General features: G+C 47.2%; 2 protein-coding genes across 2 annotated transcripts; one reads left to right on the forward strand and one right to left on the reverse strand.

The window, feature by feature from the left end:
* Positions 1-321: 321 nt before the first annotated feature.
* On the forward strand, positions 322-57,285 carry DPYSL3 (dihydropyrimidinase like 3). Its single transcript, XM_038740166.1, has 14 exons — positions 322-432; positions 23,823-23,911; positions 32,565-32,749; positions 37,666-37,830; positions 38,505-38,566; positions 39,666-39,746; positions 46,454-46,522; positions 47,687-47,807; positions 48,700-48,856; positions 51,988-52,129; positions 53,116-53,286; positions 54,485-54,664; positions 55,127-55,289; positions 56,835-57,285. Exons 1-14 carry the CDS (start codon positions 394-396, stop codon positions 56,921-56,923), a joined length of 1,713 nt encoding a protein of 570 aa, XP_038596094.1. The 5' UTR covers positions 322-393; the 3' UTR covers positions 56,924-57,285.
* A 35,424-nt stretch (positions 57,286-92,709) lies between these two features.
* Positions 92,710-98,135, reverse strand: POU4F3 (POU class 4 homeobox 3). The gene is made up of 2 exons (XM_038771691.1): positions 98,025-98,135; positions 92,710-93,549 (listed from the first exon to the last, which is right to left on the reverse strand). The coding sequence occupies exons 1-2, from the start codon at positions 98,133-98,135 to the stop codon at positions 92,710-92,712; spliced, it is 951 nt and encodes a 316-aa protein (XP_038627619.1).
* Positions 98,136-125,352: the final 27,217 nt, after the last annotated feature.

The raw sequence follows: 125,352 nt of genomic DNA on the forward strand, positions 1-125,352 counted from the left end.
GCCGGCCGAGCGGCGACACCGCGCGCTCCGTGCCTCTCCCTTCTTATTGGGCGGGGCGGGCCTAGGGGGCGTGGCCTACAGGGGGCGCGGCCGGGCGATACCACTGCAGCCCCGACGCGCGCGGGGGGGGGGGGGGCAAAATCCTCGGGCGCGCCCGCTCCACCTGCGCGGGCGGCGGGCTCTCCCCGCGCCCCCTGCCGGCCGAGCGGCGACAGCGCAGCGTCGCCCGTCCCTCCCTGCGTATTGGGCGGGGCGGGCCGTACCACTGTGCTCTCCTGCGCGGGGGGGTGGCTGGGTGGGAGGAGAGTCGACCAGCCCGCCCGCTCCACCTGCCGTCGGTGCGGACAGGGGCCGGGTCCTGGCGAAGCGGGCGCAGCGCGGTTTCGGGTCATCATGTCCTACCAAGGCAAGAAGAACATCCCCCGCATCACCGTGAGTTACCCCCAGGCCTGCAGCTGGGCTTCGTCTCCTTTGCCTTGAATTCTAATCTTGGTGGAATTAGGGGTGGGCAGCCTGGTGGGCTGGGCAAGGGTGGCTACTCCATCTTTGCAAGGTGAACAAAGGAACCGTCAGCCGGCACCAGAAATCCCCTTTCTTCCTCCCCCTCTCCTTTTGGGAGTTGTTTTTGGTGCAGATGAGGGATGCCAGAAATGGCTTTTGGGGGGAGTTGCCCCTAAGGGATGCTGCTGCTCTGTACCTGTTACCAAGCGTGTCAACTCCCCCCAACCAGGGGGCATGGTTTTTTAGGGCTGAGAAGGAGGAGGTTGGGCGTTTCAGTAGCCCCCTTCTACGATTTTAAGGCCAAACCCCAGGTGCCTGGACTCCACTGGGTGTGGAGGGACCAGAAATGGCCTTTTTGGGGGTTGCTTTTGTTGCAGATGAAGGATGCCAGACATGGCTTTTTTTTTGGGGGGGGGGGGTTGCCCATGAGGGATGTTGTGCCATGTATCTGTTAACAAAAGGGTTAACACTCCAAAACCAGAGGGCATGGTTTTTTAGGGCTGAGAAGGAGGAGGTTGGGCGTTTCAGTAGCCCCATTCTACGATTTTAAGGCCAAACCCCAGATGCCTGGACTCCGCTGGGTGTGGAGGGACCAGAAATCGACTTTTGGGGGGTTGCTTTTGTTGCAGATGAAGGATGCCAGACATGGCTTTTTGGGGAGGGTTGCCCATAAGGGATGATGCTGCCATGTATCTGTTAACAAAAGGGTTAACACTTCAAAACCAGAGGGCATGGGTTTTTAGGGCTGAGAAGGAGGAGGTTGGGCGTTTCAGTAGCCCCCTTCCACGATTTTAAGGCCAAACCCCAGGTGCCTGGACTCCACTGGGTGTGGAGGGACCAGAAATGGCCCTTTTGGGGGTTGCTTTTGTTGCAGATGAAGGATGCCAGACATGGCTTTTTGGGGAGGGTTGGCCATAAGGGATGATGCTGCCATGTATCTGTTAACAAAAGGGTTAACACTTCAAAACCAGAGGGCATGGGTTTTTAGGGCTGAGAAGGAGGAGGTTGGGCGTTTCAGTAGCCCCCTTCCACGATTTTAAGGCCAAACCCCAGGTGCCTGGACTCCACTGGGTGTGGAGGGACCAGAAATGGCCCTTTTGGGGGTTGCTTTTGTTGCAGATGAAGGATGCCAGACATGGCTTTTTGGGGAGGGTTGGCCATAAGGGATGATGCTGCCATGTATCTGTTAACAAAAGGGTTAACACTCCAAAACCAGAGGGCATGGGTTTTTAGGGATGAGAAGGAGGAGGAGGTTGGGCGTTTCAGTAGCCCCCTTCTACGATTTTAAGGCCAAACCCCAGATGCCTGGACTCCATTGGGTGTGGAGGGACCAGAAATGGCCCTTTTGGGGGTTGCTTTTGTTGCAGATGAAGGATGCCAGAAATGGCTTTTTGAGGGGGGTGCCCATGAGGGATGATACTGCCATGTGTCTGTTAACATGGACTCCACTGGGTGTGGAGGTACCAGAAATGGCCTTTTTGGGGGGTTGCTTTTGTTGCAGATGAAAGATGACAGAAATGGCTTTTGGTTGGGGCGGGGGAGTTGCCCATGAGGGATGATGCTGCCATGTATCTGTTAACAAAAGGGTTAACACTCCAAAACCAGAGGGCATGGTTTTTTAGGGCTGAGAAGGAGAAGGTTGGGTGTTTCAGTAGCCCCCTTCTATGATTTTAAGGCCAAACCCCAGATGCCTGGACTCCACTGGGTGTGGAGGGACCAGAAATGGCCTTTTTGGGGGTTGCTTTTGTTGCAGATGAAGGATGCCAGAAATGGCTTTTTTTGGGGGGGGGGGGGGGGTTTGCCCATGAGGGATGATGCTGCCCTGTACCTGTTACCAAGCATGTTAACTCTACAAAACCACAGAGCATGTTTTTTAGGGTTGAGAGGGAGGAGGTTGGGTGTTTCAGTAGCCTTCTTCTACGATTTTAAGGCCAAACCCCAGATATTTGGACTGCATTGGGTGTGGGTATACCAGAAATGCGTTTTTTTAATTGCAGATGAAGGATGCCAGAAATGGCTTATTTCGGGGTTGCCCATGAAGGATGCTGCTGCTCTGTACCTGTTACCAAGTGTGTTTACTCTCCAAAACCACAGAGCATGGTTTTTTAGGGTTGAGAAGGAGGAGGTTGGGCGTTTCAGTAGCCTCCTTCTACGATTTTAAGGCCAAACCCCAGATACCTGGACTCCTCTTGGTGTGGGGGTACCAGAAAGGCTTTTTTTTTTTCGTTTGTTCGTTTATTCATTCAATTGTGTTTATTGAGTGCTTACTGTGTGCAGAGCACTGTTGCTTTTGTTGCAGATGAAGGATGCCAGAAATTGCTTTTTGGGGGGTTACCCATGAGGGATGCTGCTGCCGTGTACCTATTACCAACTGTGTTAACTCTTTGAAACCCCAGGGCATGGTTTTTAGGGTTAAGAGGGAAGAGGTTTGGCATTTCAGTAGCCTCCTTCTACGATTTTAAGGCCAAACCCCAGATATCTGGACTGCTTTGGGCGTGGGTGTACCAGAAATGGCTTTTTTTTGTTGTTTTTTTTGCAGATGAGGGATGTCAGAAATGGCTTTTTTTTTGTTTTTGTTGCAGAGGAGGGATGTCAGAAATGGCTTTTGGGGGTGGGGGGCGGAGGGGAGGTTGCCCATGAGGGATGATGCTGCTGTGTGCCAATTAAGAAACGTGTTAACTCTCCGAAACCCCAGGGTGTGGTTTTTGGGATTGAGAGGGAGGAGGTTGGGCGTTTCAGTAATTGCCTCCTACGACTTTAATGCCAAACCCCAGATGCCTGGACTGCATTGGGTGTGGGGGGTGGGTGTCTGTGATCCGAAATGAAATGCCTAAGGAGTAACAAATCACTATCGTTTCGCCTTGCCCAGTTCCGCTTCTGAAGTGGAAACCTTCGGGTCGAGTTCTGAAATAAAAACCTTTTTCCTCTCTTTGTGCGTTTTATTTCATTCATTTATTCATTTCTTTTTGGTTCTCTGGCCAGCTTCCCCGGGAATTATTACATGAGGGCTTCATTATCCATTCATCAACCCAGAGGTGCCACTCAGATTGTCACCATCAAAGGGGACCGTTGGTCATATTAATAATGAACATGATTGACGTGCACATCCTCAGTTTGTATGCTTAATCTTTTAAAGATTAGCCCCAGGAAGGGATGCTTTCTTGATATTTAAGGGCAGGATCTGCAGCTCGCTTGCCTCCTGCCCATCCTTATGTTTGGAATGCAGTTGCACTGAAATTCCTACATTTTGTCTAAACCAAGGAGAGCAGTCATTTTTCTCCGGGTGTCTCACCGATCTGTTCAGCCCTCTCCTATTCGGGAAATAACGACTGATGCCCCGTCTTCGAAGCTTCACATGGTCCACCTGTCCAGCCCAAGACTGTGTTGGGGCGAGGGAGGTTTTTGCTTGGGTCCATTCTTCACAACCTCCCAATCTTAATTTGTATTTGTGTTCCCATCTCCATCCGAATCATCTCAGCACTGAGGTGGGCGTGGCTGCCTGTTTCTACCCTAAATGTAAGCGTCTCTTGCTGAAATGCAGCCTGCTGGATTGCTCGTCTTGCAAATCAGTTTATCAATAAATGGTATTTATTGAATGCTCACTCCATTGTGAGCAGGGAACGGGTCTACTGGCTCATATTCTACTCTTCCAAATGCTTAGTAGAGTGCACTGCATACAGTAAGTGCTTAAATACCACTGATTACAGTGTGCTGAGCGCCGTGCTAAGCACTTAGGAGATCACAGTACAATAGAGATGATAGATGCGTTCCCTGCCCACCTGGATCAAGTGACTAGGGAATTCATCAGGACAACGAGACTTGTTAAAAAAAGAAAATGAGAGGATGGGTGTGTGCCTTCTGGGGAACAGTGAGGCACCTGAGAATATCTTTCCCCTGATTCTATTTGGTTTACTCAAAAATAATAGAGCTCACTGCATTAAAAAAAAGAGCATAGACTAAGGCAGATCCACCTTTTTTCAACACACGCTGGCCCCCATTAATAAAAAGTGACGTGGAGAGGGATTTCGGATTTAGCTTCCAGTACATTCTGCTCTTTCTCCCTCTAAATCCCCACCCTCAGCAACCACAGTTCCTGGAAACCTGCAGTGAGATAGTGCGGGATTATTTGGTTCTCCGCCCCTGGAGGCCTGACTGCTCCTTGGCCCCCAGATTTACACCCTCTTTCAAGTTATTTGGTCTGAGGCAGAGTTTGTGTCTCATATAAACACACTCACACACACACAGTCCTTTTCAAGTTCTTTCAATTGCTTCCCCAACTAAGGACCCCCCGGAAAATGATGATAATAATAATTATTATAATAGCATTTGTTACTATGTGTCAGGCACAGTACTAAGCCCTGGGCTACAAGATGATTAAGTCAGATACAATCCCGGGCAATCAATCCATTATATTTATTGAGTGCTTACTGTATGCAGAGCACTGTACTAAGCCCTTGGGAGAGTACAATGTAACAGAGTTTGGTAGACATGTTCCCTGCCTACAAGGAGACAAGCTCACAGTCTGGGAAAGAGCTGGCTCGTTGTGGGCAGGGAGCCAACTCTATTATGCTGTACTCTCCCAAGCGCTTAGTACAGTGCTTAGCACACAGTAAGTGCTCAGTAAATACCATTGATTGATTGAGCCTCGTTTCTGGGCCTGGGGATCGTGGTCTCCAAAGGGAGGTGTGGAAAATGCCGCGACTGGGGTGGATTTGCCCAGCCACCAGTAAGAACCTAGAGGACTGCCACCAGTGTGTCTGTTGGTGCTTTAAAGCAGACCATCTCGACAGAACCCAAGGTAACCATGACAGGGAATATGTCTATTTATTGCTATATTATACTCTTCCAAGTGCTTAGTACAGTGCTGCACGCACAATAAACACTCAGTAAATACAAATGAACGAATGAATGAGTGACTGAACGTTTCTTTTGGCTCAAGAATAGCTTTCACGGTGGAGCATCAGGACCCTGTTAGGAGAGAAACGGAAGTGTGGGCCACAGGGCTGGGCTAATTCTTTCAGATTTCCCAAGGCCTTTGGCTCCTGTCTTTCTGTCTGGGGCGGCTGCTTGACAGTGTGTTGTCAGCTAGTGACAGGATCTAGGGAAAGTACCGTATTTCCTTGTCCTCCAGCACCGGGAGAAGTAGTCTCCCTTGCCCCCTTTCTAGCTTGACCCAGAGGCCGGGATCTCCGCTGTCTATTATTGGAACCGCCTCTTGTGCTGTTCAGAGACTCGTTGTCATTTATCCCCTCATTGTCTCTGCCCCTGTTTTGTCCCTGCTCCTCTCCCCCCATCATTACTCAGCTTCCCTCCTCTCTCGCCTTTGTCTCTCCTTGTCTTTGATGCTCTCCCGCCCCCTAACCCTCTCCTTCCTCCATCTTCCCTGTTTCCTCCAATTCTCTTACCTCCACTCCTTGTCTTCCTTCATCTGACTCGCCTGTCGCAGACCCACGCTCCTCACGCTTTCACCGAGCTACCCAATCTGCCTCTCAGATGCCCATCAGCCACGCAGCGAGCCAGCCAACCCGCTCACCTCCAGTGACCCATTTTGGTTTTACCGGAGGGAATCACCCAGGTCAGAAAGGGCACGGGACCTGGGTTTGAATCCCAGTTCTGCCACTTGGCTGCTATGAAACCTTGGACAAGTCACTTAAATTACATCATCTGTGAAATGGGGATTCGATGTCGGCTCTCCTTCTTCTCAAGGCTGTGAGCCCCATATGGGGCAGAGCCTGCATCCAACCAGATTAATTTAATCTGCTCTGATTCCCAGGCCTGCAAAGGGTCCGAGGCTCTCACCTACCACCACAATATGTCTGTTTATTGGAACTGGACACGGCCAGCTGGTGAAGCAGCGTGGCTCAGTGGAAAGAGCCTGGGTTTGGGAGTCAGAGATCATGGGTTCTAATCCCGACTCCGCCACTTGTCAGCTGTGTGACTTCGGCCAAGGTCACTTCACTTCTCTGGGCCTCAGTTCCCTCATCTGTAAAATGGGGAGGAAGACTGTGAGCCCCACGTGGGACAACCTGATCACCTTGTATCCACCCCGCACTTAGAACAGTGCTTCGCACATAGTAAGCGCTTAACAAATGCCATCATTTTTATTACCGTAACTTGTCCCTGTGGGACCCAGCCAGCTAAACCTGGTGCATCTGGGGAGCGTGTGGATGTTGTTTGTCAGAGTATCTGTGTGGGTCTGAGCTCTGGTGGGGGTCATGGCCCGGCTGTGACCTCTGCTGAGTCCCCACGCCGATGCCTTACTGGGGCTATTCCCACCCCCTAGCTCCTCTCTGCTGTTTCTCACCCCCGTGAGAAACAAAGCTTGTGGAGCTTTGTTTCGACCGGGATTAGCCATCGGGTCCTGTGGAACCTGCCCTGGGTATCCCAGAGCTGAATCCTTCCAAGGAGGGAGTATCTATCCCCAAACCCCTCCCTTGTCTTCACTTTCTCATCTTCCCCCCCGTTGCCCGATATCCAGCTAAGCAAGGGAGATGGCATGGGAGGAGCAGAGGATAGACAGAATCCTCTCCACGATTTTTAAGGCACTGGGAAGGTTGTAGCTGTTTCTCCCCAAGGGACTCTGTGCCTGGAGCGGTGAAATACACCAAATTATCCCCACCGGATAATGTTTGACATACTGCTGTTTTACTTTCTTGATCTGTTGGATTGTGGAATTTTAACTTGTTTTCATCATGGTTTGGATTCTGTTCTTATCATTCTTCGTGTCTGCCCATAAAACTAAGAATGTCTGTTAATCCCACTTAGAATTTGAGCTCTTTCTGGAACCAGGGACTGGGTCTTAATTGACTTATTTTTTTGTGGGATTTGTTAAGCATTGACTATGTGCCAGGCACTGTACTAAGCTCTGGGGTAGATACAAGCTACTTAGGTTAAACACGATCCATCTCCCAATATGGGGCTCAAAACCTTAATCCCCATTTAACAGGTGAAGTAACTGAGACACAGAGAAGTTAAGTGACTTGTCCAAGGTCACACAAAAGACAGGTTAGTGGAGCCAAGATTAGAACCCAGATCCTTCCGACTCTCTTGATTACCCCCATGGACAGTAAAGGACTGTGCATTTAGTAAGCAGTCTTTAAATCCCAACATTTATCAAGTCTATGTCCTTTTCTATTTGATTTCCATTTTCTTTTGAACTGGTGAAACCCAAACAAAGACTAGGGAATGAGAATTTTTCAGCCGTTTGCCAGTGAGCAGCCAGTAAGTGTGGCCTAGTAGAAAGAGCTCAGGCCTGGGGGTCAGACGGATCTGGGTTTTACTCCCAGCTCTTCCAGTTGTCTGCTGCGTGACCTTGGACAAGTCACTTCACTTCTCTGTGCTTGTTACTTCATCGGTAAAATGGAAATTAAGACCGTGAGTCCCACCTGTCCACCTTTATTAGCTTGTATCTGCCCCAGTGCCTGTCCACCTTTATTAGCTTGTAGCTGCCCCAGTGCTTAGTACAGAGCCTCGCACTTACTAAGAACTTAATAAATACCATTTTTTTTTCCAAAGGAAGAGTCACTCTCTTTAATGTAGGCCTAACAGACTTAAAAAAAAAACCAGTCAGGCCCAAAACTTTGCAATGTCTCCTAGGCTTTTGCCAAACTGTGTTCCCAGACTCTAGTCTATGTGGAATTCTAAGGGCCAGGTCCTTAACTTCTCACTTTTTCTAACCCGAATCTCCCCTCTACTTTCCTGTTCATGGTTGCGTTGGGAATAGAAGTGAGTGTGTGTTACTGTAATGTTGCGTTTTAATTCCCTGACTAGAAGTTGTAGTGGCTTCTCTGCTTTTAATGGTCTCTGATTCTTGGAGTTGTTCCTAGAATTTGTTTTCTGTGATGTTGATTTGATTATCAACATCAAAGTCATTTATTCAGGACCCACAGTTTGTATAATGCTGGTCTAAGCAAAGGGTGAGTGGCACGGTGAAAACCACTATCCCTACAATCAATTCTTTTGCGGATGTCTCATCTGATGCTCCAGTGGAAGACTCCATTTTCTCTAGACTCTGGAGAATGTACAAACATTAAAGAATCCAAAACAGTCCTCGCCCACAAGGAGCTCTTAATCTAGGGATAGGGAGAAACAAAACACCAAAACCAAGAATAGTTTAAGAACATTAAACACTGAAAACATTTAAACAAATGCTGCTAGGAAATCTTTCTCTAGAGCAGTGTGAGGATTTTCCCACTCCCTTTCCTTAGTTTCCTTTCATTCATTCATTCATTCATTCAATGGTATTTACTGAGTGCTTACTGTGTGCAGAGCACTGTACTAAGCGCTTGCGAAGGACAAGTTGGCAACATATAGAAACGGTCCCTACCCAACAGCGAGCTCACAGTCTTTCCTTCTCTTGTAGGGGAAGCAGCATGGCCAGAAGGTCATGAGTTCTAGTCCAGGCTCCACCACTTTTCTGCTGTGTGGCCTTGGGCAAGTCACTTCACTTCTCTGTACCTCAGTTACCTCATCTGTGAAATGGGGAATAAGACTGTGTGCTCCATGCGGGACAGGGACTGAGTCCAACCCAATTTGCTTGTATCCACCCCAGCGCTTAGAACAGGGCCCGACACATAGTAAGCACTTAAGTAATACAACAGCTTTATTATTATGCCCCTCTTCTCCCTCTCCAGTCCAAGAAATAGAATCCTTACAATACTTGAAAGTCTGTGAAGAGTAGGGGGATGCACCACTCGCCCTCTGCTCCTGCGGAGGGTGGGCTTAGGTGCTGCAGAGGTCTGGTCCTGGGGGTACATGGACTCAGCCAAGCCCCTGGGAAGCAGGGGCTTCTCCTGGATAGGGAGGTGACCACCCAAAGGCATGTGTCCTTGGCGATGTCCTGATCGTAAAGTTGGCCTACAATGCCAGGAGTAGGTGAAAACAGAAGCTGTAGCCACTTGGCCACTGTGGTCTCCCCCAGCACGGCCCCTGTGACTATCAGCAGATGATGGGGCTCAAGGGGGGTTCAGTCTTCCCTTTCGACCTCAGCCCTGCTGCCACAGTTAGCCACGAGCTTGGAGAAACAGCGTTGGAAGGCTTGTATATATGTATATATGTTTGTACATATTTATTACTCTATTTTATTTTGTTGGTATGTTTGGTTTTGTTCTCTGTCTCCCCCTTTTAGACTGTGAGCCCACTGTTGGGTAGTGACTGTCTCTATATGTTGCCAACTTGTACTTCCCAAGTGCTTAGTACAGTGCTCTGCACACAGTAAGTGCTCAATAAATACGATTGATTGATTGATAGATTGATTAGTGGAAAGAGTGCTGGCCTGAGAGTTGGAGGACCCTTGTTCTAATCGTGGTTCTGCCGACAGTAATAATGATGGCATTTATTAAGTGCTTACTATGCGCAAAGCACCATTCTAAGCGCTGGGGAGGTTACAAGGTGATCAGGTTGTCCCACGGGGTGCTCACAGTCTTAATCCCCATTTTACAGATGAGGTAGCTGAGGCCCAGAGAAGTGAAGTGACTTGCCCAAAGTCACACAGCTGACAATTGGAGGAGCTGGGATTTGAACCCATGGCCTCTGACTCCAAAGCCCGTGTTCCTTCCACTGAGCCACGCTGCTGCCGATGACCTCGGGCAAGCCGCATAACTTTCTCTGGGCCCAGTTTCCTCATTTGTTGAATGGGGATTAAACACCAGCTCTCCTCCTACTGAGACCGTGAGCCGGATGTGGGGACAGGAGCTGTATCAGACCTGATTATCTTGTCTCTACCCCAGAACTTAGTATAGTGTTTGGCACATAGTAAGCATTCAGCAAATACCAAAATTATTATGGTTATGGCAGTGCCCATAGCAGGAAGTCCCACCGTTATCTACTTCTGCCATGACTCTCCAAACTCCCCAGAGTCCTCCCCTCCACCAGAATCCAGAAAGAAGTGGAGCAATGGCAGAAACAGGTAATATGACTGGTAGACTTGTGTCTTCTTGCTGGGTCGAGGGAAGATTTGTGTCTTATGAACAACTAGCTGCCTCATCCCATCTTTCTCCAGTCCTTTTCCCAGGATGTAGAGTGTCCGTGTTTCTGAAACGAATTCCTGATTATCCCCAGGAATGGACTTGGAAGCAATGTAGCGTGTCCTCAGGGACGGCCTCATAGCACAGGAAACGTATCATTGGTCTAGAACCAGAATTTCAAACCAAACGGGTTTCTCCTTACTGTCTTCCATTTTCTTTGAATGACAAGCAGCGAATAAGGGGGAAAAGGTGATTAATTAAGAGTCTGTGTTTATCAGACTCTTGCCTGCCCATTCATTCAGTACTCTACCATCTTATCTTAGTGATAATAATAAAATAATGGTGATTGTGGTACTAAGCACTTATTATGGTATTATCTGCCTTAAGCACTGATCTAAATGCTGGGGTAAATACAAGTTAATCCAGTCAGACATAATTTTTGTTCCATGTGGAGCTCACAACCTAAGTAGGAGGAAGAACAAGCATTGCATCCCTGTTTTATAGATGAGGAACCTGAGGCACAGAGAGGTTAAGTGACTTGCCTGAGGTCACACAGCAGGCAAGTGGCAGAGACGGGATTAGGACCCAGATACTCTGAATCACTGGCCTGTGCTCTTTCCAAAAGGCCATGCTGCTTCTGTGTGACAAAAACTAGGCTAAACACTGAGGAAGATAAAATACAAGCAGATTAGATGCAGTCTCCACCCCACATGAGACTCACAACCTAAAGGGGAAAGAGAATGAGGATTCCCTATTTTATAGATGAGGAAACTGAGGAACGTAGAAGTTGACTTGCCTAAGGTCATGCAGCAGATAAGTGGTGGAGCCAAGATTAGTGGAAACCGAAGAGCCAGCAAGGGAGAAAAGTCACAGAGGAAAAAATGCTATTGCCATCAACTTAAAAGACATATGAAGGTCAGAACTGCATTTGGTCTTGTAAAAAATAAGTGTTAATTATGTATTCACTAATTCAGTGTTCCTTAATTATCATTATTATTCATCATCTTGAACCTTTAAAGAAATTCCAAAGCAGATGCAGTTTTCATTTAGGACCCTGGTTTCCAGGGTCCCAGTGCTGCGCTCTCTCCCCTAGCCCAAATTACTTCCCAACTGGAAAAATGAATTTGACAGTGTGTGTTTCACTTACTCCAAGAATGAAGCAGTGGGAAGATCTTGCTCAAGTGTCTACTGGGAGGACAAAAGGACTGCAAAAGATATTGGGAATCTTCTGAGTACCCTTCTTCCATCACTCACCTGATGGATGAAGTTATAAAAATTGAGAGAATAACCCAAGTATATGAATAACCCTCAAAGAGATAAATGCATAAGGTGATTGGTGAAATGGGAGGTCCAGGAAAAAAGGGGGTTTAATCAGAAGGCTCCTTCCTTGCTCCCCATATTAACTCTGTTCAGTTTTCTAACCAAATGGCCAGTATCCTGATGAAATGTACCACAAATCCACCACATGTCTGCTGTGTGATCTTGGCAAGTCACTTAACTTCTCTGGGTCTGTTACCTCATCTACAAAATGGAGATTAAGAGTGTGAGCCCCATGTGGGACAGGGGCTGTGTCCAACCTGCTAACTTGTATCTTCCCCAGCACTTAGAACAGTCCTTGGCACATAGTAAGTGCTTAACAAGTACCTTAATTAATTAATGTAGAAAGTAGACCCACCAATCAATCAATCAGTAGTGTTTATTGAGCACTTACAGTATGCAGAGTGCCAAGTACTTGGGAGAATACAATACAGCAGAGTTGTCAAGACAGGATCCCTGTCCACAATGAACTTCCTTTAGTAATGTTGGAAGAGAAGCAGTGTGGCCTAGTGGAAAGAGCATGGCCTGGAAGTTAGAGGACCTAGGTTCTGATCCCAGCTCTTCCACATATCTGCTCTGGGGCCTTTGACAAGTCACTTCACTTCTCAGTGCCTCAGTTACTTCATCTGTAAAATGGAGATTGGAATTGTGAGCCCCGTGTGAGACGTGGATTATGTCCAACCTAATTAGCTTGTATCTACTGCCGTGCCTGGCACATAAGAAGCACTTAACGAATACCATAAAAAAAAGGAGAGAATGTCTGGGTGAGATTTTTTTTCAATAGTTTCTTTCTTAGACAATTTAGCACATGATACTTTTTGTTTTAACACTCTAATAATGAAGTCTCCATGTAATTAATTCAAATACCAATTAAAACACCAACCCTGGTACGTAACAAAAAGAAAAAGGAACAGGGAAATAAAACTTCTCTTGAAGAGGCAGTAGTTTCATTTGACAATTGCCTAGCCTTTTTTTTTTTAACCGTCATTCTGTTCATTAGGGTAACCTGGCCCTCTGAAACAGCAGGGACACAGTCTGACAACCAGTAGGCATCCCGATAGCATCTCCAGATTGGGCAGATTGGGTAGGGTTCCCTGTTTTCCCTGATGGAAAAGAGGTACTTCTGCTGTACTGATAACCCTGCCTCCCACCTCCCCGCCCCACTGCCACCTGTGAAAACCAGTCAGTCGGCCATATTTATTGAGCGCTTACTATGTGCAGAGCACTGTACTAAACCCTTGGGATATACAATACAACAATAAACCGACAAATTCCATGCACACAATGAGCTTGCAGTCTAGAGGGGGAGACAGACAATAATATAAATAAATTACAGATATGAACTGTGGGGTTGGAGTGGGGGGGAATGAGGGAGCCAGGATTCCCGTTCAAACTCTTGTTTGAGTCACGGGAGCCAGCATTGTCCTGGAACCAGGAGGTCCTTTGGTTCCCTAAAAGACCTAGGAATGGGCAATTCTCTGACTCTTTTTTCATTATTATTTTGCTATTTGTTAAGAGCTTAGTATGTGGCAGGCATTGTACTAAACGATGGGGTAGGGCCAAGCTCATCAGGCTGGACACAGTCTGTGTCGCCCATGATCCTCATCCCCATTTTACAGATGAGGCAACTGAGGCCCAGAGAAGTGAAGTGACTGGTCCAAGGTCACAGAGCAGACGAGCGGCAGAGCCGGGATTAGAACACAGGTCCTTCTGATTCCCAGGCCTGGGCTCTAAACTCTCGGACATTTTTCTTCCCCTTCACTTCGCCCCTGGTCCTGGGATGGAGGTTGGGGAGGGGCCAAATAGGTTGCAGGTCGGAGTCCTAACAGCCTAGGATGGGTGGGAGGGATGCAACTGAAGCAGTGTGGCTTAGTGGATAGAGCACGGGCTGGGAGTGCATAGCTGGTAATAAACTGAACGTGAGTCAGCAGCATGGTGCTCTTTGAACCAGTGTAATGGATGCAAGAGATATTGAGTAATTCCTCCGCTAAACTGCCCTGATCGGACCTGAGCCCATTTAGAGCCATGTCATTGAAAAACCTTTGTGGAGGAGGACACGGAAAGCATCCAGAAGAGAAAAAGGAAAATCATTAAAGGGATAGAAAATAGGTCCTGTGAGGAGCAGTTTCAAGGAACAGGTTTTGCTTAACCTGGAGAAGGAAAGTGAAGTGTGATTTCATAAATGACTTCAAGCCTATTAAAGGCTTTTTATGAGGTGGATGAGGACCAGGGAACCGAACAGGAGGAGATGGGGCTTGAAAAGGAGATGGGGAAGCAGTGTGGTCCAGTGCATAAAGCATGGGCTTTGAGAGTCAGAGAATCTGGGTTCTAATCCTGGATCTACCACTTTAGGGAAGCAGCATGGCTCAGTGGAAAAAGCCTGGGCTTTGGAGTCAGAGGTCATGGGTTCAAATCCCGGCTCTGCCAATTGTCAGCTGTATGACTTGGGCAAGTCACTTAACTTCTCTGTGCCTCAGTTACCTCATCTGTAAAATGGGGATTAAGACTGTGAGCCCCATGTGGGACAACCTAATCACCTTGTAACCTCCCCAGCGCTTAGAACAGTGCTTTGCACCTAGTAAGCGCTTAGTAAATGCCATCATTATTATTATTATTATTGTCTGCTTTGTGTCACCTTGGGAAAGTCACTGGGGCATGAGTTTGAACGGGGAGTCACTTGGGAAATAAGACTGTGAGGCCCAAGTGGGACATGGACTGTGTATCTACCCCAGCGGTTAGTACAGTGCCCAGCACATAGTAAGCGCTGAACAAATACCATCAAAAAATTCACAAGCAGTAATTTACTAAGAGGATTTGAAGCAGCCTGACATAGTGGAAAGAGCATGAACTTGGGAGTCTGAGGATCCGAGTTCTAATTCTGGCCCCACCACTTGTCTGCTGCGTGACCTCAGGCAAGTCATTTAACTGCTCTGTGCCTCAGTTATCTCATCTGTAAAATGGGGATTCAGTACCTGTTCTCCATCCTGCTTGTGAGCCCCATGTGGGATAGGGCTGTGTCCAATCCGATTAGCGTGTACCGATTCCAGCGCTTAATATAAGTGTTAAGTGCTTGACAGGTACCATAATGATAATAATTACACTAATAATAATTTGAATTCACCAAGGGAATGAAGAAATTCACAGAAAGGTCCAAAGCCTTATTTAACTGGCCTAAACTTTCCCACAGAACGTTAACAAGGTGGTTAAAAGGAAGCCTTCTCTGTGGATGGGCCTATTAAGCCTTATTCCCAGAGGCAAAGGCGACAACACCAGTGTATGACCAGCAGTCCAAAGACGAGGCAGCAAAGGAAAGAATGTATCAAGCAGAAGTTTTTGAGCCCGCCTGGGGTGACTGCCATTTCAGGTTCCTGTCTAGGAATAGGAAACAACCCCTTTGCTGTCTGGGAAATGTAATCTAACTCCTTTTTCCTGTAGTCCCTAACCCATCTTCCAGTGAGAGGTTCGTTTGGCTTTTTGAAAGATGATGCATCTTAACACCATTGAAGGAGCAGAAGGCAGGCAGAAGCTTACTTTCTCAACCGAAAGTTGCGACAGACACTACCTCCCTGTCTGGGCTGCTGAAGAACTGGCAGGTTCCCAGTAGTGTTGTACCACAGTTCTCACTGTTGTCGAATTATTGTTGTTATTTGATTTGACCTGTTTCTGTTTCCTTATGTATCTGCCCTCTTCTCCCCACCGCTCCACGTGATGATGGTGAGCCCTCTGGGATTCAGGGATTTGATTCAGTGTCTTTCGTGTTTATCCCCAGTGCTTAGATGAGTGATTTACACATTGCCAGCTGAAGGGGAGTGAAGGAGAAACAGAGGGGGAAAGATTGCAAGCCAGCATCAGTATCAACAATAGTTATTGAGCGTAAGCTCTCTAGACTCTAAGCTCGATGTGGGCAGGGAATGTGCCTGCCAACTCTATTGAATTGTACTCTCTCAAGTGCTTAGTAGAGTACTCTGCACATAGTAAACACTCAAATAGCACTGATTGATTGACTGAACTTCTCCTGGGGTCAGGGTACTGAACTAGACCTTTGGGAAGTGTATACCAAAAAAAAGGAGAAATTCCTTACCATTGACTTAAAACCACTCAATCAGCACACCTCCCTTCTTCCTTACTTTGCTGATTTCCTACTGAATCCCAGGCCACATACTTGGCTCCTTTAGCACTGGCTTTCTGTACCTCAATCTAGTCTATCTTGCCTCTGATCCCTTTCCCACATCCTCCTTCTCCGCCCCACTCCCACCCCCCCGACACATATATGACAGAGCACCACTCTTTCAACATTCAAAACCTTATTAAGGCCACGTCTTCTCCAAGAGGACTTACCCAATTAAGCCCTCTTTTCCCCGACTCCCTGCCCCTTCTTTTATGTGTTTCCTTTGAGCTATTGATATTCACCCCACCCTCAGCCCCACCACACATATGTACATATCTGTAATTAATGTATATTGATATGTCTTCCCACTCTAGACTTAAACACCTTAGGGGCAGGGAACATGTCTATCAACTCTGTTGTATTGTACTGTTCCTAAAACTTAGTTCAGTGCTCTGCACACAGTAAATGCTCAATAAATACCATTGATTCAATTCCATCCTCAATAAGCTGTCAATGTGAAATGGGAGATAACAAACTGAAATTGACAGTACACCACAGCTAAGAGTGAGAAGATAGAAATATTACACCTTGATTGGCTAAAGGGCAGACAAAATACATGAGGATTGAAGTGGCTAATGGAATGACTAAGAAAGTAGTAAGGATTTAAGCCACTGAAAAAAAAAAAGAAAAGACAGACGCCCCAGAAATCCGGCATGGAAATAACAGAGGAAATGGGGAGTGGAGGAGAAAAACCAATCATTCAATTATATTTACTCAGTACTTACTCTGTGCAAAGCACTGTACTAAGTGCTTGGGAGAGTACAGTACATCAGAATTAGCAGACAAGTTCCCTGTCTGCAAAGAACTTGCAGTCTAGAGGGGGAGATGGACAGTATGAATAAATAATTTGTAATATATAATTTAAAGGTATGTACAATAAGTGCTAAGGGGCTAGGGGTGGGGAGAATATCAAGTGTCCATAGGTCACAGATTGAGGTGCAGAGCTGATGCAGAAGGGAGAGTGAGCCCAGAAAAGAAGACTTGGGGAAGGCCTTTTGGAGGAGATGTGACCTTAGTTATGCTTTGAAGGTGGAGAAAGTGGGGGTCTGGCGAATATGGAGGGGGAGGGAGTTCCAGACTAGGGGGAGGATGTGGGAAAGGTGTCGGCAGCAAGAGAGATGAGATTGGGGCACAGTGAGTAAGCTGGCACTACAGTAGCGGGGTGCGCAGGCTGGACTGTAGTAGGGGATTGGTGAGGTAGGGTGGGGCAAGCTTATTAAGTGCTTTAAAGGAAAAGGAAAAGAAAAATGAGAATGTAAATCAGGGGACATAGCAGAGGGGGTTTGGGGGACTGAGACGGTCAAAAGAATGAAGGACAATGAAAAAGGTCAGAAGGGTGCAGGGAGGGGAGAATGAAAGCAGGCTTGGAGTTGGGTAGGAGCTGTCACAGATGAAAGGACAGGTGCTTCTTACCCTTGAAACCTGTACCGTGGGCCTTCCCACTTTCAGACACCCTCCTCTTCACTGGGACAGCCAGTGACCTTCTTGTGTATCTTGAACAAGAACTCAAAAATCCGATATTACCTGTGAGTCTGAATAATTACCCACCTCTGAGTTATACTGGCTTCGGAGGAGCGGGGAGACCGAGGGAGAGAGAAGAGGCCGTAAGATGACAACAGAGAAAGAAAGAGAAGAGGGTTGAGGAGAGAAGAGCCGGACACCTCTCCAACATGGCAAAGAAGGAGTATCCCTGCCAGTTCTGCCTGCTTTGTTTAGAAAACCGGGCCAAAGCAGCATAAAGGGCACCCACTCACTCTAGCAGCAGTTCATTCCCAGGCTTGCCACGTTTCCGGACCTTCACAGTTACATCTTCTTTCCCAGCAAACACCCCCCGCACCCCACCCCATTGACTGCTCCCCGCTTCGAGATTCCCAGGAATACTCGTACCCCTCGCATGTCCAACCCCATCCCATTTCCCCTCCCCCACCCCCAATGCATGGTGAGATTTTTCCTGCACTCCAGACTGCTGCTTTCTTCCCCACTGATAACACACGCAGCCACTTGGTTTCAATCTGGTTCTGTAAAATGTCGTCTGTGATTCCGTCGAAGGCAGGGAAGATTCCAGATGAAGCAGAATGAGGATTGCCAGGGGCCATTTGTGGTTCAGTTCTGGACCCTTGAACCGTGGACAAGTCACTTAACTTCTCTGGACCTCGTGTTTATCTGCCTTTAAGAAGCCAGGAAATGGCTGTTTAAAGAATACTGGATTGAATGCCATCCACCAAATCCTGGAATCCAGTATTACAGAGCTACTCTTCCCCCTTGCATGTTACCCTCTTCTTCCACCCCAGTCTTTCTCCTGTTTTCTTTTCCGAACAGAAGCCGGGAGAAATTAGCGATGATAGTGAGCGTGAGAAATAATATCGTTTAGGTTGTCTTTTTCCCTCCTTCCCGGAGGGCTAGTGATTTGTTATATTCATATCGATATGCTTTTGAAAACCAAAATCCACTGGAGATTGCGGGCTTGGCTATTGTCTCTAATTCTCTGAAGAGCAATGCTAGGGCCAGCTGGTAATCAGGAACTGGGGAAACAGTATGGCCTAGTGGATAGAGCAAGGGCCTGAGAATCTGAAGGAGCTGGGTTCTAATCCCAGCTCCGCCACTCGTCTGCTGTCTGACCACTGTGCCTCAGTTACCTCATCTATAAAATGGAGATTAAGACTGTGAGCCCCACGTGGGACAGGGACTGTGTCCAACCTGATTAGCTTTAATCTACCCCAGCGCTTAGTACAGTGCCTGGCACATGGTAAGCACTTAAAGATAGCTTTAAAAAAGGGAATTATCTCCTTGCTGTTGCTTAGAAGCATAGGAGCAAGCAGATCCCCCCCAAACCACTGAGGTATTTCGTAGTCCCTTGTCAAGTGGGAAGCATTGAACAGAAGACTGGACCTCTCTCCTACCTCTCAGACCCCTTCTTAGACCCTACAGCCAAGAAATCACATCATTCTTCATATCTTCTTAATCGTATTGCATTTGTCTTCCCTTTGGTTTTTCTCTTTCCTCTTCTCACTAATGGGTCCTGTCCAAGGTGGAGACTGTCTGCCATCTCAGCATTGCATTCACACCCTTATCCACAGTTCTATATTTGTTTTTTCGCCCTCAGTAGGAAACAAAGGATAGTCTCAGGTTCAATGCTGTGTTTGCAGTGAGATGTCCTTGGCATCCAAGAGTTTTTGTAAGGTTTGTGATAAATGAAACTGGAAGCTACAAAGGCGAGGGCCTTTTTTTCTCCAACTGGGATCAGATTTTGACCTAATAAATCGGTGCTAGATTGGGAGACAGGAATTCTGTAAACAGCACTGTACTGTTAAGGTGGTTTATTTCCCATGCTTTCTTCCTCTAATGAGATTTTGACTGTGAATCTGTCATATTGACAAAGTCTGCTGTGTGACCTTGGGTAAGTCACTTAACTTTGCTGTGCCTCAGTTACCTCTACTGTAAAATGGGGATCAAAACCGTGAGCCCCATGTGGGACATGAACTGTGTCCAGCATGATAATCTCCTATCTACCCCAGAGCTTAGGACAGTGCCTGGCTCATAGTAAATTCTTAACAAATACCTTTCCTTTTTTTAAAAAAAAAAGAGGTTTTAGGGTGGGGTTTAGACTGATGTAAAATTCATTTCGGATCCCTCAAGTTCCTTGTTTGACTCTGCAGCGGCTAAAGTCAGAGAGAGATACATTCATTAGGGTTGAAGGAAAACATCTCACTTGAATCCACCCCAGTGCTTTTTCCCCACTGTAAACATGGCCCAGAATAGCTTTCCGCACATTGTTGGCTGGCTACGTCGGCTCGGTTTTGGAGAAACCTCTCTCTCCCGACAGGCTCTGGGACAGTTGTGCTGTGGATTCACCCACTGCCAAGCCGAATCTCCGCTCTCTCCGGGGTTGAGCGCAGATGGCCCGTTTTGCACCCTTTCCTGAAACCGGTCTCTTAATGGCCGGATCAGTGGGTGAGGAGGAGCTCTGAGTTTTGAGAGAAAGAAAGGGCTGTACATTCTAAGCTGCTAATGGTAATAATGATATTTATTAAGCGCTTACACACTGTTCTAGGCACTGGGGTAGATACAAGCTAATCAGGTAGAACAGAGTCCCTGTCCAACGTGGAACTCACAGTCTTAATCCCCATTTTCCAGTTGCGGAAGCTGAGGCGCCGAGAAGTTAAGTGATTCACCCAAGGTCACACAGCAGACAAGTGGAGGAGCTGGCTCCTAGTTGACAGGGAACATGTTTACCAACTCTTTTTTTTTATTGTACTCTACCAAGCACTTAGTACAATGCTCTGCAAACAGTAAACAATAAGTACCATTTATTCACTGATTATTCTGTTGTGTTGGGCATTTTTTTTAAAGTGCCCTCAGAGTTTTCTCATTATCTGTCATCATCAGGGAACACAGGGTTCTAAGCCTGGAGATGTTTTGAGAGGCAACTTGCCCTTCCTGTTTGGGTTCAGAGATTTGCTGGGTGACTCCAGTGCTTGGTGCTTTCCAGAAAAGCTGGCCTCCTACCTCTCGGGGGGAAATCTTTGTGCATTTCCTCTCCCTAGCCCTTCCATCCTTTCTCCTCTTAACAGCTTGAGGTGCGATGCCCAAGGCCGCCTTAGAAGGGTTTCTCAAGTACCCTACTGATTTCATTTGCGTTTTGTCCTTCTGCCCCAGGATCTGCAGCTCTGACAACCTAAGCGCTTAGTACAGTGCTCTGCACACAGTAAGCGCTCAATAAATACGATTGAATGAATGAATGACCATCTGGCTCGAGGAATCCATCAGGGCTCCACCATTCAGGACAGACCTTCCCCAAGGCTAGGACCCTTTTGAACAGGATGTCCTGATCCCAGGGACACCCGATTAGGATTTTGCCCTGCCTCCTCACCTCTCCTAAAATGGTGGGATCAACCTACTGGTTTGGGGAGGGAATAGAAACCGTTAGCCATAATAATAATGGCATTTATTAAGCGCTTACTCTGTGCAAAGCATTGTTCTGACTGTGAGCCCCCCGTGGGACAACCTGATCACCTTGTATCCCCCCAGCGCTTAGAACAGTGCTTTGCACATAGTAAGCGCTTAATAAATTGATGATTGATGATGTGACTGCTCTCTCTCTTCCTCCTTTCAAAGCCCTACTGAGAGCTCACCTCCTCCAGGAGGTCTTCCCAGACTGATCCCCCTCCTTCCTCTCCCGCTCCCCACCCCCCCGCCTTACCTCCTTCCCCTCCCCACAGCACCTGTATATATGCATATATGTTTGCACGTGTTTATTACTCTATTCATTTTATTTGTACATATTTATTCAATTTATTTTGTTAATATGTTTTGTTTTGTTGTCTGTCTCCCCCTTCTAGACTGTGAGCCCACTGTTGGGTAGGGACCGTCTCTATATGTTACCAACTTGTACTTCCCAAGCGCGTAGTCCAGTGCTCTGCACACAGTAAGCGCTCAATAAATACGGTTGAATGAATGAATGAATGGCACCTATTTCAAGTGAATATGGGGATGGGAGGATGAAAAAATGGGGATAGGGAGAAGGGATTAAGGGGAGGAAAGAAGAGTGAGGAGAAATGGAAGGATGAATCTTCCAGGAGTGGGGAAACTCCTTCTCTCTATAATAATAATAGTAATAATGCCAGTCACTGTACTAAGCCCTGAGTTGGGTGCAAGCAAATCAAGTTGGACCCAGTCCCTGTCCCAGGCGGTGCTCACAGTCTCAATCCCCATTTAACAGGCGAGGGAACTGAGGCACAGAGAAGTGAAATGACTTGCCCAGGATCACTCAGCAGACAAGTGGCGGAGCCGGGATTAGAATCTATGACCTTTTGACAACCAGGCCTATGCTGTATCCATTATGCCTCACTGCTTCTGACGGAGCAGTACTCTCCCCATCTTCAAAGCCCTACTGAAATCACATCATCTCCTCCAGGAAGCCTTCCCAGACTAAGGTGTCATCGCCCCCACCATATTTTCACTTACTACTGTCCCTCCCACGCACTTAGTCCCACTCCCCGCACTTAGGTACTCCCCACCTCTATAGCACTTATAATAATAATAATAATAATAATAATGGCATTTATTAAGCGCTTACTATGTGCAAAGCACTGTTCTAAGCGCTGGGGAGGTTACAAGGAGATCAGGTTGTCCCACGGGGGGCTCACAGTCTTAATCCCCATTTTACAGATGAGGGAACTGAGGCCCAGAAAATAGTAGTAATAATAATAATAATAATAATGCATTTATTAAGCGCTTACTATGTGCAAAGCACTGTTCTAAGCACTGGGGAGGTTACAGTGAGATCAGGTTGTCCCACGAGGGGCTCACAGTCTTAATCCCCATTTTACAGGTGAGGGAACCTGAGGCCCAGAGAAGTGAAGTGACTTGCCCAAATCACACAGCTGACAGTTGGCGGAGCCGGGATTTGAACCCATGACCTGTGACTCCAAAGCCCGTGCTCTTTCCACTGAGCCACGCTGCTTCTCTGATGTACACATTATCTTCTTTTGCTTCTCTTATGTACACATCCTTATATTTGGTTGCCTCCTGAGATGGCTATTGAGTCATCTCAGCCCCATAGCGACTCCACGGACACCCCTCTCCCAGAACGCCCCGCCTCCATCTGCAATCATCCTGGTAGTGTATCCAGAGAGTTTTCTTGGTAAAAAAAAAATTATGTTAATATGTGTCTCGCCCATTAGACTTGTAAGCCCCTTGAGGGCAAGATCTGTTCCTACCGACTGTATTGTACACTTCCAAGTGTTTAGCACAGTGCTCTGCACAAAGCACTCAGTCAATATCACTCCTTGACGAATGAGAAGAGGGCAGCGAGGGAAAATTTCACCTGCTTCTGGCCTCCAGCTGGTTCTGGGGCAAGTGAGTGGCTAGGCAGCCCGGACAGCTCTTGGCCCGTAGAGAAGTAGCATAGCCTAGTGGATAGAGCGCAAGCCTGAGAGTCAGAAGGACCTGGGTTCTAATCCTAACCCTGCCACTCGTCTGCTGTGTGACCCTGGGCAAGTAACTTTAATTCTCTGTGCCTCAGTTCCCTCATCTGTGAAATGGGGATTAAGAGCCTTATGTAGGGCAAGGACTGTGTCCAACCCAATTACCTTGTATATGCCCCAGCGCTTAGTACGGTGCTTGGCACATAGTAAGCGTTTAACAAATACCATTATTATCATTATTATTGTTATATGGGATTTGCAGGCCACCTGGAATCACAGTCTCATATCTCCCCACCAGCCAGTGTAGGGAGGGAGATGGATGTCAAGGTGGTCAACATCTCGGTTCTTTCTTGATTTCTCGCAAGCATTCACATCTCCAACCACCTTGTTTGTCATCCTTTCTTTTGGGGGGAGGGTACACAAATAAGTCCCGAAGACCCTAAAATGGAGACCAGATTCCAAAATTTCAGGACCCTCCCGCTTAAATGGGGGCATCTTTAAGGCTGTGGTTTCCTCATTTCAGTTGCACGCTCCCCAAGAAGCGTTCAGTAAATGCCATCAACTGATGGAAAACTCCCAAAGGGGTTCTGGTCCCATTGAAATGCTTTCTGGTTGCTGCTACCAGTATGAGAGAAAATGTGTGGCCCGAAAAAAAACAACAAAAAACCTGTTCTATCGCAAGGCAAGGACGGGTGTCGAATTGCTGTGAGCTTTCTCAGCCCATTTTAATGTGCTGATGTTGGCGTGAGCACAACAGGCATTTTAAATAAGTGTTTTATGCAGAGTAGCAGATGGAGAGGCTGTTGACTGGAAACCTGCTCCTAGGGATTTCATTTGCATTTCTCCGAGTAAATTGCTGAAACGGTACTGGGTTCTGCCGGGAAGAGTCACCGGGTAGACTTTTAATTGCTGATTCTGCAGTGACGTGATTTCCTTCCTTTCCAGAGTGACCGTCTTCTTATTAAAGGAGGTCGAATTGTGAATGATGACCAGTCGTTTTATGCTGACATTTACATGGAAGATGGACTTATCAAGTATGTATATCAATTCATTCATTCAGTTGTATTTTTTGAGCGTTTAATGTGTGCAGAGCACTGTACTGTTTATGCTGACATTTACGTGGAAGTTGGATTCATCAGGTATGTATAGCAATTCATTCATTCAATCCTATTTATTGAGCGCTTACTGTACTAAGCACTTGGGAGAATACAATGTAGCAACAGACACATTCCCTACCCACAAGGAGCTTATGGTCTAGAGGGGGAGACAGACATTAATAGACATATAAATATTCTATCAGCCCCATTGTGGGTCAGCGTCTGATCATCCCAGTGGACTTGGGAAAAATTTTGCTTGTGGATTCTGGTTCACAAGTGCCTTTCTCTCTACAAATCAATCAAGTGAAATTTATTGAGCGCTTATTGTGTCCAGAGCACTGTACTAAGTGCTTGGGAGAGTACAGTATAACAGGGATAATAATAATTGGTGGTATTTGTTAAGCGCAAAGCACTGTTCTAAGCTCTGGGGGGGCTACAAGGTGATCAGGTTGTCCCACTTGGGGCTCTCAGTCTTAATCCCCATTTTACAGATGAGGTAACTGAGGCACAGAGAAGTTAAGTGACTTGCCCAAGGTCACACAGCTGACAAGTGGCGGAGCCGGGATTCGAACCCATGACCTCTGACTCCCAAGCCCTCACTCTTTCCACTGAGCCACGCTGCTTCATGGTAGTCACATTTCCTGCCCATGAGGAGCTTACAGTCTAGAGGTAAAATATAAATGTAAATGTCCCCCACACCACATCTTGAAGTTAATAGTTGTTAAGTGGCATTTGTTAAGAGATTACTATGTGCCAAACACTTTTCCAAGCATTTAGGCAGATAGAAGATAATCAGGTTAGACACCGTCTCTGTCCCACCCGGGTCTCACAGTCTAAGTAGGAGGGAGAACGGGCATTGAATCCCCATTTTAGACATGTGAGGAAAGTGAGGCACAGAGAAGTTGAGTGACTTTCCCAAGGTCGCACAGCAGGCATATGGAAGAGCTGGGATTAGAACCCAGGTCCTCTGACTCCCGGGCCTGTGCTCTTTCCATTAAGTGACACTGCTTCTCAGCTGATGAGGCAGCTGAGAGGGAGAGGCCCGCCCTCATTTCAGGTCCAACTTCACCCCACCTGTCCCTGCTGGGAGAGGAGAGCAGTTATCACATGATAATCAGGCATGCCACTCAGTAAGTAAAAACCACTGTATCTGAGGGAACGGTTACTTCTGTTACCTCCACAGTTATCTGGTTTTCTCTGGTTTCAGTCTTGTCCTGGATTGGGTGTCACAGATAGTCTTCTTTCCCAAGTCAAGGTTAAGGACAGGGAGAATGGAATGTCCCTGCAAAACAGAGCAAAAAATCGAACAACTCCCTTTGTTGGGATCTAGTGCTGCAAGTATTGGCACACTTACTGGCGCTAGCAAGTTTTGAACGGACTTGGGACTGGCACAAGAATTTGTCTCCCCCTTTTAGACTGTGAGCCCACTGTTGGGTAGGGACTGTCTCTATATGTTGCCAATTTGTGCTTCCCAAGCGCTTAGTACAGTGCTCTGCACACAGTAAGCGCTCAATAAATACGATTGATGATGATGATGATGGTCAGCTCCTAGATGCCTCGGAGTCCCCTAGGAAACTGTGCTGGGCTGGTCTGAAGATCCTCCGTTCAATAAATGGCCTTTAGACTGTGAGCCCACTGTTAGGTAGGGACTGTCTCTATATGTTGCCAACTTGTACTTCCCAAGCGCTTAGTACAGTGCTCTGCACACAGTAAGCGCTCAATAAATACGATTGAACGATTGATTGATTGATTAAATAAATCGGTGGTATCTGGTAAGCGCTTACTGTGTGTAGGTCATGAGTTCTAATCCTGACTCTGCCACTTGTCTGCTGTGTGACCTTAGGCAAGTCACTTTACTTCCCTGTGTCTCAGTTCCCTCATCTGTAAAATGGGGATTGAATCTATCAGCCCCACGTGGGACAGGGACCTTGTCAAACCCGATTTGCTTGTATCTGCCCTAATGCTTAGTACAGTGCCTGGCATATAGTAAGTGCTTAACAACACCATAATTATTAATTATTATTATTATGTATATAGTAAGCTAGTGTCCATTCTGACTTCAGCTACTAATTTTCTTGTTATGTGGCCAACACTCTTTTTATGGGATTTGTTAAGCATTTAGTATATGCCAGGAATTGTAATAATAATAATAATGATGGCATTTATTAAGCACTTACTATGTGCCAAGCACTGTTCTAAGCACTGGGGAGGTTGCAAGGCGATCAGGTTGTCCCAAAGGGGGCTCACAGTCTTAATCCCCCTTTTACAGATGAGGGAACTGAGGCACAGAGAAGTTAAGTGACTTGCCCAAAGTCACACAGCTGACAGTTGGCAGAATAGGAATTTGAAGCCATGACCTCTGACTCCAAAGCCCGGGCTCTTTCCACTGAGCCACGCTGCTTCTCTGTACTATTCTCTGGTGTATTCCGTTTGGACACAGTCCATGTCCCTCTTGGGGCACACAGTCTTAATCCCCATTTTACAGATGAGGGAACTTGAGTCTCAGAGAAGTTAAGTGACTTGCTCAAAGTCACGTCGCAGAACTGGGATTAGAAAACTGAGTTCCCTTGACACCTGGGCTTTAAGCATTAGGCCACACTGTTTTCCACACTTTAATTCTTCCTCCCTATCAACTCCAAGAAGGTTAGCAAGGCTCTCCTCATCGCACAAAAAGAATTTTGGCTGCTGAGACAAGCAGCAGAGAGTATTGAATAAAGATTTCTAATTATCTCTCTCTCTCCTCACTCAGGATGCTATCCTTTCCTCAGAGATGAGCTAACAGTGACTCTGGTCACTTGTTTAGAACACGATCAGAGAGGAAATATTGGTCCCCTGCAAGATGTAACTAAATACACTAACTGTTTTGGATGAGTGGCTGTGAAAGCTGGGCCACTGATCTAGGGGAGGCCTGAGCATTAGAATAGTCTCATGGGAGACAAGGTAACTAGGGAGAAAGCAGAAGGGACAAGCTTGGCTCCCTGAGGTGTTTGTACGTGAAAATGAGGAGCCTAGGAAACAGCTACTCCTGGATTGCGGTTTGAGAATCAGAGGAGCAGCATGTCATAGTGGATAGAGCACGGACCTGGGACTCAGAAGGTTGTGGATTCTAATCCTGGCTCCGCAACTTGTCCACTGTGTGTCACTTCACTTCTGTGTGCCTCAGTTACCTCATCTGGAAAATTGGGGATTGAGACCGGGAACCCATGTGGGACAGGGACTGTGTCCAACCCAGTTTGCTCGTCTCCACCTCAGCGCTTGGTACGGTGCCTTACGCACTGTTACTATTATTATCATTATTATTATTATAGGAAATAGCTGCCCCTGGAGCGTGGGTTGGTTACACTGTGTTTGGAATAACTGAGAAGTAGCAGAGCAGCGCTTATCGTTGAGACGGCTGGACTCGAGGGAAAATGAAAATATTTTTTAGCAGAAACGCTGCCACTAGAGAGTTGCAGGCAAGGTGGGGAAGTGGGTCTGGGGTCAGCCCACCCCCTTTAGGGCGGGGCCTGGAGAAGGGCAAACAGGGAAGCTGGAGAAACTGCATTAGAACATAAAAATCCAGTTGCTTTCCTGGAGGGAAATGCAGATTTTGAAAGTCTGGGATCAGGTGCAGGAAGGAGGGGAGGAGGGGGGCTGGCACTCTTAGAGCATACTGTGACTGTATATAGTCCCTGTGCCCCTTTTCACCCCCACCCCCCACTCCCTGATCCCGGCAGGGGCATCCTCCCTGCTGTGGCCCCATTGAGCTCATTCAGCTGGCGGACAGTCCTGCCTCTCTGGGACACTGTACCAGTCAGTCAGTCAATCATATTTATTGAATGTTTACTGTGTGCAGAGCACTTTACTAAGCACTTGGGAGACGGTTTCCCTGCCCACAGTGAGCACCAGGAGGCTGTTGGAGCCAAGGGTGTAGGGAACTTCTGTTAAAGGATAACTCTAATTTGACCTTCTTAAAATGCAGGATCAAGAAAGCCGTGTGTTATTCCAAGTGCGGGCATATCACAGTTTTACAAAACTTTTCCACCACTCAGTGTCCTCTATGGGTGTAGAGATTTCACCACACACTCCATCTCATCATTTAAGTAGATGATAAATAAAATAGGTCTAACCACTGATCCCTGGGGAGTCCCACTCTATATCCATCCCCACCTTGGAAAGTGCTTCTTTATCCTAATAATAATAATAATGGCATTTGTTAAGTGTTTACTATGTGCAAAGCACTGTTCAAAGTGCTGGGGGGGATACAAGGTGATCAGATTCTCCCATGTGGGGCTCACAGTCTTCTTCCCCATTTTACAGATGAGGTAACTGAAGCACAGAGAAGTTAGGTGACTTGCCCAAAGTCACACAGCTGACAAGTGGCAGAGCCGGGATTAGAACCCATGACCTCTGACTCCCAAGCCTGTGCTCTTTCCATTGAGCCACGCTGCTTCTCTGTACCCTTATATATATCCTTATATCCTTTGCCTCAGATTTCTATCCAAGACAGAAAATTTCTTCTGTTCCCAAAATAAATTCATTTGCTTAAAAGGCAGGATGAAAACGGCACCATGATTCTGATAATCGAAGTCTGTAGGGTCCAACCTTTAAGCGCTTAGTACAGTGCTTTGCACACAGTAAGCACTCAATAAATACAATTGAAAGAATGAATGAATGAATATCTGTACCACCTGGATTTACCAGAGACAACACAAATAAATTCCAGGATACTTTTATTAATAACACAGATAGTGAAAGGCTCTGACATGAAAGCAAAACCCCTGCATCACCGCTTCCCTGGGCATGACATGTGAGGGGAATGGATGACAGAAAACACCCAAACATTTGAAGGATGGTTAATTGAAATAGGGAAACTGTAAACAGGATGGACCGAAATTAATGTTTTAACAACACAATGAAGGTAAACCTCAGAAGATCTGACATAGTAGGAAGACAGCAATGGACTCCCTAGCTGGGTGAGTAGCAATCAGAAATGGGGTAATTCATGAGCAGAGACGGTCATGACACCAAGAAGGGAAAGGTGGCAGGCACAAAACTCCCCTGTGTGGAATGGGAGAGAGTCGAGGGCGAAGACTCAGGTTTCCTGCCCGGAAAGAGGCAGTGGTCAACCACTTCCATATTTTTACCAAGAAAACTCAGTGGCTATACTACCAGCACGATTGCAGATGGAGGTGGGGCGTTCTGGATGAGAGGTGTCCATGGAGGCGTTATGGGTTGGAAACGACTCGACAGCATAAGGCAAGATAAGAGAAGACTGTGGGTAACAGATGCCACAGGCCAGCAAGAGACAGTTGCCGTGTGCGCAGAAAATGGAAGCAGTTGTTGCTTACTCGTCAGCCTGCTAGTGGCATTTACTCTGGTAAAAAGTCCCACCACCTATACCACTGTCTTTGAACTCACAGGGTGGGTATACACAGGTGGTCCCCTGTTGCCCCCAAGGTCAGTTTTCGATGGCTGGCGAGTCATATTAGAAGGTGGTGCTGGAATTGCCGTGACTAAGAATGTGTGGGTTGTAAATCTGGGAGATAGTTACAGAGGTCAGTCAGTTGTATTTATTGAGGACTGACTTTGTGCAAAGTACTGTACTCAGCGCTGGGGAGAGTATAAACTATAAACTGGTTTGGTGGAAAGAGCATGGAATTTGGAGTCAGAGGTCATGGATTCAAACCCCAGCTCTGCCAATTGTCAGCTGTGTGACTTTGGGCAAATCACTTAGCTTCTCTGTGCTTCAGTTACCTCATCTGTAAAATGGGGATTAAGGCTGTGAGCCCCCCGAGGGACAACCTGATCACCTTGTAACCTCCCCTGTGCTTAGAACGGTGCTTTGCACATAGTAAGTGCTTAATAAATGCCATCAGTATTATTATAATTTAACAATATAACAGACACATTCCCTGCCTGCAGTGAGCTTACAGTCTAGGGGGTGAGACAGACAGTAATATAAATAAATAAAATTAGAGATGGGTATATAAGTGCCGTGGGGCCGGGAGGGAGGATGAATAATGGGAGTAAGTCAAGGTGGCACAGAAAGGAATGGGAGAAGAGGAAGGGAGGGCTTAGTCAGGGAAGGCCTCTTGGAGGAGATGTGCCTTCAGTAAGGCTTGGAAGGTGGGGAGGGTCATTGTTTTTGGAATAGGAGGAAAAAGGGTTTTCCAGGACGGAAGCAGAATGTGGGCAGAGAGATAGAAGAGAGGTGTCAACTTGTCATTGTGAGGGTGGGGTAGCAAGGAGGACACATGCAGAAGAGAGTTTGAGAGTGGCAAGCAGGCTTTGAAGAGTTAATAGATCAGAATGATCCACTTTGGAGTCTCTTCGGTCTTATCTCTTTACAGTTTTGCTCATCCCTTCCCCCTGAACTAGAGAGGTCCAGCCTTAACCCAAGAGGTGAATTAGCATCAGATAGACTTCGGGGTTGAAAGCAGGAAGGCTAAAGTGCTGTTTCCTTTCCCTAAGTCAGATTTGAGGGAACTGCTTTGGAAAGTCAAACCAAGCAGCCTAGGCCTATTCATTCATTCATTCATTCAATTGTATTCATTGAGTGCTTACTGTGTGCAGAGCACTGTACTAAGCGCTTCGGAAGTACAAGTTGACAACATATAGAGACGGTCCCTACCCAACAATGGGCTCACAGACATGAACTGGTGACCATCTCTCTCTTTCGGGGATCCTGCTGGAAAGGATGCCACAACTGAGGTGCAGTTTCCGTGGCCACAGTTGGGTCTGGGTACCATGGCTGCCACTCTGAAATAATAATGATAATAATAATAATTAACGTTAATGTTAAGTGCTTATTATCTGGCAAGCTCTGTTCCAAGTGCTGGCATAGATACAAGTTAATCAGTTTGGACACAGTCCCTCTCCCACATGGGACTCACAGTCTTATCCCCATTTTGCAGATGAGGTAATGGAGGCCCAGAGAAGTAAAGTGACTTACCCAGGGTCATACAGCAGGCATGTGGCAGGGCTGGGATTAGAACCCAAGTTCTTCTGCCTCTCAGGCCGGTGCTCCATCCACTAAGCCACCCTGCTTCTCTGGAGGCAATGCCGCTATCCTGAGCCTTTTTTTTAGGGGGTCCCTACCCGCTGAATGGGACTAGGAGTGGCAAAATGGGTGTCTGAGACCGGGGCTCTGATCATTGCCACCAAGCAGCGTGGCTTCATGGAAAGAGCATGGGCTTGGGAGTCAGAGGTCCTGGGTTCTAATCCCGCTCCGCCACTGGTCAGCTATGTGACTTTGGGCAAGTCGCTTAACTTCTCTGTGCCTCAGCTACCTTATCTGTAAAATGGGGACTAAGACTGAGAGCCCCATGTGAGACAACCTCATTACTTTGCTTCTACCCTAGTGCTTAGCACAGTGCTTGGCACGTAGTAGGCACTTAACAAATACCACCATCATCATGACCACCCTCTAGAGCAGGTACTGGCACCCTGGCTCAAAGGCACCCAGGTTTTGCCATCTGGTATGAGTCCCAAGGTGTTACCAACCCCCTTTGGATCTCCCTTTTCCCTACTCTGTAAAAATGAACAAAAAAAAACCACCTTTCTGCCTCCCGGAGGCAGGGAGTAAACTCTTTTTAAAATTTCATATGCAGAACAAAGTGTGAGCTTTTCCCATTGTGAAAATGCCTCCCCTTTGCACCAGTGTGTTCCTGAGCGAGTGCTCTAAATCGTATTCAAGATGATGGATGATGTCCATGCTGTTTTCCAAAGAAACAGACTTCCAGAAAGGAGGATTTACCCTGGGCAAGTTTGGCTGCATGGGACAATTTACTGAGTTTTGTTTGAAGGTGATTTTTACATGTGAGCTTTGTGAGTCTTTATTTATAAATACATTTCTTTACCTGTCTTCCTCATTAGTTTGGATGCCCCTAGGGAACAGGGATCATGTTTTTTTCACCTGGCGTACTCTCCCAAGTGCTAAATACATAACATCGACGATAATTGTTTTAGATCGTAAGCTTCTTTTGTGCAGGGAACACATCTGTTTATTGTTGTATTGTACTCTTTCAAGTGCTTAGTACAGTGCTCTGTACACAGTAAGTGATCAATAAATATGACTGACCTACTGACTGACAGGGAACATATTTACCAACTCTGTTGTATTGTGCTCTCCTGTATTGTGGTGCTTAGTACAGTACACAGTAAGTACTCAGTATGTGCCACTTATGGATTCTTTGCTGAAAGTGTCTAAGTTTGAAAGATTGTCTCAAAGCTCCACTTGGGTTGGAACCAGCATGGCGTAATGGATAGAGCACAGGCCTGGAGTCAGAAGGTCATGGGTTCTAATCCTGGCTTCCCCACTTGTCTGCTGTGTGACCTTGGCAAATCACTTCACTTCTCTGTGCCTTATTTCACTTGTAAAAGTTACTTCATCTGTAAAATGGGGATCGAGACTGTGAGCCCCACGTGGGACAGGGATTCTTTCCAACCAGATTTGCCTGTGTGTACCCCAGTACCTGGCACTTAGTAAGTGCTTAACAAATACCATTATTATTATTACTATCATTATTATTATTACGTTGGTAGTGGTATGGAGGGTGGTTTGGCTGAGGTTCCTTTCGAGCTGATGATCCCATCCCTGTCTTTCCAGGCAAATTGGAGACAACCTGATCGTCCCTGGTGGGGTGAAAACCATTGAAGCCAATGGGAAGATGGTGATCCCTGGTGGCATAGATGTCCACACCCACCTGCAGATGCCATACAGGGGGATGACCACAGTGGATGACTTCTTCCAAGGAACCAAGGCTGCCTTGGCCGGTGGAACCACCATGATCAGTAAGTCGGACTAGATGGGGCCTACCTCTGCGCTCTGTAGGCAGATTCCTTGCTGTTGGGCAGTCCCACTGTCACAGGCAGCTCAACACCTGGACTGACTGGCCATCTAGATACCTCTCATTCTGATTTCGAAGCAGTGTGGCCCAGTGGATAGAGCCCAGGGCTGGGAGTCAGAAGGACCTGGGTTCTAATAAATGCCATCATTAGTATTATTAATCCCAGCTCCACCTCTTATCTGCCGTGTGACCTAGGGGAGGTCGTTCCGCTTGTCTCAGTTCCCTCATCTGTAAAATGGAGATGAAGACTGAGCCCCATGTGGGACATGGATTGTGTCCAACCTTGTATCTACCCCAGGGCTCAGTACAGTGTCTAGCACATAGTGAGCACGTAACAAGTGCCATAAAATCAACAAAATAAATAAATGAGTTCCTTTTGGCCCATAATAATAATTGTGGTGTTGTCCAGGGCTGCTAGACAGAGTTAAAACGGGCAAGAATGTATTTGAGATGGACAAAATCAGCCCAACGTCTGGATTTCCACCAGCAGTGCTTTGTAGTTCATGCACAGGAGCGAAGGGAGTAGACTCTGGAAGTGATCCAGGGCTGTGGGTTTGTGGTATGAGATCAACAAAGGGATAGGGGAGTGAGAGTTAAGTTCAAAAGAGAGGGTGGTGCTGAGGGCGTCAATATGTGCATAAGGTAGGTTGTTTAGGGAGATTAATAATCGTGGAATTTGTTAAACCCATACTATGTGCCAAGCAGTGAGGAGATACAAGTGAATCAAGTCAAACACAGCCCCTGTCCCACCTGGGGCTTACAATTTTAATAGGAAGAAAGACAGATATTGAATACCCATTTACAGATGAGGAAACTGAGGCACTGAGAAGTCAAGCGACTTGCCCAAGGTCACACAGCAGACAAGTGCCGGAGCCAGATTTAAAACCCAGGTCCTCTGACCTCCTGGCCATGTGGTCCTCTTTTCACTAAGCGATAGCTCAGTGGGGGATGATGAGAGATGCATTAGCGTGTACCAAAGTTATAATGGGAGGAAGAGGGAGTTGATACTTCCTGCTGCATTCTCAGTATTCATTCATTCATTCAATCAATCGTATTTATCGAGCGCTTACTGTGTGCAGAGCACTGTACTAAGCGCTTGGGAAGTACAAGTTGGGGACATATAGAGACGGTCCCTACCCAACAAAGTCTAGAAAGGGGAGACAGACAACAAAACAAAACATGTGGACAGGTGTCAAGTTGTCACAATAAATAGAATTAAAGCTAAATGCACATCATTAACAAAATAAATAGAATAGTAAATATGTACAAGTAAAATCGAGTAATAAAACTGTACAAACATATATACAGGTGCTGTGGGGAGGGGAAGGAGGTAGGGCGGGGGGATGGGGAGGAGGAGAGGGAAAAGGGGGGCTCAGTCTGTGAAAGCCCTTTGACGCCAAATACTATTAAACTGTGTTTTGGTGCATTTCCTTTTGGATAAGTGCACTGCTGATATTTGGGCTCAGAGCTCTGCTTTGTTGGACAGTAGAAGTGCGTAGTACAGTGATCTGATCAGAGTAAGCACTCAGTAAATACGATTGATTGATTTCTAGAAAAGTAGGATGTTGGGATGAGAAGGGAGACCAGGAGTAATGTGGATGGTGGAGAATGCTTTTGGTGTGGGACCGCCTTAAAGTATTTCACTTCCTATGAATGGGGTAAAGGAAAAGATTTCAAGTAGTGTGGTGAAAGTATTTACTGAGTACTCATTGGGTGCAATGCACTGTTGTAAGAGTTTGGGAAAATACAACCAAAGTAAGAGACCCATTTTCTGTCCACAAGGAGCTTACACGCTAACGGGGGAGCAAACATGAAAATATTTACAGATGGGTTATTAGAATAAATACATTGACTGTCATTTGAGCATAAATCTGTACATAAGTACTGAGGGAGGATATAAATAAATGTCTCACAAGCCCACGTCCTGCCTCTGGCATGGAACGCCCTTCTCTCTTTATATCCAACAGCCGATCGCTGTCCCCATCTTCCAAGCCTTATTGAAAGCACATCTCCTCCAAGAGGCCTTCCCTGACTTACTATGATCAGATCACTGTACTAAGCGCTTCTACTGTCTAACAAAGCAGAGCTCTGAGCCCAAATATCAGCAGTGCGCTTTTTCAAAAGGAAATGAACCAAAACATATCCTCTTGTCCTACCTCCTTCTGTGCTACCCTTGCGTTTGGATTTGCTCCCTTTATTCACCTCTCTCTCAGCCCCACATGTATGTATCTGTAGTGTATTAATTTATATTCATGTCTGTTTCCCCCTATAGACTGAAAGCTCATTGTGGGCAGGGAATATGTTTACCAACCGTTGTACTTTCACAACTTCTTAGTACAGTTCTCTGCATAGGATGTGCTCAATAAATAAGATTGATTGCTTGATTGAAATAAATGAATATGAAAGTGATTTTATGGAATGGGGAATGCTATACTTTGAGACTATTGGAATGGTCCAGGAAGATTATTTGTCAAAGGAAACTTTGCCAGTTTAGCAGTGCCTCAGAAGCAGAGTGGCTTAGTGGAAAGAGCACAGATGTGGGAGTCAGAGGTCTTGGGTTCTAATCCTAGCTCTGTCACTTATCGGCTGTGTGACTTTGGGCAAGTCATTTCACTTCTCTGCGCCTTAGTTACCTGCTCTGTAAAATGGGGATTAAGTCTGCTAGCCCCACGTGGGGCAACCTGATTATCTTGCATTATCTTTAAAGCCACAGTGCTTGGCACACAGTAAGCACTTAACAAATACCATCATCATTATTATTATCATTATTATTTCCTAAATTCACATTCTAACGTATATGGTTCTTGATTCTCCCTCTCCCAACCTCTTGCTCACAGCTTTCTCCCTCCCTTTCAAAACTGCCAAACCACGCCTATTCCCATCTTCAAAGCCTTCCTGAAATCCCATCTCCTCTGGGAGACCTTCCAACATTAGTTTTTCTTCTCCCCAGGGCACACCTTCCCAAATACCACCTCAGCACTTTGGCACTACCGCTGCACTTAAGTACTCACAACCACTTGGAACATTTTTGTTATATAGTGATTTGCATACTTTCCAAGTTCTTTCTCTACAGACCTGTCTTTCCATTCTCTTCTTCCTCCTATAAGTGCATTATCTGTTGTCTGTCTCCCCCAGTAAGTAGAAAATTCCCTGAGGGCAGGGATCATATCTTCTCCCTCTAATGTACCGCTGCCTCTGGAAAGCAGCAGTGGCCTAGTGGAAAGAGCATGGGCCTGGGAATCAGAGGACCTAGGTTCTAAATCCCAGCTCCACCACTTAACTGCTGTGTGACCTTAGGCATGTCAGTGCTTAGAACAGTGCTTTGCACATAGTAAGCGCTTAATAAATGCCATCATTATTATCCCAGTTCTGCCAATTGTCAGCTGTGTGACTTTGGGCAAGTCACTTCACTTCTCTGGGCCTCAGTTACCTCATCTGTAAAATGGGGATTAAAACTGTGAGCCCCTGATGGGACAACCTGATCACCTTGTAACCTCCCTAGCGCTTAGAACAGTGCTTGGCACATAGTAAGTGCTTAATAAATGCCATTATTATTATTATTATTATTATCATTATTATTATTATTATTATTATTATTATGTCACCTAACTTCTCTGTGCCTTTGGTACCTCATCTGTAAAATGGGGATTCAATACCTGTTCTACCTCCTACTTAGACTTTGAGCCTCATGTGGGACCAGATTATCTTGTATTTACCCCAGCGCTTAGTGCAGTTATTGGTGTATAGTAAGCACCTAACAAATACAATTACTAGTGTACTCTTCAAAAGCACTTACTGCAGCACTCCATTACACTACTGATTGACTGCCCCGTGTATCCATGGTCTTCATAGAATTTTGCCAGGCCTAAATGAAATTGTGCTGTTGTCAAAAATTGTTAATACAGACGGAAAACATTCCCCATAGGACTAATGTAGCCATCCCCTTTTATGATACTCTCTAAGTGTCTCAATAGTGCTACTGAATTTTGCAGCTGGATCTACAGCATATGGAAGTAAAACACCAAATATTAAGTTAAGCTCTTCCCCTCTCTTTCAAGTATTTTGACTGACTTTCTATACTGACTAAAATCCATTTCAATTTAGCACACTTAATTGTAAGAGTGCTAATACAGGGTGCTTTGGGCTGAATAATGTGTGAAAGATAAACCTCTGAAAATTAAATACTGTATATATGTATGTATTCCCAAAACACTTAAATTCAAATTTTTTTCATTATTGATATATATTCAGGCAACATGTGTCTATCAGCTCTGTTGTATTGTACTCTCCCAAGTGCTTAGTACAGTGCTCTCTGCACAGAGTAAGCTCTCAATAAATACCATTGATTGGTGTTTATGTTGATATTTGATTGTGTGACTTTGGTGTGTTTTTTAATCACTGTTTTTCAATATATTTACATTGTTTTGGTCCGTTTTGGGGCGAAATTGGAATGCATAGTTTCCCATGCTTTATTTAGTGCTTTATTTATTTATGTTGCCAACTTGTACTTCCCAAGCGCTTAGTACAGTGCTCTGCACACAGTAAGTGCTCAATAAATACGATTGATGATAATGATGATAGTGCTATTTTACATAATGCATGGAACCAATTAAAAGTGCTAATTGAGGTATAGCAATACCGTATTTCTTTAGGCTACTGATGCACATGACAGATATATTGAATCCATGCCACAGTGAAAGATGGATAGATGTAAATCCAGTGGCCCGATGAAACCTTTTGGAATTTATCCGCAAGTCTGATTTGAAGTCCTGGAAATGGGAACCAGAGAGCAGGGTGGTAAGGGAGGGTGTAAGAAAGGGTATATTCTCAGCTTCTCCCATTTTTTCTGTACTTGTTCAGTTGATCATGTGATCCCAGAACCCGAGTCCAGCCTGGCAGAGGCATATGAGAAGTGGCGAGAGTGGGCAGATGGGAAGACTTGCTGTGACTACGCCCTGCACGTGGACATCACCAACTGGAACGACAGGACCAAACAGGAAGTGCAGACTCTCATCAAAGAGAAAGGTGAGCTGTAGGAAGCTGTTGCCCCTTGACTTCTTAGACTTTTTCCTTTTTCATCCCTTTTCAGCAACCACCTCCCTCCGTGCCTATCCCAGCTCTCTAAATTCTGGGAGCATAAGATATGGAGAGAGCAAAAGCAGTGAGGGATTGTGGGTTAAGGGCAACCTCGAAGGATGTGAACCATGTGAATATAGATTTATTCACATATTAACACAAAACTAGTCCCAGTCCAAGGAAACACAGTTTTCGTAGGAAGCAGAAGGAGCTGAACAGGCCTAAAATTTCAGTAGATTCAAGAGGGGTTTAAATAACTCAAAGACGAGAGGTCCGAAATGGGGTCTGAGAGAGAAATTAGGGACGTAGAGGGGAATGTTAAGAGTTTAGAGAGGGACCATTCAACATCCACAACTTTACCCTCTGTTTTCTTTTCTTTCCCCTATTAAGGATCTGCTGGGGATTTGGTTATCTTGGAATTGGGAGGGATCCAAATGCGCCTTGGCAAACATCAAGAAACTCTTGTATTTTCCCCTCCACCTCTTGCCATCAGCCTTTGGCTTGATAGACTGAGAACTAATCACAAGCTGCTTTGGAGTTTGGGAAGAAGAAAGGGATGGGGGAAAAAGGAAGGGAATCGTTTTGTTTAATAGACCTTTACCCTGTTTTCCTCTCTGCTTTAGGAGTTAACTCCTTCATGGTTTACATGGCCTATAAGGACTTGTATCAGATGTCCAACACAGAGGTAATGTTGAATTATTTTCTAGGGTTTGGTGGCTTGTCTTTTTCGAGCCGAATTGTTACCTGGGGATTGGTTTGTCATTTTCATGAGTCACTAGTTCATTTGGCTGGGGTCACTGCGAGAGAACCCAGAAACAGCAAGAACATGGAGCTAAGGGAGGCTGCAGGCTTCCCTCCGTGACTCCAGCCAAGCACCCTGTAATAGGAACCATTCCTCTCGATGACTGTAATTTTGAACGAAAGAGGAACTGCTCCTTAATCAGCCACTGAGTCTTATCTTGGGCCCGCGTGAAGCTGAGCGTGGTTGACAGCTTGGGAGTATTAACTTTCGAACACAGCCTTTATGGGATCGATTGTATTGTGGCCACCGCATTGCCTCGAAGGTGGGCCAGTGGACAATGGATTTGGGGGCCGAGGGCATGGGACTGAAGAGCTCTGAAATGAGAAGCCTAATTCCCAGGTTTTCCCTTATCTTTTAAAATTATTATTATTATTATTATTATCGCTATTATATTAAGTGCTTACTATGTGTCAAGCCCTGTTCTAAGCTCTGGAGAGAGCTTTCCAACTTCCCTTGCGGTTACTCATTCCATCTTCCTGGTCCTAGTTCCAGCTTCTTTAGCCACTAGGAGTCTTTGAAGTTCATTGAATCGTATTTATTGAGAGCTTATTGCGTGTAAAGCACTGTACTAAGCACTTGGGAGAGTACAATATGTCAACAAACAGGCACATTCCTGCCCACGGCGAGCTCCCAGTCTGGAGGGGAATGTTCTTTTGGGATCTGCTGTGAGGTGTCATTGGTATCAGAGAAGCAGCTTGGCTTAGTGGAAAGAGCACGGGCTTGGGAGTCAGAGGACGTGGGTTCTAATTCCAGCTCTGCCACTTATCAGCTGTGTGACTTTGGGCCAGTCACTTAACTTCTCTGCACCTCAGTTACCTCCTCTGTAAAATGGGGATGAAGACTGTGAGCCCCACTTGGGACAACCTGAGTACCTTGTATCTACCCCGGTACTTAGAACTTAGTGCTATGCTTGGCACATAGTATAGTAAGTGCTTAACAAATACCATCATTATTATTATTATTATTATATTTTTTCTTTCAGCTGTATGAGATCTTTAGCTGCCTTGGGGAACTGGGGGCCATAGCTCAAGTTCATGCTGAAAATGGAGACATCATTGCACAGGTAACATTCTCTCCTGCCTATCTTTCCTGACGTCTTTCCCCAATCAGTTCTTTCCTCTCTCCTCACCCCCCTTTGCCACTTACCTCCCTCCCTCTCACCCCACTTTCTCACCCTCATCCCTTCTAATGCTTCACTCCTCTCTTTCCCACCCTGTTTTACGCTGGGAGAAAATATTGTGGGCAACTCTTACTGAGAAGAATTTGGATAATAAATGTCTGAGCTTAGTTTCTTCTGAGAAAGCATTCTGTGGAGTGAATGGAGGAGAAACAAAAAGCAGGAGCTTTTAAAAGCCAGAATTGGATGATAGACTGCAGAGCCCACAGTTACCAAAAAAGGCCAAAAACGGGTCTTGAACACAGGCTATAGAACTGTCTGCCCCTCCTAATAGTAATAATAGTAGTAATTATGGTACTTCTTAAGAGCTTAGTATGTGCCAAGCACTGTTCTAACCACTGGAGTAGATACAAGTTAATCAGGTTGGACACAGTCCCTGTCCCACTTGGCGCTCACACTCCTATTCCCATTTTACAGATGAGGTAACTGAGGCCCTGAGAAGGTAAGTGACTTGCCCAAGGTCACTCAGCAGACCAGTGGCGGAACCAGGATTAGAACCCAGGTCCTTCCAACTCCCAGGCCTGTGCTGTAGCCACTAAGCCACGCTGCTTCTCCTAGTCACAATGGCAGGGAGCCCCATTGGAGAACAGGCTGGAAAAGCAATGACATATTCGGCCCCTTGGTACATCTGATAATCTGCCAGGGGGCCCGGAGAGTTCTTTCCCTCCCAATTTCCATCCTGCACAATGGTCTTGATGTATCCCTTGAGGCAGCAAGAATGGACCAGATGTGAGAGGCCATGCCAGCTGGGTAACAGCTCTAATTAGGGCTTCATTAAATCTGTAACAAGACACTCTTCACCAACTTTGGGGGCCTTGTTTCCTTCTACTTTGATTTCCATTGAGCTTATGAACATGTAGATCATTATCAGTGGTATTTATTGAGTGCCAACTATATACTAGACACTTGGGAACTTTCAGAAGAAACATAAGTCTGTGATCTCAAGCCCTGAGGTGTAGGAGGAGACAAGGAGACATATATTGACAAATAGAGTAGAAATGAATAATAATCACAAATTGGAAAGTCAGCTAAATCAGTCAAGCAAAATTAGATCTGGATCAAAATTAAATTGGTGGATCAAAATTGGATCAGTCGATCAAAATTAGATTGATCAAAATTTGATCAGTCAAAATTAAATTGATCAATCAAAATTAAATCGATCAATCAAAATTAAATCAATCAACAAATAAGAATGCTTAGATGGCTAAGGGACTGGCATAATGGGAAGATTTGAGTTGGGGGTGAGAATCAATCTGGAAAACCCCTCTAGAGGAGAACTTTTGAAGGGAGGGATTGTTTTGGCAAAGTTGAGTAGGGACCGTATTCCAGGCATGGGAAAAGGGTGAGCGGCAGGTAAGAGAATCAAAAGCCAAGGTCGGTTAGCGGGTTTCCTTGGAAAGGATGAAAAGCTCAAGCTAGTGTGTTGTGGGAAAAGGGAACAGATAGATCACAGAGAGCCAGAGTATTGCAAACAGTCGATAGGAGTTTTGGTTTTTTGAAAATGTTATTTAGTGAGCCAGCTATTCTAGGAGTGATTGACAGGACATAGAAAACAACTCCCCTCAAATCAGGTGTACATCATCATGGAAAGTCTGTCATTTCCCCTTCTACTGCCCTGAGAGATCTAGGCAGATGGTCACATGAGGATGGTAGTGTTGATGGCTTTGGGTGGAAAAGTAGGGAAAGGAGAAGGTTCAGGAGGGGAGGTGGGGAGCCCAGTATGGGTCATAAACCTAAGATGCCAGTGATTCATCCAGACTCACCAGGAGATGGACCAATGACAGTGCTGTAGAGGTCAAGAACAAGAGGGCAAGACTGGACTGGGAGATTTGCGTGATAGATGCATATGAGCTGCTGAGAGCCTGGAGAGAGTTAAAGAAAGAAGAGTAGTGAGCCCCAGAACTGAGCCCTGAGAGACACAGAGAAAAGGAGAGACAAAGGAGCCAGCAAACGAAATGAAGGAGCAGTTGAAGAGTTAGAAAGAGAACCAGAAGAAAGTTGTATCTATCAAACCAAGGCCAGCAAGGTGTTTCAGACAGGATGATCCACCAGACCAAAACCAGCAAAGCGGTCAAAGAGGGTTAGAAAAGAGAAGAGGCTATTAGAGTCCACCAGGAGACACTCAAAACTGATTTCAGTAGAGTGAAGATGAAATATAAGTTGAAAGGTATCTAGCAGAGATTTGGAAGGGCAGAAGTGGAAGCAGGAGAGGGAATCAGACTATTAGTGGAGTTTGGGAAAGGAAAACAGAGTGATAAGGGGAGAGTACTTTGGTGTCAAGGACCGTTTTTAATATAAGGGAGACTTAGACATGTTTGAAGACAGAAGGAAATAATAATTCATGATAATTGTGGTATCAGTTAAGCACTTATCCTGTGCCAAGCACTGTACTAAGCTCTGGGATAGATATATAGAAGTCAGATTGGACAGAGTTCGTGTTCCACACGGGGCTCACAATCTGAGACAGTCTATTTTAATCCCATTTTACAGGTGAGAAAACTGAGACACAGAGAATTTGAGACGTGCCTGAGGTCACAAAGCAGGGGAAGAGGCCAAGGAGAGGAAGAATTTGAAGAGAACATGAAAGAGGGGAGAAGGGTGGAAGCCAGGGTTTTTATAGGTGAAAGGGGATGTGTTATAATTTCATAAGTTGATCTGAGATCTTTGGGAAGGCCTCTGTGAATAAAGAATGAGGGCATATGGTAAGTTGAGGAGGAAAAGCGAGTCATGAGAAGCTCAAATCTGTTGGCCTCAAACCTTATTAATGAAATGGTTTCCAAGGAATTAAGGAGGGAGAAGAAAGCGCTGTAGAGATTTAAGGAGGGATTTGAAGAGCTGAAATAGTTGATAGGGGAGCTCTGGGCAAGGGAGTCTACTAGGGAGGAGCAGTAGCATTGTTTCACAAGTGAAAGGGCAGAATATAACTTGAAAGGGTAAATTTTTATTGACAGAGGTCAGCTTGGTTTTTGGATTTCCACCAAGGAGGAGTGTAAGAGTGGAGAAAGTGACTTGATAGGGTGATCTAGGAGGGGAACTGGTGGGCTAGCGTTAGGTGGGAGGAATGAGGGGGAAAGAGAAGTGTCTTGAGCCTTGGGAGAGGCGAGTTGGAACAGGTTGCCCGACGGGGCAAGATAGATTGGGTTAGGTGGAGAAGATTAAGATCCCTGGAGTTCTTAATGGGAGCAGAGGGCAGATTTGGAAAGGGATTGGGGGTGGGTAAGGGGACGAGACAGGGGCTTGTGGAATGAAAATGGCTGTTCAGAGTTAAGGGGGTGGGGATAGAGTATGCAGTAATGGAGATAGATCTCTCTTCATATGTTGGAGGACTAAGGTTTGTCCATTTTGTGTGTGGCCAGTGTGTTGTGGTAATACGGAAATGAGCGGAGTAGAGCGTGAAACTTGGTAATATTGACCTACAGTACTATGGAGGGGATAGTGATTTAAGATGACTAGGTCTTTCAACTTTGGGACTTTATGTGCCATCGTGAAGAGCATCAAAGTATAACACTGAAAAGCAGCTCCACATGGGGTTAAGTTCTCTGGAGTCATATCCAGCTTTTTTCCTGCTTGGCTGTGGCTCCGTCTGGCTCCAAGAGAGCTGTAACTCCATAATGATTAGACTTGCCTTTCTGAGATTGTGATGAAGGAAGTGAGCTGCTCCTGGCTATTTAGGGAGGCTGACCCTAATCAGGCTGAGAGTTTGGGAAATCCCTTTAGGGGATTGAAAAGTGTCACCCCTCACTCTTTCCCCTGTCTGTCCTGTGACACTTCCCCCACCCCTGTCCACCTCCATTTTTACATTTAAAAAATCACAAATATTTCCTAGACAAATCTTTGCCATTTCTAGCTGATGCTTTCCTGAAATATTTGCATGGCAGACTTTATGTTTGATTTTAGTGAAATTTTCTATTAATTTTCTTGCATTCTTTCATCTCAATCGTTTACGAAGATCTAGTCTAAATAGATTGTGATGCAGTAACGAGCTGGAATGTGGGGAAAGTTTCAGCTCATCAGGTTGATCTTTAGTTATAAAAGAAAATGTTTTCCCAACAACCTGTTACGATTTCCCCCATCCTAGCATCTGTTTGGTTATAGTGTCCACTGTTTGTACCATGGCTATGATGATATGGGGCATTAAATGAATGTGCTTTTCTCACAATCCAATGATATCTACCCCTTGGGAACATCTTAAATAGAAAACAGCATGCATAATCTTTGATAGAATTAATGCCTTCTGCCTTAGATTAGCACCTAAAAGATGAGCCCCTTTTGGGACAGGGCCTGTGCCCAACCTAATTATCTTATTTTGGCTCAGCCCTTGATTCAGTGCTTGGAATATAGTAAGCATTTAACGAATACCACAATTACTATTATTAGTAGTGTAAATAATTTGTGACAGAATTTGAAATAAGCATAAGGATAAGCAAATAAGACAAAAACATGATTTCTGTCTCTAGGAAACAACTCTTCCACTCTATCCATTCTTCAGGCTCTCCTAGTCTGGATCACCTAGGGTTTTCTTTAATTAGAGTAAATGTTTCTGTAGTTAATACAAAAATGAAATGATGCTAGTATATATTTTAGAATCAATCGTATTTATTGAGCGCTTACTGTGTGCAGAGCACTGTACTAAGCACTTGGGAAGTACAAGTTGGCAACAAATAGAGACAGTCCCTACCCAACAGTGGGCTCACAGTCTAGAAGGGGGAGACGGAGAACAAAACCAAACATATTAACAAAATAAAATAAATAGAATAGATATGTACAAGTAAAATAAATGGAGTAATAAATATGTACAAACATATATACATATATATAGAAATCAGTAATACTTTAATCTGGAAGGTGATGCCATATTGCACAAATTTTAAAAATACTTTGCAATTCCAACTGACAGTAGAAATAACTTGCAATGTTTCCTTTCTGTAAATTCAGTCAAAAGGATTTTTAGAGTATTTGCTCACCAGAGAGATAATAGCTGCCACCTTCTGTACCATTAGTGAATTTTAGGTGGTTCTGTTATCAGGTGCACCATCAAAAGTGACTTTCTGAACCTCCAAAATCATGATAATTGTGGTATTCATCTAGCACTCACTATGTGCCAAGTCCTGTACTGAGCTGCTGAAGTAGATTGGAGATAATCAGGACCAACACGTCACTATTCCACATGGGAATCATGTTGGCAGTTTGTGTTGTTCTACGGGTGTGGGGATGGGTTTACTTAGCAATTCAATGCAGACATCCCGTATGTGGAAGAAGACTAGGAGGAGACAGATGGCCAATTTTTAGCATCAAAGTGACGTGCAATTAGCAATCCTTAAAATAAACAGAACCCTAAAGAATGTCTCTAAAGATTGAAAGGGATTATTTATCACTAATTGTGAGCTGCGTATTTTGAGGACCAAAAGTGGTCAAGGGGTAAAAGGATCCAATGTACTCTGGACAAGCCAGAACAGAAGTTTGCAAAGTACCTGACCTCGAGTCCCATTATCCTGTCTTTGAATCCAACCGCCAAGTACGAAAGGCTTCTTTTTCTGACTCCCTTGCCAGAAGCAGAACAGTGAAATTCCAGTGACAAACAATTTCTTATAAACTACAATTACTGGCCTTTTCCATGTAATTCAAAGCATGACTGGAGAAGCCCCCTAAGTTTGATAATGTTTTTTCCTCTGTTTTCAGTAGCATGTGGCTACCAGATATTGTGATTCTTAGGTGCGAACTTTTCATTATGAGTGTTTTGATGTCAGGTCGGGGTGGGGGAGAAGGGGAGGGATCCAGAGAAGTATGGTGACTGGGCTTATTATAATTGGCAGATCTAACCGGGAACTTTCTGTATTGATTTTCCATGGGTTTAATGAGGAGGGTTTAGTGCAGGGGGCGGGCAATTACTTTTAACCCCTAAACTGCTCAGTGGTTTTCTCACTGTCTGTGGACCTGCTGGCTGTGAAAAGCCAGTGAGGAGGGGGGTGTTTAAGGTACACCCCCTCCTTCTGGGGTACCTCCTTTCCTGGTCCCAAGCCAACCCTAATCAATCAATCAGTGGTATTTATTGACCACTTATGTGCAGAGCACTATACTAAGCACTTGGGATTGTACAATACAGCAGAGTTGGTAGACCTGATCCCTTGCCCACAGGCAGCATACAGTCTACAGAGGGAAACAAAAATTAAAATAAATTAGAGATAGGGGAAATAGTAGATTATAAGCCTATGTTCATAAGTTTGTACAGCTAGTCACCCCATAAACACACTGCAAGGTTAATGACTGCATCCACAGATGGCAGAACTTGAGCAAAAGTAGATGATTTCCAGAAAAATCAAATCTAGTCTCCAAGTAAAAGACCGCTGTCTAATCCTCTCTTATCCAGCAGCAAAGCATTTTCACTCGCTCTGAGAAACTACCTTAAGTGTCTCAGATTTACCTATTAGTATTTCTTCAGAACACTGATTGACTTTCTGAAACAAGAAAATTAAAAAAACAAAAACTCCTCCAGATGCTTGCCTTAGTCTTCTTCATCTCATACCTCTTAGTTTGAAGCTCGCTTCCAGATTTTCCCCATGTTAACTGTTCGTGTCTCTGTCTCATTCATCTAGGAACAAACCAGGATGTTGGAAATGGGAATCACTGGTCCAGAAGGTCACGTGCTGAGTAGACCAGAAGAGGTAAGCAGGACCCGTGGTGAGAGAGGCTGTTTTATTTTTGTGGTATTTGTTAAGCGCTTTGTATCTGCCCGGCACTGTACTAAGTGCAGGAAGTTATCGGAAGTCATTGTCATCATCAGTGGTATTTATCGAGCAGTTACTATGTGCAGAGCACTGTTCTAAGCGCTTGGGAGAGTACAGTACAACAGAGTTGATAGGCATATTCCCTGCCCACAACATGTTCACAGTCTAGAAGGAGGCAGCCTTCCTTTCAAGTTTCTATTTGAGATGCACTCAGAGTGGTTTAACCTCCTGAAATACCCACACAGACCGGAGATTGCGGAGAGTGGAAGAATGCGAGAATCAGACAGGAGTCCAAGCATCCCCTGACAGGCATTTGCTAAATTGGTATCCAGATTGGAGGGGAGCCAAAGAGAAGTGTTGCTCTCCCTCTTCTAATCTCCCCCAAAGTTTGATACATCTAACTACATTAATGGGAGAAAGGGAGATTGCTTGTGATTTTATGTGATGAAGCAGGCATCCGAGGCAGCTCCATAATCCATCGGGTCCTGGACTTGGTCTCTAATGGAGCATCAGGACTCCTGGAGAAACAGTGATGGTTGTCCTCTTGGACATCCCTCCTCAAGGTTATGGACGTGACACCAATCAGTCAATCAGTGGTATTTATTGAGCACTTACTATGTGCAAAGCACTGTACTAAACTCGGGAGGGTACAGGTCACCAGAGTTGGTGGACACGAGCCCTGCCCACAGTGATCTTTACAGCCTAAAGAGGAAGACGGACATAATTAGAAATAAATAAAGTATGGGTATGAACATAGATGTTGTTGGGCTGAGAGTGGGGTGAATGCCAAGTGCTTAAAAGGTACAGATCTGAGGTTACAGATACAGGTACTATCTAATGCGTTTAACTTTTCTCTCCAATGAGTCAGAAGGTCATGGGTTTTAATCCCGGCTCCGCCACTTGTCTGCTGTGTGACTTTGGGCAAGTCACTTCACTTCTCTGTGCCTCAGTTCCTAAAATGGCGATGGAGACATGGGACAGGGACTGTGTCCAACCTGATTTTTCCTATATCCACCCCAGCACTTAGTACAGTGCCACGGAGACCTTCCACCTTCGCTACCTGTGGCGCTCATTGATAATGTATTTCCCTTCCTGTTTTAGCTGGAGGCTGAAGCTGTGTTCCGGGCCATCACCATTGCCAGCCAGACCAACTGTCCTCTCTACGTCACCAAAGTCATGAGCAAGAGTGCTGCTGACCTCATTTCACAAGCCAGGAAAAGAGGTCTGCTCTCTACTTTTCTGCCTTCACTTCATAAGCCTCCTGCTGCCTATTTATCTCAAAAGTGTTCTAAGAATGGAGTCCCTCTTATAACCCCATTATTTACTGGAAGATCTGTTTCTCCTCCCAGTTGTTGATAATTGGGTCTGTACCACACAATGTCCCAAGGTATCTGCAGTTACTAATGGTCTAGTCACTTTCCACAGATGAGCATAACACTTCCTATTTGGCACTGATAAAAATGCTCCTCTGAAACTGCTTTTCTGTTGGCAGGGCAGAATGGGGACTCAATCTCCTGCAGGCAGTGAGTAAGGCCTCAAAGAAATTAGGAAGATTGCCAATGCTGCCTAATGGTTCTATGGGCCATTTTAGATGCCAGTGTGTATTTTGTAATTTCTTAAGTTTATGAAGTAGAATTTGGTATTTTGTGGGGGAAAACTGGAAGTCCCTGCTGCCTCAGCTTCTGGGAGGGTGTTTGAGGATCATCTCTTTCCCGTTGATCACCAGGAGACAGACAAGGTCTAGAAGCAATGATGTCTAGAGGATATGATTAAGTAAGAGTTGCTTACCTGCCCCTTAACCAAAACGGCACCATTGTTTGGTTCCCGTAGTCTTCACAGCCAACACATAACCACGTTTCCACCCAACCAGTGGCCCTGTACCTGGTTCTGACTCCTCCCAAACTGCTTACTTCTTGATTAGATTAGTTTACGAAGTACTAAACAGCCAACAAGCAGAGAAAGGAATCTGCATAAGGAGGCTACTGTACGCCTAGAAAACCAGAGAGTCCCTTTACTTCGGAAGGTTCCAGACTCGCGACTTTGGCTCCGAAGCCAGGTCAGGAGGCCCGACGACACCTCTCCTCTATCCCTGCCTCCATCTTTCTTCCCGCCAGGAAATGTGGTGTTTGGTGAGCCAATCACAGCCAGCCTGGGAACAGATGGGACCCACTATTGGAGCAAGAATTGGGCCAAAGCGGCTGCATTCGTCACCTCCCCGCCTCTGAGCCCCGACCCAACCACCCCTGATTACATCAGCTCCCTACTGGCAAGGTAGGTGCCGGGGGCCCAGTTCTACTGCAGTAAAAAAGCAGCGTAGCCTAGTGGGTAGAGCCCCTGCCCGGGAGTCAGAGGACCTTCGTTCTAATCCCAGCTCCACCACTCGTGGCTTTGGCAAGTCACCTAAATTCTCTGTGCCTCAGTTACCTCATCTGCAAAATGAGGATGAAAAGTGTGAACCCCACTATGGGATGTGGACTGTGTCCAACCTGATTAGCTTGTGTCTACCCTGGAGCTTAGTACAGTGCCTGGCGCATAGTAAGTGCTTAACAAGTACCATTAAAAAAAAATGGAGGAGCAGGTAACCGAAGAGTCTTGGGTGAGAGGCCAAGAAGAGATCGGAGGTGCTGACTCCGGTCATATCTATCAGTCAATCGTCAATACTATTTATTGAGCACTGACTGTGCAGAGCACTATACTAGGTGCTTAGGAGAGTATGATACTTATATAAAGTGGACGGTGGAGTTAGAAGGTGAGAGGGCCAGTGGAAATGGACTCAGTGGATGGGCTTTCACTACAGCAATGCTTTGATGAGTAAACAGCTTAGTGTGTAATGGCTTGAACCATTGCAAAATTGTGAATTGCAAAAATGACCTTTGATTTGAATTGCTGCTGAGGAGGAGAGTGGAGTTGTCCTAAGTAGATTCTAAACAGATAAATATTTAAAGCTTTACTGGATCTGGCTCCTTCATGCTTAGCCACTCTCTGAATTAGCTATCCGAGTACAGCAAGACTTCAGATACATTAAACTTTGGTGCAGATCCAAAGCCTGACTCTTGACCACAAAAACCCATGGAATTCCTCTCCTCTCCAGATTCTGCTTTCCACTGGGGTCCTCGGCTGGTTCAGGATCTACAAAAGTTAGCTGGCCGTGCTTTTCTACTCTGTGTTTTCCAAAACTAGGAAGCCCCTACTCCCTACTTCGAAAAGGCCTTTCACTCCTGGAATTCTGTCAAAATTGCCAGCATCCTGATCATTTTGAATGTCAAGGACATTGGTTGTACATTGTATGCCCACCTCTTGGGGACAACAGTAACGCAAGGTTCCTCAGCAAAGGGCTGGGAAAGGATTCTGGTTTCCAGTCAGTCAGTCATATTTACTGAGCACTTACTGTGTGCAGGGCACTGTACTTAGCGCTTGGGAGAATTCAGTACAACAGAGTCGGTAGACCTGTTCCCTGCCCACAATGAGCTTATTTTATTGTCTAGACTGTGAGCCTGTTTTTGGGTAGGGACCGTCTTTATATGTTGCCAACTTCTACTTCCCAAGGGCTTAGTACAGTGCTCTGCGCACAGTAAGCGCTCAGTGAATATGATTGAATGAATGAATGAATGAATAGAGGTTTTGAAGTGGGTACCGAGGCTCTCAGAAATGTAGTCACTGTAGTTTTCTCCTCATCATGAATGGACCTCTCCCCTCTACCTAACTTCCATACAACCTCTGGTCCCTGCCCAGGAGTCAGGCAGGCGTACCGAGAGAGGATCTGGACCTGTCTTTCAGTCCCTGGGGCTCCATTCTTGTTTCTGCACTCATTCCACATCGATCCCTGGGTCTGGGCCAGTTTCCTTCTTCATAGCCATCAAGCACCTTCCCTCTTATGTTCAAAGTCCATTCCATCCTCTCAGCCGGCTCTTCCCGATCCACAGCTCCCTGACAGGATGGGAGTGGAAATTGATACAGTGAACACATCCGTTCCCTGCCATCCCCTTCCCCTCACTATCTCTGCCATTGGCGTACTCCAAAAGAATCAGAAAAACAGCAACGAGAGGCTTTTTTCCCGGCTCTGCTAGGGCATGGGGCCCCTCAATGCTAGAGATTTGTACAGCAAACCATCAGTTAGAGAAGCCGCGTGGCCTTGTTAAAAGTGCATGGGCCTGGGAATCAGAGAACCTGGGTTCTAATACTGGCTCTGCTAGTGGCCTCCTATGAGATGCCAGGCAAGTCACTTCACTTCTCTGTGCCTCAGCTTCATCATCTGTAAAATGGGGATTCAATGTCTGCTCTCCCTCTTACCTAGACTGAGCCCCGTGTGGGACAGGAAATGTTTCTGACTTAACTTGTATAATAATAATAATAATTACAGTATTTGCTAAGCCCTTACTATGTGCCAAACGCTGTTCCAAGTGCTTGGGTAGATACAGGGTAATCAGGTTGTCCCACGTGGGGCTCACAGTCTTCATCGCCATTTTACAGATGAGGTAACTGAGACACAGAGAAGTTGCCCAAGGTCACACAGCAGACAAGTGGCAGAGTCGGGATTAGAACCCAAGCCCTCTGACTCCCAAGCCTGCATTCTTTCCACTAAGCCATGCTGCCTCCCTCAGCGTGTATCTACCCCCAGCACTTAGAACAATGCTTGACATATAGTAATCACTTAACAGATACCATAATAATAATAATATATAATAACCCCCCCAGTAGCTCTCCAGCCCATTGCAGAGGACAGTGATCAGAAACCTAACATCCAAGTGCTTTCTCCAGGGTCAGGTTAGAGAGACTGAAAGGTAGAGATGTAATGATAGTAACAATAATAATAACTGCGGTATTTGTTAAGTGCTTACTATATGCCAGGCACTACACCAAAAGCTGGGGTAGATACCAGCTAGTAAGTTGGATACGGTCCATGTCCCACATGGGGCTCACAATCTTAATCCTCATTTTACAGATGAGGTAACTGAGGCACAGAAAAGTGAAGTGACTTACCCAAGGTCACACATGGGGCTCACAATCTTAATCCTCATTTTACAGATGAGGTAACTGAGGCACAGAAAAGTGAAGTGACTTACCCAAGGTCACACAACAGACAAACGGCGGAGCCAGAATTAGAACCCAGGTCCTTCTGACCCCTAGGCCCGTGCTCCATCCAGTAGGAGCCTTCACCATTTATATTGAAGGGACAGGATTCAGGCCCTCTATTCCATCCAAGCCAGCCTATGGACCTCCTTCCGTATCCATAAATCTAAAGATATATGTCCTGGCTTGGGCCTCAGGATGCTTATCCCTGCCCTCCTGCTGGGGCCGCCTGGCCCGGATTAGGATAAGCTGAGCAAGGACAGGCCGTCCCCCCCATTCCCTGGCCTGGCCTTTTATCTTGCCTCTCACTTGGAGCCTTTCTACCTGGACAGTGGTGACCTGCAGATCTCAGGAAGTGCCCACTGCACATTCAGCACTGCCCAGAAGGCAGTTGGAAAGGACAACTTCACGGCAATCCCGGAGGGAACGAACGGAATCGAGGAGAGGATGTCTGTCATCTGGGACAAAGCAGTGGTGAGAAGGCCCGGGTTGGGTGGAAGGGACATGAGGGAAGGGGAGGGAGGGGGGACAGTGCAATGGAGGGGTGGGATGGGGTGGGGACGTTCGGTTTTGGGCCTTGGGAATCCCACACCTGTCCCCCAACACAGGCACCATGTTGGCTTTCCACCAGTGCTGTTTTGGAGGAATCTACGTACAGAAGAGAGGCAGAATGGCCTAGTGGAAATAACATGGGATTAGTAGTCAGAAAACCAGGAGATTAGAACTACCACTGGCTTAAAGAGTGACCTTGGGTCAGTCAGTCAACCTCTCTCTGCCTCAGTTTCCTCATCTCTCAATCTAAATAATCTTCTCTCCCTACCTCTCAGATAGTGAACCCCAGATCTTAGCACAGTGTTCAGGATATAGTAAACTCTTAGGTCATTTAAGCACTTATCTGCCAAGCTCTGGTTTCAAGAAGGCTCTTACTGATGTCCTCCATGAGAGAGTCTGTTTCCTCAAAATGTGCCCTGGAGGAAATGGTCAGAGGTGAACTCTACAGTGAATCCTTTTTCTCCTGGAACAGAAGACTCCAGTCAATCAATCATATTTGTTGAGCACTTACTGGATGCAGTGGACTGTACCAAGTGCTGAGTAGAGTACGATAGAACAGGAAACAGACATTCCTTGCCCACAACAAGCTTACAGTCTAGAGCAGAAGACAGACATTAATATAAATAAATTACAGATCTATACATAAGTGCTGCGGGGAATACTAACTGCCTTAGCAGATACCTACAGCAGGTGGCTGCCAGCAATTTATCATGGACTTTTGGGGTCTCCCCAGCAGCCTTGTTATTTTTGAGCAGATTCAAAACATGTGAGGAATGAAGCAGCTGTCCACCTAAGGCTTTGTAGTTTCTGATCAGGGTAGATTCTCACCAGTGTCCCAGACCCATCTCCCGGTGGGAGTTTCCCTGCTGGGCTAATAGCCAGTCACTTGTCCCCTCCACCCTCAACAGGCTACTGGGAAAATGGATGAAAATCAGTTTGTGGCCGTGACGAGCACCAATGCGGCAAAGATCTTCAACCTGTACCCCCGGAAGGGGAGGGTATCTGTGGGGTCTGACAGCGACCTGGTCATATGGGATCCAGATGCCGTGAAGATTGTCTCAGCTAAGAGCCACCAGTCGGTAAGTTGTGCTTTGGGGAGTCCAAGAAAGGGGGACCTGGACTCTAGGCAGGATTGAGGGTCTCCCGGAGTGAGGGTTGGGGATGCTACACCTATAAGTGCCAACTTTTTCATTTTGAGTAAAGGGTCTGAAAGCTGGAGGGGATCTTAGGAAGTGTGGAAGCTGGGAGGGGACAGATCTTTTATGGTCTAGACAGGGACCTGATAATCTTCTATCTATTCCAGCACTAGTACATAGTAAGTATTTAGCAAATACCACAATGAAAACAATAATTACACAGGAAAAAGCAATGAAAACAGAGGCTACCCAGCAATTCCGTAAAGAGTGTTTGGTGTAATTAGTTCCTGCGACGGAGCATGGCAGATACCGAAGCAGCATGGCCTAGGAGGTAGAGTGCGGGCCTGGGGTTCAAAGGATCTGGGTTTTAATCCTGGCTGTGCCGCTTTTCTGTTCTGTAACCTTGGGCAAGTCACTTGGCTTCTCTGTGCCTCAGTTACCTCATCTGTAAACTGGAGATTAAGACTCTGAGCCCCTTGTGGGACATGGACTGTATCCAACCTGATTAGCTTGTGTCTATCTCAGTGCTTAGTACAGTGTCTGGCATGTAGAAATAAAAAAAAGAGCCAACAGGGCTAGAAAACCACCACTTGGGATCTACCTGTCATGATTAGAAACTGTCAGGACTAGTCAGAGACTTGGTATAAGCAAATCTGGGAGCCCAACTCAGAGAGTTCTGGACAGGTTGGGATTTTGAGGGCTACAAAGTTGGGGGAAGAGTGAAGCGGTGGATGTAGAGCCCAGCTGAGAGAGTTCTGGACAGGTTGGGATTTTGAGGGCTACAAGGTTGGGGGAAGAGTGAAGCAGTAGATGTACTTCCTAGCTATTTCCATACCGAGGCAGCCCCAGTTTGGGAGAAGACTTGTAAAGTCATCCCTCCTCAACTCGCAGGGAACATTCCCAAACTGGTTCTGGAACTTTCCAGCCAGTAATCCCCAAGATCTGCATCTTGGCGCCTCACTCCCGAGATCCATCCCAGGGCCCTTCACTGCCCGAAGGCAAATGCATTGTGAGCTTTTCTTGATTTTTTTTTTTTCCTGAGCCACTCGCTCTCAGCAGGGCCAGCTGCAGGACTTGGGACTGGGGCCCCTCTAAACAGGTAATTTCCAGATTCCCATATGGGCATCTCCCCATTTTTCAGGCTGCAGAGTACAATATCTTCGAAGGGATGGAACTGCGTGGCGCCCCCGTGGTAGTCATCAGCCAGGGCAAGATCATGCTGGAAGATGGGAACCTGCACGTGACTCAAGGAACCGGTCGTTTCATTCCCTGCAGCCCTTTCTCGGACTACATCTACAAGCGCATCAGAGCCAGGAGGGAGGTAAGGGTGCCTAACCCTCTTCAGGAAGAGATGATCGTTGTGGTGTGATGGGTCTGGGTTAGGGAGGGATTATGAAAGACACCGCTGGTGGGAGAAATGTCTGCGTTCTCTAAGTCCAGATAATAATGATGGCATTTATTAAGCGCTTACTATGCGTGGATCATTTGACTCCATTGGAGTCTTATGATTCAAGAGCCATTCACAAATGTCCCCCACCTTTCTCCCACTTCCTCTGGGAAAGCTTGTCTTTAAACCCACTTTCTCCCCAGTGAATCGGACTTACCAATTAGCCCTCTCTGATCCCTGGCCCTCAGGGGCTAGAGAAGAGAGAGAAGGGGTAATCATGCCCAGTGGACATATTGTCAGAGTGGCAGGGCCCATACTCCGAATGATTTAGGGGCCCCGCCCATTAGCAACTGTGCTGTTGAGAGCCAGAGGACACCACTCTTTCTCCGAATGCAGATGGCAGAGATGCACGCGGTCCCAAGGGGCATGTACGACGGGCCGGTGTTTGATTTGACCACCACACCTAAAGGAGGCACCCCCGCGGTCTCCACCAAGGGATCTCCTACCCGGCAGACACCCCCCGTGAGGAATCTCCACCAGTCGGGATTTAGCCTATCGGGTAAGTGTGAGAACAGCAGTGCTGCTCATTCATTCATTCATTCAATCGTATTTATTGAGCGCTTACTGTGTGCAGAGCACTGTACTAAGCACTTGGGAAGTACAAGTTGGCAACATATAGAGACGGTCCCTACCAAACAATGGGCTCCCAGTCTAGAAGGGTGAGCAAGACAACAATACAAAGCATGTGAATAGCAAAGCAAGTCATCAGAATAGAAATAAAGCTAGATGCACATCATTAAGAAAATAAATAGCATCACGGCCTGGTTGTTAGAACACAGGCCTGGGAGTTAGAAGGTCATGGGTTCTAATCCCCGCTCCACCACTTGTCTGCTGTGTGACCTAGGGAAGGTCACTTCACTTCTCTGGGCCTCAGTTCCCACATCTGTAAAACGGAGATTAAGACGGTGAGCACCATGTGGGACATGGAGTGCATCCAACCTGATTAGCTTGTGTCTATATCAGTGCTTAGTGCGGTGCCTGGCACATAGTAAGCACTTAACAAATATCATTATTATTATTCCCGGACTGGGAAAAACATTGGTTTGGTCGGGTGGCTCCTTTCCAGTGAGACGCTTCAACGTGAAGTCTAGAAGATGATCTTTTCAGAGAGACCTGAGAAACTGGTGGAGGTCATAACGCTGCAGTGGCCCAGAGTCCTCTGGGGGCTTGTAACAGTTTTGGGGACAGCCCAGCAAATGTTGAAACATGCCAAGCGCCTCACTAGCCAGACCAGGGGAATCAGGATTTGGGGTTCCTGATCGTTTGAGAAAAAGGATTATGGAAAGAGAGCAGAAGGTAGAGCCTCCCCACCACCCCCAGTCCCCTACCCCCCCCCCACAAAAAAATGGAGGGTGAAGTAAAGGCAAACAACTATATTTATTGAGTGCTTTCTGGGTGCAGAGCACTGTACTAGATGCTTGGGAAAGTACAATATGACAGAGTTGGTAGACACATTCCCTGAAAATGACTAGAACCGTCGTGGTCACTCATAATAGATTGAAGTCAGTGACAGATAGCTCCAGAATACCTGCTACAAGCAACCTGGCAGCTTAAACCCAGTAGTAGTAATAATGTTCATACAGTCTTATTTATTGAGTGCATATTTACTGTGTGCAGAGTACTGTACTAAGCGCTTGGGAGAGTACAGTATAACAACAGACATTCCCTGACCAAAATGAGCTGACAATTTAGAGGGGGAGGCAGGCAATAATATAAATAAATGCATTCTGTTCTCCCATTACACATGTCTTCACCATACGTGTTGGATAGGATGCTTTTGGGGAATTTATCTGGATAGAACAAGATGCAGTGGGTGAGGGAGCAGATATGAACACACGTTACTTCGGTCCAGGGACACAAATAACATGGATTCATCAGGAATGTAACCCTGAGTGAGGTGCATAGACCAACAGATTGCTCCGGGAAATGTAATTCTTAACCACTCTTATGCATACTCCAGTAGTAGTAGCAGTAAGTGAGTTGAACCCTGTACATTAACCTGGCTTTTCCCTCCCTCCTCCCTCCCTGTTTTCTCCAACTCCAGGTACCCAGGTGGATGAGGGAGTCCGTGCTGCCAGCAAGCGCATCGTAGCTCCTCCCGGGGGCCGTTCCAACATCACCTCCCTGAGTTAAAATCCCGGAGAAGGAGAAGAAAAGGAACAAGAGAAAGAGTGAAAACCAAAATGGTACCTGGGTATTTAAGAAGGAAAGCGAAAACCCTTCGGAGTGAAGAATCCTTAAGCCTTAGGTTTCTCAAACGCTTCTCTCTGCCACGCTTTAATGATGTTGCTTTGTTCTTCTGTTCATGCTGAACCTTCATTTTTATTTTTCCACTTTCATGCATGCAGTCAAGTCCTTCATTCAGGGTCTGTAACGTGTTGAGCACTCGTGTACTGCCACATTTCAAGATGGGGACGGACCAAGCTGGGATGACGGGAACCAAAAAGAGCATAACAGGTCTCTTGGGATGAGGGAACCCAAGCAGAAGGGGAGGGGCGAGGGGCGGGGTGGGGGGTGTGGAGGGGTGGTGGCTGGGCTGGGGGATGTGGAAGGGGAGGTTGTGTATTGTGTCAACGTGCTTCTGTTTCTCCTGATGCCGGTCAGGCTTGGCGGCTGTCAGCTCATCACGGGCCCCCGAGACCCCCTCGTGAGTCCACCGGGGTCTCCTTTGAACAGCCTTGTCACATTGCCTCATGTTCGCTTTTATTACTTTGTACATTTTATTAAAAAACAAAAAGCAATCGTCCCTTCCGTCTGCTTTGATCTCGCCGGTCCCTTGGGCTGTTTTCCCCAAGGTCTTCCCCGGCGCTCTGGGGCAGATGGGACAGGGGATCAGAGGGGACCTTCTGTTTTCTCCCCGTCCAGCCTCTCTGCCTGCTGACCTGGCCAGCCCTGGCAAGTTAACGAAAGGTGGGGTGGAGAAGCTGGGTACAAACCACACCCACCATCTGAATCCCATCAAAGTGGTCTTTTGGGGATCTGTGATAGAAAACACCTTCTCTTAGGGGAGAGGCACCAATTCTCTCTAAATCAGACCCTCGGGCACCACCAAAAATAATAATAAGGGTATTCGTTAAGCCCTTACTATGGGCCAGGCACTGTTCTAAGCGCCGGGGTTGATACAAGATAATCAGGTTGGACACAGTCCCTGTCCCACATGGGGCTCACAGTTTTAATCCCCATTTTACAGATGAGATGAGGCACAGAGAAGTGAAGCAACTTGCCCAAGGTCATACAGCTGATAAGTGGTGAAACTAGGATTAGAATCCATGACCTTCTGACTCCCAAGCCTTAGCTCTATCCACCACACCATGCTGCTTCTCTAAAGCAGCGTGACCTAGTGGAAGGAGCCACAGGCCTGGGTGTCAGGGGACCTGGGTTCTAATCCAGGATCTGCCAGTTGCTCGCTGTGTGATCTTGGGCAAGCCACTTAGCATCTCTGTGCCTCAGTCCACCTGTTCTCCCTCCTGCTCAAACTGTGAGCCCCGTGCAGGGCCGGGACTTGGCTTTAGCCTCTAGTCATCTCTCTCATTCATCCTGCACATTCAACCGATCATGAAGCAAACTGATCTAGTGGAAAGAGCCTAGGCTTGGGAGTTAGAGGACGTGGGTTCTAATCCCAGCCCCATCACCTACCTGCCGTGCAACCTCGGGAAAGTCACTTAACTTCTCCGTGCCCCAGGTTCCTCATCTGTAAAATAAGGATTCAATACTCATTCTCCCTCCTACTTAAACGGTAAGCCCCATCTAAGATCTGATTATTATGTACATTCCCCAGTGTTTGTACAGTGCTTGGCACATAGTAAGCACTAAACAAGCATCACAATTACCGTTACTACTACATCACAAGTTTAAGAACACAAAGCCCTGTATTACAAGAGAACTCTTCATTTACCTGTCCTCCACCTGTAGGCTCGAAGCAGTAACTTTCTCCCTCAGAAGCTGTTAACCCCACACACACAGATACCTGCTGGTGTCCTTGGCACACTTTATGGAGTATTAAAAAAGCTAGACCCTGCCCTCAATTGGCTCCCCATTCGTTATCAATCAGGCAAGATGGCAGACATAATTTTTTAATTATCTGTACTCTTTTTGTAACTGAAAGTCTTTGGATTTGATTGTTTTAACATCCCCTTGAGACGTCATGGTGCTGCAGGCTTCCATGTAAGTGGCTTTGTCCCCAGACCTCTTCTTTCAGAGAAAACTCTGCGCTATATTTCCACCCTCCGTTTTGCCATTCTTTCTAATTGTCACCTTAGACCACCAAACACCCCCTGCTTAACTCTGTGGAATTGCCTTTGTCCAAGGCCCAGAAGCTGGAGTTTACTGGAAGGCCAGAAATTCCCTTGGATGAAGTTCTGATGCTGGCTGAACAATCGCTTGGATGTAATCAGGCAGAAATATAGCCCGCAGCCTGGCCTATTGATTTTATTTATTTTTATGGTATTTGTTGATGAAAATGGAGAGGAAGGGGTAAGGAGCCAAACAGTAAATGCTGGAAGGTCTAATACTCATCTGAAAAGCAGTTCTTGTGTTCTTGAAGAGCTTCGTGTTACAGAAAATGGTGTGAATAAGAAATGGGTTGTGGGGGGAGGTGGGTAAATGGTTTAAAGGTGATGATAGTCTAAATAATTTTACATTTGTCTCCCCGTTAGAATATAAGCTTCTTTTGGGCAAGGCATCTACTGTGTCCCTCCATTATTCCCAAGTGCTTAGAAGAGTGCATTGTCCCTAGAAGATGCTCAGTGAATATTCTTACTACGACTAAAGGGAAGCACAGGGAAGTAAAATCACTCACTCAAAGACACACAGCAGACAAGTGGCAGAGCTGGGATGAGAAGCCAGGTTCTAAAACTAGTTTAAATATTCTTACTACGACTAATATAAAAGCATTTTCTAATCTGAATGCTGCAAGAGGGAGCTGCATGTATTGATGTCAGCCTTCCCGCCCCCCTCTAGACTGTGGGCTCGTTGTGGGCTGGGAATATCACTGTTTATTATTGTATTGTACTTTCCCAAGCACTTAGTACAGTGCTCAATACGTACGATTGAATGAATGCATGAACATGGAGTAGGGGGCTGTTACACACACAAAGGGTCAGCCTTCCACCAAGGGAAGGGCCTGGATGAATCAATCAGTGATATTTATTGAGCACTTACTGTGTGTCGAGCACTGTACTAAGCTCTTGGGAGAGTACAAAACAACAGAATTGATAAACATATTCCCTGCCCACTCCTAAGGTAGCCTCTGGGCACTGCAGCCCCTGCTCTACCTCTACATCAATTAATCAACCAATCCTATTTATTGAGCACTTACTGTGTGTCGAGCACTGTATTAAGCTCTTGGGAGAGTACAAAACAACAGAATTGATAAACATATTTCCTGCCCACTCCCAAGGTAGCCTCTGGGCACTGCAGCGCCTGCTCTACCTCTACATCAATTAATCAACCAATCCTATTTATTGGGCACTTACTGTGTACTGAGCACTGTATTAAGCTCTTGGAGAGTACAAAACAACAGAATTGGTAAACATATTTCCTGCCCACTCCCAAGGTATCCTCTGGGCACTGCAGCCCCTGCTCTACCTCTACAACAATTAATCAACCAATCCTATTTATTGAGCACTTACTGTGTGCCAAGCACTGTATTAAGCTCTTGGGAGAGTACAAAACAACAGAATTGATAAACATATTCCCTGCCCACTCCCAAGGTAGCCTCTGGGCACTGCAGCCACTGCTCTACCACTACATCAATTAAATCAACCAATCCTAGTTATTGAGCACTTACTGTGTGCCGAGCACTGTATTAAGGTCTTGGGAGAGTACAAAACAACAGAATTGATAAACATATTTCCTGCCCACTCCCAAGGTATCCTCTGGGCACTGCAGCCCCTGCTCTACCTCTACAACAATTAATCAACCAATCTTATTTATTGAGCACTTACTGTGTGCCGAGCACTGTATTAAGCTCTTGGGAGAGTACAAAACAACAGAATTGGTAAACGTATTCCCTGCCCACTCCCAAGGTAGCCTTTGGGCACTGCAGCCCCTGCTGTACCTCTACATCAATTAAATCAACCAATCCTATTTATTGAGCACTTCCTGTGTGCCGAGCACTGTATTAAGCTCTTGGGAGAGTACAAAACAATAGAATTGGTAAACATATTCCCTGCCCACTCCCAAGGTAGCCTTTGGGCACTGCAGCCCCTGCTCTACCTCTACATCAATTAAATCAACCAATCGTATTTATTGAGCACTTACTGTGTGCCAAGCACTGTACTAAGCTCTTGGGAGAGTACAAAACAACAGAATTGGTAAACATATTCCCTGCCCACTCCTAAGGTAGCCTCTGGGCACTGCAGCCCCTGCTCTACCTCTACAACAATTAATCAACCAATCCTATTTATTGAGCACTTCCTGTGTGCCGAGCACTGTCTTAAGCTCTTGGGAGAGTACAAAACAACAGAATTGGTAAACGTATTCCCTGCCCACTCCCAAGGTAGCCTTTGGGCACTGCAGCCCCTGCTGTACCTCTACATCAATTAAATCAACCAATCCTATTTATTGAGCACTTCCTGTGTGCCGAGCACTGTATTAAGCTCTTGGGAGAGTACAAAACAACAGAATTGGTAAACATATTCCCTGCCCACTCCCAAGGTAGCCTTTGGGCACTGCAGCCCCTGCTCTACCTCTACATCAATTAAATCAACCAATCGTATTTATTGAGCACTTACTGTGTGCCAAGCACTGTACTAAGCTCTTGGGAGAGTACAAAACAACAGAATTGGTAAACATATTCCCTGCCCACTCCTAAGGTAGCCTCTGGACACTGCAGCCCCTGCTCTACCTCTACAACAATTAATCAACCAATCCTATTTATTGAGCACTTACTGTGTGCCAAGCACTGTATTAAGCTCTTGGGAGAGTACAAAACAACAGATTTGGTAAACATATTCCCTGCCCACTCCTAAGGTAGCCTCTGGGCACTGCAGCCCCTGCTCTACCTCCACATCAATTAATTAACTAATCCTAATCCTTGAGCGCTTACTGTATACAGAGCACTGTAATAAGCACCTGGGAGAGTACAGCACAACAATACAGATACATTCTCTGCTCACAGCAAGATTATAGTCTAGAAGGGGAGAAAGACATTAAATAAATTATGGCTGTGTATGTTAGTGCTGGCAGGTGGTGAATAAATTAGGGAGCCAGTTAGAGTGACACAGAAGGGAGTGGGAGAAAAGGAAGAGGCACATGTACACAGTTCCCACCAGGATTAACCTCTCTATAGTTGCCTTATCAAGTGTTTAGTATAGTGCTCTGCATGCAGTAAGCACTCAATAAATACAATTGAATGGAATGAATCTCAGCTGCATTACTCTTTCTGTTCTGACTTCAGCAGGCTAAATAATAATGCTAACCCTAATGAAGGGATTGGAAATTTATTGGTTTATTGCTGCTGCTCTCAGAGCTGTACTTTCGTTTCCTGAGGAGCTACTTCGGCTTACAATATGTTTTACAATAGGTAAATTTTTTATGGTATTTGTTAAGGGCTAACTATGTGCCAGACACTGTACGAAGCACTGGAGAAGACACAAGATAATCATGTTAGACACAGACCCTGTACCGCATAGGGCTTGCAGTCTTAGTCCCCCATTTTTCAGATGCAATAACTGAAGCACTGGGAAGTAAAATCACTCACCCAAAGTAGTAAAATCACTCACCCAAAGTCACACAGCAGACAAGTGGCGGAGCTGCGATTAGAAATCAGGTTCTCCAACATCCAGGCCCGTGCTTTTTCCACTAGATATGCAGCTTTTCTTCGTCTCTTATCGTGAAAAGGATGGCCCCGCCTCCAGGATTCCTTCTGGGAATAAACACAGATTTATGAAACCATGGGTGATATTATTATGGAATCAGCCCCATGGTTGATCAATCAATCAATCAATCGTATTTATTGAGCGCTTACTGTGTGCAGAGCACTGTACTAAGCGCTTGGGAAGTACAAGTTGGCAACATATAGAGACAGTCCCTACCCAACAGTGGGCTCACAATTCCTCTCAGGATTTTGTCTCACCCAACTGGTACCAGGATGTATGAATAGTTGCCCTCCTGGACATTCAGATTCGCTGCTCCAAGAAATTCCATCTCACTTCCCTAACTTTTCCTTGAATAGTCCCTCCTGGAGTTATGATCCACAACTAGGGGATTTTTCCAAGTACCTGCTGCCTCCTTGTGGGGGAAGCTGAAAAGAGCAGATGTTGCTTCCTGGGAGAGGAGCAATCCCATCACATGATTGGGAATGGAAAAATGCTGTGATTCACCTGGAATCATTGATTTCAGGTTTCAGACTCATGCCCTCATCAGGGTTGGGTAGAAGGGTACGGGAATAATAATGATGGTATTTGTTAAGTACTTACTATGTGCAAAGCACTGTTCTAAGCGCCGGGGGGGTGGGGTGATCAAGTTGTCCCACGTGGGGCCCACAGTCTTAATCCCCATTTTCCAGATGAGGTAACTGAGGCACAGAGAAGTAAAGTGACTTGCCCAAAGTCACACAGCTGACAGGTGGCATAGCCGGGATTAGAACCCATGACCTCTGACTCCCAAGCCCGGTCTCTTTCCACTGAGCCACGCCACTCCTAAATCAATCAATCAATCAATCGTATTTATTGAGCGCTTACTGTTTGCAGAGCACTGTACTAAGCGTTTGGGAAGTACAAGTTGGTGACATATACAGTCTAAAAGGGGGAGAGATTCAACAGATTCAATGTTGGTGTAGCATTGTGCGCTTAGTACAGTGCTCTGCACACAGTAAGCGCTCAATAAATACGATCGATTGATTGATTGATTGATTGAAGAGATTGATGTATAGGTAGGGAACATGTTCACCAACTCGGTTGCATTGCACTCTCCCAAGTGTTTAGGACAGTGCTCTGCACATAGTAAGCACTCAATAAATACGATTGATTGATCGTGACCTGCCATTTGATTTGGAGAATGGTTCCTAGGTGACCCTGGTGACACTGCCCCTGAAGATGGATGTCTCCTTGCAGTAGGTCCAGATCTCTCAACTGTATAATAATAATAATAAAAGTAATAACAGTTGTAGTACTTGTTAAGTGCTTACTATGTGGCAAGCACCATGCTAAGCACTGGGGTAGATTCAAGATCATTAGGGTTCACATGGGGCTCACAGTCCAAGTAGGAGAGAGAACAGGTATTGAATCCCCATTTTACAGATGAGTGAACTGAGGCCCAGGTAAGTTAAGTGACTTGCCTATGGCCACACAGCATGTATGTGGAGGAGCAGGAATTAGGACTCAGCTTCCCTTACCCCCATACCCATGGTCTGTCAACTAAGCAATGCTGCTTCCCTAAAATCCAGTAGAGAAGATTGGATTTTATCATATCTTTATAAACATTCCATTTTTTTTTTACTCAACCATTTCTAATCAATCAATGGTATTTATTGAGACTAGAGAAGCAGCGTAGCCTAGTGGAAAGAGCCCAGGCTTGAGAGTCAGAGGTCATGGGTTCTAAACCCGGCTCTACCACTTGTCAGCTGTGTGACTTTGGGCAAGTCACTTCACTCCTCTGGGCCTCAGTTACCTCATCTGTAAAATGGGGATTAAGACTGTGAGCCCCCCCGTGAGACAACCTGATCACCTTATATCTCCCCCCGCACTTAGAACAGTGCTTTGCACATAGTAAGCGCTTAACAAATGCCATCATTATTATTATTATTGTCAGCTGTGTGACTTTGGACAAGTCACTTCACTTCTCTGGGCCTCAGTTCCGTATCTGTAAAATGAGATTGTGAGCCCCATCTGGGACAACCTAATTACCTTGTATCTCCCCCCACATTTAGAACAGTGCTTGGCACATAGTAAGCGCTTAGCAAATACCATTATTATTATTATTATTATTATTATTATTATTATTATTATTGAGCACTTACTACATGAAGAGCACTGTACTCAGTGCTTAGGAGAGTATGAAACAACAGAATTAGCGGCAATGTTCCCTGCCCATATCAAGTTTACAGTTGTGGAAGGAAACTTCATGGACTGCATTATGTTCGTGTGGGTATGTCAAAGACAAGTTCATTTCTACTAGCCTTTCTTCAAAGCACTAGCAGGGTTGATGGACAGAGTTTCCTCTACTAGTCAAGGCCAGCTCAACTTCAAGCAACACAGAATTTATTTATATACAGTTGGTACAGCCAGCGCTTAGAACAGGGCTTGGCACGTAGTAAGCGCTTAAATGCCATCATTATTATTATTATTATTACAGCACCCTAGCTTCACCTGTGATCGAAGAGCTGAAATCATTGTATAATAATAATGATTATGGTATTTGTTAAGTGATTACTATGTACTAGGTGCTGGGGTGGATACAAGCAAATCAGGTTGGACACAGTCCCTGCCCCAGGTGGGGCTCACGGTCTCAATCCCCATTTTATGGATGAGATAACTGAGGCACAGAGAAGTGAAGTGACTTGCCCAAGGCCACCCAGCAGACAAGTGGCAGAGCTGGGATTAGAGCCCATGAACTTCTGATTCCCAGGCCTGGGCTCTATCCACTATGCCACATTAATACCAACATTGGAGAAGCAGCGTGGCTCAGTGGAAATAGCACGGGTTTTGGAGTCCAGAGGTCATGGGTTCAAATCCCGGCTCTGCCAATTGTCAGCTGTGTGACTTTGGGCAAGTCACTTCACTTCTCTGTGCCTCAGTTACCTCATCTGTAAAATGGCGATTAAGACTGTGAGCCCCCCGTGGGACAACCTGATCACCTTGTAACCTCCCCAGCGCTTAGAACAGTGCTTTGCACATAGTAAGCGCTTAATAAATGCTGTTATCATTATTATTATTATTATTATTATTATTGTTATTATTATTATTATTATAGCTGCCTCTCCTCAAAGGGCTGGGATCAGGCTGGGAATTTTTCCAGGGCAGCAACATCCCATTCGGAAGTGCGGAAACCTCGCCCCCGAAGCCCCCTAGTTCAGGAGGGAAACACAAATGCGGGAGCTGTTAGAGCCGGGCCTGAGGGTCAGAAGGACCTGGGTTCTAATCCCCAGCTCTGCCACTTATCTGGTGTGTGACTGTGGGTGAGTCACTGTGCTTCTCTGCCCCTGAGTTCCCTCCTCTGTAAAATGGGGATTAAGAATGTGAACCCCACGTGGGACTGTGTCCCACCTAAGTCGTATGAACCCTGGGCGCTCAGTACAGTACCTGGCACATATTAAGTGCATAGCAAAGCAGTGTGGCTCAGTGGAAAGAGCTCGGGCTTTGGAGCCCCTTCTAGACTGTGAGCCCACTGTTGGGTAGGGACCATCTCTATATGTTGCCAACCTGGACTTCCCAAGCGCTTAGTACAGTGCTCTGCACACAGTAAGCGCTCAATAAATACGACAATGAATGAATGAATAATACACACAGCAATAAATTCTACTTGGGATAATTATTAGACCCTGCCTGATTCTCTCCATTTTAAGGATCTGTTGGGTAAATGCTAATGATAAGCAGGTTAAGAATCCTGACCTGATGTCTTTCTCCCCCCCCCCACCCCCCTGCCCCCCTTTTAGACTGTGAGCCTACTGTTGGGTAGGGACTGTCTCTATATGTTGCCAACTTGTACTTCTCAAGCGCTTAGTACAGTGCTCTGCACACAGTAAGCACTCAATAAATACGATTGATTGATTGATTGATTTCTCTCTCTCAAGACTTTGACAAACCAAACTTCCTGATAGGACGGAACAAAGAGAGAGTAGGTTATGTGATGCTCTGGCTTTGAGTAAATGGTGGCTTGGCCAGACAAAATGGAGTCCAGGCCTAAAGGACCATCACATTCTCCAGTCACCTTAGTTACTCTTGTTCACGTAAACAGGGTGGTTAGGAGACAATCAAATAGGCCTAGAAACAAAATAGCTCAGAGGGAACGGTTGGATGGAAAGAGGCTAATGCAAGGCCTAGTCTTGTCTGCTGTCCACCACTTGTCCGCTATGTGACCTTGGGTAAGTCAATTCACTTCTCTGTACCTCGATTACCTTATCTGTAAAACGGGGATTGAGACGGTGAGCCCCGCATGGGACAGGGACTGTGTCCGACTCGATTTGCTCCAGCGCTTAGTACAGTGCCTGGCACATAGTAAATGCTTAACATAGAACATCACCATTATTATTATTATAGATGACTGTGCTTCCATACAGCCTAGAAGTAACACACCACAAAGCTCAACTGATTTCCAAGATTCATGGGCACCACTCCCGTCTGAGACTGACAGATGAAGAATGGACAGATCAGAGTTTCCCGTATGATGAGAAAGGCTCCATCCAATGTAGCTGGATCCACAACTATTTCGAATCAGTCAATCAATCAATCAATCATATTTACTGAGCACTTACTGTGTGCAGAGCACTGTACAAAATGCTTGAGAAAGTAACAATCAGAATCAGGAGATGTATCCTGCCCATAATGAGTTTACAATTAATAGGGAGCACACTGCGTAGCTCAGTTAATTTTCCCAATTTCATGGGCACTGTTCCTGTCTGAGACTGAGAAATGGAGAACAGATGGATCAGGATTTCATCCTGTCATGACAGGAGTTTCCAGACGCTCCTCCTCCAGCTACAACAGGGTGGCCGTCTTGAACATCGCATTCCTGGAATGCTATGCAGTGTGTTCCCTGGACCCTCACAGGATCGGATGCCCCTGTCCCGGGATTTAAATGACATCTCTCCTCTCAGGTCAATATTTTCCTTCCAGTTGTGATCATGGCTATACAACTGGGACACCATCCAAAAAGCCGGTGGAGCCAAAGCCATTACCTGGAAAAGTCACCATACCTCAAGATGATCCCACTTCCCGGGTGGGTTAGGGTGTCCCTTGTTTGATCTTTGAGCAGAGACTTGAAGCAAGTGCAGCTGACTTTTCTGCAGAAGCTAACACTGGAGAATTGGAGGGGCAGTTAGCAAATCACCCTCCAGCCCTTTCCCACCCATTCCCCACTTCTCTGCACCCACGGCTTCCCAGCCCTGTTCCAAATCTTGGGAACTTTAACTGAAACCATCCTCCACCCCTCCTCACAGTAGAAGTATTCCAGTTTGGCAAGGAGCCAGGTGAAGACTGTAAACTTGCCGTGGGCAGGGAATGTACCTGTTTATTGTTGTTTGGTACTATCCCAAGGGCTTAGTACGGTGCTCTGCACAGAGTAAGCACTCAATAAATACACTCGAATGAAGTGCTGGCTACTGCATCAGCCTTCTCTCTGATCTCCCATCCTTGTGTCTCTCTCCACTTCAATCCATACTTCATGCTGCTGCCCGGATTATCTTTGTCCAGAAACGCTCTGGGCATATTACTCCCCTCCTCAAAAATCTCCAGTGGCTACCAATCAATCTGCGCATCAGGCAGAAACTCCTCACCCTGGGCTTCAAGGCTGTCCATCACCTCGCCCCCTCCTACCTCACCTCCCTTCTCTCCTTCTACAGCCCAGCCCGCACCCTCCGCTCCTCTGCCGCTAATCTCCTCACCGTACCTCGTTCTCGCCTGTCCCGCCATCGACCCCCGGCCCACGTCATCCCCCGGGCCTGGAATGCCCTCCCTCTGCCCATCCGCCAAGCTAGCTCTCTTCCTCCCTTCAAGGCCCTGCTGAGAGCTCACCTCCTCCAGGAGGCTTTCCCAGACTGAGCCCCTTCCTTCCTCTCCCCCTCGTCCCCCTCTCCATCCCCCCCATCTTACCTCCTTCCCTTCCCCACAGCACCTGGAATATATGTATATATGTTTGTACATATTTATTACTCTATTTATTTATTTATTTATTTTACTTGTACATATCTATTCTATTTATTTTATTTTGTTAGTGTGTTTGGTTTTGTTCTCTGTCTCCCCCTTTTAGACTGTGAGCCCACTGTTGGGTAGGGACCGTCTCTATATGTTGCCAATTTGTACTTCCCAAGTGCTTAGTACAGTGCTCTGCACATAGTAAGCGCTCAATAAATACGATTGTTGATGATGATGATGATGATACTGGCCAGCCATAGTGGCATTGTTATAAATTAGTTGTGCCTTTTAAGATACTGAGAAGCAGTATGGCTTAGGTGAGAAGCAATGTGGCTTCATGGCTAGAGCACCAGCCTGGGATTCAGAAGGACCTGGGTTCTAATTCCAGCTCGGCCACTTGTCTGCCGTGCGGCCTTGGGCAAATCACTTCACTTCTCCGGGCCTCAGTCACCTCATCTGTAAAATGGGGATTAAGACTGGGAGCCCCATGGAGAACAGGGACTGTGTTCAACCTGATTAATTAGTATCGACCCCAGTGCTTAGAACAGTGCTTGGCACACAGTAAGCCCTTAACAAATGCAATAATTATCATTATTATCACTGATACCCTTAGAGCTCCTTCCTAACCCAAATCTTTGCTCCAAAACAACACCATTAGGTGGTCCCCTGGAAGCATCTAGAGACTGTAAGTTCATCTCTAGATTGTAAACTCAGTGTGGGCAGGGAATGTGTCTGTTTATTGTTCTAGTGTAGTCTCCCAACCGCTTAGTACACAGTAAGTACTCAATAAATACGATTAAATGAATGAATGAATGAACGGCTTCCCCTGGACAGAAACATCCAAACCACCCAGGGTATCGAGGTCCTGGCTGCTGCAAAAATAATGCATCATGTCCTGTGATTTAGGTCGGGCGAGCATGCGTGTGGGGAATTCTGTGAGCCACATTCCTACTTGCTGCAAGCTCTAGAGGCTGACTGAGCCTCGGGCATAACGTGCTGCTCGGCAGATTTCCCTTGAAAGCTTCACGTTGTTTTGTCAATCTCATCACCAACACCGGGAAAAACAAGCAATTGGTTTGCCTGGCAGCTTTGCTTGTTTCCCTTTTTAAACTGTTCTCTAATTTTATTGTTTTTGTTTTTGTTTCTGTTTTCATTTGTAATTTCAAAGGAAAGGTGGGGGGAGGAATCTGGGGTCGTGCGTGGGGTTGGAGGGATTGAGAGACAGAAAGATTATTTTGTCCATCCGTATCTTAATATTTGCCCTAGTCATATCAGATTGGCTAATGTCCCTGGTCACTTCTGATTTTTGAGACCAGCAAGGTGCTTACTACAGCTGTACATACAGTAAGTGCTCAATAAATACAGTTGAATGAATGAATGAAGCAAGAAGCCCATCAACAACATAGGTTCTGCAGATTTCCACAAAGAACCTTTTCATGTGCCTCCTTACAGTGCCCTGACTTGCATAATCCATGGCCTTTCAACTTCCAGGCCCATGCTCTATTCACCTACAGTCATCTAAGACAAACAAATAAGCAGATTGCTCTCACCCTTCCCTAGGAAAGTAAATGCTGCAGAGTAATAATAATGATAATAATAATAATGATGGCATTACTATGTGCAAAGCACTGTTCTAAGCACTGGGGAGGTTACAAGGTGATCAGGTTGTCACACGGGGGGCTCGCAGCCTTTAATCCCCATTTTACAGATGAGGGAACTGAGGCCCAGAGACGTTAAGTGACTTGCCCAAAGTCACACAGCTGACAATTGGCGGAGCTGGGATTTGAACCCATGACCTCTGACTCCAAAGCCCATGCTCTTTCCACTGAGCCACGTGCCTGGTGTCCTTGCATCTTCAGTCCTGTGCTTTGCTCATTGAAAGGGCTTAATATACGCTGCAATTCTGTTTTTCCTCCCTCCTTGCAGACAAGCATACTTTACTTTGTGGAAGCAGCGTGGCTCAGTGGAAAGAGCCCGGGCTTGGGAGTCAGAGGTCGTGGATTCTAATCCCAGCTCTGCCACTTGTCTGCTGTGTGACCTTGGGCAAATCACTTAGCTTCTCTGTGCCTCAGTTCCCTCATCTGTAAAATGGGGATTAAGACTGTGAGCCCCATGTATGACAACCTGATTACCTTGTATCTTGGCACATAGTAAGCACTTAACAAATACCACCATTATTATTATTACTACTGGGCCTTCACTGGAGGCATCCAAGGAAAAGACAGACATCTCCCTTAGGATCTATGCCCACCAAACCCATGAACATTTCTTTTTTGGAAGCAGACTTCACTAGCTAAGCTATTGTCCCTGAGCTCCAGGAATTCTGGGAAACTTCCTCCTCTGAAAAAGGGGGCACCCACCTGACATTAATAGAAAAAGACCATTAAAAAGCTTTATGAAATTCAGTTCCCCAGGCCTGGTCCCTCTCTCCCTCTGTCGCTGCTGGCACTGTGTGCATTATTGATGCGCTTAGGTGCTTGGCTCTCTCATGTCCCCCATCTTACCCTACATTATAATCTCCCTCTTTGTGGAGGAGACCGTGTGGGGCAATGGACGATGATCAGGGTAATTAGCGCTCTTCCCCCGGCTGCTGTGTCAGAACTGTTTCCGCTCACGGCCCTGGGTTAGCAAGTGCCCGTCCTTCCCTGAAAAACTAAGTAGGGAAGGCAGGAGGGCGAGGACTGCCATGCAGGGGAGGGAGCAGAAATCCACTGGAGCTGTGACCATTCATTCAATCATATTTATTGAGCACTTACTATGCACAAAGCACTGTACTAAGTACTTGGGAGAGTAAAGTACAATAACAGAAATATTCCCTGCAGCAGTGTTCTTGGACTATATTCTGAAGTTCTTGGCAGTGTTGGGCTGCACAGAAGAAGAGGAAGGAGGAGAATGAGGCTGAAGAGAAATAGGAAGAAGAGGAGGAAGAAGAGGAGGAGGAAGAGGAGGGGGAAGAAAGAAGAATGGAGGAGAAAGAAAGAGGAGGAGAAAGAAGGAGGAGGAAGAATAAGGAGGAGGAAGAAGAAAGAGGAGGAAGAAGAGGAGGAGGAAGAAGAAAGAGGAGGAAGAAGAGGAGGAGGAAGAAAAAGAGGAGAATGGAGGAGGAGAAGGAGGAGAAAGAATGAGGAGGAAGATGAAGGAAAAGAAGAAGAGGAGGAAGAGAAAGAGAAGAATGGAGGAAGACGAGAAGGAGGAGGAGGAAGAAGGAGGAAGAAGAAGAGGAGGAAGAGAAAGAGGAGAATGAAGGAGGAGGAGGAGAAGGAAGGAGGAGGAAGAGGAGGAGGAAGAGAAAGAGGATCTATCCAACTTGATAAATTCATATCTACCCCAGAACTTAAATCAGTGCTTGACACATAGTAAGCGCTTAACAAGTACCATAAAACAAAACAAGCAAACAATAAATACCATTGATGGATGGATTGTTTGGCTAGAACCTATCATGCTGAACCGTGTAGGCAGGCACAGCGAGTCGGAGGTGAGGAGATGGGTGAAAGGGGGGCGGAAACCAGGGGTGAAAGCGAGGTGGAACGGGCTGCCCAAAGAGCAGAGCACTTGGACAGTATAAAGTCACTAAATAATTCAGCAACTATTTGAAAGTATAGTGGTTTGTAATTTCGACAGAACCATCTTAGTTTGACTCCATGGTGTGTGGAATTTTAAAAGGAGGCTTTCCAGGAGACTGATTTTGAGGAGAAATATGGGCATTAGGTATGGGGCGGGAAGGGGGGAGTCTAATTAGGTTGCAGTGTTTACTCGGATTTGAAGGCACACAGTCATGGGATCTAACAGTCTAGGCCAGCTATGGGCAGGGACTTCAGTGGGCTTGACCTTAGATTTTGGCCCATTTAATGCTTTTTGCCATTGTCAAAAGATCATGGAACCAGGTGATCGGAGACCCGGCTTCTAATCCCCGCTCTACCTCTGGCCTGTTTTGTGTTGTTGACCAAGTCACTGAATCTCATTATGCCACAGTTTCTCACCTGTAAAATGGGGATGCAGTAGTTGTTCACCTTACCTCTCTTACACTTTAGTCACAGGGAATCCGCGGTCCACTCTGGATTTTTAATCACGTATCGCAATGCTCTCACTCTTGTTTCGATGCTGAGATTTCTGGTCTTCCCCGGAGGATTGCCAGCTCCTCAAGGGCAAAGAGTGAAACATGGGAAGGTGGTGAAGTCCCCAGTCTAGGCACTGACAAAAACAAACAAAAAACATTCACACTAGAGTGGATGGTTCACTGCTCCATTCCAGCCCACTCTGCCTCACTTTCACCCCTGGTTTCTGCCCCTCTCCACCCATCTCCTCACCTCAGACCCTCTGTATCTGCCCACACTCATCAGTAGGATAGGTCCTAACCAATCAATCCATCCATCAGGGGTATTTATTGTTTGTTTTATTTTGTGGTATTGGTTAAGTGCTTACTTGGTGTCAAGCACTGATCTAAGTGCTGGGGTAGATGCAAGTTTATCAGGTTGGACGCAGTCCCTGTGATGCATGGGGCTCACAATCTAAGTAGAAGGTGGTAGGTTTTAATTTCCATTTCACAGTTTAGGAAACTGAGGCACAGAGAAGTTAAGTGACTTGCCTAAGTTTACACAGCAGGCAGGTGGCAGAACCAGAATTAGAACCCAGTTCCTATTGACTCCCGGGCCCATAGTCTTTCGACTAGGATGTTTCTTGTTCTGCTTATTGTGCACTAACTGTGTGCAGAGCACTGCTCTGAGTGTTTGGAAGAGTACAATATAATAGAATTGGTAAGTATGATCCCTGTCCAGAAGGGACCCCACAGCACTTATGTGCATATCTTTAAATTATATCTTATCAATTATTTATTTATATTAATGTCTGCCTCCCTCTTTAAACTGTAAGCTTGCTGTGGGCAGGGAATGTGTTTGCCAATTTTGTTGTACTGTATTTCCCCAAGTGCTTAGTGCAGTGTCAGTCAGTCAGTCAATTGTATTTATTGAGCACTTATGGTGTGCAGAACACTGTTCTAAGCTTTTAGGAGAGTACAATATAACAAACACATTCCCTGCCCACAGTGAGTTTACAGTCTAGAGAGGGAGTCAGACATTAGTATAAATTAATCAAATTACAGATATGTACATAAGTGCTCTGTGGCTGGGAAGGGAGATAAATAAAGGGAGCAAGTCAAGGGTGGTGCAGAAAGGTGTGGGAGAAGAGGGGCGCTCTGAACATAATAAGTGCTCAACAAATACTATTTATGATGAAGAATCTTACAGTTTAGCGAGAGAACTATTTGTGAGGAGCATGGGGGCCCGTTCCACCATAAGTGCTTAGTACAGTGCTTTGCACACAGTAAGCACTCAACAAATACAATTGAATGAATCCCTTGAACCACTGGGCAATGGTATCAGTCCTTTTTACCAAGCAAGAGCCAAGACCACTGCACGGGCCAATGTCAGAGCTCAGCTTGGAATTATAATTAAACATTCCCCACTTTTGCTTCCTCCTTTCAGGATCTCACTGGAGAGTTTCCAGTACCCTACCAGACTCAAGTATGGGAGGAAGAGTCAACCAGAGGCATACTCATTCCATGCCTAGCTTGGACAGTGGCTAGCAAGTGGAAGACGATTTGCTACAAGTCAAAACTCACCTGTGCTGGGCAGCAGCGCTACAGGAGAAAGTCAAAGGTGGAAACTCAAGTTTACTGTGCAGAAGAAGGTAATGGTAAACCACCTCCATATTTTTACCAAGAAAACTCTACGGATCCACTACCAGAACAATTGCAGATGGAGATGGCGCGTTCTGAGAGATCAATCAATCAATCAATCGTATATATTGAGAGCTTACTGTGTGCAGAGCACTGTACTAAGCACTTGGGAAGTACAAGTTGGCAACATATAGAGACAGTCCCTACCCAACAGTGGGCTCACAGTCTAAAAGGGGGAGACAGAGAACAAAACCAAACATACCAACAAAATAAAATAAATAGAATAGATATGTACAAGTAAAATAAATAAATAAATAGAGTAATAAATATGTACAAACATCTAGGGGTCAGAGATGACTCAACAGCATGTGACAAGACAAGACTTTCCCTTCTCCAGGTGGACCAGTCCTCCACCACCAGAAATCAGGCACCCGGGAGCAGGTCCACAAGAGAGAAATTAGAAGGTGGTATAAAATTGTTTGGGGCTCACCTTCAGCGACCTCATGAAAATTTCAAATCCAAGTAAACACTGCAGCCTAATTAGACTCCCCCCTCCCACCCCCGCCAACCTCCCTCACCCAATGCCCATATTTCTCCTCGAAATCGGTCTCCTCGGAAGCACCCTTTTAAAATTCCACACAATGTGGAGTCACACTAAGATGGTTCTGTCGAAATTACAAACCACCATACTTTCAAATAGCTGCTGAATTATTTAGTGACTTTACACCGTCCAAATGCTCTCCTCTTCAGGCAGACGATGTCTTGGTTTTCCTCCCAGCTCCTCTGTTATGACATTCAGTAAATGGAGGGATATTGCCCTTTTTAATTATTTATTTTTTTAAATCCACGTTAAGGATTAGGTTCAATCAATGGGCTCAGGGTGGTGAATCAAACCAGTGAGAGGGTCTGCTTCCCTGCTGGTCTTGAAGTACTCCATCCTAGGCTTGCTTGAGATAGTCCATCTATATTCTGATCAAGGCGTAGGAGCGTTCTATATGAGAGGACAGACTACGTGGCTAAAGGATTCATCCAGCTGGAAGGACTCAGACTGACAGGGCCTTGGAGTCTGTAAAGCCATGAAGGCGGTGAAATTGTTGTTTCCCGAATCCCACACCAGGGCGAGGGGATGCCCACTGAAGCTGGAAGGTATCAGGTTCTGGGAAAAGAAAGGAAAAGCTTCTCCACCCGCGGGAATTTGTGCAGGCAGAAAGTTCAAGGATAAATCCACGGATGCGGTCCACAGTGAGTTATCAATCAAGCAAGAAAGCAAGCAAGCAATGGTATTTCTGCTTTGCTTACTGTGTGCCGAGCACTGTACGAAGCACTTGGGAATGAAAAAACGTTGATAGGCCTGCTCCTTGCCCACAAGGAGCTGACAGTCTAGTGGGGTCACGTGGGCCCACCCAATCACACATCCATCATCTCCCTGGACCTCCGGGAGGACTTTCCCCAAGGGGAATCATATCGCTACTAGAGGAAAGGTTAGAGTTCTAGAGGGGAGAGTTAGGGATGTTGGGGGATCATACAGAACCCTTAAGATAGATGTCCTCCAAATGTCCTCTTCTTCATTCATTCAGTCATATTTAATGAGCACTTACTGCGTGCAGAGCACTGTACTAAGTGCTTGGAAGAGTACAACACAATGATAAGCAGACACATTCCCTGCCCACAGTGAGCTTGACGTCTAGAGGAGCTAACAATTTTTGTCATAGCGGGAGATGGAACTTCAGAGGAGACAGATCCAGGACAGTCCTCCAAATGTCCTTTTCTTCATTCATTCAGTCATATTTAATGAGCACTTACTACGTGCAGAGCACTGTACTAAGTACTTGGAAGAGTACAACACAATGATTAGCAGACACATTCCCTGCCATCTAGAGGAGCTAACAATTTTTGTCATAGCGGGAGATGGAACTTCAGAGGAGGCAGATCTAGGGCAAACTCTGTGAAAGCTTGGCTCGTGCACTCATATTCCTCTCTCCCCTTCACCTTCTCTGCTCATTCATATCTTTTCTTTTTTTTTTTTACAACCTGGCTTCATGGATAACCACAGTTCTTAATTAATCTCACTCCTTCCACCCGGCAGAGGAGAAGATATTTCTCCAAATAGGATGCATCAGGTTTAGAATAGGGTATCAGGTCAGTGGGTATTGGGGCCTCCTTTAGCAAAATCACCCGTTCTTATCCTAAAAAAAAAATATGATTTAGAATGATTTTAGGACTGTGAATCCCCAGCTTTAAATGCTAGCATGGGGCATGGGTGGCGCCAACAATGATTAGGTAGCAGATGTCAAAATGTTCAGTGAGAAGTCTAAAATAAGTTTGATAAGTTTTGCCTCTTCCCTTCGATCAGCTCCATTCATAATCTCTCCATCTCTCCCCCCCTTTCTCTTTTTCTCTCAGTCTCCCTCCCTCCCTGTATTAATCTTTCTCTTCTCTCTATTACCTTTCAAGGAGATAGCTTGGCTTAATGAAAAAAATATGGGAATGGGAGTTTGGAGAGCCAGGTTCTAGTCCCAGGTTTTCCACTGGCCTGCTGGGTGATCAGTTAGCCAGGCAAGTCACTTAGATAGTCTGGGGCTCAATTACTTCATCTGTAAAATGAGGATAAAATGCCTGCTCTCCCACCCTCATGACTATGGGTCTCATATGGGACAGGTTCTGTGTCTCATCTAATTATAGATATGTACCCCAGAGACAGTTCAGCCCAGTGGCTGGACCCTCAATATATAACATGTAGTATATTTAATTGTTATACACTTATGGCATTGTGAATGATTGTGAATGAATAGATGAATGAACGAATGAATGTGAATGAATGGATGGATGAATGAATGAATGTGAATGAATCATTGGAATGAATGCTTGTGAATGATCATTTTCCCATTGAAAATGTTCAATTGCAGGATTTAATATTCCCTCTTAGCTTAAGTGGATACGCCAATGTCCCCCTGATAATTAGGAATATTATTATTGTTATTTTCCAAATTAATTAAGAGAAACAGCATGGTCTAATGGACAGAGCAAGATCCTGGGGGTCGGAAGGACCTGGGTGCTAAACCACGCTCCGCTACCTGTCTGCTGTGTGACCTTGGACAAGTCACTTCACTTCTCTGTGCCTCAGTTACCTCATCTGTAAAATGGGGATTAACATTACCCCAGGGCTTAGTACAGGGCCTGGCAAGTAGTAAGTGCTTAACAAATGCCATTACTATTATTAATACTGTGAATAATAATAATGTATGGCATTCAGTAGAAATAATGATGGTATTTGTTAAGTGCTTACTATGTGCCAAGGACTGTACTAAGTGCTGGTAATCAGGTAGTCCCATGTGGGGCTCACAATCTTAATCCCCATTTTACAGATGAGGTAACTGAGGCTCTGAGAAGTTAAATGACTTGCTCAAAGTCACACAGCTGATAAGAACAGTGCCTGGCACATAGTAAGCGCTTAACAAATACCATAATTATTATTATAAGTAGGAGATCCAGGATTAGAACCCATAACTTCTGACTCCCAAACCCGTGCTCTATCCATTAAGCCAGGCTGCTTCTCATTAAGGGCTTACTATATACTAAGCTCCATGATAGAGACAAGATTATCAGATCAAACATAGTCCCCGTGCGACACAAAGCTCATAATCTCTCATCCCCATTTTACAGATGAGGAAACTGAGGCACAGAGGAATTAAGTGAAACAGCAGGTTAGGGGGAAAACTGGGACTAGAACAGAGGTTCTCCTGACTCACAGAATAATGCTTTTTCCACTAGGCTAGGCTGATAGGATGGACTCAGTGTCAGTCAGTCCTGAGGCTTGTAAAGGGACAATGGATAGAAGAGGTGAAGAAGAAAGCAGGAAAAAAGGGGCAGGAAAAACAGCCCAAAGAAATTGAAACCTAATAGATCGCAGTAACAGGGAGCTGGAGTTCCATATCATCAGCCACCGACAGCCTTGTCTCACCTAGTTCCTTCCACTGTGGGCAGGGAACGAATCCACAAACTCTGTTATATTGTCCTCTCGCAAGCGCTTAATACAGTGCTCTGCACAGTCGGTACTCAATAAATACGATGGGTTGATTCCAGACATGTCCGTCCCCCCTTCCACACTGATCCCCCAATTCCCGTCCCCGAGTTGGAAGGAACAGAACCTTCCAAGGAGCCAGTAGCCGTGAACTCCCGCAGAACAGGTGACTAGAGCTTCGATAAAGGGACTCCCATCAGCTGTTCGCACCCAGAAGTGGGATGGGGATGGAGTCATCTTCATCATCATCATCAATGACATTTATGGAGCACTTACTGGGGTGCAGAGCACTGTTCCAAGGGCTTGGGAGAGTACAATTCAACAGTGTTGATAGACACGATCCCTGCCCACAACCAGCTTACAGACTAAGGTAATAGGCCTTCACCCCAGACTCAAAGAAAGTAATCACTTCATTGCTGCCCTGGCACCCAGGATGATGATGATGATGATGATGATGATGATGATGATGGCATTTGTTAAGCACTATGTGCAAAGCACTGTTCTAAGCGCTGGGGGGATAAAGGTGATCTGGATGTCCCACATGGGGCTCACAGTAGTATTCCCATTTTACAAATGAGGTAACTGAAGCTCAGAGAAGTTAAGTGACTTGCCCGAGGTCACACAGCAGACATGTGGCAGAGCCGGGATTCGAATCCATGACCTCTGGCTCCAGAGCCCGGGCTCTTTCCACTGAGCTACGCTGCTTCTACAGGACATTTGTTCATATCTGATCTTCATGGATCTTCTCCCACAGAAAGCCAGATCCACCCAAGAACCACCACCAGTAGGTCTTAGACCCATCCCCGCTCCCCTTATCTGTGTCTTCATTTCTAAATTCAATTATTTATTCTGTTTTAGCATCCTCATCCATCTGCACTACAACTATTTTATCCTAGTTCTCCTCCTGCTCCCATCATTTGTCAATAATTTTTGTCTGTGTCCCCCATTAATCAATCAATCAATATAAGCTCATTGTGGGCAGGGAATGTGCCCATTACATTTTTAAACTGTACTTTCCCAAGTGCTTAGTACAGTGCTCTACACACAGTAAGTGCTCAATAAATACGATAGACTGTCTGACTGATCAGTGGTATTTATGGAGCATTTACTGTGTGCAGAGCACTGTACTAAGCACTTGGGAAAGTGCAATGCAACAGAGTTGGTAGATACATTCCCTGCCCACAAGGAGCTTACAGTCAAGAGGGGGAGACAGACATTAATATAAATAAATAAATTAAGGACATGTACATAAGTGCTTTGGGGCTGAGAGAGGTGTAAATAATCAAGTGCTTAAAGGGTACAGATCCAGGAGCACAGGTGAAGCAGAAGGAAGAGGGAGAAGGGGGAAAGAGGACTTAATTGGGAGAGCCTTCTTGGATTATAAATTCAGGCAGGGAATACGTGTTTTGCTTCTGTTGTGTGTTCCTTAAGCACTTAGTTCAATATTATGCACTCAATAAGCACTTACACATCAGTTAGGAAGAAGCAGACTCCTGGGCACTAAATCAATCGATCGATCGATGATATTTCTTGAGCATTTATCGTGTACAGAGCACTGTACCTAGCGCTAGGGAGAGTACAGTACATTAGAGTAGACACAATCCCTGCCCACAAGAAGCTGACATTCTTGATCTGAATGGGATGCGAAAGGTGACCAATCCCAAGGCCTGACAGTGTGTAGGACTCAAGATTTCTAATACCGTCCTTCGGTTACTGGACCATCATCATCAACCGTATTTATCGAGCGCTTACTGTGTGCAGAGCACTGTACTAAGCGCTTGACTGACATCTGTGTTCATTTCCTGTTCGACAAGGAGTATTCCAGTGTTTTGTGCTGCTCCTGAAATCCCTGGGGGCCTGCAGTGTCAGGGGTGACACTGGTTGTTGTTATTTGTTGTTAATAGCATTGGCTAAGCACTGACAATGTTTCAGGCACTTTACTTAGCTCTGGGGTACTAACAAGTTAACTCAGTTGGACACAGTCCATGTTCCACATGGGGCTCACAGTTTAATCCCCGCTTTACAGATGAGGGAACTGAGGCTCAGAGAAATGAAGTGACTCACCCAAGGTCACGCGGCAGACAAGTGGCGGAGCCGGGATTAGAACCCAGGTCCTTCCGACTCCCAAGCCCGTGCTCTATCCACTAGGCCACACTGCTTCTCAACCCCCTGTCCCCACCAGGAAGTCCCGTGAGCCGCAGTGACGGCATTTCCACGTTGGCCGGTCGAGCTGGGCTCCAGATTGTCTTCTCCCATCTCCCGACAGCGCCACGGGGGCCCCCCATATCGATTCCCTCCCTGCTTTTGTTTGCGTTTTCCATTATTAATGGGATCATTTTTCCATCCTTCATGCACGAAGGCAAATTTTGTGTAAAAATCAATTGAGTGAGCGCCGCCAGTGGCTTGCTCAGTTTGGTGGGCTTACAACCACTCGGTCCAGACCCCGGGAGACGGGAGCAGGGCCTGGGGAACCGGCTGACAAGGGGAAACAATCAATCAGGAGAGCTTGACGAGGCCTCTGATTCCCCGCTCATCCGTGCTTTATTGAGCTGTTTGTGGCCCAATTGCACTTCACCTCCTGCCTCTTCGCCAGGGCGGCAACCAAAAAGCAGGATTCCCAGAAACCTCAAGGGGAAGGCCCCTTGGTCTTCCGCACGTGCAGAATTATATGAGAAGGGCTTTGAAGATGGAGAGAGAATGGACTTTCAGATCTAAGAAGCCGCGTAGATAGAGCTTGGACCTGGGATTCAGAAGGACCTGGGTTCTAATTCTGACTCTGCCACTTGCCTGCTTTTGTGACCCTGGGCAAGTCACTTCATTTCTCTGGGCCTCAGTTACCCCACCTGTAAAATGGGGATTAAGAGCGTGAGCCCCATGTGGGACAGGGACCATGTCCAACCGGATTAATTTGTATCTACCCCAGCATTTAGAACACATAGTTCTATTATTATTATTATTATTATTATTATTATTATTATTATTATTATTATTATTATGAAAGGGGGAGGAGTTTCCGGGAAAGAGGAGGATATGAACAAGGAGCAGAGAAGCAGCATGGCTCACTGGAAAGAGCCTGGGCTTTGGAGTCAGGTGTCATGGGTTCAAACCCTAGCTCCGTCAATTGTCAGCTATGTGACTTTGGGCAAATCACTTCACTTCTCTGGGCCTCAGTTACCTCATCTGTAAAATGGGGATTAGAACTGTGAGCCCCGCCGTGGGACAACCTGATCACGTTGTAACCTCCCCAGTGTTTAGAACACTGCTTTGCACATAGTAAGTGCTTAATAAATGCCATCATTATTATTACTGAGTCAATGGTGGGAGACTTGAGAACAAAGCACAGAGAGTAGGTTGACTTGAGGGGGCAAAGCAGCGTGGCTGAGTGGAAAGAGCACGTGCCTGAGAGTCAAAAGGACCTTGGTTCTAATCCCAGCTCTGCCATTTCCCTGCTGTGTGACTTTGGGCAAGTCACTTAACTTCTCTGTGCCTCAGTTACCTTATGTGTAAAATGTGATCTGTAAGACTGTGAGTTCTTTGTAGGACAGGGACTGTGTCCATTCCCATTAGCTTGTAACTACCCCCAGCACTTAGAACAGTGCCTAGCACATAGTATGTGCTTAGGAAATGCCACAATCCCCATGTGTGCTGGGATATGGTGGGAGAAGAGAGTGGATAAGTATGAGGGAGAGATCTGATTGAGTGCCTTAAAGTCAGCTGTCAGGACTTGCTTCTTGATGCAGAGGGGAATGGATAACCATTAGAGGTTTTTAATAATAATAATAATGATAATGGCATTTACTAAGTGCTTACTTGGTGCAAAGCACTGTTCTAAGCGCTGGGGAGGTTACAATGTGATCAGGTTGTCCCACGTGGAGCTCACAGTCTTAATCCCCATTTTACAGATGAGGGAAATGAGGCCCAGAGAAGTTAAGTGACTTGTTCAAAGTCGCACAGCTGACAAGTGGCGGAGCCAGGATTTGAACCCATGACCTCTGACTCTGAAGCCCGGGCTCTTTCCACTGAGCCACGCTGCTTTAAGGAGTGGGGAGAAGTGGGAAGAATGATGTTTTAGAAAAGGGATCTGGGCAGAAGAGTGAAGTAGGGAAAGGAAATGTAGAAGGCAACTGTATCCAACCTGTTTGAGGAGTTTGACTGTGAATGGGAGGAGGGGGATCGGGAAAATGGTTGATGGTGCAGTGGGATCCAAAGAAGGCTTTTAGAGTAGTGAAGAAGTGGGTGTATTTGAAGGGAAAGAAGATAGACCCAGCCGAAAATGAAGGATCAAAGATGGCATTCAGGGAGGGAAGAAGAGTGAGTACAAATATTTTTGGAAGATGAGAATGGATGGGGTTGGGGGCACAGATAGAAGGGACAGATTTTGAAAGCCAAGTGAGAGATCTCTTGAGAGATGGCCAAGAAGAATGAGAATGGATGTGGGGATGGGTGGGAGTTGGGAAGGAGAGGGGAAATTGAGGGGAACTCATGTCTGATTATTTCAGTTTTGTCAACAAAGCAGTGCTGGGGGTTGGTGATATGAGACTGATCAAGGTACAAGGCATGGAGTTAAATTCTGCAGAAACTGGAAAAAGGGCTATGTACTAAGTCTATCAATCATGTTTATTGAGTGCTCACTGTGTGCAGAGCACTCTACGAAGTGCTTGGGAGAGTACAATATAACAATGTAACAGACACATACTCATTGACTCACTGAGTGCTCAATAAATACCTACTGACTAATTGATTGGTGATTGAGGGTAAGGATTGGTGCATCAGTGCGTCCATTAATAAAGTCCATCATTCATCGAGTTCAACAGAAAGAAGATTGTGACCAAAAACAGTCAGTTCTAAGACACCATTCCAGGTTGACACCGAGCCCTTCGAAGGTGTTCTTTGTGCCAGCTGAGTACCCACCTAACAGTCCACTGGTCAAGACCAGTCTTACCTCATCTGTAAAATGGGGATTAAGACTGTGAGCCCCATGTGGGACAATCTGATCACCTTGTATCCCCCCCCCAGTGCTTAGAGCAGTGCTTTGTACATAGTAAGCGCATAACAGATAACATCATTAATTACCCACCTTGTCAATGGGGGAGGGGGGGTCAGATTAATGTAAGGGCTCGGAGGGCTTAAGCCCAGGGTCCCGAATTTACAGAGGCCTCAACCCAATCCCCCCCACCAAAAAAAAAAAAGGAATCACAAATCACATCCCCTCTTGAGTTTACCAATATAGCAGCTGACTTGGACTTTATTAAAAAGGGTTTTTTTCTCAAAATGACCACCCAAAGCAGCCCAAGGTGGTACATCTGGCTCTTCCCCTCTAGACTGTAAACTAATTGTGGACAGGGAAAGTGTCTGTTTATTGCTATTTTGTACTCTCCCAAGCCTTTAGTACAATGTTTTGCACACAGTAAGCACTCAATAATTATGACTGACTGACTGAATGGCTCTTAAAGGGAACACTGCCCTTTAAATTTCAGTGAAGGGGCAGCATGGGAAACGAGCCTATCTGTCCCCAGCAATTTCTTTAAAATCAACATTGCCTCAGCTTCCTCTCCCTTCTTCTTGGGCAATCCATATCCAGAGAGGGGGTTGGGGAAGCAATCAATGGTATTTATTGAGCGCTTACTATGTGCAGAGCACTGTACAAAGCACTTGGGAAAGTACAATACAAAAGAAGCAGCATGGCCTAGAGGATAGATCACAGAACTGGGAGTCAGAAAGACCTGGGTTCTAAACCTGGCTCCACCACTTTTCTGCTGTGTGACCTCGGGCAAGTCATATCCCTTCTCTGTCCCTCAGTTACCTCATCTGTAAAATACAGATTAAGATTGTGAGCCCCATGTGGTTAGAACAGTGCTTGGCACATAGTAAGTGCTTAACAAATGCCATTATTATTATTATTATTAAGTGGGACAGGGACCATGTCCAACTTGATTACCTTGTATCTACCCCAGTGCTTAGAACAGTGCCTGGCACATAGTGCTTAACAAATACCATTAAAAAAAACCTAGAATTAACAGACACATTCCCTGCCCATAACGACATTACAGTCTAGAGGATAGTAGTAATTAAGTGATAATCATCAGTCCACCCCAGCTCTTCATTTCCAAGAGGATTCCTGCTGATTCCTTAGTTCAAACAATCAATCAATGATATTTGTTGAGGATTTACTGTGTGCAAAACATTATACTAAATGGTTGGGAAGGTGTGATTCAATAGATTTGATAACCATAATCCCTGTCCACAAGAAGTGTACATTCTAAAAGGGGAGACAGACATTAAAATAAATTGCAGGATGTATGGGTATATATACAATTCATTCATTCACTCAATTCATTCAATTGTATTTATTGAGAGCTTACTGTGTGCAGAGCACTGTACTAAGCGCTTGGGAAGTACAAATTGGCAACATATAGAGACAGTTCCTACCCAACAGTGGGCTCATAGTCTAGAAGGGGGAGTCAGAGAACAAAACAAAACATAGTAACAAAATAAAATAAATAGAATAAATATGCACAAATAAAATAAATAAATAAATAAATAAATAAATAAACAAACAGTATACAAGTGCTGAGGAGCTGAGAGTGGGGCGAATATCAAGTGCTTAAGGGGTGAAGATGTGCGCAAATAGGTGATGCAGAGGGGAGGGTGGGAGGAGAAATGAAAGCCTTTTGGAGAAGATGTGATTTTAATGAAGGCTTTGAAGGTGGGGAGAGTGGTCTGCCATGTATGAAGGGAAAATGACAGCCCAGTCCAGAGGGAGAACAGGAGCAATGGATCAGAAAGGAGATAAAGAAGATGGAGGGACAGTGGTTATGTTGGCCTAAGAGGAGGAAAGTGGGACTGAGAGAAGTCATTAAGCCGTTGGTGAATAGAAAGGAGGAAAGGGTTTTTGATGTTTAATTGGTGTAGAGTTGACAAGTACAAGTTGTCAACTTGTACTTCCCAAGTGCTTAGTACCGTGCTCTGCACACAGTAAGCGCTCAATAAATACGATTGATTGATTGATTGATTAAGCCATTGGTGAATAAAAAGGAGGAAAGGGTATTTGATGTTTAATTGGTGTAGAGTTGACAAGTACAAGTTGCCAACTTGTACTTCCCAAGTGCTTAGTACAGTGCTCAGCACACAGTAAGCGCTCAATAAATACGATTGAATGAATGAATGAACTTGGGATGCCACCCCGCTTAAGGGGGTCACTATGACTACGGGGAAAGAAAGAGATTCTCTGGTATTCCTCTTCGTCCCCCACCACGCAGCCCCCTTCACTTTTGGAAGAGCAAGACACAGGGCCAATTGTGGAAATTAAATGGGGAGGAGAGGGACAACAGGAAACACCATTTGCTCATAGTAGAGGTTCTGCTCCCCTATCCTCCCCACACCACTTCCCCCCAAGACCAAACATCTTCCAGTCCTGTTACAGAGGTCCCCCACATCTCCTCTATATCTCTGTGGTCACTCTGGTGGTGCTGTATTCACATCATCATCATCAGATGATGATGCTTAGAGAAGCAGCGTGACTCAGTGGAAAGAGCTCGGGCTTTGGAGTCAGAAGTCATGGGTTCAAATCCTAGCTCCGCCACTTGTCAGCTGTGTGACTTGGGGCAAGGCACTTAACTTCTCTGGGCCTCAGTTCCCTCATCTATAAAATGGGGATGAAGACTGTGAGCCCCCAGTGGGACAACCTGATCACCTTGTAACCTCCCCAGCACTTAGAACAGTGCTTTGCACATAGTAAGTGCTTAATAAATGCCATCATCATTATTATTATCATCATAGAGAAGCAACATGGTATAATGGATAGAGCATGGTCCTGGGAGTCAAGAGGTCATGGTTTCTAATCCTGACTCCTCCGCTTGTCTGCTGTGTGATCTTGGGCAAATCACTTCACTTCTCTGTGCCTCAGTTACCTCGTCCGTAAAATGGGGTTTGAGACTGTGAGCCTCACGTGGGACAGGGACTGTGTCCAACTTGATTTGCTTGTCTCCACCCCAGTGCTTAGTATGGTGCCTGGCACATAGTAAGCATTTAACAAATACCATTATTGTTATTATTATTATTATCGAGGGTCACTTAAGGAGGTCCCCCACAGTTCAGCCCAGGTCCTCAACTTCAAGTAATACAGCCCTGGTGGGAGTTGGAATCCAGAACCAAACTGCAATCTTCTCCCTTATGAAAAGGACTTTCCTCTTGTCTACAGGGACAGGAGGGCTGTGGGGATTGGGAATGTGTCTGGTCTTGGTGAAATGGGAGTTTCCAGCGGAGCAGTGCCCACTCGGTTTCAGTCCCATGGGATAAGCACACAGCTCAAGGAGCAGAAAAAAGACATCCCAACTTCCACCCAGCAATTTAGATCAGTTTCTTCTCTCCATGTCTGTGAAAACTAGCATAGAATGGGGATCCCAAGCTCTCTTCAGTGCGCCATTACCAGAGAAAGATACGAGCCTTTTGAGGGATTGGAAATTGTTCACATCCTTTCACTTATTTGTGCTAATAATTGTTCTTTTTTATTGATTCGATTACAAGCCAATTGACAGGAGACATTTGTATTAAGCAGCTTAAACCCTAGCTAGTGGAGTGTCTAATGACTAATTGATCAGATCTCAACCGGGGAGTGCAGCTCAGTGTGGCCTAGAGGAATTTATGCAATTTGTTTAGGTTTGGTAGAAACTGCATGCGGAAAAAGAAAGCTTTATATAGATTTGAGTTATGGTGTCTGGGCTGAAAACACAGCTGAGGGAGAGGCACTTTGGGGCTGCAAACCCGGCTGGGAGCTTCAATCAATCAATCAATCATATTTATTGAGTGCTTACTATGTGCAGAGCACTGTACTAAGCGCTTGGGAAGTACAAATTGGCAACATATATTTAGATTGGGGTAGTAGAGCTAGAGGGTAGAAGGGAGGGCCACTGGTTTGGCAAGGGGATTCAGGGATTCAAGGACTCACTGCATTCCATGGACCCTGCAGTCAGCTCTTGGGGGCAGGGGCATATAGGAAGAGAAGAAGATGAGAAAGTTGGGGGAGGGAAAGAGGAAGAGAAGGAAAAAGGAGAGAGGGAGAAAAGGAAGAGGAAGAGGATAGGGAAGAGGAAGAGGATAGGGAGGAGGAAGAGGAGAGTAGAAAGAACCGGGGCGGGGGGGGGGGGGGGAGGACCAGCAGGAGGAAGAGGAGGCAAAGAAGAGATGGGGAAAGGAGGGGGGGAAAGATGGAAGAGGAGAAGGAAGGAGGAAAGGAAAGGGAGAGAAGGAGGAAGAAAAAAATGAAGGAAGAAAGAGGAGGAGGAGGAGGAGGAGGAGAAAAAGAATTTCAATTGGAGGGGAGTTGATGAGCAAAAATACAGCTCCTGACCGGGAATAATAATAATAATAATAATGGTGGCATTTATTAAGTGCTTACTATGTGCAAAGCACTGTTTTAAGCGCTGGGGAGTCTACAAGGTGATCAGGTTGTCCCATGGGGGGCTCACAGTCTTAATCCCCATTTTACCGATGAGGTAACTGAGGCCCAGAGAAGTTAAGTGACTTGCCCAAAGTCACACAGCTGACAATTGACGGAGCCAGTATTTGAACCCACGACCTTTAACTCCAAAGCCCGTGCTCTTTCCACTGAGCCACGCTGCTTCTCTAAGCACACAGAACGAGAACACTCGAGTTTAACTTGAGTGTGGGGAAAGATGTGGTCCTCTCCTGGAGTGAGGGGAGCTAGAAGAGTCCCTAGATAATAATGACGGTATTTGTTAAGCACTTACTATATACTAAGCACTGTTCTGAGCACTGTAATAATAATAGTATTTGTTAAGTGCCTACTATGTGCCAAGCACTGTTCTAAGTGCTGCGGTAGATACAGGGTAATTAGGTTGTTCCACATGGGGCTCACAATCTTAATCCCTGTTTTACAGATAACTGAGGAATGGAGAATTTAAGTGATTTGCCTAAAGACACACAGCTGGCAAGTGGCAGAGGTAGGATTAGAACCCACATCCTCCGACTCCCAAGCCTGCGTTTTTTCCACTAGGTGAGTTCTAGGCAGTGGGGTGGAGGGAGGGGAGGAAGGGGGACAAGGAGGAGGTCTTAGCACTTTCCCTTCTTCTGCCCTGGAGGTGATCCTGGGCCCCCAAGGGATAAGAGTGCCACAGGCCCCAGGGGCTTGTGGCTGTCGAGGGTAAGACTCAGTCACCACAGCCTTCCTTTGAGTTCAGCTGGACCCAAACAGCTTTCCACTTGCCCCCCACCCCATGCCAGGGACCCCTAGAGAGCCCCAGGTTCGCCCCCAGGCATAGATCACCTGTCCTCCCGCCCGGAGGAGTGGCCACTGACCAGTCCCATGATGCCACCAGAAGCTGTGCCCCCAGCCTCAGGTACAAGGAACACCATCGTTGTCCTGGTCCTGGAAGGAGGGAATGAAGGAGGGTCTTCCTTCCTCTGCGTGGCAGATGAACAGATGTCAGGCAGCGGGCTCCGGCTCTCTGCCCCCTGCTCCTCCTTCCTGACCCTTCTGGGTGTCACCAGCATAGGGCCGGACAAGCTGAGAGTCCAGGGCCTTGCAGGAGAGATGCTCCAACTGCAGAAACCGATCTAGGAACCGCTGCAGGATCTGCTGCTTGGCCAGGGCCAGAGCCAAGACTGGGCAAGGGGGTGAAGGGTCAGGAGACCGCAGATTCTGGGCTTGGTTGCCTCTGTCCCAGAAAACCCAAAAACTATGGAAACCTGCTCCAGGCACTGAGCCTGGCCCTGCTCCCACTCAACCCTTCCTCTTCCCTGGCATAGGGCAGAGGCCCCTAGTATCCCTGTGGCCCTGCCCACGCATTATTCCGAAAATGTTAGCTGCAGATTCACTTCTGAAATTACTCAGTAGCCACACCTGGAGCAGGCGATGAGAGTGCTGGAGTTCAATCCCAGCCCTTAGGGATGGAGAGGAGGGGAAGAAGGAGAGGGACAGGATGAAGAAGAGGGAAAGGGAGAGGGAGAGGACAAAAGAGAGGGAAAGGGAAAGGAGAGGGAGAGGAGGGGAAGAGGGAAAGGGAGAGGATGAAAAAGAGAAAAAAGGGGAAAAGAGGGAGACGATGCAGGAGAGAGAGAGGAAGAGGAGAGGAAGAGGGAGAGGGAAAGGAAGAGGACAAAGGAGAAGGAAAGGGAAAAGGAGAGGGAAAGGGAGAGGATGGAGGAGAGGGAAAGGGAGAAGGAGAGAGGGAGGAGAGGAAAAGGGCAAGGGAAAGGGAGAGAGAGAGGCGAGGGACAGGGAGAGGGCAAGGAGAGGGACAGGGAGAGGGAAAGGAGAGGGACAGGGAAAGGAATAGGATGAAGGAAAGGCAAAAAGGAGAGGGAGAGGAAGAGGGGAAGGGAGAGGATGAAGGAAAGGCAAAAGGAGAGAGAGAAGGAAAGGAGGGAGAGGATGAGGGAAAGGGAAAAGGAGCCATCTGCCGACCCCAGCCTCAATCCCTGGCTAACCCTAAATCCTGGCCCCTGGCCCAATTCTTCCCCTCGCCCCCCCACCTGAAGACCCAGCCCCAGCCCTAGATTTGCATCCTCGGCCTCAAATTCCAGCCGGGCCCCGGCAGCCCCAGGCACGCTGACCTCTGAGCTCGCTGGGGGGAAGAAAGCAGTTGCTCCGGGGGTTGAAAAATAAACATTTATTGCAGATTTCTCCGGGAGGCCGAGGGAACCCTCCGTGTTTCATCCCAGAAGTGCTCCGAAGGGACAGTGCTCACTGCAACTCCCAGACCGCAGGGAAAACTCTGAACGGGGTCACCCGGGGTCCAGGTTTGAAGACCCTCCCACCTCCCCCGCTCCCCACCTGGAACTCTCGGCCTGAGATTGGGGAGGGGGAGAGGACAGGAAAAACAAAAACCCAAGAAAAACCAAAGAAGTCGGGAGAGGAGGCGGAATTGCCCGGCTCGGCCACTTGTCTACTGTGTGACCTTGGGTGAGTCACTTAACTTCTCTGTTCCTCAATCCCCTAGGAAGCAGCATGGCCTAAAGGCAAGAACACGGGCTTGGAAGTCAGAAGGACCTGGGTTCTAATCCCGACTCCGCCACGTGTCTGCTATGTGAACTTGGGCAAGTTACTTCACTTTTCTGGGCCTCAGTTACCTCATCTGAAAAATGGGGATTGAGACTGTGAGCTCCACGTGGGACAACCTGATGACTTTGTATCTACCCCAGTGACTAGAACAGTGCTTGGCACAGAGTAAGTGCTTAACAAATACAGTAATAATAATAAGAAGAAGAACAAAATGGGGATGGAGACTGGGAGCCCCACATGGGACAGAGACTGTGTCCAACCCAATTTGCTTGTAATAGTAATAATATAATAATGGCATTTGTTAAGTGCTTACTATGTGTAAAGCACTGTTCTAAACGCTGGGGAGGATACAAGGTGATCAGGTTGTCCCACGTGGGGCTCCACAGTCTTCATCCCCATTTTTCAGACGAGGTAACTGAGGCACAGAGAAGTTAAGTGACTTGCCCAAAGTCACACAGCTGACAATTGGCAGAGCTGGGATTTAAACCCATGACCTCTGACCCCCAAGCCCGTGCTCTTTCCACTGAGCCATGTTGCATTCATTCAACCACATTTATTGGGCGCTTACTTTGTGCAGAGCACCATAGTAAGCGCCTGGAAAGTACAATTCAGGAACAGAGACAGTCTCTACGCAACAACAGGTTCACAGTCCAGAAGACTGTGTATTCACAGTATACAGTGTCCACTTGTAGCCATCCCAGTGCTTAGTGTCAGGAACTGTACTGAACAGTGCCTGACACATAGAAAGCGCTTAACAAATACCATTATTATTATTATTATTATCCTTGAAGGGGCTGCTAGTCAAAGCCTTACCCTGGGGGTCTGCAGCCCTAGACATGATTTAAGTGAGACCCCCTTAAGGCCTCTGGTGGCCCCGGGCTCGGCCTGCCCCCCGACCAGCCCTGGGGCGACCTCTACTCTTGGCCTGGTGAGCTGGTCTGGTCCAGCTCCTTTCTCCCCTCCCACTCCCCAGCTTAAAAGGGAACAAAACAATCGTTGGGAAAATACTTCTGATTTGTTTTTAAATATAGAGGTATGTATAAAGAGCCCGGGCTTGGGGTCAGAGGACGTGGGTTCTAACCTCGGCTCCGCCACTTGTCTGCTGTGGGACCTTGGGCAAGCCACTTCACTTCTCTAGGCCTCAGTTACCACATCTGGAAAATGGGGATTGAGATTGTGAGCCCCACATGGGACAACCTGATTAGCTTGTATCTACCCCAGCGCTTACATCAGTGCTTGGCACATAGTAAGTGCATAGTAAGTGCTTAACACATACCATCATTTATATATATATCATGTATATGTATATAAAGAATCCCCAGCCTCTGCCGACCCTTGGGTAACCCGGCCTACCCAGAAGTCTGGGCCTGGCCGGTCCTCTCCTTCGCTCCATGTGCCCCAAGACTTCATCTCATCGCCCCACGGCCCTGGCTCCTCACCCTGTGACTTCTTCAGGTCCCTGGGCTGGACATGGGGATCCCCCGGCAGGTGGACATACTTCCATTGGCCCTGCTCCCAGGGGCCAAGTACCAGTCCAAGTGGTGAGCCTGGAAATCCCTCCCTGCCCCACCCCGCATGTCCACACATTCCCCGACAAACTGCGTGTCCTCTCCAGACTCCACGTGCATCCTCTCCGGGGCACCCACGCCCACGTGTCCTTTCCTGGATCCCCAGGCCTCCCGCGTGTCCACTGCATTCCCCCAGTGGACCTCGTGTCCTCTCCAGGGCCCCCTCACTCCCACTCCACGTGTCCTCTCCGGGGTCCCCGCGCGCCCACACCGTGTGTCCACCGCGTTCCCTGATGGACCTCGTATCCTCTCCGGGGTCCCCACACCTGTCCCGTGTGTCCTCTCCGGGCTCCACACGTGTCCTCTCCGGGCTCCCAGCACACCCTCCCAGTGTGTCCAGCACATTCCCCGACTGACCACTCATCCTCTCCAGGGTCCCCGTGCCTGTCCCGTGTGTCCTCTCCAGGCTCCCAGAGCACCCTCCTGGTGTGTCCAGCACATTCCTCAATGGATTTCATGTCCTCTGTGCTCCCGCCTCACGTGTCCTCTCCGGGCTCCACGTTGTCCTCTCCAGCCTCCCAGCGCATTCTCCTGGCATGTCCACCGCATTGCCCGATGGACCTCATGTCCTCTCCATGGTCCCCACGCCCTGCCCTCGTGTCCTCTCGTGTCCTCTCCAGGATTCCCAGGCCCTGCCCTTGCGTCCTCTCCGAGGTCCTCCTGTGTCCTCTTCGGGGTCCTCTCATGTCCTCTCCAGGGTCCCCCCTCGTGTCCTCTCCAGGGTTCCCAGGCCTTGCCCATGCATCCTCTCTGGTGTCCCCTCGTGTCCTCTCCTTCTCCATGCGTCCTCTCCCCTCCCCACGTGTCCTCGGCCCGTCCCCCCCCAGGACTGTCCCGGCCGTCAGCGTGCGGCCGCGTACTTCATGCGCTTCTGCTTCTGCCTCTGGTTGCAGAACCAAACCCGCACCACGTTCTTCTTCAGGTCCAGTTTGTCGGCGATGGCGGCGATCTTCTCGGAGGAGGGCCGAGGCTGCAGGGCGAAGTAGGCCTCGAGGGACCTCTTCTCGGGCGCCGCGATGGACGTGCGTTTGCGCTTCTTCTCGACGGCCCCGGCCAGGTGGGCCTCGTCCAGCCGGTCCCTCTGGGCGGCCTCGGCCTCCTCCAGCCAGGCCTGCAGGACGGGCCTGAGGGCTGTCATGTTGTTGTGGCTGAGGGTCAGCGACTCGAAGCGGCAGATGGTACTCTGGCTGAGCGAGCCCACGCCCGGGATCTTCAGGCTGGCCAGGGCGGCGCCCACGTCGGCCTGGGTCACCCCCAGCTTGATGCGCCTCTGCTTGAAGCGCTCGGCGAAGGCCTCCAGCTCACGTGGGTCTGTGTCCGGCTCGCCCAGGCCTGGGCACATCCCCAGGCCCGGCCTCAAGGGGCCCAGTGCCCCCGGTGCCCCCAGTGCCCCCAGCCCCCCGAGTCCATGGGGATGCCCCGTGGGGTCAGGCGCTCCCAGACCACCCAGGCCCAGCGCGGCGGGGGTCAGGTGGTCCAGGAGGTGATCGCCGTCCAGGCCCGGGTGTGGGGCATGCGGGTGGGTGGGCCCACAGGGCATCACTCCACCCAGCGGGTGGTAAGTGGCGTCGGGCTTGAAGGGGTGGCTCTTGGCGTGGCAGGGGGCCAGGTCCGCCGTGGCCAGGGCTTCAGCCCGGGCCAGCAGGCTGTCATCGAAGCCGGCAAAGAGAGAGGCTGGCAGCTGTGGGACACAAAGAGTAGGAACCCGGCATCCTCAGCAAGGACTCGCCCCCCTACCCACGTGGGACCGGGCCCCCGAAGCCCCCTGAGATCCCAGGGCGAGGAGGGGGAGGGGGAGGATGGGGAGAAGGGGAAAGAGGAGGATGGGGAAGAGGATGGGAAGGAGAAGGAAGAGGAGGAGGATGGGGAGGAAGAGGAATAGGAAGAGGATGGGGAGGGGAAGAAGAGGAGGAGGAAGATGGGGAGGAGGAGAAGGGGAAGGAGAAGGGGAAGGAGGAGGAGGATGGGGAGGAGGAGGAAGAGAAGGAGGATGGGGAGGAGGATGGGGTGAAGGAGGATGGGGTGAAGGGGAAGGAGGAGGATGATGAGGAGGATGGGGAGGAGGAGGAAGAGGAGGATGGGGTGAAGGGAAAAGAGAAGGGGAAGGAGGAGGAGGAGGAGGAGGAAGAGAAGGAGGATAGGGTGAAGGGGAAGGAGAAGGGGAAGGAGGAGGATGAGGAGGAGGAAGAGGAGGAGGAGGAAGAGAAGGTGGATGGGGTGAAGGGGAAGGAGAAGGGGAAGGAGGAGGATGAGGAGGAGGAGGAAGAGGAGGAGGAGGATGGGGAGGAGGAGGAAGAGAAGGAGGATGGGGTGAAGGGGAAGGAGAAGGGGAAGGAGGAGGTTGGGGAGGAAGAGGAAGAGGAGGAGGATGGGGAGGAGGAGGACAAGAAGGAGGATGGGGTGAAGGGGAAGGAGGAGGATGGGGAGGAGGAGGAAGAGGAGGAAGATGGGGAGGAGGAGGAAGAGGAAGAGGAGGAGGAGGATGGAGAGGAGGAGGACGAGAAGGAGGATGGGGTGAAGGGGAAGGAGAAGGGGAAGGAGGAGGAAGAGGAGGAGGATGGGGAGGAGGAGGAAGAGAAGGAGGATGGGGCAAAGGGGAAGGAGGAGGATGGTGAGGAGAATGGAGAGGAGGGGGGAGATGGGGAACAGAGGGAGCCTGGAGAGGCAAGAAAGGGTGTGGGGGAGATGGGGGAGACAGGTGGAGGTGGGGGGCTGGGGAGGTAGAGGGAACCGGGGGGTCCGAGAAGGGGGGCAGGGGAAACAAGGGAGGCAGGGGAAATCAGGGGAGGAAGGGGGAGGTGGGTGGGAAAGGCAAGGGAGGTAAAGGGAGGCAGGGAAGACAGGGGGAAGCAAGGAAAATAGGGGACACTGGGGAAGCAGGCTGAGGCAGAGGAGGCAGGAGGATCAGGGGAGAAGGGGGAAGCAAGAGGAGGCAGGGAAGACGGGGGGGGGGCGGGGGAAGCAGGCAAGGAAGGGGAAAGAGGGTGGGAAAGGCAAGGGAAGAAAAGGGAGCCAGGGAAGACAGGAGGAAGCAGGGGAGGCAGGGAAGACGGAGGGAGGAGGAGAGGCAGGGGGGACGGGGGTAACAAGGAAAACAGGGGAGACGGGGAAGTAGGAGAGGGAGAGGAGGAAGACAGGAGAAGCAGGGGAGACGCGGGGAGCAAGGGGAGGCAGGGAAGACGGAAAGCAAGGGGAGGCAGGGGAGACGGGGAATCGGGAGGGAGGGAGAGGAGGGTGGGAAAGGCAAGGGAGGTAAAGGGAGGCGGGGAAGCAAGGAAATCAGAGGAGATGGGGGAGCAGGGGAGGCAGGAGGATCAGGGGAGGAGGGGGAAGCAAGGGGAGGCAGGGGAAAGAAGGGGAGAAGGAGGAGGAGAGTGGAAAAGGCAAGGGAGGTAAAGGGAGGCAGGGGAGACGGGGGAAGCAGGGGAGGCAGGAGAATCAGGGGAGAAGGGGGAGGCCGGGAGACAGGAGGAAGCAAGTGGAGGCCGGGAAGACAGGAGGAAGCAGGGAAGGAGGGGGGAGGAGGGTGGGAAAGGCAAGGGAGGTGAAGGGAGGCAGGGGAGACGGGGGAAGCAGGAGGGGCAGGAGAAGCAAGGAAAATAGAGGAGAAGGGGAAGTAGAAGAGGCAGGAGAATCGGGGACAAGGGGGAAGCAGGGAGGCAGGGGAGACCAGGCGAAGCAAAAGGAGGCAGGGAAGACGGGGGAAATCAGGGGAGACAGGGGGAAGCAAGGGGAGGCAGGGAAGACGGGGAAAATCAGGGGAGACGGGAAGGAAGGGGAGGCAGGGGAGACGGGGAAGCAGGGGAGATGAAGGAGGAGAGTGGGAAAGGCAAGGGAGGTAAAGAGAAGTAGTGTGGCTCAGAGAAGCAAAGTGGCTCAGTGGAAAGAGCCTGGGCTTGGGAGTCAGAGGTCATGGGTTCAAATTCCGGCTCTGCCAATTGTCAGCTGTGCGACTTTGGACAAATCACTTAACTTCTCTGTGCCTCGGTTCCCTCATCTGTAAAATGGGGATGAAGACTGTGAGCCCCACGTGGGACAGCCTGATTACCTTGTATCTCCCCCAGTGCTTAGAACAGTGCTTAGCACATAGCGCTTAATAAATGCCATCATTGTGATTATTATTTAAGGAAAACAGGGAAGACAGGGGAACAAGGACATTAGAGGAGATGGGGAAAACAAGGGAGGCAGGAGAATCAGGGGAGAAGGGGGAAGCGGGGACCCAGGGGAGACAGGGGAATCAGGATAGACAAGGGAAGACAGGTGGAAGCAGGGAATCAGGAAGGACGGGGGGAATCAAGGCAGACGGGGAAGCAAGGAAAACAGGAGAGAGAGGGGTATAAGGGGAGACGGGGGAAGCAAGGGGAGGCCGGGGGTTGCAAGTTCAGACGGTCGGATCAGAGGGAAGAGCCGGGCCGGGGGAAGAGGAGAGGGTGGGAAGCCAGCGAGGGGGAGGCTGGAGTCGGGGGCAAGGGAAGTAGAGGCAGCCAGGCACACAGCGTGGCTTAGTGGCAACAGCCCGGGTGTCAGAGGCCGTGGGTTCTAATCCCGGCTCCGCCACTTGTCTGCTGGGTGACCTCGGGCAAGCCACCTCACTTCTCTGGACCTCAGTTCCCTCATCTGTAAAATGGGGATGAAGTCTGTGAGCCCCCCGGGGGACAACCTGATGACCATGTATCTACTCCAGTGCTTATAACAGTGCTTGGCATATAGTAAGCGCTTAACAAATACTATCATTATTGTTATTTCTAACCAAATACCATGATCATTATTATTTATCATTATCTATAGTCACCGAATTGCCGTTCATGTGTCAGTCTATTTAGTCATGCTTTGTGCCCTCGGGAATGGGAAGAACAGTACTTGGCACATAGTAAGCGCTTAACAAAAACCATCATTATTATTATTACTTACCAAGTACCACAGTCATTATTATTATCATTATCTACAGTCACCGAATTGCTGGTCATGTGTCAGTCTATTTAGTTATGTTTTGTATCCTCAGGAATGGGAAGAACAGTGCTTGGCACATAGTAAGAGCTTAACAAAAACCATCATTCTTGTTATTATTATAACAGGGGGACCCGGAAAGGGGGACAGGAGAAGCAGGGAAAACGGGGTGGGGAGGGGATGGGAGGGAGAGACTAGATTGTGAGCCTGTTATACAGTGCTTGGCACATAGTAAAAGCTTAACAAAAACCATCATCTTATTCTTATTATAACAGGGGTACCCGGAAAGGGGGACAGGAGAAGCAGGGAAAACGGGGTGGGGAGGGGATGGGAGGGAGAGACTAGACTGTGAGCCAGTTATTGGGTAGGGATTGCCTCTGTTGCTGACTTATACTTTCCAAGCGCTTAGTACAGCACTCTGCATACGGTGAGTGCTCAATAAATACGATTGAATGAAGGAATGAATGAGAAAGGGAGGCAGGTCGGGTCTGGCGGGAGTGAGAGCGGGAGGAGCTCAGAGAAGGCATGGGACCAGGATAAGGGTTGGGAATTGGGATGCAAGGAAGAAAAAGTGAGAAAGCCCACGAAGCCAAGTGACTTGGGCGCTGTCCCGCGCTGACGGTGGGGTCCGTGGGGGACCAGCCGGTTGGCAGGGATGCGGGCAGCGGTGTGGGCAGGAATGAGGGCAGGGATATAATAATAATAATGATGATGGTATTTGTTAAGCGCTTCCTATGTACCAAGCACTGTTCTAAGCGCTGGGGAGGTTACAAGATGATCAGGTTGTCCCCCATGGTGCTCACAGTCTTCAACCCCATTTTTCAGATGAGGTACCTGAGGCCCAGATAAGTAAAGTGACTTGCCCAAAGTCCCACAGCTGACAAGTGGCGGGGCCGGGATAATAATAATAATAATAATAATAATAATAATAATGGTATTTGCTAAGCGCTTACTATGTGCAAAGCACCGTTCTAAGCGCTGGGGTAAATGCAAGGTTATCAGGTTGTCCCACATGGGGCTCACAGTCTTAGTCCCCACTTTACAGATGAGGTAACTGAGGCCCAGAGAAATGAAGTGACTGGCCCAAAGTCACACAGCCGAGAAGTGGCAGAGCCAGGATTCGAACCCACCACTTCTGACTCCCAACCCCGGGCTCTTTGCCCTGAGCCACGCTGCTGGATGCGGGCAGGGGTGTGGGGATCTCCTTACCTGCGGGGCCGGGAGGCAAGCCCGGCGCATGGCCTCGGTGCCCGGGTGCAGGCTGGGCAACTTGGGCTCCTGCAGGCAGGGGTGCAGCGGGTAGGGCTGCTTGGCATTCATGGCCGGCCCGCAGGCTCCTCGCCCCTCTAGTCCTGCCCCCCCGCCCCGCTCGCCCCCAGCTTGGCACCCCCCTTCCTGAGTCCTCTGCCCCGCGCCTTCAGCTTGGCACCCCTGTCCCGCGTCTCTCGCCCTACGCTTGGCACCCCTCGTTTCCCGCGCCTCGCACTTCTCGCCCAGAGTTTGCCCCCCTCCCACCGTCCCGTGCCCTGAGCTTGGCACCCCCTTTCCCGCGCCCTGAGCTTTGGCCCCCCTCCTCCCCCTCCTTGTGCCCTTCACCTCTCACCCGGCAGTCTGCACCCCCTCTTCTCGCCCCGCACTTCTCGCCTGGCGCCCTGAGCTTGGCCCCCCCTTTCCTGAGCCCCGTGCCCCGCGTCCTGAGCTTGGCACCCCCCTTACTGAGCCCTGTGCCCCGCGCTCTGAGCTTGGCACGCCCTGTCCCGCGCCCTGGGCCCCTCACCTCTCAACCGGCGCTTTGCACCCCCTTTCCCGCACCCTGTGCCCCGCGCCCTGAGCTTGACACCCCCTTGCGCGCCCTGCAACCCCCCGTCCAGCGTCCTGGGCTTGGCACCCCCTTCCTGAGACCTGTGCCCCGTGCCCTGAGCTTGGCACCCCCCTTCCTGAGCCCTGTGCCCCGCGCCCTGAGCTTGGCACCCCCTTTCCCGCACCCTGTGCCCCGCGCCCTGAGCTTGACACCCCCTTGCGCGCCCTGCAACCCCCCGTCCAGCGTCCTGGGCTTGGCACCCCCTTCCTGAGCCCTGTGCCCCGTGCCCTGAGCTTGGCACCCCCCTTCCTGAGCCCTGTGCCCCGCGCCCTGAGCTTGGCACCCCCTGTCCCGCGCCCTGTGCCCCGCACCTCTCTCCCCGCACCTTGAGCTTGGCACCCCTGTCCCGCGCCCTGTGCCCCGCGCCCTGAGCTTGGCACCCCCTGCCCCCCTCTGTGCCCCGCACCTCTCTCCCCGCGCCCTGAGCTTGGCACCCCCCGTTCCCCTCCCTGTGCCCCGCGCTCCTCGCACCTCTCTCCCCGCACCCTGAGCTTGGCACCCGGCTGGTCCCTCCGGCTGCTGCCCATCCAAGTGAGCGCCCACTCGCCCGCCCTTCCTCTCCCTTTCCGCGCCCCCCGCCCACTTTGGTCCCTCTCTCTTCTTACCCGCCACCAGCCAGGAGGAGGAGGAGGAGGAAGAGGAGGAGGAGGGGAGTGGGGAGGGGAGGATGCGGGAGGGGGGACAGGGCTGTGCCAACCGTGCTGCGGTGCCAACGCGGGGGACCAGGTGGGTGAGCGTTTCTAGCCCAGTTTGGCTCCTAGTTTCCTGCTTCACTCCAAGACCCCCTTTGCCCCCCCCCGTCCTTTCTCCCAAAGGCTCACCCCCTCCTACCTAGGTGCTCTGGGGTCCGCCCAAGGCTCCCCGTCTCCCACGAGCCCAAGCCGAGGGATCCTTCCAGGGAAAAGGGAGAAGCAAGAGCCCGGACTTGGGTTCTAATCCCCACTCCGCCGCTTGTCAGCTGGGTGATTTGGGGCAAGTCAACTTCTCTGTGCCTCAGTTCCCTCATCTGTAAAATGGGGATTAAGACTGTGAGCGTCACGTGGGACAACCTGATCACCTTGTATCTACCCCAGCGCTTAGAACAGTGCTTGGCACATGGTAAGCGCTGAACAAATACCATAATCATTAAACTTCTTGGCACCTCAGTTACCTCATCTGGAAAATGGGGATTGAGACTGTGAGCGCCCCTTGGGATCACCTGATTGCCTTGTATCTACCCCAGCGCTTAGAACAGTGCTTGACACATACTAACCGCTTAACAAATACCATCATCATCATTATTATTATTATTATTATTATTGCGCTCCCCCTCAATGCCCACCCCACGACCCTCCAACCCCATCCCACTGGAAACTTTAAATTGCCCCAAAGTCAGGACACCCCTGGAAGCAAAGGAGAGGAGATCCCATGCCTGTATCCACCCCCAACCCTTAGTACAGCGTGTGACACATAGTAGTGCTTAATAAATACCATCACTATGATTACTGTGTCCGGGAAGATCTGGGGGCAGGGGGAGCCGTCCCCAGCAGCAGCAGATTCATTCACTCATTCAATCAATCGTATTTATTGAGCACTTACTATGTGCAGAGCACTGTACTAAGCGCTTGGGAAGTGCAAGTTGGCAACATATAGAGACGGTCCCTACCCAACAATGGGCTCGCAGTCTAGAAGAGGGAGACAGACAATCCCCTTACCGCTCTCTGCCCCCTAATTAATTAATTATGGCATTTGTTAAGTGCTTACTATGTGCCAAGCACTGTTCTAATTGCTGGGGTGGATACAAGGTCATCAGGTTGTCCCACGGGTGGCTCAGAGACTTAATCCCCATTTTACATGTGAGGTAACCGAGGCACAGAGAAGTGAAGTGGCTTGCTCAAGTTCACATAGCAGATAAATTATCAAGTTGGGATTAGAACCCATGCCCTCTGGGGCCCAGTGGGCATAAATTTCCCTCCTGGAGCTCTCCATCTCCACAGGCCGCCTCACCACCTGTCCCACTCAGGGGCTGGGAAGGGGGCTGGGAAGTGGGGTGGGACTAGGGGACTGGGACAGAGGGTCTGGAATGGAGGCTGGGAGGGAGTTCAGGATGAGGAGCTAGAGAAGGAGCTGGGACGGAGGGGGTGGCATGGGGGCTGAGCCAGAAGTTGGGAAGGGGGTTGGAAGGGGGCTGGGAAGTGGGGTGGGACTAGGGGACTGGGACAGAGGGTCTGAGATGGAGGCTGAGAGGGAGTTCGGGATGAGAGAAGGAGCTGGGACTGAGGGGGTGGCATGGGGGTTGAGCCAAGAGTTGGGAAGGGGGTTGGAAGGGGGCTGGGAAGTGAGGTGGGACTAGGGGACTGGGACAGAGGGTCTGGAATGGAGGCTGGGAGGGAGTTTGGCATGAGGAGCTAGAGAAGGAGCTGGGACAGAAGGGCTGGGAAGGGGGTTCTGGAATGGAGGCTGGAAGGGAGTTTGGGAAGAGGGGCTGGGGAAGGAGCTGGAATGGAGGGGCTGGTGGGACTGGGGCTGAGGCAGAGGTTGGGAAGGGGGCTGGGAAGTGGGGTGGGACGAGGGGACTGGGACAGAGAGGCTTGGATGGAGGCTGGGAGGGAAGTTGGGAAGAGGGGCTGGAGAAAGAGCTTGAAAGAAGGACCTGGGATGGAGCTGAGGTGAAGCTTGAGAAGGGGGCTGGGAATGGGCCTGGGATGGGGGTTGGGATGCAGACTGGGGAAGGGGCTGAGGCAGAAACTGGGAAGGGGGCTGGGATGAAGGATTTGGGATTGTGGCTGGGTCGCAGCAGCTGGGATGAAGCGTGGGGGTGAGGGACAAGGAAAAAGCTCTGGCGATCCCGGATGTGAGCAACAGTCCTGTTGGCTTCTCACCTTCTCCTGGCCCTCCTGTCTGCACACACAAAAATATAATAATAATAATGCCATTTGTTAAGCGCTTACTATGTGCCAAGCACTGTTCTAAGCACTGGATACACACACACGTATACACGCACTCATATACACATGGACAGCCTCCTCCAGGTACTGTTGTCATGCCAACACATAAATGCAAAGCCACACATTCACTTGTAGAGCCTTATACCCGTTGTGGGCAGGGGATGTCTTTCTTTATTGCTGTATTGTACTTTTCAAGTGCTTAGTACAGTGCTCTGCACACCGTAAGTGTTCGATAAATATGATTAAAAGAACGAATGAATACCAGCATACACATCCACATAAGCAGGCATATACTTATGAAACATACACTCATAGACACACACACAAACACACACACACACAAATTCAACCCCAAGGAAACACAGGTGTGGCGAGACTTGCACACACATACACCCATTCGGCTCAGTGGCAAGAGCACGGACTTGGGGGTCAAAGGTCGTGAGTTCTAATCCCAGCTCCGCCACATGTCTGCTGTGTGAACTTGGGCAAGTCACTTCACTTCTCTGAGCCTCAGTTGCCTCATCTGTAAAATGGGGTTAAAGACTGAGCCCCAAATGAGACAACCTGATCACCCTGTAGCCCCCCCAGCGCTTAGAACAGTGCTTCGCACATAGCAGGCGCTTAACAAATGTCATCATTACTATTAATTTATATGAACATATACACATAGGAAGGCCCATAAGTAGTCATATAGGCTCACTGATAGAGGCACATACACAAACTCGCACAACTACAGACCCAGAAGTCCATATATGCACACAGGCCGACATGGAGGCTGACAGGGTGGTGCGGGGTGAACAAAGTCCAGGAGCACTCTTTACTACTAATAATAATAATCATAATCATAATAATGGCATTTTATTAAGCCCTTACTATGTGCAAAGCACTGTTCTAAGCGCTGGGGGAAATACAAGGTAATCAGGTTGTCCCACGTGGGGCTCACAGTCTTAATCCCCATTTTCCAGATGAGGTAACTGAGGCCCAGAGAAGTTAAGTGACTTAATAATAATAATAATTTTGGTATTTGTTAAGCACTTACTATATGCAAAGCACTGTTCTAAGCGCTGGGGAGGATACAAGGTGATCAGGTTGTCCCATGAGGGGCTCACAATCTTAATCCCCATGAGGTAACTGAGGCACAGAGAAGTTAAGGGACTTGCCCAAAGTCACACAGCTGACCAGATAGGCGGAGCTGGGATTTGAACCCATGACCTCTGACTCCCAAGCCGATGCTCTTTCCATTGTGCCACGCTGCTTCCCCCTTTACCAAAGACAAAGCTGTTTTCTCCCGATATAGTGGGATGGCCAAACTCTGCTCCAGCCCAACCCAGCCCAGCCCCATCCCTTGCTCCTCTTCCCCTTTTCTGTCCCTTACCCCTTTCCGTGTCCCAGCTCCCAGCCCCAGGAGAAACAGTGTGGCCTAGTGAATAGAGTTCGGGCCTGGGAGACAGTGGGATCTGGGTTCTAATCCCAGCTCTGCCACATGTGACTCAGTGGAAAGAGCACAGACTTTGGAGTCAGAGGTCATGGGTTCAAATCCCGGCTCCACCAATTATCAGCTGTGTTACCTGAGGCAAGTCACTTAACTTCTCTGTGCCTCAGTTCCCTCATCTGTAAAATGGGGATTAAAAGTGTGAGCCCCTTGTGGGACAATCTGATTACTCTGTATCCACCCCAGCACTTAGAACAGTGCTTTGCACCTAGTAAGCACCTAATAAATGTCATTATTATTATTATTATGTCTGCTGAGTGACCTCGGACAAGTCACTTGGTGGCTTAGTGGTAAGAACCCGGGCTTGGGAGTCAGAGGACATGGGTTCTAATCCCGGCTCCACCACTTGTTTGCTGTGTTACCTTAGGCAAGTCACTTAACTTCTCTGTGCCTCAGTTCCCTCACCTGTAAAATGGGGATTAAAAGTGTGAGCCCCTTGTGGGACAATCTGATTACTCTGTATCCACCCCAGCGCTTAGAACAGTGCTTTGCACCTAGTAAGCACTTAATAAATGTCATTATTATTATTATTATGTCTACTGAGTGACCTCGGACAAGTCACTTGGTGGCTTAGTGGCAAGAGCCCGGGCTTGGGAGCCAGAGGACATGGGTTCTAATTCCGGCTCCACCACTTGTTTGCTGTGTTACCTTAGGCAAGTCACAACTTCTCTGTGCCTCAGTTCCCTCACCTGTAAAATGGGGATTAAAAGTGTGAGCCCCTTGTGGGACAATCTGATTACTCTGTATCCACCCCAGTGCTTAGAACAGTGCTTGGCACATAGTAAGCGCTTAACAAATACCATCATTATTATTAGTATTCTCTGTGCCTCAGTTACCTCATCTGTAAAATGGGGATGAAGACTATAAGCCTTAGGTGGGACGGGAAGTGTGTCCAACCCGGCTATCTTGTATCCAGCCCAGCAACTAGTACAGTGCCTGGCAGATAGTAAGCACTCAACAAATACCACAAGGATTAATATTATTATTAGCCCCAACCCCCGCTACCAGGAAGCAGAATCTTTCCAGCACGGGGGGGACTTCTAACAAGCAAAGACAGAGGGAAGAGGGGTGAGGGGGTGGGGATGGTGGGGGAGAGGGCAAGGATGAGGAGGCTCATTCTGTGGCTCCAACCGCGGCTGAGCCCCCTTCTTTTCCCCTCGCCCAGCGGGTCGGGCTCACCAACCAGCCTCCGAAGGCGGAGAAAACAAGAAAAACGTCCGCAGCCTCCTCCGAGAGGCAGAGTGGGGGATGGGGAAATCCGCATCTTGTCGTGTGTCTCCAAGCCCTGATTTATGATAAAAAATTTAGAGGAAATCATTTATATTTTAACGGGCCTAAATAGCTGCATGAAAGTTTTATCTAAAGCGCCACTGTATTTATAGACAGCTCTTCCATGCTGGAGGTAATTAATAGATGTATAAACTCCATTCCTCTCTCCTCGCTTCCCTCCCTCCCAATCGTTTTATCGTTCGTCTCCGTTTGGCACCTTCTAGTGGAAGGCAACAAGCAGGATCTCTCTGGGTAAAGTGCTCCCACTACACAGGGAGACTCAAATATTTAGGCCGAAACTGTCTGGCGAACCGGGCTCTGGGCCCTGCTCCCCTTGCAAAGAGAGTTTTCTAAAGACGTCACAGGAATTCCTCCCCTCACCTCTTTCCTCGCCCTTATCCACCCCCTCCTTCCCCACAAGGATGGCTGCTTGGGAAGTTGAAACCTCTGGGTTGCGATTAATTCCAGTTGGCATTCTTCCCTCTAAGGAGGTAGGGTATGAGGGGGGAGTTGCGCAGAGAGACACAGAGACTCTAGCCTTGGCAAAATACCTGTCATAAGAAGCGCCTAACGCCTTGGGCCCCTCCCCTCCCCATCCTTTAATTAAACACATAAAATATTGATGGTTCTGGCCCTGCCTATGCCCGTTACACCTCACTCATGAGTCAAAAGAGCCCCATATGGTTTCCCCCTTGGAAACCAGGTTCAGACAGAGAGGTGTCTCCCCTTTAGAGTTCAACCCTGCTCAATCATTAATGATGCTCCTGAATGAACAACCCAAAATCCTGATGAAATTGCAGCCGTGACTCATTCCAAATCTGAAGGCGAAACATTCCCAATTGTGTGTGGACGTGTGTGGTTGTGAGTATGTGTACAAGTGTATGTTTCCTTAGTTGGTATCCGGCTCATTTTAAGGGCAGGAATCCCATCTGCTAATTCTGTTGTATTCTCCCAAGCGCTCAGTAAACACTCAAAAAAATACCATCGATTGATTTCTTGATGACCCAGAGACTGGGGGGAAGAAGACCACATTCATTTACATTCTTGCTTGGGTTTCTTCCATTGATTCCTCGTCTCTTCTATTATGAGGGTGCTTGTATTTCCCTGACTCTCTCTCATCTTGGGAATGGAATTAGACTGAGTTTAGAAATAAAGACCACGTTTCTTTTCCACTGCATTCACGTTACTGACTGAAACTCGTGAATGTGCTGTAACAGCTTAAGTGGAGACTCACTTATGTACCTCTTGTCCTATCAAAAAAGCTAGGTCAGTGGTTTGAATTTAGTTTTCGTGTGCTTTTTTTAAGTCCAAAACATGGCCTGTGGTCTCTAAACCATTTCTTTGGCCTTTCTGGGAGGTCGATCCAACAGGTTCAAATGATAGCATCTTAACTTTTCCGGAAGGATTCAGCTCCCAGGGGGCCACTTGCCTGTTCTCCGGATGAATGAATGACTGGTCAAACTTACTATTTTTATGATCATTTTTATCTTTCAAACACCGAGGCTAGGGGCCTTTTAAGGTGAGAGACCAGAACTCCAAGCCTACAAGAAAACATATCACAGCTGCCATCTCTGCCGATTCTCCTGGAATTGGTACTTATTCCGAGCCCCAATTCAGATTAATCTGCTAGCTCAATGGGGTAATGCCTGCTCCTTCCAACCCACTGGCAATATCGCTTTTGCTCAATCTTACAGACTCCTCTTCTTTCTAATCCCACATCATCCATCTCGACCGCTGCAGCTATTGGTCGTTGTCAATCCACTACCAATCTGGTCCCAGGTCTACGTTTTTGACAGACTTTGAAACTTCTTTTTCCTTTCTATTCTCACTCCCTTCACCTACTCTGATCTTTGGGGATTTCAACTTCCATGTCGATGGTCCCTCTGGCCCCGTAACAATCCATTTCCTTTCAATCCTCAACTCTATTGACCTCTTGCTTCTCCCCACTTCTTTATGGTATTTGTTAAGCACTTACCATGTGCCTGGCACTGTTCTAAACACTGGAGTAGATACAAAGCAGTCAGTTTGGACACAATCCATGTTGCATATGAAGATTACAGTCTTAATCCCCATTTTACAGATGAAATAACTGAAGCACAGAGAAGTGAAGTGATTTGCCTAAAGTCACACAGTAGACCAGTTGGCAGGGCCGGGATTAAAACCCAGATCCTCCTGATACCGGGGTCAGTGCTCTATCCACTAGGCCAGGCTGCTTCTGGTGGCCACTTCAGCCACCCACCAGTCTGGACACAAACAGTGCTCCACCTCTAAACTCACCTAACCTGTCTTCCTACTTATCTGATCCCAACCATCTGACCTGCCACCTCAACCACATCCCGTCACCTGTGAATTCTGTCTTCACGTCCCATCATGTCCCTTAGATTCTGTACTCAGTGATCCTGTCTCGTCTCTACTCCCAGCTCGTGGACTCCCTACCAACACTCCCATTCCTTGAGGCTAAAAACTATGCCCTCAAACTATGCCCTCTCTCCTCCCAACTCAACTCCCTTGTCCCACTGTCCCTCTGTCACTCTTATACCATCAATCTCCAGACATGAAGCATCCTCATGGTTCTTTCCCTCTCCTGTACTGGTGCTGCTGAGCACTGTTGAAGGAAATCCAGGGATCGGATCTGGATATAATTCCAGCCTATATTCCATTCATTCTCCACTCCATAGTTCTTCAATTCCTCCCTCACTGACTCCTGTGCCTGGAGCCCCCACAACTTTTCCAGATATTTAGTTCCCTCCAGAAAACCTAGTAACCCCTTCCTACCACTTCTATATTTTTACCAAGAAAACTATGGATTCACTACTAGAAAGATTGCAGATGGAGAGTGGGGCTTTATGGGAGAGAGGTCCGTGGAGTTGGCATAGCGGATAGAGCACGGGCCTGGGGATCAGAAGGTCATGGGTTCTAATCCTGACTCCACCACATGTTTGCTGTGTGGCCTTGGGCAAGACATTTAACTTCCCTGTGCCTCAGTTACCTCATCTGTAAAATAGGGATTAAGACTGTGAGCCCCATGTGGGACATGGATTGTGTCCAACCTGATTTGTTTGTATCCACCCCAGGGCTATCCACCCCTAGCCTGTCACATAGAAAGTGCTCCACAAATGCCATTATCATTATTATTATCATCATTATGGGTCTCAGACAACTAGACAGAATAGGACAAGACAAGACCTCCTCCTTACTTTGCTGGTAAAATAGAAACAATCAAGTGTGAACTTTTCAAAGTCCCTTTTTTACCTTGTCACTACTTTCCTGTCCCCTTCTTCTCTTTCTGCTTCTTTCAAGCTGTCTAAGAAGCAGTTTGGCCTAGGGGAGAAAACACAGGACTAGAAGTCAGGAGACCTAGGTTCTAATCCTGGCTCCTCCGCTTTCCTGCTGTGTGACCTGGGACAAGTCACTTAATGTCTCTGTGGTTCATTTTCCTTGTCTATATATTGGGATTAAATACCTGTTCTTCCACCTGTCTCCCCTTTTAGACTGTAAACTCTTTGTGGATAAGGGGTGTGTCTACCAATGCTGTCATATTGTACTCTCCCAAGCCCTTAATACAGTGTTCTGCACACAGTAACTGCTCAGTAAAAATACCTCTGATGATGGGGAAGCAGCGTGGCTCAGTGGAAAGAGCCCGGGCTTTGGAGTCAGAGGTCATGGGTTCAAATCCCAGCTCCACCGCTTGTCAGCTGTGTGACTTTGGGCAAGTCACTTCACTTCTCTGGGCCTCAGTTACCTCAACTGTAAAATGGGGATGAAGATTGTGAGCCCCACGTGGGACAACCTGATCACCTTGTATCCTCCCCAGCGTTTAGAACAGTGCTTTGCTCATAGTAAGCACTTAAATACCAAAATAATAATAATAATAATAATAATTATTATTATTATTATTAGGCTTCAGGAAAGGAGCTGTGTCTACCCCAGTACTTGGCTCACGACAAGTGGTTAACACATATCACAACCCTTATCCACTTCCCACCTGTTCTTCAAGTCTTATTCCTTCCCTCTGTGCCTCTTCCTCCATCCCCTATTATCTCTTAAATACAGTTCCTCCCTTCTTTCTTACTCCCTTACCACTAGCTAATGTCCACCTCGCGATCTCTGATGGGTCCTTCTCTTCTGCTTTTAAATCAGCTCAAGGCTGCCTTATATTAATAAAAAAAAGGCTTCTCTGGATTCCCAGCCCCCTCCAGCTATTTCTCCATCTTCCTACTCCCATTCCTGAGAAGCTGCATGGCCTAGAGGGTACAGCACGAGCCTGGGAGACCTGGGCTCTAATCCTGCACTGTCACTTGTCTGCTGAATAACTATGGGCAAGTCACTTCACTTCTCTGTGCCTCAGTTCCCTCATCTGTCAAACGGGGTTAAGAATGTGAGCCCCATGTGAGACATGGACTGTGTCCAAGATTAGCTTATTTCTACCCCAGTGCTTAGTACAGTGCCACCCACATAGTAAACTCTTAACAAATACCATAAGAAACTCCTTGAAAGGTTTGTACTTACCTGCTGCTTAGCACTTAGTACAGTGCTCTGCACACAGTAAGCGCTCAATAAATATGATTGAATGACTGAATGAATGCTGCCTTCACTTTCTCTCTACTAATTCTCTTCTTCACCTTCCAGAGTCAGATTTTCGCCTCCTTCACTCCAATGAAACTGTACTCTCCAAAGTTGCTAATGACCTCTTAAGTCCAGTGGGCTCTACTCTGTCCTACTTCTCCTTGACCTCTCAACGACTTTGACCCTGTGAGCCACCCTCTTCTCCTTGGACTGTTATCAGGTCTCAGTTATGCCAACAGTACGCGCTTCCTACCTTATTGACTGGGCCCTCTTAATTTAATTCACCAGCTCCTCTTCCACTTCTCATCCTTTAACTCTAAGTGCCCCCAGAAGCCTCTGCTTTGGGTCCCCTACTCTTCCTGCTCTGTACTCACTGTCTCAGGGAGTACATCTGCTTAGATGGTTTCAGCTGACACTTTTATCAGTCAATCAGAGGTATTTATTGAGCACTTACTGCATGCAGAGTACTAGCCTAAGAGGTTGGGAAAGTACAATACAACAGAGTTGGTAGACACCTTCCCTTCCCACAGTGAGCTTCTCAAGTCCATCTCTTTAACCTCAAACTCTCTCCAACTCTCCCCTGTCTTCAACAGACAATTACTCTCCCCAACTTCGAAGTTTTTTTGAAGGCACATCTCCTCCAAGAGGCCTTCCTTGACTAAGCACTCCTTTCTTCTTCTGTCACCATGACTTGCTCCCTTTATCCCTCCTCCCAGCCCCACAGCACTTCTGTGATATCTGTAATTTATTCATTTATTTATTTATATTAATGTCTGCCTCCTCCTCTAGACTATAAGCTCGTTGGGAATGTGTCTGTTTATTGTTATAGTGTACTCTCCCAAGCGCTTAGTACAGTGCTTTGCATGCAGAAAATGTCCAATAAATACGACTGTATGAATAAATGCCTGAACCCCACTATGCAATTTCCTTATCTCTTCTTCCCACCAGGACATCTCCAGTTGGTTGACCCACCCATACCTCAAACTCAGCAAGACCAAAACTGAACTTTCCAGCTTCCCTCCTAAACCCTCCCCCTCATTCCCATTTCTCCACCTCAATCCGAAACACCACGACCCTCCCCATCCCAGAAGCCTGGCTCTTGAAGGATCGATAACTTTGGGTTGAGAAGGCGGAGTCCCGACCTCGCCGGGCAGATGAAGAAAACTCCAGTCTGCGTGTGAATGACCCGGCTGTTCCATTGCACAATTGATCGAGGAAATAGATCTAGGGTTACCCAGGCTGTCAATTATTCATAAGCTAAACATTCGAGCATCAATTACCTGGCTTGATGCTCTTATTCATTAAGGAGATTGAACAGGCTAACTTAACAAAGCAGGAGGAAGTTGCTAAGTTACAGAAGTTGCTGTAACAGCCCCGGCCTGCTGCGAACACAATGCTCACCTCGCAGAGAAGGAAGATCCTGCAGTTCATTGGTGGGGAGAGGCGGGGGCGAGACAGATAGATGGGGCAGGACTAGTCCTCCAGGTCAGGCTTCATCTGAGCAAAGGAAAGTGGGAGGAAAGACTTCAACTGGCTGATTCGATGGAAAGCAAAAGAGCAATGACGTCAACAGGCCCCACCTTGGACAAATGGAGGGATGTTGATGGAAGAAATGGCAACGTTTTCAATCCTACTTGGTGTTGGGTGTCTTAATGAGGAATAAAGTGTTCGCCTAGTATCCTACCAGAGAATCCACTTCACTCCTGAGGGAGACCTGGGAGCTCAAGGGGCAGACCTCTCAGCCCCCAATTTCTCCGAAGAGTGTTTCCGACTCTAATAATAATGATGATGATGATGGTGTTCGTTAAGCGCTTCCTAGAGGCCAGTCACTGTTTTAAGTGCTGGGGTAGATACAAACTAATCAGGTTGGACATAGTCCCTGTCCCACCTGGGGCTCACAGTCTTCATCCCCATTTTACAGATAAGGTAACTGAGGTAAAGAGAAGTGAAGTGACTTGCCCAAAGTCACACAGCAGACAGGTGACAGAGCTGGGATTAGGATCCAGGACCCTCTGGCTCCCACTAGGCTATGCTGCTTCCTAGGATTACCCAGAGCTAGAACCAGCATCCAACATGTGACACCCTCTGGTTTAGACACGAACTATAATCTCCATTCATTCAATCATATTGATTGAGTGCTTATTGTGTGCAGAGCACTGTACTAAGCACTTGAATTTCTAACACACAGGGCTTCTAAATATGTACTTTCATTATATATATATTTATATATATGTATATAGAGAGAAGCAGCATGGCTTAGTGGAAAGAACACAGGCTTGGGAGTCAGAGGTCATGGGTCCTAATCCCAGCTCCACCACTTGTCAGCTGTGTGACTTTGGGCAAGTCACTTTACTTCTCTGAGCCTCAGTTACCTCATCTGTAAAATGGGGATTAAGAACTGTGAGCTCCACTTGGGATAACCCGATCACCGTATATCCCCCCCAGCACTTGGAACAGTGCTTCACACATAGTAAGCGCTTAACAAATGCCATTATTATTATTATTATTATATATAAAGAGTGGTCTTTTGTTTTGGAAGATGTCACTAATGAGAGTATGTGTGGAAGGGAGTGTGGGGGAGGGCGAAAAGTCAGGAGTTCGGGCAATAATCCACTGCACTCTGTGAGTCTGGAATGAGAGCATATTGTTGCACTGAGGCTTTTGCTGCTTGGAGTGCTGATCGCTCTTTTCCCCTCCGCCTCTTTGCTGATCCAATTTCCCCAAAGCCTCCATTCAAGGAGAGTAGCCCCTCTCCTGATAGTCACTCACCAGGCTGGTCTACCTGCTGCTGTTAATAACAATACTAATAATGAACAAACGCCATACCAAACTAATAATAATTATTATTATAGGGTATTTGTTAAGCACTTACTATGTGCCAGGCACTATTCTAAGTGCTGAGGTAGATGCAAGGTAATCAGGTTGTCCCACGTGGGGCTCACATTCTTAAACCCCATTTTACAGATGAGGTAACTGAGGCAGAGAGAAGTTAAGTGGCTTGCCCAGTGTCACACAGCAGACAAGTGGCGGAGCCAGGATTAGAACCCACATCCTCAGGCTCCCAAGCCCAGGCTTTTTCCATTAAGCCACGTTGCTACTCATTATTATTAGTATTATTATGGTATGATAGTTGTAAAATGTTTACTATGTGCCAAGCACTCTACTAACCGCTGGGATAGATACAAGGCAACCAGGTCAGGCGGTCCCTGTCCAACAAGGGGCTCACAGTCTAAGGAGGAAGAACAGGCATCTTATTCCCATTTTCCAGCTGGAGAAACTGAAACTCGGGGAAGTTAGGTGACTTGCCTAAGGTCGAGCAGCAAGGAATGTGACAGAGCTGGGTTTAGAAGAACCCAGATCTCCCACCTCCCCAGCCCGAGCTCTTTCGCACTCTGCTATTCCACATTGTCTGACATTGTACTTTGCTGTGTCTTGAAAACTTTTGTTCTGCCCTCCCTGTTGACGTCTACCCCATTGTATTTGGCCATTCGGCAACTGTTTAGGTATCCTGCTGTCATCCACCCTGCTGACCTAGCCCATCCAGCAAAGCTATATTGCAATGAGCGCTGCTTCTGGGCTCGCATTTCCCGGACCTCACTGTTGGTAATTCTATCTAGCTACTGGCTCTTGATTATGGTTCTAGGTTGACAAGGGAGAAGCTATTCAAGAAGTCAGATATGTCTTCTGTAGGAAGTCCGGGTCTCCAGAAGAAAATATCGTGCAGGCAGTCTCACAAATTGGGTGGGCGGCCTCACAGATTGACTAGGCTTTCAAAACTGCAAACTTGCAAAGCTTCTTACTGGTCTGCAAATATTTTCTTGTCCTTCTGACTAATCTCCGCATTGTACAGAAAATGCATTGAAACCAGTGGGTCACGTATTACCATTATTATTATTATACACTTGGTAAGCATTTAATCTTTCTCAAACACTGTTCTAAATGCTAGGGTAGATACATATTATTCAAATTGGACACAGTTCCACATAGGACTCAAGGTCTAAGTAATTGGGAAACCAGGTATTGAATCCCTATTTTACAGATAAGGAAATTGAGGCCTGGCGAAGTTAACTGTGGTATTTGAGAGAAGTGAAGTGACTTGCTCAAAATCACCCAGCAGGCAACTGATAGACCTGGGATTAGGATCCAGATCCTCTGACTCCTGGGCCCGTACTCTTTCCACTAGGCCACACTGCTGCTATTTTTCCTCCAATTTCTCCCTGCCTCCATCAACAATCTTGAAGCCGGTGCTAATAATAATAATAATAACTAATAATAATAATAATGGCATCTGTTAAGTGCTAAGTATGTGCCAAGTAGCACATACTTACTTAGTAAGCACATACTTAGCATGTCCCCTTCCTCCCCTCCCCATCCCCCCCCCGCCTTATCTCCTTCCCCTCCCCACAGCACCTATATATATGTATATATTCATTCATTCATTCAATCGTCATCATCATCAACATCATCAATCGTATTTATTGAGTGCTTACTATGTGCAGAGCACTGTACTAAGCGCTTGGGAAGTACAAATTGGGAACATATAGAGACAGTCCCTACCCAACAGTGGGCTCACAGTCTAAAAATAGTCGTATTTATTGAGCGCTTACTGTGTGCAGAGCACGGTACTAAGCACTTGGGAAGTACAAGTTCACAACATATAGGGATGGTCCCTACCCAACAGTGGGCTCACAATCTAGAATATATGTTTGTACATACTTATTACTCTATTTATTTATTTATTTTATTTTGTTAATATACTTTGTTTTGTTGTCTGTCTCCCCCTTCTAGACTGTGAGCCCGCTGTTGGGTAGGGACCGTCTCTAGATGTTGCCAACTTGTACTTCCCAAGTGCTTAGTACAGCGCTCTGCACACAGTAAGCGCTCAATAAATACGATTGAATGAATGAAAGGTACTATACTAAGTACTGGCGTCAATACAAGCAAATCGAGTTGGACACAGTACCTGTTCCACCTGGGGCTCACAGTCTCAACCTCCATTTTACAGATGAGGTAACCGAGGCACAGAGAAGTAAAGTGACTTGCCCAAGGCCACACAGCATCCAAATTCTAATCCCATGACCTCCCAGGCCCATGCTCTATCCTCTACGCCATGATGCTTCTCAGATGGAGCTGAGCTGTCACCCTGTCACCCTGGAGCTAGGGAGTTTAAATTAGGATTGAGTTGAGGTTAACGTTAGTGTTAGGGTTTAGGCCATCTTGGGGGCTGCACTGGGGTGGACGGCGGGGGCTGTCAATGCAGCGCCCAGAACTACCAGGCAGATGTTGTTGACTGGTCCACTCCAGACCAGAAAGGAAGCTCATGTGAGAGGACACTGCCTCTGCTACACATCCCGCCAACATCAGCTCAATGAACAGTCTAAATCGGGTCTCAAAGCACTGGGGTCAGAGCCTCCTAATGCTCCCCGCTAAATAGAGGCTGTCACTGGAGCTCTTGAGATCATCATCATCATCATCAATCGTATTTATTGAGCGCTTACTATGTGCAGAGCACTGTACTAAGAGCTTGGGAAGTACAAATTGGCAACATATAGAGACAGGCCCTACCCAACAGTGGGCTCACAGTCTAAAAGGGGGAGACAGAGAACAAAACCAAACATACTAACAAAATAAAATAAATAGAATAGATATGTACAAATAAAATAAATAAATAAATGTACTGAGATGAACTTTTCATTCTATGCTGGCACTGCCCAGCACTGTTTCCATGGCCAAGTGGATAGAGCACGAGCCTGAGAGTCCCAAAGACCTGGGTTCTAATCCTGGCTCCGCCACTTGATTAAAACTGTGAGCCCCATGTGTGACACTATGTCCAACCTGATTAGCTTGTATCTATGCCAGCACATAGAACAGTGACTGGCACATAGTAAATGCTTAACAAATACCATTAAAACAAACAAAAATAACGCAAACAAAACCCAGCAATGAACTTGAACCCATCTGGGAAGTTTTTCTCTTTTTCTCTCTCTCTCTCAACTGCTCTCTTCACCACCCAGAAACCTTTGCAGAAACCAAAGGAAGGGTACTGCTGCTAGCTATTGGGTAGGGACCATCTCTATATGTTCCCAACTTGTACTTCCCAAGCGCTTAGTACAGTGTTCTGCACACAGTAAGCACTCAAATACTATTGAATGAATGAATGAATGAATGAATGAGCTGGTTTTTGACCAACTCCAACCACAAAGTGCTCCTGGCTGGCAGTAACGGACTGTGAGCCCGCTGTTGGGTAGGGACCGTCTCTATATGTTGCCAGCTTGTACTTCCCAAGCGCTTAGTACAGTGCTCTGCACATAGTAAGCGCTCAATAAATACGATTGATGATGATGATGAGTAAGCACTCAATAAATACGATTGAATGAATGAATGAATGAGTAAGCCAGGTCGAGATGTGGGGCATTGTCCTGCCTGAGCCTCTCTTGGCAAACCCCATTTGCAACCCAAAATCCTCAATAATAAATCAGCTAAAAACCCAACTGAAATCTGCCCCCTCAGCACCTGGGTCTAGTGGAGAAAGTGTGGAACTGGAACTCAGTTCCAGCTCCACCATTAGCCTGCTGAGTGATCTTGGACAAATCACTTGACCTCTTTATGAATCAGCCGCCCCACTTACAAAATAGAGATGCCACGTAGATTGTGAGCCCAGTGTGGGTAAGGCACTGTGGCTGATATGATTATCCTGTTCCTACCCCGGTGCTTAAGACTGCCCTTGGCAATCAATCCAACAATGTATTTATTGAGTGCTTACTGGGCTCAGACCACTGTACTAAGCACTTGGAAGAGTACAATAGAACAGAGTTGGGAGAAACGTTCCCTCACAGTCTAGCGGGGAGACAGACGATATAAATAAATTGGGGATATGTACAAAACTGCTGTGGGGCTGAGGGTGGAGTGAATATCAAGGGCTTAAAAGATACACACCCAAGTGAATAGGTGGTGCTGAAGGGAGATGGCATAGGGGAAGTGAGGGTTTAATCGGAGAGGAGGGGAACTGAGGACTTAATCGGAGAGGGCTTGTGGAGGAGAAGGCTTTGAAAGTGGGGTGAGTGGCGGTCTGTCGTGTATGAAGCCAGAGGGAGTTCAGCAGTGAGCTAGACGAGATTGAGGTATAGTGAGTAGGTTGGTGTTGGAGGAGCAAAGAATGCAGGCTGAATTAGTAAATGCTTCATAAATACATCATGATCTGTAAACTCCTTGGGGACAGGCAACGCGCATACCAACTCTGTTGTTCTCTATTCTCCCGAATGCTTAATACAGTGCTCTGCTCCCAGTAAGCACTAAGTAAATACCGTTGATTGAATGATTGATTCTTAAGTACCACATCAACCCCACTCAGCGGGGTTGGGAGTGCAGGTGTCAAGGCTCCCTAGCTCTGTAACTTGAAAAACACAGTTTGTTTAAAAAAATGTTTATGGTATTTGAATTTAAGCACTTACTATGTACCAGGCACTGGACTAAGCCCTGAGGTGGATACAAGCTAGTCAGGTTGGATACAGTCCATGTAATAATAATAAGAATGATGATGTCATTTGTTAAGCACTATGTGTAAAGCACTGTTCTAAGCACTGGGGTCATACAAGGTGACCAGGTTGTACCACATGGGACTCACAGTCTTAATTCCCATTTTACAGATGAGGTAACTGAGGCTCAGAGAAGTTAAGTGACTTGCCCAGGGTCAGACAGCAGACACGAGGCTCACAGTCTTAATCCCCATTTTACAGATGAGGGAATTGAGGCACATAGAAGTGAAGTGACTTGCCCAAGGTCATATAGCAGACAAGTGGTGGAGCAGGATTAGAACCCAAGTCTTTCTGATTCCCCGGGTTAAGAGGCTTAAGGTATGCAGTTTACAACAATAGTGTCCAAACCAGACTTGGCAGCATATTCTAGCAGATGGAGCATGGGAATGGAAGTCAGAAGGACCTGGATTCTAACTCTGGCTCTGCTGCTTGTCTGTTGTGTGACCTAACTTCTCTGTGCCTCAGTTACCTCATCTGCAAAATGGGGACTATGAGCCCTGTGTGGGACAGGGACTGTGTCCAACCTGATTGCCTTGTGTCTATATCAGCGCTTAGTCCATAGTAAGTGCTTAACAAATATCACAATTATTATTAAGACACCACGGGCGAGGTGAGGGTGAGAAAGCAGAGAGGGGAGAGCCACGGCCGAGGCTGGGACGGAGTGGCCGATTGGACTTTTCATTGAGACGAAACGGCCGCGGTCTTGTGGGGGCCCTTTTCCAGTAAGTACTCATCTGCTCAGCGGTATAGATCTGTCCTGGCAGCAAGTAATCCAGGGAAGCATCAGGCAGGAGTCACTGTCGAAACGGATCAATGGGCCACGGTCAGCCTAACGAGCTTTCGCTCTTAAACGAGAGCTGGCTTGTCTGGGGCTCTCTGGATGCCGTCTGGACGGGTGAATGGTAGATCCCCAGTCAAGCCTTGTTTTGAGGGCAATCAATCAATCAATCGAATTTATTGAGCGCTTACTGTGTGCAGAGCACTGTACTAAGCACTTGGGAAGTACAAGTTGGCAACATATGGAGACAGTCCCTACCCAACAGTGGGCTCACAGTCTAGAAGGGGGAGACAGAGAACAAAACCAAACATATTCACAAAATAAAATAAATAGAATAGACATGTACAAGTAAAATAAATAAATAGAGTAATAAATATGTACAAACATATACACATATCTACAGGTGCTGTGGGGAAGGGAAGGAGGTAAGACGGGGGGATGGAGAGGGGGAAGAGGGGGAGAGGAAGGAGGTGCTCACTCTGGGAAGGCCTCCTGGAGGAGGTGAGCTCTCAGTAGGGCAGGGCAGCCCTGTCTCTCCGGCCTTGGCCCAGAGAGAGCAGCGTGGGGAGAAGCAGCGTGGCTCAGTGGAAAGAGCCTGGGCTTGGGAGTCAGAGGTCATGGATTCAAATCCCAGCTCCACCAATTGTCAGCTGTGTGACTTTGGGCAAGTCACTTCACTTCTCTGGGCCTCAGTTCCCTCATCTGTAAAATGGGGATGAAGACCGTGAGCCCCCCGTGGGACAACCTGATCACCTTGTAACCTCTCCAGTGCTTAGAACAGTGCTTTGCACAGAGTTAATAAAAGCCATCATTATTATTATTATTACCTTCCCAGCGAATTGCACACAGTAAGCGCTTAATAAATGCCCTTATTATTATTATTATTGAGACCTCTGAAACCTCATTCTTCCTGTCACTGAAAAAGAAACATCACCCCAGTGTGGCCCAATGGATAGAGTGTGGACTTGGGAGTCGGAAGATCACAGGTTCTAAACCCCGCTCCGCCACTTGTCTGCCTTGTGAACTTGGGCAAGTCACTTCGTGTCTCTGGGCCTCCATTACCTCATCTGGAAAATGGGGATTAAAAGTGTGAGCCCCATGTGGGATATGGACTATGCCCAACCTGAGTAGCTTGTTTCTGCCCCAGCCCTTGGTACAGTGCCTGCCATAAAGTAAATGTTTAAAAAATACCACCGAAAAAAACACCAAGAGCATCAGTTCAAGCTCGAGGTTCTTTAATTTTTTTTTCAAAACAAATAATATTTGTTAAGCATTTATTAGGTGCCAGGCAGTGTTCTAAGCACTGGAGTAGATACAAACTAATCAGGTTGGACACAGTACTGGTCCCACATGGGGCTCTCAGTCTTAATCCCCATTTTACAGATGAGGTACCTGAGGCACAGAGAAGTGAAGTGACTTGCCCAAGGCCACACAGTAGACAAGTTTTGGAGCGGGATTAGTACCCAAGTCCTTCTGATTCTCAGGAACATGCTCTATCTATTAGGCCATACTGCTTCTGTATCAGCTATGCTATGGTCCAGGAACTAGTTACACCGAACATGTTTTACTGAATTGTTGGGTAAATTCCATTTTTCTTGCTTTTTCCTATTTAATTTTTTTTTTTTTTACTGTGGAACATGCTAAGCACTTATTATGTAGTAAGCTCTGGGGTGGATAGATGTTTATCAGGTCCCTGTCTCTCATAGGACACACAGTCTAAGGAGGAGGGAGAACAGTTATTGAATCCCCATTTTACAGAAGAGAAAACTGAGGCACAAGAGAAGCTAAGTGATTAGCCCAAAGTCACACAACTGGCAAGTGGTGGAGTCGGGATTAGAACCCAGGTCCTCTGACTCCCAGGCTCATGAGAAGCTGTTTCACAGGTTATGATACAGGATTCTGTAGGAGGAAATTTCATTTAAAATTCTATAGAAATTTTGCAGCCTAGGACATTGGAGAAACTTTCACAGGCTCTGGAAATGCACACAAGTGTTGGGGGGGGAATTTTTTAATGAAAAACTGCACTCTGCCTTCTACCACGGTCCAGGACGGTCAGAAGTTTGAGCTTCTAAGACCTGAGGTATTGTTCTCAGCAGTACTTTGTCTTTCTAAAGTTAATTGTGTCTTGTCCAAAGCTGGAAGAAAGCAGTAACCATGAAGATGAGTCTGCATCGGGGGCCAGAAGAGACGAGACAGAATTACAGGGCAATGCCAACTTGTACTTCTCAAGTGCTTAGTACAGTGCTCTACACACATTAAGTGCTCAATAAATATGATTGAATGAATGAATGAATGCTGAAGTAATAATAATAAACCGTGGTGCTTGATAAGTGCTTTCTGAATGCCAAGCACTGGGATAAATACAATACAATCAGATCAGTCACAGTCTCTGTCCCACAGGGGGCTCAAAGTCTAAAGGAGAAGGAGAACAGGCATTTAATCCCCATTTTACAGATGAGAAACTGAGATTCAGACGAGTCAAGTGACTTACCCAAGGTCAAGCAGTAGACAAGTGGAAGAGGTGGGATTAGAACACAGCTCTCCTGATTCTGAGTTGTATGCTCTTTCCGATAGGCCACGCTGCGTCCTTGTACTAAAACGGATGACAGGTGAACCTGAGGATGTAGACATTAAAGGAACTATTCAAAGTGAGGTACAGTTGACAGGGATTCCAATTTTGAAAATCAGGGTTGAAATGGAAGCTGGATCCATCTACAGCCTCAGGATTAGAAAACTGCAGTTTTAGCTCCATAATTTCTGGATTACAACATTTAAGCAAAAATATTGCATCCTTTGTAAAGCAATCATTCTATGAGGACCTCAAAGAATATCCATAAAATGCATGGAGAAAGAATGAGAAGCAGCGTGGCTTGGGAATAGGAGGACCTGGGTTCTAATCCCGGTTCGGCCACTTTGTGACTTTAGGTAAGTCACTTCACTTCTCTGTGCCTCTGTTCCCTCGTCTGCCAAATGGGGATTCAATACCTATTCTCCCTCCTACTTAGGCTGTGAGCCCCATGTGGGACTTGATTATCTTGAATTCATTCATTCAATCGTATTTATTGAGTGCTTACTGTACTAAGCGCTTGGGAAGTACAAGTTGGCAACACATAAAGACGGTCCCTACCCAACAATGGGCTCACAGTCTAGAAGGGGGAGACAGACTACAAAACAAAACATGTGGACAGGTGTCATGTCATCAGAACAAATAGAATTAAAGCTAAATGCATATCATTAACAAAATAAATAGAATAGTAAATATGTACAAATAAAATAGAGTAATAAATCTGTACAAACACACAGGTGCTGTGGGGAGGGGAAGGAGGTAGGGCGGGGGGAATGGGGAGGAGGAGAAGAAAAAGAGGGTTCAGTCTTGGAAGGCCTCTTGGAGGAGGTGAGCTCTCAGTAGGGCTTTGAATCTACCCCAGCATCAGTACAGTGCTTGACACATAGTAAGTGCTTGACAGATACCACAACTTGTTCGGGAGCTAATCTCAGAGAATTAAGGAGGTTTGGAGCACATTTAGTGACCCAGATGTGACCTTAGGCAAGTCACTTCACTTCTCTGAGACTCAGTTCCCCCATCTGTGAAAGGGAGATTAAGACTGTGAGCTCCACGTGGGACATGGTCTGTGTCCAACCTGATTACCTTGTATCTACCCGAGTGCCTGGTACATAGTAAGTGCTTAACAAATAATTTTCTAAGAGCTGGGTTAGATACAAGGTAATCAGGTTGGACTCAATCCATGTCCCACATGGGACTCACAGTCTTAATCCCGATTTTACGGATGAGTGAACTGAGGCACTAGAGAATTTAAGTGACTTGCCCAAGGTTACCCAGCAGACAAGGGGTGGATCTGGGATTAGAACTCAGATCCTTCGACTCCCAGGCTCATGCTCTATTCGCTAGTCCACACTGCTTCCAGTAAACCAGGCTCCTCCTGGGATCACTCCCAGTTACCTTGAACTCAAATACATATAATCTCCTGGTTCCCTGCAATCACTCCCCAGGAATTCCCTAGTCTCTGACTCCCCCAAGACCATCTTTAATGTATTTTTTTTACTGATTTAATTTCGTATACATTTAGGCTGTCAGTTGCGATCTTTTATGCTCTATTCCACCTGCATTTTGAAGCTTGGATGTGTGTCAGCCATAATGGGGAGGGATGTGAGCTAGAATCAAATCCAGTCCGAGCTGCTCTAGTAGCTTCGTGGGCATCTGAGGAGAGAATCAGACTTCAGTGGATCGCTATTTATTGAGTGCAATGTGCTGGGATAAGCACTGGGAAAGTAGACTGAGAAAATGAAACACAATCCCTGCCCACAAAGAGCTTTCATTCTAATGGGCTAAGCTCTAGAGTCCAATTTGTGAATTAAAGGGCTAATGAATTAAAGGGCTAGAATTCTTGAACAATCTACTCTTTTTCAACCAGCAGCCTACAGATATTTATTCACCCTCAGATGGCACCCTGGAAATTAATCAATCGATCAGTAGCATTTATTGAGAACTTACTGTGTGCAGATCACTGTACTAAGTGCTGGGAGTTAATCGATCAATGGTATTAATTGAACACTTACTGTGAGCAGAGCACTGTACTAAGTGATTGGGATTGAACAAGACAATAGAGTTGGTGAACATAAACATGATCCCTGTCCTCGAGGAGCTTACAAGCTCATAATCAGTCAGTCAATCATATTTATTGAGTGCTTACTGTGTGTAGAGCACTCTACTAAGAGCTTGGGAGAGTACAATATAACCATAAACAGACACATTCTCTGCCCACAAGGAGCTTACATCTAGAGGGGGAGACAGACAGACATCTAGAGCTTACAACTAGAGTGGGAGACAGACACTAACATAAATAAATAAATTATAGATATGTACATAAGTGCTGTGGGGCTGGGACTGACATTAAAATAAAGAGTGGAATAAAGAATGGAATCCTTGCCCTAATGTACATCTTTTCCTAGGTGAACAGACCAAGTGACTTAAAAAAACCCCCACTGCATTGGGGCAAAGCTCACATTTCTATCAATGACCAATAAATAGCCAAAAGCTAAGTAACTGACCTTTCTTTTCTTCATTAGGTTTGCCATTAGACTCATTGCTTCCCAGTGGTTTGCCAAGTGGTTTAAAGCCGGGGGCCTTGAATTATAATGTATGCTACAAAGAGACAGGGCCTTTCTGTTATGAAAGATGTATCAATCAGTGAGAAGCAAGTGTGAATTAAAGTTTGATGAGCAATTGGATATTATCTGGTGCTAACTCTGTGTTTTATGTCATTTTGGTGTGTAGCACATCATAAACATAGTAGGCAATACTGATAATGAATGTTCACCTTCTGGTAACTGTAAGACCCTATTCATACAGAAACTAATATTGGAGCTGGGCTGGGAGCATTGGATCAGTCAGTCATATTTGTTGAGTGCTTATGGTGTGCAGATCACTGCACTAAGGGAGGGTACAATAAAATCATTGTACAATGTAGCAGATTGCCTTCCACTCACTAGTCACTGCCCAAGCTAGTACTGGAATGGGTAGACCTCTGCTTGACTCTTCATCCCATAGCCAAGACTGGTGCGATCCTGAGATGGCAATGGAGTCCTAGGAACAGGAAAAGGGGGACAATTTGAAAACAGGCAGGAGATCTTCTCTTGAGACATGGCTGAGAAGGATGAGAGAGTGAAAATGGTGTGGGGGGTAATTGGAAAGGAGAAGGAGATACTGAGGAGCGCTCACCCTGATGGTTTCAATTTTTTCAACCAAGTACTTGGTGAAGTATTGAGGGATGAGAGAGTGGGGAGGTGGGGCACTGAGGATTTCAGGAGAGAACTAAAGGTCTGGAATAGTTAGTGGGGGCAATAGGCATGGGACTCAATAAGGGAGGAGAAGTAATGTTGCTGAGCAGAAGACAGAAGCAGATAAGGGTGAATTTGCTTGGACTTCGGGTAACAGCACTCCATGGCACAAATGCAGGAGTAATCGATCAATCAAACCTATTTATTGAGCACTGAGTGTGTCCTGAGCACCATACTAAGCACTTGAGAGAGTACAGCAGAGTTGGTAGACATGTTCCCGGTCCGCAAAGAGCTTACAGTCTAGAGGAACATTCCGGGGTAGGGGGGTGGGCAGTGCTTGTTAGGAATTGGCTGTGCAAAATTGATGTAAGAACAAGGGGGTGAAGGAGTGGAGTTTGGCAAACAGGATAAAGTTGAGGGCAACTGTTGTATTGGACTCTCCCAAGTCTTATTATAGTACTCTGCAGATAGTTAGCACCCGATAAATGGTATTGATTGATTGATTGATTGATATGGGATTTGTTCATGAGAACAGTCCCTCTGGACTGAAAGTTCATTATGGGCAGGAATCGTGCCACTAATCTGTTGTATTGTACTTTCCCAAATGCTCTGCACATAGTAAATGTTCAAAAATACCATTGATCAGGAGAGGGAAGACTGGGTAAGGAGTTGGAATGAGGCACGATGGCCTGGGATAACTGGAGGAGGTCAAGAGATTGGAGGTCTTGTTCAGGGAGAGAGCAGTTTTGCAAAGAGTGGGATTTCAGAATTGGTGAGGTTAGAAATGGAACAGTGACATGAAATTCAGCAGTGACCAAGTTGGTAGGTGGACGGGGTAGAGCAGGAGGTCAGTGGAGGTGAGAGGAAGATGAGGGCTGGGGAATCATCAGGAACAGCCACATGAATATTGTTTTCCATGTGGGTTGACAGAGGGGAGCAGAAAGAAAGGGGGGAATGTGAGAAAGGCAACAAAATTGCTAAGAAAATGGGCCCAGTGGGGAGGTAGGTAACAGTGACTTGCCACTGTAGTGGATGAGCGAAGCAGTTGGTTTTGACTTCAAAGGAAGGGAAGATGAGAGATGGACCTTGGGAGGATGGTGTGAAAGCAGAACGTGGGGGGTAAGGTGCAGACCAACCCTTTGCCCTTTCCTGGTGTGGTGAGGGGAGCAGGAAAAGGTGAAGTCCCCTCGGGAGAGTGTGGCAGGGGAGACAGTGACATCTAGAGTGAATCAAGCCTCTGGAAGGAGGAGCAGTGACTGGGTGAACGATGAAGGGGAGGTTTGCCCAAGATGGAGTGGCTTCCACAAGCCACATTCAGCTGGGATTGTGGGGGAGAGGGGTTTGGAAAGATATAGGCGGGGTAGGCTGAATGAGAATTATCTGATGGGCTGCAAGGTTGGTGGCAATAATAATAATAATGATGGTATTTGTTAAGTGCTTACTATGTGCAAAGCACTGTTCTAAGCTCTGGGGGGGTTACAAGGTGATCAGGTTGTCCCAGGTGGGGCTCACAGTCGTAATCCCCATTTTACAGATGAGGGAACTGAGGCACAGAGAAGCTAAAGGGCTTGCCCAAGGTCACACAGCTGACAAGTGGCAGAGGCAGGATTCAAACCCATGACCTCTGACTCCCAAGCCCGGGCTCTTTCCACTGAGCCACGCTGCTTCTCTAGCTTAGGGTAGGTAGCTTAGGGTGCTCGGGAGAAGTGGCCGGGCAGGAATGTAGTGAGCAAAGAATCATGGTGAAGTTTTGCAGTTTCCAGTCCCTGGTCCTGAGTGACCATAGCTTCCGATCCCTGGTCTTGAGAGACCACAGCTTCCAGTTCCTAGTCCTGAATGACCACAGCTTCCAGTCGCTGGTCCTGACTGACCATAGTTTCCAGTTCCCGAGCCTGAATGAACACAGCTTCCAACTGCTGGTCCTGAATGACCATAGCTTCCAGTTCCTGAGCCTGAATGACCACAGCTTCCAATCCCCAGTCCTCAGTGTCCAGTAGCCATTCCTGGTAGAGTGCAACTTCTCTACATTTTCAGGTTGAGAAAGCATGCTCCATCACGTCCTTTAACCCAACTGGACTCCCCTGAGCGCTCAATTAATGAAGAAGGCTCTGCTCTATAACTCGGAGGGGCGAGGCTTGGAATGCTAAAAAAGGCCCTTGAATTTGGGGGGGTGACAGGGTGAGCATGGAGGGGGCTTCTTTTGGGGAAGGTCTAAAAGCAGATGAAGAAACAAGAAAGCAACGTCCAGGTGAATTCTGTTGAAGGCACAGTTCCTCTGAATTCCCATCCAGGAATCTAAGCAGATTATTA

Source organism: Tachyglossus aculeatus, chromosome X1 (assembly GCF_015852505.1).
Source record: "Tachyglossus aculeatus isolate mTacAcu1 chromosome X1, mTacAcu1.pri, whole genome shotgun sequence".
NCBI classification, from domain to species: domain Eukaryota; kingdom Metazoa; phylum Chordata; class Mammalia; order Monotremata; family Tachyglossidae; genus Tachyglossus; species Tachyglossus aculeatus.

Excerpts from the sequence above, each read along its gene's own strand:
- DPYSL3 (XM_038740166.1), top strand. The coding sequence starts at position 394 with ATGTCCTACCAAGGCAAGAAGAACATCCCCCGCATCACC. Across the intron at positions 37,831-38,504 it reads GACTCTCATCAAAGAGAAAG|GAGTTAACTCCTTCATGGTT; the intron begins GTGAGCTGTAGG and ends TCTCTGCTTTAG. Across the intron at positions 39,747-46,453 it reads ATGGAGACATCATTGCACAG|GAACAAACCAGGATGTTGGA; the intron begins GTAACATTCTCT and ends TCATTCATCTAG.
- POU4F3 (XM_038771691.1), bottom strand. The coding sequence starts at position 98,135 with ATGAATGCCAAGCAGCCCTACCCGCTGCACCCCTGCCTGCAGGAGCCC. Across the intron at positions 93,550-98,024 it reads CTTGCCTCCCGGCCCCGCAG|CTGCCAGCCTCTCTCTTTGC; the intron begins GTAAGGAGATCC and ends TGTGTCCCACAG.